Genomic DNA, 144,179 nt, shown 5'->3' on the forward strand with positions numbered 1-144,179 from the left:
GACAGGAAGGCAGGGACATGTGCCACACTCTTGGAACAGAGACGCTTTTCCACATGACTCCCATGACCTCAGGCTTATGGTACATCACTCCCTCTAGCTTCCAGGCAGATGAGAACCTGTCAAGAATGTGCTTAAGTATGATCTGTTCCCTTAATGACTCAACAGTGAAGATAATCGAGGAAGAACACGGAGGAGACAGAAAGTGTTTGTTCTTGCTCCGCTGAGTGGAGCCTGAGGCTGATAGCACCTTAATGTACTTTGAGGAGAAACTGGGCTGTGATTAAGACTTGCTTTAGAGAGATGGATTTTGGCATATTTCGGCAGAGGGTTGAAAATGCTTTATCTTGTTCAATTTATTTTCCAACTCATCAAAGCGAGGCTGAGGGTACATTTCTTACTTGGACTTTGCTCTTTTCAGTTCATCCCATACGTTTTCCAAAATTAACATTGTCTTAAAATTAATCGAAACGATCACACATTCCGGCTGCCTCTGCCTTGGAAATCAAGATTCCTTGAAAAGCATTCTCCAGGGTTGTACTTTTCTTCTTCGTTTCCCATGTGTCTGATAAAATGTTTACTGAGCAGCAGCCATGAGCTGGACGTGGTCGAATGTGCTAGATGCATAAGACAGACTCCCCGCCACCGAGCTGGGCCCTAGGGATTCCGGTCCAGTGAGTGCATGCCTGGGGAAGGAGATACAGAAGAGGGACAATGGCTGTATCCCGGGCCACTCCTACTTTTATTAAAGGGAGTTGTCTTGTTAGATCATCCTTCAGTTTGTGACTCTGCAAGCAACTATCACCTGCTACTACCTTAGGAATCTGTTTCCATGGCTATCTTGGGGAGGTGGGTTTAGGTTCAATTTTCTTCTGGATTTACCCCTGACTCCTTAGATGTTTATTCTCAGAAACTTCCCGAGGTTCTGCCTTTTTTGCCTCTGAAATAATGGTGTTTCCGAAGGTCTTATTCATCTCTCTTGACAGTTAATTCGGGGGAATTCCTTCATTCCTAAGTGTTAATTACCACTTAAATTATAATGAATCCTGAAGGCTGTCTCCACTTAAAACCCTATTTTCCTATCCGTACTGCTCACTTGTTGACTTCTCTCCCTGGGCATTTACAGGACAGTCAAACCTGAACCCGTGGCAGTCCTTCTCTTAGGCTACCTTGCTCGGTAAACTGCATTTGTAGCCTCTCCTCTGCCTGGTTTCTCAAACGCAGTCAGGAAATTATTCTGATTTTGCCTCCTACATAGCCTGAGAATCTGTTCCACCAAGGTGGAACCCTCGACATGTTTGTTGCTAAGTTAGGCAGGCACCTTCCAGAGCAGACTCGTACCCTTACAGTGGAGAATGCTGCTGGCCTCTTAGGAGGCTGCTAATGGACCCTAAACATGGGTCTCTTTGTTTTAGCTGAAACTCTTAGAAGAAACTTGCTGGGAACTAGTGAAGGCTACCAAGTCGCTCTGAACTATTCCTTTAGATACCAAGGATACACTTGGCTCGTTGTAATATTGACCTAAGCAAGAGCAGAAGCCCTCCTCTTGGCTTTTCCTTTTGAACATGGGATTATGACTCAGAACTGAGCATGCTCAGAAATATGCAGGCTCCTTTCTGTGCTTTTCTTTAGGAGCATGCATAGGTTCCTGCATTAAAACCTAGGTGTAAAGCTGACACTCCACCATGTGCACACAGGGCTTAGGGAAGGCATTTCCATCCCAGCTACGTGGAGGGTACCTCTTGTGGTGGAACTCACAACCTGCAGAGCTGGATATGATGAGCCAGTCTTAGGATTGTCCTGAAGACTGAACAACACTCCCGATCTATCCTGATGCCAGTCTGTGCTTGGCGGGCCTCCGTATGCCTAGGGCTTCCTTCAGTGAATCTATCACAGCACTGCCCAGCTTCACTCCTATCCGGCTCCACCGTCTCTGGCTTCGGATCTGAAATGCCTGCAGAGAGCACCTTGGCCACCTTGCTCACACTGCTTCTTCCACTGCCTCCCACATACTAGTGTGCTTAATAGATATTTTTTTGAATTAAATTGTACATTAATGAAGCACGGAGTGGGTACAATCAGAAAAGAAGGGAAGTGCATAAAGTTTTCAAGCATACAAAACAGAGAGAGAAAACAAGGGAAAGGTCATCATAAACAGAGAGAACAGAATGAACTCCTTACGGGTTTTCCAAAATATTTTTTCATACTCTTTACAGCTTGCTAGGTAGGAATTATACTCAAATTTCAGTGTTTCTATCATTTTGATTGCTTGGTAACCTACCGAAAAAGGTTAGCATGGAAAAACTAGCAGATTAGAGTGGAAGATCAGAGCCTCAGAAAGTCAGAACTCCTAGGCAGTATGCAAATTCTTTGCTCTCTGATTATGTTTCTGATGACTAGGAAAGTTATTTAAGTCCTTTTCTGGAAAGGTTGAAAAGTGGCTTCCAGATCCTCAGTTGGAGAGTTATCAGAACATAACCAGATATCTTCCCTATGGAAGTGGAGAAAACCCAAGGAAAATATTTTGCACAGAGTCAGGAGAAACTTACATAAAGTGTGTGAAAGATAAGATCCAGATCTATCTGAAAATGGGATGTGGGACAGTGTGGAAACTTCTTTCCATGGGATATTTATATATAGCAAACAAATGCTCTATCAAAGTACAGTGTACTTAGGGAAAACTCTTTCCCTAAATTAATTTCCATGTCCAAGAACAGAGAATTTTAAGTAAGGATTTGTGTTTTTATTAGACTAGTATATGCCAGGACTTTCAGTACAACCTCACAGTAAAATTTTTGGAATATTTATTGTTTTGTAAAATTTTATACAAAACTATACTCTACATTTTATTTCATTAAAATCTAAATGTAGTGACAAAAAGGATAGTGGGCAGACAACAAAGGAGAGTCCATCATGATTGTTTGTGTGTGTATGTGGAGGGGCAGCATGTGCTTGTGGTGAGTGTGTGTTCAGTGGGGACGAAAGGATCACAATGCTGCTACATCATCTGCTCTCAGAGGCTAGCCTGATTGACAGGCAGACATGCTCCCGTGTTGCCATGGTGGGAAGGCGACATGCTGCCACATTCTCGTTGTTTACCTTGGAACTTCGGCTTTGTGGGTGTGTCCCTCTGAAAGATGGTCTGTGATACTGTCCCAGCTGCATGCCCCCTGGCATTGCTCAGTGATGGAGTGGCCTGGTATGAGCCTCCTGGACACCACTGAGCTCCTTTTCCAGGAACAGCATCCACCTGGGATCTGCACCACAGAACCACCACTCATGCCTGCTTCTCTCTAAACAGTTTGTCCAGTCACACCTACTGTTATGGTTTGGATATTAGGTGGCCCCCCCAAAGTTCACTTGTGAAATAAAGCAAGAAAATTTAGAGAGGGAATGAGTTGGTTATGAGAGCCTTAATCCATTCAGTGAATCAATCCCCTGATAGGTTAATTTTTTGCCAACTATAGGCAGGAAGGGTGTGGCTTGAGGAGGTGAGACCCTGGGGGCATATCCCTGGGGTTTATATTTTGTCTTTGAACAGAGCTCTCTCTCTGCTTCCTGGATCCATGTCCCCAACTGGTTTCCTGTGCCACAAACTTCCACCATGATGTCCTGCCTTATTTCGGGTCCTAAGACATGGACTTAGCCACCTATGGCATGAGACTTCTGAAACTGTGAGCCCCAAAATAAGTTTTTCTCCTCTAAAATTGTTCTTGTCAGGTATTTTGGTCCAGCAGTGAAAAAGTTGACTAAATCAGAAGGGAACAGAGAGGTGAAGTGATCCTTCTCACCACTTGTACATGTGAACTAGACAATAATAGGCTTCCTGGTTTCTGTTCTGCCCCATGTGTTCAACAGTGTCCACACTAGACTTAGGGTGTTACTCGTCAGATGGCTAATTACATAGACTTTGAGTCCATCTAACTTGAAGATAGAACAGTTTATACTGTGGGCACAAACAACCTAAAAATTTCAGGCACATAAACCCCAAAGTCTATTTCTTATTTGCAATACAGGTTTGTTACGGGTCAACTGTGACTCTGCTCCACTCCTGTGCTCATTCCAGGCTTAGCCCGTGGTGCAGGGACCACATTCTGAGAGGAATGATAAGGACGATGGTGAGGTCCACACTGGGGGGTCAGGCTGCTGCCTGTCACTAACCCTCATGCTTCCTTAGCCAGAGAAACTCCCTCAGCCAAGTTGGACTTCAGGTCAGAGGGGAAATAAAATTATCTTCCAGGAAGAGGAAGGAGCTGCAACGTGATTCCTTGGTGAATTTGCCACTTGTAAGTATTTGGACATAAAGGAATTTATTCAAATTCTCTCAGTCAATATCCCCCACTATAACCTAGAAATAATACGACAGCAGCCACCCCATGAGATTGCTGGGACAATGAGATGAAAAGAGTGCAGAGAACTCCTTTGGAAACTATGTACGAAAATGACTGTAATGCACATGGTGACTGAGAGGACGCGCTCTGGAAACAGACCGTTTCTAATTAGTCAGTGGAATCATACACTGAAAAAGCCACTTAGAGCTCAGCCTCAGCCTCCTCATCTGTAAAATCGTCTCTCACTGGCAGTGTTTTGTGAGATTAGGTGAGATTAAGTATTTAAGTTTTATCATGGTGCTGAATCAAAATAAATACCCAATACACATTGCCTAATGTTGTGGTTATTATTTGGATTAAAGAAAATAAGTTGGCTTCAGCCCCTACAGAGTGTGTGCAATGTAGTGTGAATAATGACAGCCTAGGCAAAGAGTAGAGGGGATGGAAATGGTCAGAGTTTTCAGCTGGAGTGTCTTTGCTGGTTGAGGATATAGGTGATGTACCCCTTCACCATAAAGAAACCACGGAAGGAAAAGGTTGCCTGTATTGCTGGAGTATCCTGCGTCTCCCAGGACCTTGGCTCAAGGCCATTTTGCTCCGTTAGAATAGCACAGTGACTCTCTTCTCTCCTCACTGTCCTTTCTGGCCATGGCCGTGGACTCCGGGATCCTGGCCTTGCCGTTCTGGATGTAGCCACTTCATGCTCTGCTCTTTTTCCCCCCTTTGAAAAAGGTTAGAGATGATGCAAAGAACTTTGACAACACATACTGTTTAATTAACCAACAGAAAATGCTTTTAGAACTAGAAATGATGTATTGCTTACAAAAGATAAACAAGATCGTTTCTGTAGAAGTGTCGTATCCTTTCTGGTGAGGGCACAGCAGATGTGATTGACAGCAAAGATAAACCTGTGTTTAGGTTTCCCCTGAATCTAAGATGCAAGGCAGTTCCACCCAGACTCTTTCCAGAGTACTCTACTGCTTCAACACCAAGAAAGGTCTTCACGGTTCATCAGATGGAGTCGTTCCAGAGACTTGCTCCCAGTTGTCTGGTCTCTGGAAAGAGGAGGGAGCAAGCAGGCCATCTTTGGGGTGAGAAGTGTCCTTCTTTGTGCTCAGAGCAGAGCAGCAGTTGAGGCCCAGAGACGCTGCCTGTTCCTCCTCAAGTTCAACCTGGAGCCTGGCAGTAGAGGACGAAGACGACCATGCAAGGAGTCAAGAGCTCTATGAGCATGTTCCAGCAGCCATTCTGCCTCTTAGTAACCTCTTCACCGTTTGAGGAAGGTACACCACAGACTGTCACATGTCAGCACTTGCCTCTCTCATCTCTCCGCAGGAGACCATATCAGAGGAAGAGGCACAGCCCTTGGAATGAGACAGGACTGACATAACATGCTGACCCTGGTCTTTACAGGTCACGTGACTGTGCACACATTGTCGAGTCCCTGTGCATCACTTTCCTGTCATGTAAATGAGCAAAATCAATTGTAGGGATTTTGAAGGCCAGAGACAGTGCCTCCATACAGGGAACCCTATGGATGTGCAGTCAGCGAGAGGTGTTTCCTTAATATCGTCTCACAATGGAGGACGCGTTAGGAGGAAACTGCAGATTTGTCTTATATTGAACTGGTTCAAAATCCCATTTTCTGAATAATACGCATGGTCCCATCTTCCTGCAAGCAGTGACTCTTTCCTTTCTTTTTGGTTTCATACTACCTTGCACACCTTTCTATGAATTGAACAAAACTCTATTATGAAGCCCCATGGAACCAGATCTGAGGCATGCAAAGATCTGTTCCTGAGGAGCAAGTATCTAGAGAGAGAGCCTGGGCATGCGTCGTTAGGAGGCAGAAGCACACTTCACACTGTCGCCAGCAGGACCTGCACCTTCGCCTTCATTTGAAGAGGAGCCCTCAGACTTTAGATAGGTAAGTGATATCCCATAAGTCATGCTGGGAATGAACTAGTGTCCTCAGCCCTGGTCTGTATGAGTCCGGCCCTGGGAGCTTTCTGTAGTGCAGGTCCCTCCATCTGCTAATGTCAAGTACCCACTTCATAGGCTCGGAGGTGCAGAGGGTTATCCTTTTTGACACACAGGTATTGCCTCATTGCTCTCCCACCACGCCTACCTCCAGATGTGTTTACATTCCCCACTGCGCTCATGAGGAGGCTGAACACAGTGAGGCTCCAGCTCCCCGAGGCAGGAAGCTCAGCGGGCTCCACAGATCACTCTGGGCTGAAGTCTGCATGGTCGATTGACTTGTGCCTTAGGACTTGCAGTTAGTGCTCCCTTTGCCAGCCTCTCTCCTCAGCCCAGCTTTCTCAAAAGAGGGCGGGGTCTCGACCATATACTCCAGGAAAGTAGACATTTTTCCTGCGGTTTTTATTATAATTTATGTTCTTTTAAAAAATTATTCATTTTTCAAAATGTTGACTTTATTATTTACATATAAATAATTTTAATTGGATATGTTGATATTTTGGTCAACTTTCTGTTGCTGTGACCAAAAGATTTGATAAGAACAATTAACGTAGGAAAAGTTTCCATGGGGATCACAGTTTCAGAGGTTTTCAGACTCTGAGCACCAGCCACAAAATATAAACCCCAAAGCCACATCCCCAGTGACCCACCTCCTACAGTCACATCCACTGCCTACAGTTAATCCACCCAGTTAATCCACATCAATGGATTCATCTGCTGATTAAGCTATACCTCTCACGATCAAATCATTCACTCTGAAAAATTTTGCATTGTCTCACATGTGAGCTTTTGGTGGACACCTCATGTCTACATCACAACAATTGATAAATTAATATGTATATATATATGCACATATATATACACACATATGTATACTTAGTTCTATCCTATTTTAATTAATACACAAAAAATGACTTGATGAGGAATATTTTTTAAGAGTCATCAAGGTAGAAGGAGAAAAAGGAAGAGGCAGCATGACTGAGATGAAATAACATAGATCCTTCTGAAATTCAGAGGATCATTAGAAACCATTTTGAAAATTTGCATGGCAATAAACTGGGAAATATAGAAGATAATGACAAATATCTAGACACACATGTCCTGCTAAATTGAACCAGGTAGATATAGAATACCTAAATAGACTAATATTAAGCAGTGGGATCAAAACAGCAATTAAAGACCTTTCAACAAAGAGAAGGCAGGACCAGATGGATTCCCGGCTGAATTCTCTCAAACCTTCAGCATTAAGGTCATATTTTCTCGAATTATTCCATGAAATTGAAAGGGAGGGAACAATCCCCAATACATCCTCTGAAGCCAATATAAACCTGATACCCAAAAGACACAGGAAGGAGAGAAAACTATAAACCAATATAAATAAATATAAGAACTTTAAAAAAATATTATCAAACTACATTTGAAAAGACTATAATAAGATAGTAAACCATGATCAAACGGGCATCATTCCAGGGGTTACACATGCAAATCAAAAATGTAATTCATCACTTAAACAGAATGAAAGGCAAGAATCACATGACCATCTCACTGCAGATGAAGAAAAGGCATTTGACACCATCCAGCACCCACTATGTTAAAAACACGAGAAGCTAGGACTGGAAAGAACTTACCTCAATATCATGAAGTCTATTTATGACAAGACCAAACTCAATATCACACAGAATGGAGAAACACTAAAAGCATTTCCTCTAAAATCAGGAACAAGACAAAGTTGTTCACTCTCAGGACTCCTTTTCAATATGGTTCTCAAAACACTAGCCAGAACAATCAGACAAGGGAAGGAAACGAAGGGGATACGAATTAGAAAATGAGGAAGTCAAACGCTTTTTGCTGATGATAACTCCTCCACCAGGAACCTTCTAGAGCTTATAAATGAGTTCAGCAAAGTAGCAGGATACAAGATTTACACAAATAAATTAATATCCTTCCTATACTCCAGCAGTGGTTCAGCCAAGAAGAAATCAGGAAAACTATCTAAAAAAAAAAAAAAGCCTTAGGGATTTAAACAAGGAGATAAAAGAATTCTACAGTGAAAATTACAGAACACTGAGGAAAGAAACTGAAAATCTTAGAAGAGGGACAAACCTCCCATGTTCTTGGATAGACAGAATTGATATTGTCAAAATGGCCATACTACCAAATATTTCAATGCAATCCATCTCAAAACACCAATGCCATTCTTCAAAGAATTATTAAAAAAGCAACTCTTAAATTCATTTGCAAGACTAACAGACCCAGAATGGCAAAAGCCAAAACAATACTGAGAACAGTGATGCAGGAGGTTATCACAATACCTCATGTGAAATTATACTCCAGAGATGTAGTAAGAAAAAATATCATGGTTTTGGCATCAAAATCGACATGAAGACTAATGAAACACAATAGAAGACACGGAGCAAAATGCATGTGCTTACAGTAATCTGATACTTGACAAAGGTGTCAAAATATATGTTGGAGAAAAAAATGTTTTTTCAAACACATGGTGCTTAGAAAAATGCATAGCTAGTGTAGAAAAATAAAGCTAGATCCCTCTCTCTCACCCTGCACAAAAAACAAATCAAAATAAAACAAAGACTTAGAAATTGGACCAGAAACTTTGCAACTGCTAGAAGAAAACATATGAGATAGACATCATTCCCTATGTACATGTATGACTACTCGGATAGTATGTACCTACATCGTGCACAACCATCAAAACAAAAAGATGTACCCCATTTGTGCACGATGAATCAAAATGCAGTCTGTAAAAAAATAAAAATAAATTTAAAAAACACTCCCTGAATTAGGTGCTGATACAGACTTCCTTAACATGACACCCAAAGCGGAAGAATTAAGACTAAGAATCAGTAAGTGGGATGCCATCAACTTAAAAAGCTTCTGCACAGTAAGGAAGTGATTAAGAGCATGAAGAGAGAGCCCAGAGAATGGGAGAAACTCTTGAACAGATACTCCTTTAATAGGGGATGAATATCCAGAATATATAAAGAAATTGAAAAAAAATTAACAAACAACCTAATCAATAAATGAAAAAAAAAAGAATTAACAGAAATTTCTCAAAAGAAGAAACACAAATGGCCAAAAACTGTATGAAAAAATGTTCAACATCTCTAGTAATGAGGGAAACGCAAATTAAAACTACACTAAAGATTTCATCTCACCCCAGTCAGAATGGCCATGATAAAGAAGTCCAACAATAATTGTGGGAAAAAAGGGCACACTTATACATTGTTTGTGGGACTGCAGACTAGTACAGCCACCTGGGTGTCAGTATTGAGTTTCCTTGAAAACTAGGAATGGAACCACCCTATGATCCAGCTGACCTACTCATTGGTACTTTTCCGAAAGAACTGAAATCAGCATACTCTAGAGATACAGCCACCTCAGTGTTTACAGCAGTGAAATTCACAAAAGCTAAATTATGCAATCAACTGAGAAACCCGTTGATAGATAAATGGATAAAGAAAGTGTGGCATGTATACACAATGGAGTTCTACTCAGCCGTAAAGAAGAATGAAATTATGGCATTTGCAGTAAATGAATAGAAATGAGAACATGAGAATGTTATGTTAAGTGAAATAAGCCAGGCTCAGAAACTCAAAAAGTCAAATACTTTTACTCATGTGGAAGCTGGAAAAAAACAAAGGAAAGGTAGAGGGCAGAATAGGTTATCCTAAAGGTACAGGGGAGATCAGTAGGGAAGAAGGAGGAGATAGAGAGGCTGAGGGGAGGGTGGGAAAGGGAGGCAGTGCAGGGTGAATTTTTTATAAATCACCTCTTGTGCAGATATAAATATACCACAGGGGATTTCACTTTTACATATAAGTAAAAGGAATCAAGTAAATATAAATGGATGAGCGAAAGGAAATCTGGGAGAGTGGAGGAAGGAGGATGGGGAACAGAGGGAGAGGAGGGACTGTGAACTGAAATTGAATGCCATGCATGTATGATTGTGCTTGGATAAACCCCATCAATTTGTTTTCATAACTTTAAAAATCATAACTTTAATAATAATAATAAGAGAGAGAGAGAATAGAACAACATTCTGCTGTTTCAGTTTGTTTTAGAAAAGGGTGATGAGACAGAAAACTTGCCTGGAAACAAGACCAGATGGAAATCTGTCCATTGACTGCCTCAGCAACTTTACACGCACATTTTGGTGTATCGTGGTCAAGTGAACCAAAAAGACATGCATTGATAATACTTGAGTCTTGGAAGTAACCACAAAAAGCTACAGAATTTCCCTGTGCTAGGCTCCACCACGGAGCCCGGTGGACAGCTGCTCCCACTGTCTGTGAGAGGGAGCAGGCCTCCCTGGGCTGGCGGCCCCTGTGCCTGCTCTGCACTGCCCTCCACCCACCCCATCACATTCAAGGGCTTTCTTCAAGGACGTGCCCTCCTGCCTGTGCTTTGTACAGGGAAGCCTCCCAGAACAGGCGCTCTTCACACCTTCCAGCATCTGCCATTTCATGATCAGAAGGCACTTGTCCTCTGGTCTCAGACTTGACCTACACACGTCTTTCGACCTTGCATTCACCTGCACTGTCCCTTTCCTATGGCAGCATGTGAATCTGGCAAGAAATCATCAGAGAGTCCTGTCTAGGCTTTGGCTTGTCCCTGCTGTTCACCAGGAGGGAGAGCTGAGTGATTGAAATTTGTTCCATTAATTGACTGATTAGCGTGATGTTTTCTGAATAAAAGGGATTTTGAGAGCTAGTGTGTGATTTTTTTTTTTTTTTTTTTTTTTTTTTTTTTTTTTTTTTTTTTTTTTTTTTTTTGCACTGACAACACACTCTAGCCAGGTAAAACAAGACTGATGTGGAATACTTCGCACTGCAGTGGACGGCAGCTGTCAGCACAGCATCTGGCCCTGGGATATTCCAGAGAACACAGCAGGAAATGCTAACATGATTTCAATGTAGGCAATTGTCACCTCATCATATAATGGATACTATGAAAAAAACTGAAAAATCCAGTAGTGCAAGTTGACTTTTTATTATATTAATTCCTTCTGCATATGCTGCCAGTTCATAAACATTATGGTAGCATTGTAGAGATTAAAAGTTAAAGTTAAACTTCCTCCCTAAGAAACAACCATTCCAAAAAGGAGATTAGGTATAAACTTAAACATTGGAAATCTGGTAATATGTAGCATCACCACTTTTTAAATAACTCAGAAAACTATTACAAGTCAATTAGAACACATAGACACCAAATTTCTGTGTCTTCACATGATTCGTCCTAGATCTCCTAGGTCACGTGTGCTTTACTGCTTATCAGAATCTAAATGTCAACTCTGAAAGGCATGCTCTCTCTGTTACTCAACTCTTCTAGGTGAAGCGCTTTTGATTGAAAGTTTCAGAGATGCTAACTTGGGAAACTGAAAGAGACCACGCATACCTTCAGGCATGGCTTAGTCCAGGCTTGGAAGCAGTTCATCTGGAGCCATGTCTTCATTCCTGGGCAACATGCTTTCACGTTGGTGGCAAAGTTGTCCACAGGAAGTTCTACTATTAATATCCATCTTACCAAAAATATTCAGAGAAGAAGAAGAAAAGATGGTTTGTTTATCATAATAGTGTCGGAAAGTTTCCAGAGATGTCAGTCATCTAGGTTTTGTTCTACTTAAAACCCCCTGACCAGAAGAGTTTCATACTCTGATTAGAGTGCATGATATTGAGAATTTGATTGATTTATCAGGTCAGGGTGAGATAACAGGAAAAGGAAAAGAAGGTAGACTAGATAAATGAAGCTCCTCGCAGATACACATCAGCATTTACCATGCACTCCACAGCAGGGACCTACCTGTCACTTCTGACCAGTGGTCGAGCACAGACCAGGGGATAGGTTCCCAGAATTACCTTATGATACCTTACCATCTCTCTGGGAATCATGGTCTTTATCTCCCAAGGAGGATCAGAGGATATTATACATTTAAGGTAACTCCATGTTTAACAGGCAAAATCTACATTTGCTTTCTTACTATAGTCATTTGTTCTTAGCACAATGATTCCACATTCCAAGTATCCAAAGCAAAAAGAAAGTAAAATCATACAATTCCCCTTAAAATCAATCTCTTTTTTATTTTTAATCTTGAAACAGTCTCATTTCTGCCACTGTTGGGGGCTGAAACTAAATCATATATATTCATGTGTTTTTAGTCACCAGAATCACAAAAGAAAATGATCTACTAACCTTTGTGAAATTCTTCCAGTGAGGATCAATTATCTTTTTTATTTGTTTGATTTCACTTTAGAGGAAAGTGATGGCTCTTGAAAATTACAGCCAGTGGGAAGGTTCCATCATGGGGTGAGACTGAACACAGATTAATTTCACATCTGCTTTTATCGAGACTACCCTTTGCCTTGCATTTCCTGGTTATTTTTTCCCTGGTTCAAAGGGCTATCTTTTCTCCACATATTTCTTCTAACTTTATTATTTGTGCCTGACACTGGAAAAACTTAAATCCCACTGCTTCAGATTCTCATTCCATATTAGTGAAATCTCATGTGGATGTTGCATTTCGCACTTGATACATATGAACTTGTCTAAAATCACAGAGCTGGCAATGGAGAGTCAGGATTTCAACCCAGGCAGCAACATCAGCGCCTGCATGCCTAACCATGATGAGATAGCATTCACGCCACTGCATCTAGAAAACCTAGTGAGGAGCAAAAATTCTTTGCACTTGGACAGCACTTCTCACAGAGCAGTCTTTACTGTCGGTTGCTCTGTCAGGGAAGAGATTACATGAGGGAAGACAACAGCAAAGGAGCTGCGGATCTTGGCTTTGTATTTAGAAGTACCTCCATTGGACCCTATTCTGATTTCTCAGAGAGGTCTGGCATTTCCGAGCCTCCACTTCTGAACAGCACTGAGGACCTGAATGATAACAATGCTGTCAGTTGCTATCTGCATGTTGTATGTTCTGAATGTAGGTTCCCTTCCCAGGTGGCAGGATGTCTTCCTGGATAGCACGATTTGCGAAATCAACTCCTGCTCCACGCTAGTCAGTTCAGACGCTCTTGCCTGTTCCCCAGTGATGAGGAGCTGCCCACCCAGTGACTGCAGTAAACGGCGTGGGTGAGAAACCCTGGCTCTGAGCTCCAGGAATGGCAAAGGAGGTGGTGCTGGCACCAGCTTCAACAAAGTCTGTGCAGCTAGACGTCCTTTGGATACACAGCTCATTTTCTGATCCTGAAACTCCAGCCACTCTGTGGCTTCCAGATGTTAGTTCAATGCATCACATTTTTGACTTAAATCAGTCAGTCAATTTCTGTAGCTTACTACTGAATTCCTTAGAGATGCAGTACCTGACTCAAAGGACATGCACCTATATAACAGGAAAGTAAAACACTTTGTTATTTGCATTATTGTTATCATCAAAAATTCTATGGTAATTGTCAAAATACAGAGTAAACTGGATTTTTATGGTTGACCACAAATAATCAGTAGAGAGGAATGGGAACGGAGGGTGGGCGAAAAGGAGAGAGGAAGTCCTGGGAACTCAATTAGAGTAAATCATATTCCATGCTTTTATATTACGTAAAAATGAATCCTCTTCTCAGGTTTAACTAAAAATAACCAATAAAAAGAATAACCTATACTATCTGACTGTAGAGAACAAGACTTCATGACTATGGAGTTTCTAAACCAGGTCAGTAACTATGTTTACTCCCAGAAACAAAAGATTGATGAAATTGCCACGGGTTTCCAAAATGTTTTTTTGGTTGGTGATGATATAAGATACCTGTTATCTCATGAGAAAGGCATTTCTTCCTCAAAAGGGCAAATAAAAGCAACTCTTCCAAAGGAAAGAAGCTGCAGGAGCTGAGATGGAGACCCATTCAGTGTAGTGAGGTGTCACAGAATGAGTGAGTCTTGTATAACCAACCCAGACTTCAGCCCATAGAATTGACAGTATGGCCATGTCTCAGCTCCCCCTGCCCCACAGATGGTCTGGTTCACAGGCATCCACCAGGTCTTTCAGACCACTGCTGATTTACATTGACCTTTGCATTCTTCCCCGTTTGCCCTTGGAAAGTTGTTAGAAATCATTGCTGTGGGAATAACTTATCTCAGAGAGCAAGAGCAGAGAGAAAATTAGCTTTTCAGGGCTGTGCACAGGTCCTTACAGGACTGGCCACGTGGAAAAGAGACTTTATTGAAAGTTTACCCTATATGATTCTCCTTGACTTATTCTTGCAATGTCTCCATGTCTTATCTATGTCCTTGCCCCAACTTCATCCTAGTGATCCCCATGTACACTTAATATCCAGGAGGGCGATTTGGTAACATTGTGAACTAGTTTATTTGTGTGAGTTATGGGGGGAAGTTCTATGAATTATTCAGTCTGCCCTATGCTCAGGTTAGAAGTTCTCAGTGAATTTACCAATCCTATTGGATTGACGTACATATAACAATACAAGCATCACATTCTTTTGAAATCACACTGTCCATGTTCTTCAGCTAGAAGAGAATCAGATCAGAAATCAATAACAGAAAGAATCCTTAGGCCAGGTCCCCTTTGAGCACCTGCCTCTGCCAGGAACCCTTTATGAGAAGAGAAAGGACAAAACTTGAAGACCCATCCCCCTCCCACTTAGTGGCTAGCATGCTTCACTCCTGGCCTGTCCCTGTCACCCAGCATGCTCCCCCATCCATAAAACTGCCGGAGCCTTTTTTCTGGGGCTCTCTCAACAGTGTCCACACATCTGTGCAGAACCCGGACCTAGACAGGCAGGCCGTTGTGCTAGGGAAAATGGAGGGGGCTTTGGCTCTTTCCCTGCTCCTAAGACTTGCTTGAAAGCAGGCAAATGGATGGAATTGGAGAATTTCATGCTGGGTTTTGAAATAAGGCAATCCCCCCAAAACCAAAGGCAGAATGTTTTCTCTGATAAGTGGATGGTGATACATGACGGGTGAGTGGAGGGAGTCAGGGAAGAATGGAGGAAGTTTGGATTGTGTAGAAAGAAATGAGGTGGGGGAGGAAAGACGGAGCCATGAGACGAACATCATTACCCTGTTGTGCACATGCATGATTACCTGAATAGTGTGTACAACCAGAGAGAGGAGAAGTTGTCCTTCGTTGGTGTACGATGAATCAAAACGCATTCTGCTGTCATGTATAGCTAAATAAAACAAACAATAAAAAACAGACTCTGGCTTACTCCATCCTGAGCGAGCAGGAGTTTAACCCCTTCATTGCTGGCTTGTTGCTTTAATCAGCTACTCCCACACCTCCCAGTTCTGCTGAGTTCCTGACTAAAACTAAACATGACTTTCTAAATAAATCTTGGCTCAAAGAGAACGTCTTAAGCAAAAATTTTAAAAACATTATTTTTTAAATGAATGAACCTTAAAATGTAATATACAGAAATTTGTGAACATGAAGCAGTGTTGAGAAGATTTATAGCAGTAAATGCATATATTAAAACAGGAAAAGTGTTCCAGAGCAATGTTCTAACATCCTACCACAAGAGTGCTAAAAAGGAAAAGCACAATAAGCCTAAAATAAGCAGAAAGAAGGAAACAATAAAATTAAGTTGATAAATGGAAGGATGGAAAATATCATGCTAAGTGAAATAAATCAATCCCAAAAAACTAAAGGTCAAATGTTTTTCCTGATAAAGTGGATGATGATACATAATAGGGGTGAGGGGTGGGGGTGAGAGAAGAATGGAGGAACTTTAGATTATGTAGAGAGACATGAGAGGGAGGAGGTGGTGGGGTATGAAAGATGGAGGAATGAGACAGACATCGTAACCCTATGTACATATATGATTACATGAATGGTATGAATCTACATCCTGCACAACTGTAGAAACAAAAAGATATACTACATTTGAGTACAATTAATCAAAATGCAGTCTTTAAAATTTAAAAAGAATTTTTTTTAATTAAGCAGAGAAAAGGAAAAAGAGATTGAAAACAGAAAGACAACAGTGAAAACAATGAAACAAAACAGATGCTTTTGAAAAAAAAAGTAATCAATAGAATTGGTAACTTCTAACAAGACTGCTAAATTTAAAAAAGAAAAGCAGAAAAAGGTACAAATTACAAAGATCAGGAATAAAACATGGTTGCAACTACAGACCCTGTAAACTTTAAAAAGAGTCCTAAGGCAATGTGGGGAACAACTATGGACACATAATTGTGAAGATTTAGATCGATTCCTGACACAATCACGCTTTGCCTTATGTGAAGTATATGCATGGAGCATCCCTGTAACTATTAAGGAAATTGAAATTATGATTTTAAAAAATTCCTCAAAAGTAAACATTCAGAACCTGACAATTCTATTAAAGGACTTGGAATAATATTTAAAGAAAAACACACACAAAAAGAAAAGAAAAAGAAAGTTAAACACCAATTCTATACAGCATATTCTAGAAAATAGAGGAAGAAACCTTTCCCCGACTGACTTCCAGAGTTTGTGCTCTAATGTCAACATTAGACAAAGACAGATGGGTCTGCAAAATACTATTATATTTAGCCAAAAATATAATCCATAAAAAATGTATAAGTCAAACATTATAATATTAAAACTTTAGATCATCAAAAGTTCAGTTAAGAGAATGAAAATTCAATGTAGAGATTGGGAGAGAAATATTTTCAAATCACATGTCTAAATAAATAATATCTAGAAAATCTCATCTTTCAAAATTAATTATTTTTAAAAGAAGTAAAGGAAAACACCTAACTATAAAATGGGCAAAATAGATAAATAAGCATTTCACTACAGATACACACACATGACAAATGAGCACAGGATTCACCATGGAGACATGGAAATTAAAGCCACAGTGAGCTGTCACCACACACCTATCATAATAGCTGAATTTATTAAAAAATGAAACATCAAATGCTGACAGGGGTTCAGAGAAACTAGGTCACTCATGCACTGCTGTTGAGAATGAATCGTCCAGCCACCCTGCAACCATTTGGCAATCCCCAATAGCTAACATTCAATGAAATCTGACACTACAGGGTTATGATAGCAAATATCTATTTTAACCTTTTCTATAATGGCAAAAATCTGGAAACAGCCAAGTTTTTCATTTCCTTGAAAGGTCAACTAAATGGTGACATAGCCATATCATGAATAGCACTCAGCATCAAAAGCACAGGTTTGCCAGACCCAATAGCCTGGATGGACTCCCTGGGAAGCCACGGGATATGAAGATGCAGGTGCACTCATGAATGGTAAGGGGCCATCAGTTATTGATGTACATCTCAGGAGAGTTACAACAGACTGTGCACCAAAGACAGCAAACTGCCTCAAAATGGAATGAGTGAGCTCACTTAAATGCTTCACCTACAAGTTATAACACAACTAAACATTTTAAAATTGAATTTTTAAATGAAAAATTACCATGGGTTTTCATATTTTAATTCAATTTAGAATTTTCATGAATACAGTGTAGAACACTTATTTTACAAAAGGCACTTGACTCTGGGACCCTATTTTTGTAGAGTAGTTATTAACAAGTATGAGAAATTCTGGTTTGGTGTTAGACAATTCAGAATTTGAAATCAATTTGCATTCTGGCTTTTTAGACTTGGTCGAAATGACTTTTTGCTGGCTTGCCCTATGTGAGCTGGTTTCTAGTATTTTAAGACGCAACCCATATCTTGTATGTTTCAATAAATGACAGATGCATTTAAAATTTTCAGGATACTACATAAGCTGATTACAAAATAGTCCCACTTTTGGTTTATTCAGAGTTTTGTACATGTGCACTGCAGAGGAAATGGAGAAGAAAGAAAACTGGCATTGGCTTTAAGACACATTCCTGTTCGTTATTAGCTTATCATTGCTTCATTTAACTTCCTAAGCCTAGATTTTCTTTTTTTTGGAAATCAGTTTAAGTAATCTGTCTTGCCTATTTCATCAAAATCAATGGAGATAATGTACAGAAGCTGAGAACGGTGAAGTGTGTGTGTCCCAAGCTGAGAGATGCCTGTTTGAGCAACATGTTGAATTGCTCTTTGCAGTTAGTCAGCATCAGCAATGGAGCAAGATGTGAAGCACGATTCATAAGTGGATTTAGGACTCCTCTTCCCAGTGGCTCAGGAACCCATGGTGAGCAATTTCTTCAGCGGTGTTTCTAACAACATATTGAAAGATATATTGATGGATTTTGTGAAATAAGCCAAGAATGAAATTCCTTCCACAGGACCGAAGGCTGGGCAGCCTTTTGGCACTAGGCTCTCCTTTTGTTTGGATGGAGAGATAATGAGTGTCTCAATAGAGAACCGAAAGGGAAGCACCCGCCATTCATTAACTGCCAACTGCATCCAGATGCTTCATTTCAAGGGTGCAAGCTAGAAAGAGAAGAGAAGTTTGTGCTTTACATTCATGCTGATTCTTTGTCAGAAGACAGCAGAAACAGGGCTTCTTGGTGTTGGGAGAAAACACATCTAAAAAAATGCAGCTGTAGATGAATAAAAATAGAATGAAAAAAAAAACCTGACTCCAATCAATAAGGATTCTCATCATTTAGAAGTTGCATCGATGTGATCTGGGATGACAGAAACTTAAGTCTGGTTCTCAAACCTAAGATTTATTAGCACTATAAGATCTATTAGCAGTTTAAACCTGATAAGTTAACAATTAAGCCTCAGTTTCCTTGAACTTAAAGTCGATTATAACATTATCTACTCATAGATGGCTGGGCGGATTAAAGGTGGTAATAAATATGAACTGCCTGGCACCACACCCAGCACACAGCAAAGATGCAGCCACTAGTTGCAATTATTAGTATGAGAAGCATCACCTCATGTACATATGACTTCATGACCAATGAGATCCCACCATATGTACAATCAGAAAAACGAGAAGTTATTCTCCATTTATGTATGATTTATGAAAATGCACAAATGCATTCTACTGCCATGTATAACTAATTAGAACAAATGTAAAAATATTTAAAAAGAATGAAAACAATTTTAAAAAAACATGCTTTGAGTGCCATGTGCATTGGTGGTGAAAGCAACCTGCCTCGTTTTCAGACCCTACCAAACTCAGCAATGCTAAGGAAAGGGATGGGGGTGCCGGGTGGTAAGGTGGGTGCTGTGGGGTGGGCAGTGAGGGAAATGGTACTTCTGAGTGAGAATCAGAGGGTATTCCCAGTGTGGACGCCTTTACTGAAGGTTTTTAAGGGAAAAGGACCTTTGCAGCCAGTGTCTCTGTGGAATCTTCTGCATTTCCAAAGTGGAAATTTGTAAAGAACATGGGATATGGATCCAGGCTGTCCTGGGTAAGCTTGGGAAACGTATTTTTCTTTCATTCTGCACCTGCCTATTGAATCTAGCACAACAGTAGCACACCAGAAACAACAAAGAGTGGAATGTGACTCAAGACCTACCAGGAACTCACTATCTCAGGAAGGACAAAGGCCAGTATCTACAGCTAGGTAAGACGGGGGACTACAGGATTCATCAGCCAAACCACATACTCTGGGCTATGAAAAGGATCTCTACTGATGGTTTCCCCAGGGCTAATGGAATGTACGGAGTCTGTCATTGGTAAGCAGAACTTACTGAGCCTTGGCAAGTGGCCTAGATTCGGAGTTCTCTGGGAACTCAGATAGAGGGAAGTTTGAGGGCAGACAGGTGACAAGAACTGCCATGCTCATGCTGCACTCTAACAGACGGGAGGGAGGGGGAGACCCGTGGGCAGAGACACAAAGGAGAGAAACCAGACGGTATGCGTCAGCACGTACACATGGCCTCAGGTGACCAAAGCATGGAATGAAAGAAGGAAAGTACCAAGTCACAGTCCTAAGATACTCGGCAAAAACCAAAAGCTCAAGATGCTAAAGCAAACACTGTATGACACAAACCAGTAAACGCAGGTGAAGGGGCCTTTCCTTGAATCCTGAAATAAGTCACCCGGATAACTGTCTGCACTTTGCCTCGTCACCTTTCCATCAGGCACGGGAGCCCAGAAGTCACTGCTGCAGGTATTGAGAAAAAGATGAAGTCAGTGCCTCCACCTGATGATGTCTCCCGGATTCTGAAAGAGCCCAAAGCCCGTGCTCCATCGTCCCCCCAGCAGTCCTGCGATTGCACAGGGCGGCTGAGCTCCCAGCCCTGCCCACTGGCAGGCAGCTGAAGTGACAGGCAGATGCCCCTCAAGAGACTTCTTCACAAAGGTAACGATATAGACGTGTCCACTGAGACCTGAGAAAGAAACGCTCTGTTAGCCGTATGCAGGGGGACAGGCAAGGGAACTAGGAAGGGAAGCTTTAAAGGGGGAAAATCAAGAAACAAAATGTGACGGAAAAACCAGCACCTTCTAAAGACATTTCTGCTCTTCTTTTCTATCCAGAAGCTTCCCCGACTCTTAGAAGACTCAAAAACATATGGATTCTGTTTCTCATTCTATGGAATCTCCATATGGTCCCATGATTCAGAGTCAGACTCTTGCTTAGCTACGTGGAGGAATAGAGCTATTATTTAACCTGTTGGAAACTTAGTATTCTTGCTTGTAAATTGAGGCTAATTAAGAATGTCACAGACTTGACTTTTAAATGATAAGAAATAGGTGGTTGCCAGAGGAGGAGCTGTGCAGCGAGCTGTTTGGACTCAAAGCCACTGCTCCTGAAGGCCAGGGCCTGCCCTGAGGAGGAGGAGGAGGAGCACGGTGGGTCGCTTGGACTTGGAGTGACTGCACCAGAGCTCCAGGTGGCTGCTCAGAGGAGGAGACGAGTGGTGAGTCGTTTGAACTCAAAGCGAACGCTCCTAAACACTGGGGGGCTGCCTGGAGGAGGAGCACGGTGGGTCGCTTGGTCTCGAGTGGCCGCATCAGAGCTCTGGGTGGCTGCCCATAGGAGGCATGCAGGAGGTCACTTGGACTCACAGTGACTCAGAGTGACCGCTCCTGAATACCCGGGGGGCTGCCCGTTGGAGAAGGAGGAACGGGGCGGGTCACTTGGACTCGGAGTGACTGCCCAGGGCTACGGCGGTTGGTGGGAGGAGGAGGTGTGCAGTGATTTGCTTGGACTCCTAGTGACAGCACCAGAACACGGGGTGGCTATCTGGAGGAGGAGGCGTGCGGTGGGTCGCTGGGTCTCGGAGGGATGGTACGGGGCTCCAGGTGGCTGCTAGAGGAAGGGCCACATAGCCAGGCGACTAGGTGCAGAGCAGGGTCCCAGGACCTAGGAGGCTTCTTGATGGAGAGCCGCAAGGAGACACACGTAGGGGTGGAGCAAAGGTTCCAGACTGCAGGCAGCTTCTCTGAGGAAAGGCAGCCTAAGGAGACTCATCTGCGAAGACTGAGGCCCCCAGGACCAGGAGGTAGGTCCGAGCCCCTGGGAACATTGCAAAGGAAGGCAGCCCAGCCCAGGTGGTAGTTGTAGATTGAGGGGAACCTCAAGGAGGGGGACTGACCAGCGAGATCTCCCCACCAGGTGAGTCTTCCCTGCCCAGTGAGGTTTTTCCACAAGGATGGTATAACCAGAGACACAGGCCCAAACAGGCCTTGCCTCAGCCCGCAGCCTAGTTCCCCTTTGGATGACCAGTGGTCAACAAGTGGAGGCACCTCTGCCCACTAGCAGAGAATATACCCCACCTGAAGGCCACCACCCCTAGAGAGGCAGATTCCTTGTGGAGCACCACATTATCAACTTCCTCCAAGACTTCAGACTACTGAAGGCTAAGAGGGGATATATATAGAAATCTTCAAGGACATTGTAAGTCAATAGAGGAAATCTGCAATATCTCAGCGGTCCACTGATACCTGAACAATATGAGAAAAAAGGAAAGAAAATGCCACAAACAAATCTAGATGTTACATCAATAAAACCCAATGACAGCATGGCAGAAGAAATGACAGAAAAGGAGTTCAGAATGTACATAATTAAAATGATCAGAGAAACAAATGATGAGATGAAAGAGCAAATACAGGCATTGAATGATCGCACCAATCAATAGTTAAAAGAGCAAATACAGGAGGCAGGAGATCATTTCAATAAAGAGTTAGAGATATTGAAAAAAAACCAAACAGAAATCCTTGAAATGAAGGAAACAATAAACCAAATTAAGAACTCTATAGAAAGGATGTCCAGTAGGATAGAACACCTGGAAGACAGAACCTCAGACATTGAAGACAAAATATTTAACCTTGAAAACAAAGTTGAACAAACAGAGAAGATGGTAAGAAATCATGAACAGAATCTCCAGGAACTATGGGATATCATGAAAAGGCCAAATTTAAGAATTATTGGTATTGAGGAAGGCTTAGAGAAACAAACCAAAGAAATGAACAATCTATTCAATGAAATAGTATCAGAAAATTTCCCAAATCTGAAGAATGAAATGGAAAATCAAGTTCAAGAGGTTTATAGGACTCCAAATACACAAAATTACAACAGACCCACACCAAGGCACATTATAATGAAAATATCTAACATACAAAATAAAGACAGAATTTTAACGGCTGTGAGAGAAAAGAACCAAATTACATTCAGGGGGAAACCAATACGGATATCAGCAGATTTTTCAATCCAGACCCTAAAAGCTAGAAGGGCCTGGAACAATATTTTTCAAGCCCTGAAAGAAAATGGATGCCAACCAAGAATCTTATACCCAGCAAAACTTACCTTCAAATTTGACAATGAAATAAAATCCGTCCATGACAAACAAAAGCTAAAAGAATTTACAAAAAGAAAGCCTGCATTACAGAACATTCTCAGCAAAATATTCCATGAGGAAGAGATGAAAAACAAAGAAGCAAATCAGCAAAGGGAGGAATTATCCTAAAGAAATTGTCAAATAAAGGAGGAACCAAGTCGTGTCAAACAAATAAATAAATAAAATTTAAAAAATGAACCAAATGACTGGGAAGCCAAATCATATCTCAATAATAACCCTGAATGTTAATGGCCTGAATTCATCAATCAAAAGACATAGACTGGCAGATTGGATTAAAAAGAAAGATCCAACAATATGCTGCCTGCAAGAGACTCACCTCATAGAAAAAGATACCCATAGACTAAAGGTGAAAGGATGGGGAAAAACATACCATGCACATGGACTCAGCAGAAAAGCTGGGGTATCTGTCCTCATTTCAGATAATGTGGACTTCAAGCCAAAGTTAGTAAGAAGGGATAAAGAAGGACATTTCATACTGCATAAGGGAAGCATAAATCAGCAAGATATAACAATCATAAACATCTATGCCCCAAACAGTGGCTCATCCATGTATGTCAAACAAATCCTTCTCAATTTCAGAAACCAAATAGACCATAACACAATAAGACTAGGTGATTTTAACACGCCTCTCTCACCACTGGACAGATCTTTCAAACAAAAATTGAACAAAGAAACCATAGATCTCAACAACACAATAATTTAGACTTAACAGACATTTGTAGAGTATACCATCCAACCAAGAGCGAATACACTTTCTTCTCAGCAGCACATGGATCCTTTTCTAAAATAGACCATATATTATGCCACAAAGCTAATGTTAGCAAACAGAAGAAGATAGAAACACTACCCTGTATTTTATCAGATCATAATGGATTGAAGTTAGAAATAAATGAAAGAGTAAAAAACAGAAACTACTCCAACACCTGGACATTAAACAATATGATCTTATATGACGAGTGGTTAACAGAAAATATTAGGAAGGAAATTTAAAAAATTCTTAGAGGTACATGAGAACAAAGAAACATCATATCAAAATCTCTGGGACACTATGAAAGCAGTACTTAGAGGAAAATTAATTTCATGGAGAGCATTTAATAAAAGAATTAAAACTCACCAAATAAACGACCTAAATCACTATAATTCAGAATGAACAAGGAAATATCACAACAGACACAGTTGAAATACAAAACATAATTAGAAGCTATTTTGAAAATCTATACTCCAACAACGTAGAAAATTTTGAAGACATCAACAGGTTTCTAGAGACATATGAATTGCCTAAACTGAACGAGGAGGACATAAACAATTTAAATAGATCAATTTCAAGTAATGAAATAGAAGAAGTCATCAAAAGCCTACCAACAAAGAAAAGTCCGGGACCAGTTGGGGTCTCAGCCGAGTTCTACAAAACCTTTAAAGAAGAGCTCATTCCAATACTCCTCAAAGTATTCCATAAAATAGAAGAGGAAGGAACCCTCCCAAACTCATTCTATGAAGCCAATATCACCCTGATACCTAAACAAGACAGAGACACATCAAGGAAAGAAAATTTCAGACCAATATCCTTAATGAACATCAAGGCAAAAATTCTCAACAAAATTTTAGCAAATCGCATACAAAAACATATTAAAAAGATAGTGCACCATGATCAAGTGGGTTTTATCCCAGGGATGCAAGGTTGGTTCAACATCAGGAAATCAATAAATGTCATTCACCATATCAATAGACTTAAAGTCAAGAATCACATGATTATTTCAATAGATGCAGAAAAAGCATTTGATAAAATACAACATCCCTTCATGCTCAAAACGCTAGAAAAAATAGGGATAGTGGGAACATTCCTTAACATTGTAAAGGCCATTTATGCTAAGCCCATGGCTAATCTCATTCTAAATGGTGAAAAACTGAAAGCATTCCCCCTAAAAACTGGAACAAGGCAGGGATGCCCTCTTTCACCACTTCAATTCAATATCATCTTTGAGACTCTAGCCAGAGCAATTAGACAGACCAAAGAAATTAAAGGGATACAAATAGGAAAATAAGATCTCAAACTATCCCTGTTTGCTGATGACATGATTATATACTTAGAGGAAACAGGAAATTCCACCAGAAAACTTTTAGAACTCATAAGTGAATTCAGTAAAGTAGCAGGTTACAAGATCAATGCTCATAAATCCAATGCATTTTTATACATAAGTGATGAATCTTTGGAAAGAATAATTAGGAAAACTACCCCATTCACAATAGCCTCGAAAAAAAAATAAAATACTAGGGAATCAATCTCACAAAAGAGGTGAAATACCTCTACAATGAGAACTAGAGAACACTAAAAAAAGAAATTAAAGAAAACCTTAGAAGATGGAAAGATCTCCCATGTTCTTGGATAGGAAGAATTAATATTGTCAAAATGGCCATACTACCTAAAGTGCTATACAGATTCAATGCAATGAATTCAATTAAATTCCAATGACGTACCTTACAGAAATAGAGCAAGCAATTATGAAATTCATCTGGAAGAATAAGAAACCCAGAATAGCTGAAGCAATCCTTAGCAGGAAGAGTGAAGCAGGGGGTATCGCAATACCAGATCTTCAACTCTACTGCAAAGCAATAGTAACAAAAACGGCATGGTATTGGTACCAAAATAGAAAGGTCGATCAATGGTACATAATAGAGGACATGGACACAAACCCAAATAAATACAATTTTCTCATACTAGACAAAGGGGCCAAAACTATGCAATGGAGAAAAGATAGCCTCTTCAATAAATGGTGCTGGGAGAATTGGAAATCCATATGCAACAGAATGAAACTAAACCCATATCTCTCACCATGCATGGAACTAAGCTCAAAATGGATTAAGGACCTCAGAATCAGACCAGAGACCCTGCAGATTATAGAAGAAAAAGTAGGTCCAGATCTTCAACATGTCAGCTTAGGACCAGACTTCCTTAACAGGACTCCCATAGCACAAGAAATAAAAGCAAGAATCAATAACTGGGATAGATTCAAACTAAAAAGCTTTCTCTCAGCAAAGGAAACTATCAGCAATGCAAAAAAAGGGCCTATAGAGTGGGAGAAAATCTTTGCCAATCATACTTCAGATAGAGCACTAATCTCCAGAATCTATAAAGAACTCAAAAACTCTACACCAAGAATACAAAAAATCCAATCGAGAAATGGGCTAAGGAAATGAATAGACACTTCACAGAAGAAGATGTACAAGCAATCAACAAACATATGGAAAAATGTTCAACATCTCTAGTAATAAGAGAAATGCAAATCAAAACTACCCTAAGATTCCATCTCACCCCAATTAGAATGGCGATTATCAAGAATACGAGCAACAACAGGTGTTGGCGAGGATGTGGGGAGAAAGGTACACTCATACATTGCTGGCTGCAAATTAGTGCAGCCACTCTGGAAAGCAGTGTGGAGATTCCTTAGAAAACTTGGAATGGACCCATCATTTGACCCATGTATCCCACTCCTTGGCCTACACCCAAAGGACTTAAAATCAGCATACTACAGAGATACAGCCACATCAATGTTCATAGCTGCTCAATTCACAATAGCCAGATTGTGGAACCAACCTAGATGCCCTTCAGTTGATGAATGGATAAAGAAGCTGTGGTATATATATACAGTGGAATATTATTCAGCCATAAAGAATGATAAAATTATGGCATTTGCAGGCAAATGGATGAAATTGGAGGATATCATGCTAAGTGAGATAAGCCAATCTCAAAAAAAAAATCAAAGGACCAATGATATTGCTAATAAGTGGATGATGATGACATATAATGGGGGGTGGGAGGGGTTAGTGTTAGGGTTAGAGTTAGGGTTAGGGAGGGCGGCAAGAATGAAGGAAGGAAGGATTGTATAGAGGGAAATGAGGGGTAGGAGGGGTGGGGGGAAGGGGAAAAAAACACAATGAATCAAACAACATTACCCTATGTAAAGTTATGATTACACAAATAGTTTGCCTTTACTCCATGTACAACCAGAGAAACAACATGTATCCCATTTGTTTACAATTAAAAAAAATTTTAAAAAATGATCAGAAATAACAGATATTAAGGAGCTACATCAATATATGGCACGTTTAGTGTGCGCTTATCCCATGGTCTGTTCCAAATTTGGTGTTAATGCCTGACCACCCACGTACAAGTATACAGCACACTATGGTCCCTCATGAAAGTGCTGTTAATTAAAATGTACTAATCACTTATAAGACGAATATGGAGGTGATAAGAGAGATAGCTACATAGACGACTTAAAGTGACAGAAATTCCCACTGAGGAATTATTCAGAAGTTCTGGATCCAGGTCTTGGTTCATATATAATTTTGGATCCTTAAGTAGCAAGTCATCCAATATTTCTGATTTTAGATTCTCCATCTATCATTTAGGTCACATTTCCTAAAAGACGTGTCATGGACTGGTGCTCGAGCAATGCCTCTGTAATTAGCAGCCACCTCAGTGGTTTTGTGTGTGTGTGTGTGTGTGTGTGTGTGTGTGTGTGTGTGTATGTGTGTGTATGTGTGTGAATATATAGACGTTTTCCTTTGGAAAATATTAAGTTAAGTGTGTTTATTTTGTACAGGATTTACTAAAGCACTTGTAGTGGATTGTTGAATGCTCTTGCTCTGCAGGAGAAACATTCAGTCTGTCCTGTTCCCCAATGGGAGTTCCTGATCACATACTTCTCTACATTTGCCTTCACTTTGAGAGTACCTTTTAATATTTGGCTTTATGGGGTACACCTTGGAAATTGCTGGCTAAAAAACCTAACAGAATGACCTTAAGTGTGTTGGTGGTACAGTGAGAAGATCAATGAAGCTGCATTGTAAGTTTTTTTGTATTTTATGTTTATTGTTTTTGGATTATACTTCTCGGCATGCAGCAGTAAGTCTTTAGCGTGATTCATTATCATTATTCATTATTCATACTTTGCAGTATGTCATCTATTCTGAAACAAATTCTCCCACTACCTGAGACATAAAAATCATGAAATGAACATATAAGTATTAATAACCTCAATTCCTATTTGCTTTTAGGATCCCAGTTTCAGAGGTAAAAAGAGAAAGGAGAGCTTTAAAAGAGAGCTTCAGTTTAAACCATTCCTTAGTGTCCAGAGTAAAATATCAGTGGATTCTAATTAAGCATTTACTGTGAGACAAACAGTATCTTAAGATGCATTATAGTTTTTTGTTTAGAATTTTCACTTTTGACGAACACTGTTTCATTAACGGTCTTGAAGATGGATTTCCCCATGTGGTTAGGGATTCTCTACCACATCAGATGGCTCACTCTTGTGTTGGCATGTTGGAGAGAATGTGTGGACTGAAGCAGGAGGAGTAGGAACACCATAGACACAGATGACCCGCATGACAATGCAGAAGGGGTGCAGGTGAAGGAACGGGCCCTGATTTGGAATAGGATCCTCATGTACATGTATGTAATTTTTCCTGAACCAGGGGTTGAACCCAGGAGTATTATATCTATGAGCTACATCCTCAGGTCTTTTTAAATTTTATTCTGTGACTGGGTCTTAATAAGTTGCCCAGGCTGTCCTCAAATTGTGATACTCCTGCCTCAGCCTCCCAAGCCACTGGGGTTACAGCTGAGCATCTCTGAGCCTGGTTCATGCACAGTTGATTAATCGCCTGTCTTATTTCATCCTGACTCTCAGTACTGTTGTAAGAATTAAACAGAATTTAACTAGTTGTGATAAGATAGGTTGTGCTGCACTTAACAAACAACCCCAAATCTGAGGTAGTCAATCCTCATTATTTATGGATTCCATATTAGCAACACGCCTACTTGCTAACATTTATCTATAATCTAAAATTGTTATGGCATCTCAGTGGCCATTCATGAACATGTGTGAAACACCACCAAAGGCTGAGTCACCCCATGTGCCTGCTCCCCAAAATGTCAAACAAGGCCGAGGTCTGCCCTCCTGTTTCAGCTCTCCCAATGGAAGCAGTCGCCATTTTGATTGTGCTTAACATGGTGCTTTCACATTTTTATGCTAGTGAGGAATGTTGGTCATTTTACTTTTAAAATGTCCCTAAACACAGTGATATAGCATCATCTGGTGCTCCTAGGAACAAGAAGCTTGTGAAACTTGTGGAGTACACACAAGTCTATCTGAGATCAGCTTCCATCCAGCTGAGGTACAGTGCTGTTCTCTGGGAGCTCGGTGTGACATTAAATAAGATGTCTCTAAACAGAAGCATCAACCAAACTTGCATATTGGTCGGTCGATAAGCATGCTGCCATCAGAGCCTGCCAGGCTCCTTGCTGAGGTCTCCTCCAGCATCCGGGTGCAGCCCTCACTGGCCTCACTGGCTTGGTGTGAGGGAGACCATGAGCATAGGATCATCATAGACAGCAAGAATGACAGCTTCCTAAACAGACAAGATGTTCGGTTCACCTTGAATGTGAGAAGGCTGAATCTGAATCTGACAGAACTTTGATAGTGAATATGCTGAATAACCCATGACACAGGAGAGGAGAAATCTGGAGACTATTAAGCTACTAAATGAAATACGCATTGGTAAAATGAGCTACGCCCCAAGCCAAGCAATCTAGAAGTACCATCTGGCTGTGTGCCCTAAAGGGCCAGGCGTTTTAAGTATAGTTTTAAGTATAGCTGTTGTGTATTGGGCCTAGAACACTACAGGCCACACTGCAGTACTATGCTTAAGACATATCACTTGCTGTCTTGCTTGGAGAACGAAGTAGGCCTGAGAAAAAGATGCGCCAAGTAGACAAAATGAATTTGTAGCTGACCATGTCCACCCTTTCTACTTTATTCCACATCCAATTGGAGGGGTCATGACCACATACAAACAGGCAGACAGACCCACAGTGAGACAGGTAAGATACACGACGGCATGTATAAGTATTTTAACTTTAATATTATAATCAGTTTTGAAATAATGAAAGAGTAAAGACCAGAGAGCATCATACCTTCACATTCAAAATATACCCGTGTTGCATGGGTCACGAGGGACAACAGTACCTGCTGGTTTTATTCATATTTGTACCCAGCTGAGTATCTACAGGAGTGTCATACGGTTCAGCCACCTAGTTTGTGGAGAAGCAGGCTCCTCCTGCTATGGAAGCTGAGGCTGTAAGGACTGTGCCCCTGGAGCTTGATCCTCCATGACAGACTCTCCCTGATTTTACATAGCTCGCTCCTTGCCGGCTGCCATGATGTCATGGATGGTAGAGAAGGAATTTTCTTGAGGCTCCACATGTCATATAAATTTTTATATTGCTCAACAACTTATGCCTGAACAATAAATTTCTAAAGAAGTGCTAGTGGAGGTGGAGAAAAGTACATTTTAAAATTTAAAGAGTAGGCACTGGGAAGATGATATGTATGGCCTCCAGTTTCCCATAATCGGAAGCTAGATGGAGCAGGGAAAATAAGGGCTTGAAGAGAGAAAAAAAAAAAAAATGTTGTATTCAGTTTTGGGTCACATTTTCCTATGTTTGTAAATCCCATATGGGGATATTTGGAGAAAGTGAGCAGATTCCCTATGAACATCACTCAGTTATACCTTCCTTATGAAACTCAGCATCTCCTAGCTGGGGTGCTCTCACTGTGGGCTTCTCGTAGGTAACTTCTGAGAGATCTGATATTGGCCGCTCGCTGTTCTACAGGAGAGCGAGTCCTATCTTGGCGCATGCTTTCTCCTTTTTCCCTCAATTGTGGGTGTTTGAAACATCTCCATTTCATCAAGGGGAAGAAGAGGTGAAAAGCCAGGAGCTGCTATGAAACAGAGCAAAGAATCTCAGAAGTAAGAATTAAGAAGTAAAACCGCGTGCCTAGGCTGCCTCATTTCCCATGACGTATTGATGGAGGGATTCATGAGCACAGATGTGGCAGGAAGAGCGACTTTTGCATCATAGGCATGGTGCATAAACTGAGCATCAGATGCCCACCTGGTGTCCCAGGTACAATGATCCTGTGCCCTGTATTTTAGATGGTCCTGGTTCCAGTGAAGTAAGAGGTGCTGACAATGACTTTATCAACAAGGACCTTGAGATCACACAGTGTGCACATTCAGATTCTGGCATAGCATGCTCTTGATCTTGATGGTATGATTACAGCAGAGTTAAATAACCTTTCTGTTCCCTGACCCAAAAAGCATAGTAGGAGAGGACTTCAAAAAAGTAGATGTCTTTTCATAAGTACCTAACACCCGAGTGTCAAAATGATTCTCTTTGATACATCTGAGAAGTTGTCTGATACCATTACTGCACTACAGCTTAGATATTAGACTGGAATCAAAAATGTTTCTCGTATAGTCCTCTGATTTTCTAGTCCATCACTTCACTTATAGAGCAAAGACAGGTGAAGAAAACAAAACTTTATTACACTTGTATATTGAACCAGGCATGACTTAAGTGCCTTTACCTTTGAATTCTCACAGCCTCACAGTTACTGTACAAGGCATTTAGCTAAGTAGGTAGAACAGACTTTAATCAGCGACTCGAGGATTCAAGCCTCCCTCAGAGGGTGCTTCATTTCGTAGGCACTCTATCACCAGGCTGAGAGCAGAGCTGACAGCTGGGTAGCCTGGCACGAATGTGGGCTCACCCTTTACATCCGGGCCATCTTGGACACAGTGCTCATTCTTTGTAATTCAGTTTGCTCTCTTAAGAAGTGGTGATGATGGTCATTCATACTTTTTCTTCTGTGAAGTGTCTGTTCAGTTCCTTTGCCCACTTATTGACGGGGTTCTTAATTTTGTTTGTTCTTTGGTGTTAAGTTTTTTGAGTTCTTTATATATTCTGGAGATTAATGCTCTATCAGAAGCCTAGGCAGTAAAAATTTTCTTCCATTCTTTACATTCTTGATTGTTTCCTTTGCAGTGAAGAAGTTTTTCAGTTTGATACCATCCCATTTATTGATTTTTTTCTTTTTCTTATCGTGCTTTATGAGTCTTGTTGAAGAAGTCGGTTCCTAAGCTGACATGATGGAGAGTTGGTCTACTTTTTCTTCTAGTAGGCACAGGGTCTCTTGTCTAATGCCTAGGTCCTTGATCCACTTTGAGTTGAGTTTTATGCAAGGTGAAAAATGTTCAACATCTCTAGCAATTAGAGGAATGCAAAATAAAACTACACTGAAATTCCATCTCACTCCAGTTAGAAAGGAAACTATAAAGAATTCTAGTAACAAAATGTTGCCAAGGATGTGGGAAGAAATGCACTCTCATACATTGCTGCTGGGACTACAAATTGGTGCAACCACTAGGGAAAGAAACATGGAGATTCCTTAGAAAACTTGAAATGGAACCACCATTTGATCCAGTTATCCCACTCCTCAGTCTATACCCAAAATACCCAAAATATGAAAATCAGCATACTACAATGACACAGACACATCAATGTTTATAGCAGCTCAACTCACAATAACTAAACTATGGAACCAACCTAGATGCCCTTCAACAGATGAATGGGTAAAGAAATTGTGGCACATATACACAATGGAATATTACCCAGGCACAGAGAAGAATGACCTTATGGCATTTGCTGGTAAATTGTTGGAACTAGAGAATGTCATAATAAGTGAAATGAACCAATCCTGAAGAAAAAACAAAGGCGGAATGTTCTCTCTGATATGTGGATGCTAACCCACAATAAGGGAGGGCAAGAAGGGAAAGAATAAAAAAGAAGGGAAGGGTTAGAGGAAAGATTGTCAAATTAATCGAACATAACTTTCCTGGCCTTGTATTTGAATATATGACAAGAGTAACTCCACATCATGTATAATCTCAAGAAGAGGATCCTAATTAGAAAAAGTTATACTCCACGTGTGTATAGTAAGCCAGAATTCATTCTATTGTCATGTGAAAATAAAAGAAAAAATAAAACTTTTAAAAAGAAATGGGGTGATGACATGACGGAGACATTGTTACATGACCCAAATGAGTAAATGTATGCAAAGTGCTTAGAAGAATGCCTGTCTGGGAGAGAGCTCATGGAAAGATTTGGTGTTCTAACTATCTGAACTCCTTTTGGTAGATACGGAAACAGAGTCTCAAAGAGGAGCTGTAACTAACCTGAGATCATAGTGAGTAGTGAATGGAAAGGCCAAGATTCAGCATTAGACCTATGGACCCATGGCCACTTCCAAATAAAACAGAGGAAAAATACACTAGCAAGCAAAATCAAGATTAGGTGTTTTGTTCCTCTTGGAGAGCTAAAGTGGGATTTGAAACTGTGCCAATGGTAAAATGCTGAGGTTCACTAAACACACATCCAATATGAACTTATTAGCACAATTAGCTGTCTATTACTTCAATAGGAAGTGATTATTAAACCCATAGTTGATGATGCAGAAAGAGCTCCATTCATAGTGCTGTAGTACCAAAGGTGGAGAATGTCTGAAGACTCCTGGGGAAGAATATCTCCCTGAATTCATTAAAATGCAGAGTCCTCATGGGTAACCACTAACCTGCAGAAAAGACCAATGCACACGTAATGTTCTGAGCAACATACCGTCTAGCTCCTGCCTGGATCCTTATTGTTCTCAGATTCTGTCAACAATATTCTTAGTCATGAAAATCCTGAGAACTAAGAGATACTAAAATTTAAAATATAGATAGCAGCACAACAAATTATTTATTAAACAACTAAGTACTTTATCTGCATTATAACAGTGATTTCATGTAACAGCCCAATGTGAATATTATTGTTTAATTATTGCAATTTTATAAAAATGTTCAAGGAGAATTGGAAAGATTAAATAATTGTCCTGTGGTCACTCATAGTAAATGACAGCTGGCAATATAACCCTTGGATAACTGGCAATAAAATGCTCCCTGCACCAGTCCTGACAGCTCAGCTTTCACACTTTGTGGAATTTGTTGGTTAGTTTAAAGGTATGTGTGCACATAGCCACAATGCAGCCACTGAGACCAAATACAGAGAAATGACTCATTATAATTTGTTATTCATTAAGAAAATATGACTGGGTATCAAGCACAAACTAGGTACCATGTCAGGTGATAGATGTAAAAGCAATGAATGAGAAAGAATCCCAGTTCTCCTGTAGTGTGTTTCAGCTGCAGAGACATAGGTGTAAACAAACATGCACAAGACATGATGTTAAATGATGATACATTTTTAGGGGGGGCTGGGAATTGGACTCAGGGGCATTAAACCACTGAGCAACATCCCCAGCCCTATTTCATATTTTATTTAATGAAGCCCTATTTCATATTTTATTTAGTGACTGTGACTCAATTAGTTGCTTAGCACCTCATTTTTGCTGAGGCTGGTTTTCTGAACTTGCGATCCTCTTGTCTCAACCTCCTGATTCTCTGGGGTTACAGGTGTGCACCACCATGTGTGGCAGATGATACATTTTTAAAGAAAATTTTATGTTGGTTTCTAGAGTTTACACCAGATGACCATGGACCAGAGGCCCACAGAAAGTGACATTTAAGTTCAGAGAACTGAATGGCAAGAAGGAACCAGGAACGATGGGAGGAGGGGATTACTAAGAGAGCCTGGGACAGAGATGGATTGCTTCCAGGGGAAAATCCTGCCAATGAGCAATAGGAAGATGCTCACCCTGGGAAAGGAGGGTCAGCTAGATCTCAGATTTAGCTTCACAAATTTAACTCATCCATATAAAAACCGAAAACACCTTAAATCATCATAAACATTTCACGCTCCTTGTTTACAAGCTATACCAAAAGACTGTAAGTGAAAACAGTAAGGCGCTGTTGTAAAAACAGACATACAGACCAAAGAAACAACAGAGACCAGAAATAAATATGCACATGTGTGGTCAACTCCCTTTCACAAGCCTCCTAGGAACATGCAATGGGAAAAGGAAAGTCTCTGCGATAAATTGTGTTAGGAAAATGAAATTAATATGCAAAGGGGAGGAATTGGACCCCGTCTTATTCCATATTCAAAAATTCACTTGGAATAGATCAAAGACTTAAAGGCAAGACCAGAAACCATAAAACTCCTAGAGCATAATTTCTTGACACCATTCAGTGTATTTATATGTAGGTTTAATTTTTCTTAATGGGAATTTTCTCTTTTAAAAATGGGTCTATGATACTGCTATTCTAATATTCTGTATGGGTGTGCAGGTGTCTGAGCCGCATGCTTGTGTGCATACGCTCCGGCAGTGAGAGTGTTTTGCTTCTGTTTATCACAGAGTCCCAGAGCATGAGAAACCATGCCTGGACCTGGTGCCGAGGACCGCTTGCGGTTCCATATGGCAACTAGTGTCATTCTGGGCAATCTCTTTTAAGGCAGTATGATCCAGTGTGGTATAGTCCAGGCAGAAACATGCAAGTTAATATTTGCAGAATGTAAGTCTGTACTGTAACAGCCAGTTTAGGATTATTTTTTAAAAGTATTTATTCTTATGGCAATACAGCTATACCCTCCCTTGCATTCCACTGTGGTTTATGACCAAATTTTAACTTCAAAAGTCGAAGCGTTCACTGGATTTGTTTCTAAAACCCTTACAGTGTCCTCTTTGTACATATCTTCAAGGGTGGCTTTAGTAGAAATGACCCCCAGCTGACCTTGAAAGCCTCATACTGAAGAGGGCAGAGCCCATCAGATGATTTGAGACCTCTATGCTGCTGACCTGCTCACTCACGGGCACTTTTGTATGAGCAAAAACAAACTTCTTTCATTTTTACCATTATACATTTTGTGTATGTTTTACACACAAAAAAATTATTCTGAGGATTGTCTTGAATAATTAACTAGTAAATTAATAGAGGAAATTGGGAATTTCTCTTCCTTGAACCACTCATGAAAAGTACTAATGGAGAGTCAGATGGAGTGGTGTTCCCCAATATTAAGGAGGTGAGCATGTCACAGAAGCAGAGGTTGGTCCTTTCTGTAGCTTCAGAAAAGAGTTTTGGAGAGAGACTGAAGAGTATTAGTGTTTCCTATTGGGAATGAAGGGGAAATGGGAATTGGGTAAATAGAAAAATATTGGAAAAAAGCATAGGGAATGAAGTTAGAATGTGATTGTCACGGGACCATCCTATGAAGCAAGTAATAAAAAATCTGTCCTGAATACATCTAAAAAGTTGTGCATGGTTTTCAAACAATAGGAAGACATGATCATTTTGAGAAGGAAATCTAACAACCAGTATTTCCAGTAGATGTGGGCAAAATGATGCAAATCTGCCATTGGGTAGCTTGTTGCTAATTAATACACATGCATAATCCATTATGTAAATGTGTGTCAAAGAGACAGAACATGAAGAGACATGTAAACCACCCTATGGTTTGGCTGTTGGTGAGGTAGGTAACATTGGGAAATCAGTCCACTGTTTTTAGCCTTAGAATTCTAGAAGGAAAGGGCAGACTGTTTGCTTGATTGGGTTTTCTCCAAGGCAGGGAAAGATGCCAGTCATTTCTTTGTTCCTCAACTCTCAGTGCTGAGCCTCAGCCTGTCCAGGATCACAAGAGGAGTGTACTCAATGAGTGACTGATAAAAAAGTCAACTCCATCAGCGCATCTCCTGGTGAGCAGACCCTAAACTAATGTCAATTTAATGCCCACCTGCAAATTGTTTTTTGGAATTGCCACTCACTGGGATGAGGCACCTGATGATTAAGGACAAAGAAAGATGAAACAGGAAATGTAGTTTAGAATATGATAATACGCAGTAAATATCACTGTACCTAAAGCAATTGGGGGCAGGAGAAGACACATTGGCATCTTGAAAGTGCACATGAATGATTTTTTATTAAAGAAGCTCCATCCTATCACTCCCTACATCACACGTGGGTTCCTGAAGACAGAGGGCTGGGGAAACAGGAAGAGGTGGAGTCCCAGTCCTACAAAGGACGCAGCTGCTGTTGCAGGGCCCTCACTCTGGGTGGTCCTCAAAGCAGGAAGAACTTCTTGCTTCAGGAAACGTGTCTCCCCTCCTCTAACTGTGAGTGTCTCCTTGCCCTGTTTGGACTATTAATTTCTTCCTGGTAAACTTTTTATCCAGGGTTGATCTTCTGGCTAGACAAAGGTCCTTAATAAAAACTAAAATGCATATGTAAATAAAAACCTAGAAGAGTCAGATCCATAGTTGGATTTTGTAAATCTCCACATGTGAGGTCAATTCACCTTCAATATGAAGAACCCTGGTCTGGTTGTGTACCTGGCTGGCATCTGAGCTAACTTTGCTGAAGGCTTGTATGCACACAAGCATGAGTGAGCACACCAGTGAGTATGATATAGACCATGGACGGCCACAGTCTGGCCTCAAGCTCTGTATATACTTTGTAGCAGGCATACCAGGCAGCCAGCTGCTCTTAAAGCATGATGGCCGTCTCTGTCAGAGGTCTCCTCTCTGGGTAGGTAGATGGGAAGAGGTACCCTGAGCACTTTCAGCAGAGCTGATTCCACAGTCTTCCTAATTTCTTCTTTGTTAACACTGATCTGCCATTTCCCACTTGTTCTTTCACTCCCCCCAAAAACGTGTTTCTTACCCGTACAGGTGCTTAAGAGAGTGCCCTGGTGGTGGAGACACCTCCAAGGTATATTGGGTGGGTTGAGATATTGTCCTTTGAATCCAGACTCTTGCCGTAATGCCATAATTCCTGGCAGCTTGCTGACTTGATGATTTATTTGTCTGTTCTTGAGAAAGTCTCTCATTAAGTTTCTTAGGCTGGCCGTGAACTCAGAGTCCTCCTGCTTCGGTCTCCCAAGACACTGGCATTATAGGCAAGCATAAGTGCACTGGCTTGGCTGCATGATGTTTAGCACATTATTTACTCTGCATTTTCCTAATCTGAAAATAAGTTTAAAATCTGAATTCATTAACAGAATATGTTAATTATTAATAATGATAGTGTTAAAGCTAACAAGGTACTGACTATAATGATAACTATTTAGCAAGACAAGGAGATTTCTATCTACTCTATTTCAGCAAATAAATTGATGTGAATCAAGTTGTCAGTTAAGTGATTTAAAATTGTGAGACTGTGCTATTTGATTTGTGGCATATAACTAGCTAGAAGTTTAAAGATTGAGAGATGCTATTAGAAAAAAATCCATCCATACACTTATTCTTGTATAAAAAAATTCTCAGTACTATAAAGCATAAAAATAGAGCTAAAACAGTTACTCTAAGAGAAATCTTAATCCATTAATAATACTGAATCATTTCAGAATTAATGACTCCCAATGACATTTATTAACAAGTACAGAGATTCTTCTAAAAAAGTAGGAATGAGACCACCATATGAGATATCCCATTCCTCGGTATATAACAAATGATGTAAAATCAACCTACTACCGTGACACAGCCACATCAATGTTTATAGCAGCTCACTTCACAATAGCTAAACTATGGAGTCAACCTAGATGCCTGTCAAGACACAAATGGGTAAAAATAATCGTGGTATTCACACACCTTGGAGTCTTCTTTGGCCATAGAGAAAAATGAGATTATGGCATTTGCTGATAAACAGATGAAACCCAGAAAGTTAAGAGTTAAGTGTCTGTTCTCGTGGAAAAGCTAAACCAAAATAAGTAAAAAGAAGAAAAAGCAATGGTGGTATCCCATGAAAACAGAAGAGAAACCCGTGGAGCAGAGGAAGGGGACTTGAAGGTGAGGGAGGAAGGGCATGAGGAAGGAAGAACCCGGCGATGGAGCTGACCCCACTCTCCTAGGTACACGTATGAATCCCCCACAATGGAGTTCACCTTTATGCACATGCGTAAAGCACTAGTTTAAAAACCTGTTCATAAATAGAGAAAAATCAGCAAAATAGAAGAAAAGGAACATGAGGAAGGTGGAGTGGAAGAAAAGAGGAAGTACTGTGGACTGAATTTGAGCAATTATATTCCATACTTGTATAATTATGTCAAAAAGGACCCCCAATATTATGTATCACTATAATGCACCAACAAAAAAAATTGAGAGAAGTTGTTTTGAACAGGTTTGACTGACTGTCTCTGGTTCCTCAATTCATTCCATTGGTGCGTGTGGCTGTATCTCAGCTCCAGTCTCTTCCCCGACTTGATGCTCTTTGTAAAGTCTGACCTACTTCTTCTACACATGGGCCCTTCCAAACACATTTCAGAACACATTGTTTATGCATACAAAGAGCCCTGCTGGGATTTTCTTTTTTTCTAATGCATTTAATCTGAAGATGCATGGAGGGAGGAACATATATCTTTCTATGTCTAAAGCTTTAAACCTGAAATACATCATTTCTTTCAGTCTATATAGCCTTACTTTTATTTTTAATAGCACTACGTCATATCTTATATACATATCCTGATTTCTTTTAAGTATAAACTTAAATATCCATTTTTATGAATCGATGGCAATCATACTGCTTGTCAAATTTCAGTTTTTGTGTGTTTTTTAACATATAGAAGTGTGATTTTTTTTTGTTTATTCATTATATATCCTATAGTGTCCTTAATTATGTGATTTAAAGTGGAAGAGTTTTTCTGGAATTTATTAAAATTCTGTATAAGCAAATATGTCACCTGAAAATGAGACTTTCATGTCTTCCTTTCCGTCTGCATATTTTTAATTTCTTTACAAAGGTGAGAATAACAGCTTGGTCCTAAAGGTCACCCTTGCCTTCTTTGCCCTGTTCTTGACCTCAGGAGGGGAGCATGCAGCCTCTCACCCCCAAGGGCTGCAGATTTGTTGGTGTCCTGGTGTCAGGACGAGGTAGCTCTTGTCTGCTCTGGGTTATGCACAATGGTTACTCTGTTCCAACTGCTGTGAACACGCACTGTGATCATATACCATGTAGGCTCTGTTCCCTTCTGAGGGTGGCCATTCCAATGATCTATCAGAGCTTTTGTGATGCTGTTTTCACCCGTATTTTATTTTATTGTGTTGTCTTTTTGCTGGTGTAGCTGTTTGTTTGTTTGTGTGTCTTCCCCTTATCCATGGACATTCCATTGACCTGCTGGATCTACCTGTGGAGGAGGCAGGAAGGTGTGTCCCGGCTGGCATGCACCTGGCTGGCTGCCAGATGTCTCCTGGTAGGGAAAGGACCACTGGACCTCACAGAGGACGTTTCTTCCACGTGGGTTGCTTGTTGAAGCTGCGTCTCTTGATCCAGATCCACCCTCCTAACCCGATACATCCAGATGGCAAAGGATAGACACTTTTGCAAATCTTTTGTGAACACTGCTTCATGTACTGAGTTCAATGATCACATCGTATTGTCTAAAGGGTAAGTAGAAAACTTCTCTTTAAAAACAAGTGTGGAAAGTGATATGGAGATTCATCAGAAAACTTGGGATGGAATCACCATTTGACCCAGCTATTCCACTTCTCAGTTTATACCCGAAGGACTTAAAATCAGCATATTAGAGTGACACAACCATATCAATTCACAATAGCTAAACTATGGAACCAACCTAGATGCCCTTCAACAGATGAATGGATAAAAAAAATGGAATATATATATATTCCATTTTATATATATATATATATATATATGTATATATATATTCCATTTTTTTTTCCATGAGAAATGAAAGCAAAAGTGAATTAATCAAATATCTTCTTAGTCTGGCAAATAAATCTGTCTTCCTTCCTTCATTTCTTCCCGGTCTCGACAGAGAAATGATGTGACTTCCCCTGACTTGCTCCAGAGTGGAGAATCTCAAATCTGACTGTGGAAGATGAGCCCTGGACTGGCTTCTGTTAGATTCTTATTCTCCAGCGTTCACATAAGACGCACCCAGCACATCAGCATAACGGGACGATCAGAAGGCTCTCCAGAGAGAAATTCATTTATTTTGTGTTCCATCCTCTATTCTCCAACATGTTTTATTACTGAACAGTTTCTTAAGTGCGACGTGGACGCACCACTGAGGAAGACGAGGTGTGAAGCAATGGAGAAGAGAAACCGAATCCGCCCAGAGCCGCGATGGGGAAGGCAAGTCCTGCCCCTGGACTTCCCTGCTGGCCTCCAGACTGCCCCCTTGCCTTCAGCTGGACGGTGCTTTAGGCATCCTTTTTCCTGACGTTAGGCATTCATCGCTATTTTTACAGCATCTTCTTTGCACACTAGTACTTGTCCCTACCCTGTGGAAATATAGATATGTAGTTTTATAGGTCTCTTGCCAGATCTGTCTCTTTCACGGGCAGGGAGCTTCCTTCTGCAGTGTGATCATCAAGCAGGAGAGAGCCCTGCCTCTGGTTTTTGGCCGAAGGGGAGAGCCTGGCTTTGCTGGGTGCTCACTGGCACAGGTGGAGGGCTCCACCACAGGGCCAGTGTTCGCGATGTCCCACTTCTGTCCCCGCCTGCCGCTGAGCCCTTGCATTCACTCACACGCGCCCTTGAACGTACTCCCACTCCTTGCTCCCGCAAAGCGGGGCTTACCTGTTCTGATGTCGCTTATCCATTGCAGTAGCCTTGAGTGAAATCATCCTTGACTGTTTAATTTGGGCCAGTAAAGATTTTTGTTTTGAAACTGTTGATCCATTTTTGTCTACTCCTCTTGTCACAAGGATTGGGCAACTCGGTATTAAGGTGTTAGTACCTAGGAGTCAGATTAGGGCACAAACACAAAAGTAGAGAGACAATGCAGAAAAAGTGGAGGAAGTATTTATATGGAACTTAGGAAGCAGCAGCCAGAGAAAGAAATGGTGAGTAGTTTCCAAATAGCAGAAACAAAATCAGAAGTGAAGACTCAGCAGACCAGAGATCAGCAAAAAGGGTTCATAGGGCCAGGCTATCCCACTCCTTGGTTTATACCCAAAGAATTAAATTCAGCACACTACAGTGACACAGCCACATCAATGTTTATAGAAGCTCCATTCACAATAGCTAAACTATGGGACCAACCTAGATGCCCTTCAATAGATGAATGGATAAAGAAAATGTGGGACATATACACAATGGAATATCACTCAACCTTAAAGAAGAATGAAATGATGGCATTTACTGGTAAATGAATGGAGCTGGAGAATATAATGCTAGCTGAAATAAGGCAAAACAGAAAAAACCAAAGACCAAATGTTTTCTCTGATATGTGGATGCTAACGCACAATAATGGTGGGGTGTAGGGAAGAATAGAGTTACTTTGGATTAGGTAGAGGGGAGTGAAGGCAGGGGAGGGGTATGGGGATAGGAAGAATAGTAGAGTGAATTGGACTTTATTACCCTCTGTACATTTATGAGCACACAACTGGTGTGATTCTACATCATGTACAACCAGAAGAATGAGAAATTATATTCCATTTATGTATGATATGTCAAAATGCATCCTATTGTCACATATAACTAATTATAACAAATAATAATAATAATAATAATAAATAATAATAATGGTTCATATGGTGTGCCAACCAAATCTCTCTCTTTTTAAAACCAAAGCAAATTTAATAATTTCACTTATCTTTTAAAATGCCAATATTGTCTCCAATATTTCTTCTCTCCTATCTTGACCTTAAATCCTGGTGATTAATAACAGCTGCTCATATTATACCAATCATGTATAACACAGGTATGTTGGGATTTGTTTAGAGGATCAAACCAGACAGGCAGTTTTTGGAAATTCTTGGATGGTCAGAATAAAGTAGAAGCATGGGCATCCACTGTGTTTCATAGCATCCCACTATTTTTACTTATTTATCTATTTATTTTTGGTCATTAAACACCAATTTCTGTAAGAAGAATTGGATTGCAAGCTGAGCCAATGGTTGTCATTAGCAGTGCAAAAAAGTTAATGTTGTTTCCTTATGGCCACATTTAATTCAGCTTTAGTTCTATAAAAATATGTTAAGTTCTACTGCTGTTGGTCATTTTTGCTTTTGCTATGGAAGTTTGTAAGAGAATGTTACAATTGGAAATTTAAATGTTGCCTAAGATATGGTCACAGTATGTTGCTTAAAATATATGTTAGATAAAGGGAGGGCAGACTTCTCACAGGAAATACAATTTTAGAAAATGATTGCTGAAATGGAAACAGCTGGTAGCAATCCCTGCAGTCAGCCCTGAGAGCCCATATTATGCTGGAGACAAAGAACCAGGGGACTTCTGTGATTGACAAAGTATTACTGTGGGAAGTAGAGGTATAGCCAACAAATACTAAGGGCTGTGAGGACATCTTGTTTGGAAATAGCTATACTGAATTTGTTCTCCTCCTTCCCTGTTTCCCTGCCTTGTTCTTCAACAATCCATATTTATTTATATAATATAAATTAATCTATATGATGCAAATGCATTCGTTCAACTCAAATGAAATATCTACCATACCTTTAATGCTTACCTTGAAATTCAACATAAATTGAGATAAAACACACTTTCTGTTTTCAAGGAAATGTAGTGTATTCTTGTGAAATATCCAATAAGGAGTCAAATCACGAGTCATTTACCATTATCTCTTAAGGTAGCTGAGGACCTAGAAATTCAAGTAATGTGGGCAAGTTGGCAAGAAAAAGCAACAGAGCTTTATTTTTTAAATTTATTTTTAACTGATATATAAAACATAAAATGTATAAGAGCATGATGTATTGATACATGTTGTTTTAGTCATCTTTTTCCCTGCTGTGAATAAAAGACTTGACAAGAACAATTTTAGAAGAAGAAAAGTTTTTCTGGGGCTCACAGTTTCAGAGGTCTTAGTCCATAGACAGCCAACTCCATTCCTCGGGCTCACGGTAAGGCAGAACATCATGGTGGGAGAGTGAGGTGGAGGGAAGAGCTCAAGACACCACATCAGGAAGCAGAGAGAGCGCTCTGCTCAACAAGGACAAAATATATACCCCAAAGGCATGCCCTCCATGGCCCACCTCCTCCAGCCACATCCTTCCTACAGTTACTACCTAGTAATGCCTATCAGGGAATTAGCACATGGAATAGTTCTAGGCTCTCGTAACTCAATCATTTTACCTCTAAATCTCCATGCATGTTTCACATATGAGCTTTTGGGGGACACCCCACACATAAATCATAACACATGCATACATTGTAGAATGCTTAAACTAGTGCAAATGAGTCTGTCTTCTCAAACCTTTATCATGTCTTTATAGTGAAAATATGCCAAGTCTTTTCTTCTAGTAAAAGCTTTGATTTTTTAACCTGGGTCAACTAACTTAAAATTTAGGGACCTGGATATATTGAAAGATTTTGAGATATGTATATTTCTCTGATGCATATGCATATGTGTATTTTCCTGCTACATGTTAATGGCCTCAACAATGTCTTTACCACATGACTTGTTCTGCATAAATCAGTAGCAACACCAGGTATTGGAGATGGGTGGCTACCAGTGAAAGGATCAAATGAGGATGAGTGGGTTAGGATGAGAAACTGAGAGCCAGTGTTCCTATATGGGTGAGGTCTTATAAGAAGAATGGAGGAACTTTAGATCACGTAAAGGGAAATGAGAGGAAGCGGGTATGAAAGATGGTGGAATGAGACAGACATCATTACCCTATGTACATGTATGGTTACACAAATGGTATGAATCTACATCGTGCACAACCATAGAAATGAAATGATGTGCCCCATTTGTGTCCAAAGAATCAAAATGCAGTCTGTAAAAAATTTTAAAAATAATTAAAAAAAAAAAGAGTTGACAATGAAACTCTGTGGTAAGAAAACTACCAACGTGTACTTTCAGTATTGTTTCTTGGTTTATAAAGTTTTTGTTTTTCCCAAATAAACTTTTTATTTCTTCCTTTGTTTCTTTAACTTTTTTCTGTATTTGAGGAACATGTTCAAGTTTAATATTCACCATGGAGTCAATCCTTAATATTGTAGCCAACAGGAATTGAAATCTTCTTTCATGGAAGAATACCTGCATTTATACTATAACATTTGCTTGTTCCTGGTCAATAAATTAACTAATTTAATAAACATTGTTGAGCATACATTTTTTTATGTGAGATAGTCAGATAAATAAGGACATAAAGAATAAGTACATTTTCAAAAAAATCACTGCATGAACAAAGAACTGGAAACATCAGATATATTATGTCATATAAGAACAGAACAGTAGAATGGTTCAGCTCTCCATGGAAAATCTAGAGGAGTGTCAGAGTTAATATATTTCAAAGGAAACAGAAAACTTAGAGAATTGTGAATTATTATTGAAGCAAAGCAAATTGGAATATTCAGAAAACTTCATAATGGATGTAAAATTCATTCATATTATATATCATTGACCTTGTTTCTGAGTAATAGAGCATCAAAAAGAGAATGACTTCAAGTGGGTGGAGGGTGATTCCTTGTTGTGGTGCACATAGCTGTCCAGAGCTTGTATAGGTGCTCCATGGTTATCAGGAATTCAAATCTTTTCATATAATGGCTCTATTTTCCTTAATTCATGGCTTCCAGATCCTAAAGATCATTCTTCAGCTTATCCAAAAAATCTATATCTCAGCTCACATGAGGCCAAACAGACAGGGAGGGCCATAAACAGATTATTTTTTGCTTATTTACTTAAAATCTCTCTCTTTCTCCTCTCTTTTCCTTCCTCTTAGATTCCAGGCACTGAATTAGTCTCTTAAAATATAGTAGTAAAACTGATTTCACAGGAGCTAATTCTTTGTAAGAAGTGGTTAGGTTTTACATATACCCAGATATATCTATATATATATATTTAATGGATTAATTACTGGGAGTGAAGCAGAAGGCATTTTAAAAATGAGTCAATTTCTAGTTTACATAGCCAACTACACATATAACAGAGCCTTCTGAAAATCAGTTTAAGGTGTTTTTCAAACATCAATGTAAGTGTCAGGTGGTCAGGAGCTCAAAAGAATAGTGAAGGGCGAAATCAGAAATGTGACATTGGCATAGAGTCAATGAACCATAGTGATTTATGGCAAGGTTTAGGTTGAACTTAAAAAACGAGAGTGGAGAAGGACTAGAGAATCAATTGTCCTCCACTCTAATGTATACTGCTGTCCCTCATTCACCACTTTAAGGATAAGCAGCATCTTGGTAGAGCAAATGATGGAGTTATGTATCTCAGCTTGCTGCCTTCAGACTCATTCACATGCTGTGATTGGTTTGCATTGGTACTGAGTCATTATTGATTAGCTTATTCTACTTGGTTTGCTGCAGAAAAATTTGTGAGCAAATTGTTACAAATTCAGTACTGTGCTATACCCAATAATAGCAATTCACCACCCCTGTGCCTAAGAAGCTCATAACCCAGACTGGGGATTCCCCAAAATGCATCCACTGGAAGCTGTAGGGTAATCAAAAAAACTCTGAAGCTGCATGCAGTTTGTATAGGAGTGAGGTTGTCTTGCTTGTTTTTTTGTTGTTTTTCAGGAGGAATCCCCAATAAATTTCTGCATTCTAAGGTATCTGTGACACACCAGATATAAGGACAACCGATTTGACTGTGGAGTTGCACATGGAAACACTTGAAAAAACTTTAAAGCTGAGATCAGAAAAAGTTTACATACAGGAGTCAGCACTGCCTGGGTAGGAGAAAGTCAGGTAAGGATGATGAAAATGACTTTCATGTTATCACCTCTGTACATATATGACTGCATGACCCATGTGATCCTACAACATACACAATCAGAAAAATGAGAGATTACACTCTATGTATGATGTATCAAAATGCATGAGTGCATTCTACTTCCACGTATAACTATTAGAATACACAAACTAATTAAAAATAAACAGAAAAACAACGAAATTAGTCCTTTGGGCACCTGAGACGTGAAAGTTTAGATTTTACTATCATTATTCTTATATATGCATAGAAACCCCTCCTAGTAGTTGAAGGAAAATGTTTAGAGTAAATATATTAAACATAGAAGTAAATCAATAGAATTAGAAAATAAATCATTGCAACATATGATTTGAAAAAGAAAATGGAATTGACATTCATACTAAAGTATTCAGTGAGCACAAGTTGTCAAATTCAACATCTCAAGGACCCCTGCATTAGATACACTTTCTAAAGCAGTGAACATCAACATTAAGCAATTGCAGCTGGAGGGACTATAAAAAGTCCATAAATGTGACTGAACTAGAAGCTCAAGTCTGGCAAATTTGACAAGGCGAGGCTGGATGAACCTAAAGATTGACTCAAATCTTACCAGTTCCCTCAGGAGGTAGAATGGAGAGGAAAAGATATAATTTGGTGTAACATTAAGACAACATATTATTTTTGTATTAGAATTTAGTTTTGGAATTCTAGATTGTATAATAAGAGCAAAGTTGAAAGGAAGAATTTTTAAAATATTAGCATTGGGAATTAAGGTAGCTATTAAGACAAACTATAATTAACAAGTAAGAAGATAAGGGCAGACATGGAAATAATGAAAGTGATGCAGAAAATAATTTGAATCGAGCAACTAAAAAGTAATTAGATAAGCAGATATCATATTTATCACCAGATATTTGTTAAGCTACAGAGATAATTGAAAGATAAATTAAAAATGGTATTTTTTAAAAGAAGTTACAAAATACGAAATATTTAAAGTGGAGCATCAAGATTTCATGAATAATTAAAATAAGAATTGAAAAATTTAAACTTTTGCTTTTGTGTGTATGTGTTGTTTGTTTTCATTTGTGATGCTGCAGATCAAAGACAAACCTGCACATGGGAGGCAAACACTCTACCACCGAGCTATATCCCTAGCTAATATTTTATTTTTTAAAACCAACAAGGAAAATATAAATATAAAACTGAAAAGATAATCAGATTGCCGAAGCATATACATGAATTTCTGCCATTTTCTTTGATCCTTCTCCCCCTAAATGACCTGATATTCTTAGTGCAGTGCTTTGCAGTGAAATTTTCTGCAGTGGTAGAGATTGTTATGGTATGGATATGAGGAGTCCCCTGAAAAATTCATGTAATTCAATGATTAAATTGTGAGAGTTACAAAGTAATCAGTGGATTACTCTATTTGATAGATTGATAATTTGAATGCATCACTGAGTGGTAACTGTAGGCAGGCAGGGGCGTGGTTAGTAGGTCACTGAGAGCATGCCCTTGGGAATTTATTTTGTCCCAGAGTCCTTGCTTCTTGCACTCTCTTTTTCTGCTTCCAGGCTACCATAAGCTTTATTCCTCCACACTCTTCCTCCAAGATGTTCTCTCTCATCTTGGACCCCAAGCAATGGAGTTGACCAACCATGGACTGAACCTTGGTAACTATGTGCCAAAATAAACTTTTCCTCCTCTAGATTGTTCTTATCTGGTATTTAGGTTACTGTAATGAAAAACCAACAAACAGAGAAGTTGATACTAGGAGTCATGTGGCAATACATCACAATGTGATTCAGAATACTTTGGAATTGATTGGTGGAAGGAGTTCAAAAAACGTTTGGTGAGGCAGACTGGAGAAGCCTTAGAATGTTCTAAGTGGAACTTAATGGGTGATTCTGGTGGCAACTCAGAAAACCAGAATGCCAAGAGGAATATGGACAGTTAATAACATGCTCATGAAGTTTTAGGTAAATATGAGTAATCTAATGGAAATTTGACTAGAGACAATTTGTGTTACATTCAGGCAGAAATCTTGTGTGTATTCTGCTCATGTCCTGAGACTTGAGTGAGGCCCTGTTTAAAGGTGCTGTACTAAGCAATCTGGTGGTAGAAATTTCAAGGCAGAACAGCATAAAGGTTATTGCTGGCAGGTTATTGCTGGCAGCATAAAGGTTATTGACAAGGATATTGCTGGCAGTTTTCAGTCAAGTTTACTGTGATAATCAGGAGCAGAAATCAGGGTGGAAGGATTTAAAGAACTTTTTGTTTGACCAGAGAACAAGCACATGTAAAATTGGGGCCAGAGAAGATGTGACTGATGAAGAGATTGCCTCCACTAAAGAGATGCTAAATACTTTTCACAAAGACAATAAGAAAGGTGCATTAAGGGCATCTCAGAAATGAACAATACCATGCACGTGTCAGATTTAAGGACATGAAAGTGAAAACTCATTTCAAAGACCACAGGGCACCCTGTTCATATGGGGGTGCCCAGGAAGTTCTTTCCTCAAGATTCAGTTCATTGTGCTCAGTCATCAAGGCACTGCATTCATGGTAAAAGTGAGCCTGATTACTCCAAAACTGAAGGCAGATGTTGGCATTATTTACATGGTGCTGGTGCTGCAGGGATGTGGGATGCTGGAATTGGTGGTTCACCAAGGATTTCACAAAGATTTATAAGGAAGGCTTGTGAGTCCAGGCAAAGTGTCACATGGCTGGACTCCCTGTGGTAGTGCTTAAGAGGGTGGTGCATGAAGCAGTGAGGATGAAACTGAATCCATGTTGGAGACTCCCAAATTAAGAGTTGCTAGTATGGGGAATGTCTGCTAAGGAAAGCTCTTGGTTAAGGACATAATAGCTGGCCTAAAAGAAAGGCTACATGGCTGCAAACAGCAGGGTCATGATGGTGGGAATGGACAGGTTCCTTGGAAAGCACATCTCACCACCATGAGCCCCAGATGGCAGACATGAAGCTATAGGACCTAATATTTGCCTAGGTGAATTTCAATTTTGGTTTGATACCATCCCTTGTCCATATGCCCCTATTCCTCTATTTGGAATGGAATTGTTTACTCCATCTCACTATATTGTGTGTATGATTTATTTTTATTTTTAAATTTTGAATCATTGTGCACGAATAGGGTACAACGTTCTTTTCTCTGGGTGAGTGTTAAGGCAGGTAATTGCTTGCTTTGAGTTTCAGATGAGACTTTGTACTTGGACTTTGGGGCAATGTTGGGACTTTTAAGATCAAAGAACTAAATGCAAGGACTGAAATTATGAAACTTCTGGAAGAAAACACTTAAAATATTAATATAAGCAATGACATTTTTTGAATGACTCCAAGAGCACAGACAGCAAAGCAAAAATAGACAAATTGGGTTACAACAAACTAAGAAGATTCTACACAGCACAGGATACAATTAGCAGCTTGAAGAGACAACCTACATAGGAAAATATTTTCAAAGCATTTGAAAGCATTTGATACTAATCATTTGTCAAAAGATTAGTATCCAGAGTATATGAGGAATTTGAAAAACTTTACAGCAAAATCAACTAATCCAATTAAAATGAGCAAAGAATCTGAATAGACATAACTCAGGAGAACAAGTATAAATGTACAAGTATATACATGAATGTTCAATATCATTAGCCATAAAAATGAATGCAAATCAGATCCACAGTGAGATATTTTCTTAGCTCATTTAGGATGGCTATTATCAGAAAGAAAAATCACAAATTTCTGGTGAGATATGGAGAAAAGGAAACACATACTGTTGGTGGGAATGTGAAGTAGTATAATCATTAAGAACACTGTGGATCTTTCTTCAGAAACTAAAATTAGGTCCACTATGACAGCTACTCCACTTCTGGGAAAATAAAATGAACTTTCCAAAGAGAAAACTGCATAGCCGTGTTTATTGTGCCATTTTTCCCTAGTGAAATCGACCTAGGTTCCCTTTGATGGGTAAGTGGAGGTTATGGTTTAGATGTGAAGTATCGCCCCAAAAAACGTGTGTGAACCAATGCAGGAATTTTCAGAGGAAAGATCATTAGATTATAAGTGGTGTGACCTAGTCACTGAATTAATTCATTGCCTCAAACAGGACAACCAAACTCTCAGGTCCAGCAAGAGGTGAAGGGAGATTGGAAAATAAAGATTCACAAACATGGATTTTGAAGATTAAGCTGGAATCAGGTGGAGCTCTGCTCTCTGATGGAGATGCTGATCTAAAGAGTTGTGCCAGCAATCTTTATTTATATATGTCTCATTATCAGGTTAAAGACGATGCAACCATTATTCATTGTATTCAGGAAAGTTACAGAAACTAGGACATCTATGTGGCTTTTCCACAGTTGCAATTCACAGTTGCAAAGTGCAATGGTAGGAGCTTTGTGTAGTTCTCAAGTAAGTCCATTGTTTAAAGTGACTACAAGGCAGGCAGGAACTGGAGGAGCCGAGCTGGTGAAACATTATGCTTGTCTTCTTTTCCAAGGAGCTGTGTGCCTGAGATCAAGGTCAGAGCTGATAGGACGTTTGCACAGAGCCTCATCATGCAGGGCATTGCCACAGCAGCCAAGCATCCTGTGCCCAGGCACCAGGCGTGCCACAGCAATGAGGTCATCATAGACCCCCAGTCTTGGTCACTGCTCTCCACAGTTCACAGATATGGATTAACTGGGTTATAACTATAGGCAGTTGGTTACTAGGAGTTTGCATTGGGGTTTATATTTTGTCCTTGGTGAGTGGAGTGTGCACTCTCTCTCTCTCTCTCTCTTTCTCTCTCTCTCTCTGTCATGTCCTGAGCTGTCTTCCTCCTCTGTGTCCTTCAGTCATAATATTCTGCCTTACCTTATCCCCAGTGCTATAGTCAGCCGACCATAGTGTGAATCTTTGAAACCATGAGCCAAAGTAAACGTTTCCTCCTCTAAGCTGTTCTCTTCAGGTCTTTTGGAGACATATGGAGAATTAAGGAATTGGATATTAGATCCAAAGACATTATTTATACCGAAACATGGAACCTAAAAATAAAAAAGTACAGAAGGGATAGAATAACAACCCAGTGAGAAATACTAAGATTTATACCTTTGGGGTAAAAGAACAAATATTCAAGAGATAATAACTTGTTTTTTTTTTTTTTTTTTTTTTTTTTTTTTTTTTTTTTAAAGCATGAAAGAAAGAAAGAAGAAAGGATGGAAGAACATTCTAAATTCAGGAGGTCTAGAGATCACAGCTAAATAAAGAAAAAGAAAATAGCACTTGGATATAACAGAAAAAAAAATAAATACCCTGGTAAAATAATAATGAAAAACAAAATTATTGAAAGCAAACAAATGAAAAAGATGGGAACAAACTTCAAATATGTAACACTGAATTGATGGTTGGATTTCCATCACAGGCAATAAGTATCAGAAGACTATTTAAAATTGAAAAAAATACCAATCTATAATTCCATAAACATTCTATCCATGAGGATATATTCCATGGAATAATTATATTTCATTAATACAGATAAATAGGTCTATTATAATAGAAATAAAAATTGAGTCATTTTTTCATTGACAGAATGGCTCTAAATTACACAGTACAAAGTTTCTTTTAGGAAATAGAGAAGTGGACCAGCTGAAGAAAATGAATAGTGTCAGATAAATGCATACAGTCCTAAATTATGTGGCTTAAAAGATAAAAATCAAAAACATAAGAATTCAGAAGGTTCACACTAAAAAGTGATTTTTTAAAAGAGGTCATCAAAAAGTAATAATAATATCACCAAGTTAATTACAACCAGACTTTAAGGCAAAAAGAAATAACAGATGGAAGGAAGATGCTACATTTTGGATGTTAAATGTCTCCCAAAGGTCCATGTGCTAAGGCTTGGACGCCAGGGTGGTCTGTGGGGAAGTAGGGAAACTTCTAGCAGGTGGGGCCTCACGGGAGTTCCTGAGGTCCCTGGAGGAGCATCCTGGAAGGGGACTGTGGGATCCTGACCTTTCCTATGGCCACCTTGGCTCCCCGACTCTACGGTGAGCATGGAGGTCTCTTCCTCCACATCACTGCCACGGGCACTCACACCACAGGCCCAAAGCCATGGGTCTGTGCCATCTTACACTGCAAGCTTCAGAAGTGTGAGCTGACTTAACTTTTTCTTCTGCATAAATTACTTGTCTTCTGAATTTTGTAGTAATGTGGAGCTGACTGGCACAGGGGAACATGACATAGCACAATATTTATTTTTCCAAAGAAGGCAAAACATTCTATATTTTACAAATTCTTTAAATACTGGCTGCAAATTAAACAAACACTAACATAAATACAACGAGAAATAAACACAGCACAATCATTGTGAGAGATTTTAATGCACTTTTCTTCAGCTAATAGAATAGGATGAAATCATAGAAAAAATTTAGGTGCTAGAGGAAATAGAAAAACAACGAAGATTAGCATTTAGCATGCCATACCTAAAGAACACTAAACACATGCTGCCCATGTTACCTACATAATGATAATTGCAAATGCAGACAAAAATGTCTTAGAAAATGCAGTCATGCTGGAATTTACAGAAAGCGTTAAGAAAGTTCATAGCACTGCCATGTTTACAGAGAATACTTTTATACTATATCATAATTAGATCAATAATCAATAAATTGACCATATACACCCAAGTTTGGAAAGTAATAAACAAGATTTTCAAAAGCCATTGTTCCAACAAATAAAGAACAATGAGCTCTCTGTCCCTATTCTTTGTCTCTATTTCTCCCTTCCTTTCTTGATGTATTCAAAAGAAAAACACAGTTGCTTGCTTTTATTTTTTGTTGGATCATATTGATCATACCTAACACTAGGATTCATTTTGACCTGAATATAAATCATGGACCATAATTCACTTTAATTAAGTCCCGAGCACTTACCCTTACCACCTCCTTTCCCTCCACTGTTCCTTCTTCTCTTCTCTATCAAATTTTCTATTTACTTAATTTTTTTCCTAAAATTAGTGTCTTGTGGATATACATAATTGGGAAATTCACTCTGTATAGTCACAAATGTCCACTGGAAACTTCGGTCCTCACTTCTTTTTTACACCCTTGAACTTCCTTTTAATTTGATGATATCCCCCATTTCTCTCTCACCCCTAATTTTAGACTAGCTTCTACTCTAGTCTATTTAGACTCACGTTCTAGCTTTGACTTTCCAAGTCTGGCTTATTTCACTTAGCATTATAGTTTCCTGTTCCACACATTTACCAGCAAATGACACTATTTCTTCTTTTACTGCTGAGTAATACTTCATTGTGCATATATACCCCATTTTATTTATCTACTCATCTGTAGGAGGTCACCTAGGTTGGTTCCACAGTCTAGCTATTGTGAGTTGTGTAGCTATGAACTTTAATGAGGCTGCATCCCTGTAGCATGCTGATTTTGGATCTTTTGAATATATACACCTAGAAGTGGGATATCTGAGTCATATAGTGGTTTCATTCCAGGTTTTTGAGGAATCTCAGTACTGCCTTCTGGAGTGTGGCACTATTATGGCAGTCCCCCCAAAGTATGAATGAATTATCCCATATTCTTGCCAACACTTATGAATATTTTTATTCTTAATCAATGCCACTCTGAATGGAGTGAGATGAAATCTCCATGTACTTTTGGTTTGTGTTTCCCTGATTGCTGGTAAGTTTGAATATTTTTTCATATATTTGTTCACCATTTGTATTTCTTCTTTTGAGAAGTGTCTGTTTCGTTCTTTTGACCCTTTATTAATTGAGTTAATTTTTTACTGTTAATTTTTTAAACCTCAAAAAATAATAACCTAGAAATTAATCTAATGGGGGATGTGATGAAAATTATAGGCCGTTGAAGAAAGTAACCGAAAAAGACCGTAGAAGATGGAAAGAGCTCTCATGTTCTTGGATAGGCAGAATTAATATCGTCAAAATGGTCATTCTACCAAAAGGGGTATTAAGTTTCATCCCAATCCTCATCAAAGTACCACTGACATTCTTCACAGAACTGAAAAAAGCCGTACTATAATTCACCTGGGAAAATAAGAGACCCAGAATATTCAAAGCAACCCTGAGCTACAGGTATCACAATACCAGACCTGAAATTATACTACAAAGATATAGTAACAAAACCAGCATTGTATTGGCACCAAAACAGACATGAAGAACATTGGAATAGAGTAGAAAACCCAGAGACAAACCCACAAAAATGCAGTTATCTCTTACTAGACAAAGGTACCAAATACATGTATTGGAGAAAAGATAGTCTTTGTGACAAATGGTGCTGGGAAAACTGGATATTCCTATGTAGATGAATGAAGCTGGACCCCTATCTCTCAGCCTGCACAAGTCAACTCAAAGTGGATTACAAACATAGGAATTAGATCAGGAAATCTGCAAATACTAGAAGAAAATATAGGCCCAGCAATCCAACATAACAACACAGGCTGCACTTCCTTAACAAGACTCCTAAAAGACAAGACATAAAACAAAAATCAATAGATGGGATGGCACCAAACTAAAAAGCTTCTGCAGAGTAACAGAAGCAATTAAGAGGAGAAAGAGAGAGCCTATAGATCAGGAGAAGATTCTTGCCACCTGTTCCTGAAACAGGGCATTATTATCCAGAATATATGAATAGCATAGCTATAAAGACAAATCTAATAGAATAAAATACTAGAGAGAAGCATCAACTTCAGAAATCAGAAAAAGAAACTGTCAACATTAAGAATCGACATGGTGATGATGATGGTGACAATGACAATGGTGTAAAGAAATAAGAACAGAAATTAAACCAACAAAACTCATGCTCAAGAGATATGACCAAAAATGTGAAGAGCTTCTTCTCAGCAAAAAACAATGAAAGAATAGAACTCTTCTAAACTATTCAGGCAAAAGAAGTTACGAAAACCATTTTCAAGAGTAGTATCATGAAATCATTCAAAAGCAGAGACTTCATTACAGAATCCACACATATTAAAATGTTAGTAGGAAGAATTGTAAAATATGGTAGGCAACTGTGTCTTGGAAATTTATAAAATAATTTTATTCCTAAATAATGCATTTTATCAAAGCTGACATAAAAATGATTTTCAAAACAAAATTTGAATATCTTCATAATGAATTTCACAGTTGCAGGAAAGAATATTTCAATTTTGCCAGTCTTACCAATTTTTTCCAGAAAGCAAGACTTTTACATTTATTTCAGTCATGAGCAAAAGCTTGATTCCATGCCAGGCAGGGCAGTATAAGTTGAAAAGAAATCAGAATAATGTCATCCAATGACATTAAAATAAAGTCTGTAACAAAATATTAGCTACACTGATACAGGAATATATTAAAATGTTAATAAATCTTGATTAATTTGGTTTATTCCAGGAGCAAAAGACTAGTATTATCATTTGAAATTTAATTAATGATTCACCATATTAATAGAATGAAGGATAATAACCATGTTAATTTTAATAGATACAGGAAAAATGTTGAATAAAAATCAGATCAAGACTCTTAATAAGTTAATCGGAAGGGATATCATTTTAAATTAAAGATAAATACATGTGTGTATATGCATATGTATATACATATATTCCAGAGTAAACGTCTTCTTAATTATGAAATAGTGAATGCAGCATTTTTAGCAAATGCAGAAGGTTGAGACAAATAGTTTACACTGTTTTTTAGGGACCAGCTGCTTCTGTCCAAATTGGAGCTACAGGGGCCAGAATTTCCTTCCCATGTAAAACAACAACAACAAAAAAAACAAAAACAAAAAACAATGAACACAATGTACGAAAGAGAGTTTGCAAGTTGTTGGGCATAAGACAGGGACAAACATTGTAGTGAGACTCTCAGTCACTGTATTAAACAAGAAATGGAAGCAGTAAAATTTTCCTATTTTTCAGGCACCATGTTGATGTACTAGGAAATCTTAAAAGTTACCCGTGAAGTGACAGTTAAAAGTGAATTCATCAAGATCTCTGAAAATAAGATACAAAATATCTATTCTCTGTTTCTGTCTCTCTTTGTTTCTCTCCCACCCCTCTGAGTACATTTGTTCTATTAAAAGGGAATTAAGTTAAAAATATGCAGGCCAAACCAAAATATATCTAATTCACATATGCATGCTTAGTTAGCAAAACTGAAAATTAATTCTAGGAAGTATCATTAATCAGAATAGTGGTCATCTTTGAAGGAGGAGGGGAAGCAACAGGATGGAACACCAAAGTGCCTTCTGGGACTGTCCTTTTTTGTGTGTGTCCTGATTTACAGTTCCATTGCTGTCTACTTTTAATAAATAATTGAAATACGTATTTCTGAAGCATTTTTAATGCATGCTTTGTTTCACTTCTTAAAACGTTAAAGGCAAATAAGATGACACCTGTGTCTGTGACCATCAGATAGTCCAGTACACTTTCAAGTATGCCTGTGCCCTGACTCATCTCCTCTCCTGATGCAGAGACCCTGCACGTTCCCATTTATAAGTCTGAATGTGAATGTTTGAACACAGCATCATGTCTTCTTTAGAGTTCACATGCAAACAGTTAATGGTCTCCTTTTTTTTCTTTTTTTTTTTTGTCTCATGCATCTTCCCTTTCTGTTTGATCTTTACCAGCAGGATATTAACCTTCTTTGACCTTGATTATTGTAAATATAGAAGTGGTTACAGAGGAATAATTCTGTGAAACATAAGGTGAATATTTTTACATGATATCTCTGCTTCTATTTTATAGGATAACCTCCAAATACATCATCTGACTTTGAAAATCCATAATCTGTCTTCTTAACACCACTAGAGCCTAAGCTTAAGGTAACTGCGTGTTTATATTTGAATCCATTGTTTACCAGGTTATCGATTACTGCTAATCCAGGCAGCAGTTGTTACTCACCATATTAGCTGATCACATAGCAGCATTTGATATGGCTACCGAGTCCTTCCTCTGTGAAGTTCTTTCTACTTGTGTTTTCAAGGGTCCTGCTTCATTTTTGGTTCTTCTTTTTTCTCTGGTTACTGAATTTCAGTCTCTTTTTCTGGATCTTTTTCAATTTGTTGAACCTATCAAAACACTGCTTTGCTTTAGAAGTCAAACCTTGATCTTATTTTTTCTCTCTTCACCTGTATTTGTTTGTATACACACACACACACACACACACACACACACACACACACACACACACACTTCCTATGGAATCCTATCCGGCATTCTGCCTATAGATATATATTATCTACTCAATAATAAGTGGTGCAGTTCTATCTCCAGCTCCAGGATTCTCTCCTGAGTTCCATTTCCACATATTATTTTGCTTCAGCTATCATAGCAAGTGGCTGCAGACCAAGTGGCCTAAACCAATAACCATTCATTTCCCCCGTTTCAGAGTCCAGAAAGCTAATATCTGGTTTCAGCAGAGCCAGCTGCACTTCCTCCAGCCTCTCTGAGGGAGACTTCCTGTGCTCCAGCTTCTGGCGCCCAGGCTGCAGGCTAGGCTGGAAACTGTATCACTCTTTCTTTGGTTTCATCTCCTTCACCCCAAATTCCACTCTGCTTTTCTCTTAAAGAACATTTATGGATTTAGTGCCATCAAATTTAGTGCCACTCAACTAATCCATGATAATCTCAGTTTGAGGACTTTAGTTTAATGACATCTTAAAAAAAAAAAAAAACTCTATTTTTTTTTCTAAATATGTTCACAAGTATAGTTTCTGGGATGAGGGCAGATCTTTGGGAGAAGGGGTCACTTTCCAATCCACTTCATTCTGGTCCAAATATGCCCCTCCTACAGCATGCCTAGAGGCCGCCAATCACCTGCGTGAAGAACTCTATCTCTGTGGAGGGGAGGAGTTCCTAAAGTCCCACAACTAGCCAGTGGAAGTCCAGTCCTCTCTCCCACCCTTCATGGGTACACCCTTGTCAGAAGAGTTGCTTCACTGTCCAGAGCCACACATTCACAAATCCCTTTTCTGTGTAAAGATCATAATAATTTCTTCATTATGGATTTTTACGTCCATTGAGATTATATGCAGACCATTTTTAAGCTGCAAATAATAGCTTGCTCGTGACCATTGTCTGACTCAGAGCAGTCTGAGTAATTATAAAGGGCAGACCCCTTAGCTGGTGCCACCAGCCCTTCAGCTTAGGAACCATAGGTTCTCGATGTCAGGTCAAGGGAAACGTGGGTGCCAGGAACAGATGCAAAGAAGAGACAAAGATCTATGGAGTCAGGAAGAGCAAGACAATGACAACATAACACTGGAACATAAAACTCACGTGAACCCAGGCTTGCTCACAAGGTGAGAAAAGAAGCAGGTCCGATAAGCTGAACAGATCTCTAATGTCACCAAGCTTGTTGAACAAAGCAGTATCAAAGCGGTAGTTAATGCCCCAGCCATTTAACAACTGCAGATGAACTGGGAATGACAGGTGAGTCTATGAAGGGCCTGGGGAGCCACAGAGAAGAGTAAAACATATCGAGTAGGTTGGTCTGGATCCCCAATGCAGGTAAATCACATGGTAGCCATTGGAATGGGTGTTCTTCAAAATTCATTTTCTTCCCTCTGGGTAATATTGAATATTCTTTAAGACTGAGAAAGAATGAACTTCACCATTGTCACTATGAACAAACTTCTGTAAGTACACTGATGTCAACATAGTGGTATGTCCTTTCTGCCCCTAGAAGCACATGCCTCTTTCCTAATATTTTATAATCTGTGTGTTTTATTATTATCTGCCAAAAGAAAGTTTAAGCTGCTGTGCTTCCTGTGTCTTTCAAGAGATGTAAAACAGATCACTAGGAAGCAAATATGAGATGTAAGTTCAGGATGTTAAGAGAAGCCACCCACCAACTCAGACTAAGAGTCATCACTTTAATCAAAACTGATTAGAATGTCATCATGAGTCTCACAAAGTTGTTTATGATAATGAGCCAAAGGAATTCACCCCTCAGGATAAATGACAAGGTCACTAAATTATAGTTGGCATCCTAACTAGTCTCTCTGTGTGCATATGAACAGCGCCCCCCGTTGCCCCTGCCAATGTTGGACAAAAGGTAATCAGATGCCAATCTAAATCTCCCCCTGTCCTGAACTTAAACTCCTGGAGGTCAAGAGCTTTTCTCTTGCTCTAATCTCACACATTGTTGACATCAAGCCATGTTTTGCATCCATTAGGTCTCTTTCCTTTTATTTATTTATTTATGTATTTATTTATTTATTTTTTATTGTGAACACCTTCTTTTCCCTCTATTCAGTCCCTCTTTCCTCCATTTAGGTCTCTTTTCCTTAGTGTGACTTCTTCCTCATGTTCCAAGACCAACACCCAGGAGTACATTCTCCTAGGATTTTCTCGTCTTCTTTAGTTCCTCAAAGTGATTCCAAGGAAACCCTCATAACCAATGTCACACAAAATGAAAGTCAAGGTATGTGTGTTGAATGAGAAAACAGATGATTGAACAAATGAAATAAATTAGTGACGCACTGACAAAGATTGTAAGATGCACGTAGCTCAGCAAGAATGTGTTGGATGTTCCTGCTTTTGCTTTTTATATGAAGAGAATCAAGGAATCAATACTACTTCTTGGTACAGTAGTGGTAGGAAAATATTTTGACCAAGAAGAACCTTTCTTTTGTATTAATCTCTTCTGGGAGCTGGGGAATCCTGAGAATGGAAAGATTCAGGTTTCTGCACTATTATTGATAACAAAGAGAAGAAAGACCTGCAGCATTAAGCTTTATGTTCATTTTACAACCTTCATCGAATCCAATGGCTTGTCACAGAACATTTGCCAATAAAAGCTTTTGGATTTTTATCATTCTTATGACCCCAGAACCTTGGAAAGTATCAGTTGAATGGGATGAAACTTTCTCAGATAAATGAATGAATAGAGAAGTCAACCAATTGTGTTTCTGAGAAAAAGATATTGAAATTCTGGCTGAAGTAAAAGGTCATTTGTTGCAAAGAAAATAAGGTGGACCAGGTATCCAGATACATGAATCCTTTTCCCAGGTCTGCCTTGTCCAACTGTGCAACCTTGACTGCTTCCAGAAATCTCTCTTTCTCATTTCTGTGACCCTGGTTTAGTCTCTTGTCATTTCTTAGGAACATTAATTTTCTTTCCTTCTTATTCAGCCTTGCTGGAAGAATCTTATTGTTAACCTCCTGATTCCAGTATTTATTAAATTTATATATTCAGCCTAGACACTATAGTCATATGTCACTGATTGATTTTTAGTTAATAACCAAGTACCAGGCATCATCCCCTGTACATACCACATACATGACAAGCTCCATATTGAACACATGATCTTTGCCCCCAAATGCAGTGTCTGATGCATTCGGTTTTTGTCCCAGTTAATGTTAATGCATCCCAGTTGTTCATGTGAGAAATCTGATTCTTACTAAATTTCCCTCTTTTTTCCTGAAATTTAATTCCTGCTGCTAATGTTACTCTTCTATTATTACCCAAAGTCACCGTTGCTTTTCTGGATTCCCTGCTGTTGACTTGACTCTAACATTGATGTACACTCCTGAAGGTAGCTGTAACAACTCCTTGTCTTTTTGCAGTCCTCTGGAATCCCCGCCCCATTTATACCTGCTATGTTGTTCTTAACACACAAATACAGGCATACCTGCAACCACAAATGGGCCATCAGTATTTATGACATCTTCTCACTTAAGACACACTGTATCGTCCTGCAGCACTCAGGGGAAAGCTCCACCCAACAACCTGCAGTGTTCTGCAGGCAGCGTCCTCTTTGGCCAGTTTCAACTCCTCCATGCACCATTGTCCCACCTGCAGCTACAACTCAAAGTCTTTCAAAGGACTCTCCCTTTATGTGCCTGTGGGATTACAGATATTTTAAACTCTGATTTGATATTTTTTTCTGTTTAATATTTTTGCTTAATTCTTGCTCATGTTTAAGACTATGGGAGGGAACAGTAAATACCTACAGAATTTAATTTATTTAGACTGTGGTAGGGTAGAGTGGAGAAAGTTATATATGAATATTCTTCTTCTTATTTCTTCTGTATCTAATTTGTTGAGAGCTTTTCTTAATAAAAAATGTCCAGTTTTCTCAAATGTTCATTCTACATGCATTGAGATGATCATATGACTTTTATCCTTCATTCTATTAATCTGGTTTATCACCTTTATTAATATGCAGGTTGAACCATCCTTTGTCCCAGGGGTAAATCCCACTTCAGTGATAGGCTGTTGAATCTGATTTGCTAACATTTTGTTGAAGTTTTTGCATCTTTCTTCATCAAGGATATTGGTCTGTAATATTATTTTCTTGTAGCATCCTTGTCTGGTTTGGTATGAGGGAACTGCTAGCCTTGTAAATTTAGATTGGACATATTCCCTACTCGTTAATTTTTGGAAGAGTTTCAGGGGGATTGGCATTAATTTTTCTTTAAATATTGTAGAATTCCCCTGTGAAGCCATCTGGTCCTGGGCTTTTCTTTTTAGGAGGTTTTTGATTACAGATTCAATATTCTTATCATGTGAGTCAGGTTTCCTTTAAGATAATAAGCACCTGAGATAATAGCTTTATAAAGGAAATGGTTTATTTTGGCTCCCAGTTTGGAGATTCCAGTTCATGAGCAATTGGTCCCATTACGTCTGACCTGTCCTGAGGCAGCACATCATGATGAGTGTATGTCCCCAGAACAAAATCAATGACATTGTGACCAAAAGAACAAATAAATAAATGTTTAAATGCTAATATGGATTGTATTCATTTAGCCCTGACTCTGCCAAGTGGTATTTAAGTGTGAGAATTCAAGCTAAGAAACTGAATTTGGGAATACTGTCTTTCTGAGTTGAAAAGTAAAGGCAGATATTGTCCTTGAATCTAATAAGAATCTTTAAATATACAAATGTTCAAAGTTTCAGATTTTTACTTTTTAGGCCTTGTTCCTTTTGTAAAATGTTGCTTTAGAGGTTCCTTCTTTGTTCTACATAACATTGCTCTGGAACCCCTGAGTAATGTTCATGTGAGGAATCATGCTTCTCTAGCTTGTGTGTCTAAGTCCAGACAGTTTTTCACGAGTGTTCATTTTATTGTACAGTAAAACAAAAGTGAAAATGGGAAAAAGAAGAAAGCATATGCTATTACACCACCTGAGAAAAGCTCCTTTAATACATGGAACTTTGGGGAACATTTCAGATTCAGCTGATGTCAATTTTGTTGATTAGGAAAACAACAGCAACATTCCAGTTTTGTTTACTAGTTTCTATGTTATTTATTTTGGCTTTGGTGCTTATTGTTTCCTTCCTGCTGATGACTGTGGGCTTAGTTTGGTATTTTTGTAGGTTTTTTTAATGTGAAGTGAGATCATTTCTTTGGTATCCTTAGGCTTTCTTAATTGCAATAAATAAGAGAAATAATGTATCATCATAAAATAAAAAGTTCACATATCTCAAGCCAACTTCTATCATAATACTTAACCATAAAAAGATGAAAGCAGGAACAAGATAAGGGTGCTTACTTTTCCTGATTTTTTTTTTTTTTCTCTTCACCATATTCCTAGAAGTTCTTGAGTTAGATAAGAAAAAGAAATAACAAAAGTTTAAATTTGGAATGAAAGAAGTTAAATTGCCTCATTTTGCAAATGAAACTAACCTTAAATATAGAAAACTTTAAAATCACTGAAAAACCCCTGTAATTAATAAAGAAATGCAGTATGCTGGCAAGACACAAGAACAATAAGAATTATTGATATTTCTAAATACTAATGAACAAACTGTCTGAAACATATTTTAAAATAATCCCATTAAAACATCACAAAAATAACATTTTAGAATATTTTTAAATGAAGGAGAGGAAAAATTGGTACACTAAAATTATAAGATTGATGAAAGAAATTATAGAAGATAAATGAATAGAAAGAAATCCCATGTTCATGGATTAGAAGAATTAATATTTCAAGCTTTTCTGAAGATACCATAAGAAAAACTCTATTTGTACTGGAATTAAAAAAGACACAGTGGAATATAATAGATAATTCTCAAATAAACCCACACACATATATGTTAAATTAATCTTTCATAAGGACTCTGATAATATATAATGGGGAAAGAAAAATCTCTTTAATAAGTGATGTAGCTAAAACTGAGGATTCACCAAAATGTAATTGCACATTTGTCTTACAAAGTGTATACAAATTTACTCAATATTGATTGAGTACCTAAATGTATGTAAGATCTATAGTTGTAGAACTCCCAGAAGAAAATATAGGAGAATTTCTCCTTGACTTTGGTCCTGTCAATCATTTTTTGATATTATATACACATATACATGCACACACTCTTAAGACACAACCAACAAAGCAAATATAAACAAGTGGAACTATGTCAAATTAAAACCACCTGCACAGTAAAAGAAATAACAAAAGGAAAAGAAAGCCTATAGAATGGGAAAAAAAATATTTGCAAGTCCTATGTCTGGTAAAACAACTGAATAGCAAAAAAAATTCAAATAATCTAACTAAAAAAGGGAAAAGAACCCATCTTCAAAAGGAAATTTTTCAATGGCCAACAGATATATGAAAGATGTTTTACTCACTCATCATCAGCCAAATGGAAATAAGAACTACATAAGCTATCACATCTCACCTGTTAGAATGTTTATTATCAAAAAAATAAGAGATAGTCATTAGTGATTGTGTGGAAAGGACAATACACTTGTATGTACCTGGAAAAAAAGTGTGGTTATTATGAAAATCAGCAAGGAAATTCCCCAACACACTATAAACAGAACTACCACATGATTCAGCAAATTTTTCTTCTATATCCAAAAGAAATGCAATTAGCGTCTCAAAAAGATATTTACATTCATTGCAACAATACTCAAGATAGGAAAACAACCTTAATATCCACTGACAGACACATGGATAAAAAAGTGTGTGCATGCATGAACATGTATAAGTAAGCATACACAAATAGGGGATACTATCCAGCCAAATAAGTGAAAGGAATTGTTTCATTTGCAACATGGTTGAATCAGGATGACATTAGGCTCAATGAAACAAACTGGACACAGAAAGACAAAACTGTTTCATCTCATTTACAGATAGAACCTTAGAAAGTTGAATTCATAGATATAGGGAGTAGAACAGTGGTTACTAACAGTTGGGAGAGAAATGGAGAGATAATGGTTAAAGGGAAAAAAATTTCATTTAAGACACAAACAAGTAAGGGAGCTAATGTACAGAATGAGCACTGATGGATATGTTGATCTATTCGATTGTGGGAATCATTATACAATGCAATGTGTATCAAAACATCACATAGAGAACCTTAAATATATATAATCTTTGTCAATTAAGTACTTAAAATAATGTATAAATAAAACTGAAATAATATTTAAGACAAAAACATAATATTATATAATAACAATATTATAACATATTATTATAATAATATTTAAGACAAAAATAAGTGCCATTATCTCACATCCTTCCAATTATGATAGGGGAAATTGAGAAATTGCCTAATCTATTTGTGCTTCAAATTTTTTTTTTTTTTTTTTTTTTGGCAGTGCTGGGGATTGAACCCAGGGCCTTATGCTTGCAAGGCAAACACTTTACCAACTGAGCTATATCCCCAGGCCCTGTGCTCCAAATTTCTTATCTCTAAAACAGTGTTATTCAGTGGAATAATAACTCCTCTCATAAAATTTCTAAGTTTTAATGATATTTCAGTGGTTCATTTTGATTTTATCACATGCTCAACAAACAAGGGTATTAACTTCATTCTGGATCACAGATACAGCATTTTGTACAACCAAAGATGAGAGAATAAATTTAAAAAATTTTTACTTCTAGTGTAAATTTTGCATTTTATAGTTTCATGAGTCTCATATCATTGTTTCCAGGATAAGTAATAAAAGCACCAAATTCTTCCCTCTGAATGTTAATGAAGAAATAATAAGTAATGCAGTCAAAGGTTATTGGTAGATGGTTAAGTAATTAAATTGTCATTACATTTTAGCATGAAACTAGAGTAGAGAATGAACAAATACAATTAAAATGGGATTTCTACATTATGGTAGCTCACATTTTATGACTTTAAGTGTGCAATTATTTATAATAATACTAGATCATCCACCACTGGGGAAATCATTTTCACACAGGCAGGGCCCAAGAAAAAAGACAGAGAGTTTTCAGGCATTGTCTTCCCACAGACTGCTCTGGACCCCCTTCTCTGTGACTTAACTAGAGTGCAAAACTCCTCTGTTTCCCATTGTTGACTAACAGAATATAAAGGACTCCAGTTGTGCTGAAAAATTACCAGGCAGATTGTACTCTCCACACAAATGCAATGTCTTTTATGTTGGGAGCTCATGAATGGATGAACTGCTGCTTTTATGTAAAACATCAATTACAGAGAGCCTTTGGTAACTGCTCCTCTAGTTAAACTAAATTTGACTTTGAGAATTATCTGCATTTGCTTTTTGAATTAATGTTTAGGGAGTAAAGTTTTAATGACCCTCTCAGGGAACTGAAAAAAAAAAGCATGTCAGAAGATTAAAATAGAATAAAGATGACATTTAGCCTGAAACAGTTAGCCTATGCTTCTGAAAACAAAAACAAGAACCCAATTTCAGTGACTTGAATTCTTCTAAAAGTACCTGGGTTGTCACGAATGTGTTCACCAACACATGCATTTCCTTAGGAAGCCTTTAAAAAGGGCCAGTCAAACTCTGAAAACTTAGGTACAGTCATACAGTATTGTCAACCTAAAGTACCAAGTTGATGGTATATGACATGCAGCACAGGAGAATCTTAATTTCCTTAATGTCAAATGCAGAAGTGAAATCTGTGAATGGAAAAATTCCAAGTTTCATAGAGAGCTCCAGATGTGCTTCCTCTTCCTTGAAAGAAGAGAAAAGAAATCATAATTAAGATCACAAAAAAAGGACAATACTCATGTGCTCTTTGGGTTGGAACTTCTTAATATAGTAAGTTTAGAGGTAAATGATTGTTCCATCTCTTCCTTAAAACATAGAAATGTGCTCTCTTTAAATCATATTATCTCTAGCTCAATTAATGAAATAAGGGAAGAAAAGACCTTTCCCCCTAAAGTTGGTAAGGCAACTCCCCAGACATCCAATAAAGAGCCAGTGTGAAGTGAGTCTTTCATGATCCTAAGGAATAAAAATATTCAGTGTAGTTTTTTTTTTTTTTTAATTTTCTCTTCTTGCTTTTGGAGTTATAATAATTCCAGTTCCATTTCTATTGTGTGATTGAAAAAAAAATATATATATATACACATATATATGAACCAAACTACCATCTTGATAGAATTAGAATTAGAATTGCAAACTGCTTTGCTGTGAAAGTGTACTTTAGAAAGAGCTCTTGGTAACAGCTTTCATCTGTAACAATGTCTATATTTATCAATCAAACACACTTGCTCTTTTTAAGGGCTCCATGTTGACCAGTGTTCCACACAGTGGGGCACAAAGTCAGATCTTAGCAGACTGAAATTAAATAAGGATACTCTTGGTGAAAAATTGTTAGCTCAGATGTGCACCACAAAAATGTGGAGATTGTTGAAGTTCTGCCACAAAGTGTCTAAAGTCTCAGATTGATGTAGAAGTAGATAGACCAGTAAGACCCAAACTGTGGTCTGTGGGATCCTCAGAGGGCTCCAACGTGCTTTCAGATGAAAACGATTTTCAAAGCAATATTAAAGGACTGGGGACATAGCTCAGTGGTAGAGTGCTTTCCAGCATGCATGAGACCCTGGGTTCAATTCCCACAATCACAGAACCACACACACACACACACACACACACACACACACACACACACACGTGAGATATATAAAAATATATAAATATGTAAAAATTAACTGTCTCTTCAAGGGAATAACTAACCTTATCTGTGATCAGATTTGAGCCTTCAATTAAAATCAGAAAGAATTTGGGAAAACAAATTATTCATTAGTCAATGATTTTTCTGATGAGAATTCTGCTGATATCAACAATATATTTTTGTTGTATAACAAGATGTATAACATTTCTAATAATGCATAATTCAGTAAATCTGTGCTTTTCTGAATTATAAGCGCATAAATTTTAAAATCTTGATGATAAAGATCTAATGGACTCAAATGTAACAGTTCAAAAGGTGCACCACTGGTTTCAGATTTGACACTTAACTAACCTTTAAGTAAAGAGTTCTCATCAAGTTTGGTGTACTATTAAAGCGTATCCTCAATTTCTGAAAGGGCTATTAACATTCTCCTTGTTTTCCTCACTGTATACCTTTACTTTAACAAAACACACATAGCACAATAATGTGAATGGAGAAGCAACCATGAGAATATTAGAGTCTTCTGTTAAGGCAGATATTAGAAAGAAATGTAAAATGATTCTATTCTCATTATTTTTTGTTCTGAAAAATACAGTTAGATTTCATGTAAATATATTCTTTGTGTTAGTATGTAAAGACATTATTGTTAGTTAAATAAACATTTAATAATCTCTAAATTTTAATTTCTAACATGGTAATTGGTATAAAAAACTTGCAAAAGACCATTGGAGTGCTTGATAATGTTTGCTAATTTAAAAGAAGAGCCACCGATCTCTTTGTGCCCCACCTCTATAATAAGAATCACCTGGGCTTCCTGGCGTCCACCTTTTTCAGCTTCTGATTTAATGTTCAGGCTTGGATCTCAGGCATTATTGTAAAATAATAATGCCCCAAGAACTTGCCATGGATGGCTAGATTGGAGATGCACGAGTCTAGAGGAAATAATGTTTCTCAAACCTCAAAATACTTTGCTTCAGTATGTCTGAGATACATGCAGCCTGAGTATCTGCATTTCTAATTGGCTTTCTGATGGTGTCCGGTCTGCAGATTACGTTCTCCTTGTATCTGTGCTGCGGTCCAGGCAATGTTAATCTTTGTGACCTCACAAGATGAGGCTTAGGTCTCAGACATGGCCTGCGTCAGAACTCAATGTTCCCATATAGCCTTCACTTTGTTAGACTGGGGGTCTTGTCTGCAGAATTCACTTTGCTGAATTCTGTTTGTTACTGTTCAGGGTATTGGAATTCCAGTCATTTCTTTACCAATTTTCCACTTGACAATACGTATAATGCTTTTCTAATATATGCAATCACAGAGAGGAAGAGTCTTTGAAAACTAAATTTCTACAAAAATGTAAAATTTTAATCTTATTGTCATGATTGGCATTGCCACTCAGATAGTCATAAATATCATTAAGACACTCCCCACCATGGAATTGTTGGGGTGCAGAGCTACAGAAATATAATGTGCCCCTAGGGGAGTATGCTCTGTTAGGGAAAATAACGTGGTAAACCATCTGCAGGAGTGATTTATTCATTTGTTCAACCCTTAAAGAAATATGTATCAATTGCCAGTTATATGTCAGGTCAAGAGATAGGCATTTAGGGCAGAAGCAAAACAAAACAAAAGTGTTAGTTAAACAATATTTGAAAAACTGAAACATTACAAAGAAGAACTAAACATAAATACTCAAAGTCTACTCACTACCTGCAGATTCCTATTTATATTTGGATAATTTGTTTTCAGATTTTAGGATTTAGGATCACATAGTAATGATTATTTCTGACCTTTAGTTATCCATTTAACATAAGCATTTTTATAACTAATTTTTCTATAGGACTTTTCCATAGTCAGAATAGGCAATTCTGATTTGAAGCAATATAGTGAAATGAAAATACCACCTATAAACAGATATCAAATCCAATTCGGTTTGAAAAAATATCTAGTGTAGGTTTAATAATATCTGCTATTTTAAACTAAAACTAAGGCAAATTATTTTTTCCAAAAATTAAAAATATTTCCAAGCCAGGTATTAGAATGAGATCAATAATAAAAAATAACATATATATGCACTATAATACAAGTAATAAAAAATTAGCATCCATTAAATATAAATCTAATTATACATAAAATTATTTAAATGTCATAAAGCATATAAATATATAAATAAGTATATATAAAAGTATAAATGAATTTATTGTACATAAGCTAAAATAATAAAAATATAATTATATTAATTAACTGATTATTAACTGATTATACATATAATGTGGATATGTATTACTTTTTAATTTTTCTGATCACTCCCATTATAAAAACATTCAAATATTTTTTCTAAGTTTCCAGATTCTTTAGTTGCAGGGAAGGAATTTTTTGAGTCCTGCTGTTGTCTTTAATGATCTTGAAAATTTCTAAATTTGCTATCTTGAAGGTATCCCTCTTTCACTAAGATGGAAATACAGAACAAAAAAAACAGAACAAGATGAAAATTTAGTTCAAAATCTTAACTGTATGATCTATTTAAAACACTTAATACCCTTGTGAATTAAGTATTTCTACTTTATAAGTGAATCCTTCTTATCAATCATGTTTTAATTGAAATGAAATTTTAGGGAGAAAGTAGAAAAAAATTAAAAGGAAATGAAGAATAAAAAAGATGACATATTTTCCCACATAATTTCTGTAGAGAAGTTATCTTGCTTTCATAGAAGTAGTTGAATTTTTTTTCATTTTTGTGGTTTTTTTACCTGTTAAAGGTCCATAACTTTTAGCACATCGCTTGTGAGCATCTTCTGTGACTCCAATGCTACCTGACATTTGCAAAACTGGAAGAAAAAAATGATAGTGGCATTAAGCATGCATGAATTTTGCCCTCAAACATGAGTTGGGGGAAAGACAAGTACTAAAATGGACAAAAAGTGATACAAACTGAATTTCTTAAAGTTCAGCTGCAGAGACATAAACTGCCTAGCTGTTTTAAGCCTAAATTGATTTATTGCAGAATGATAAGTGGATATTTTGGGCTAAAAACAAAACAACCCAGAACTAAATTTTAGTTATAGCCTTCACAAATAGTTCCAGATACCATACTTGAGAACAGTGCCATGGAGAAAGCTGCTTCTTCCCCCATGACCTCAGGATCTGCGGAGAGGGGAGGCCCTCTCTGTAAATACTTGCTCCCATTTCCAGCCATCAAACCTCTGCCTAGAGCCTGCTGCTATTGCTGGCAGGGCTAGAAGGAGGTGCAAAAGCCCTAATTTGTCCCAGAAGAATGGAAACCTCACTCCCTGCATCTTTTTATATATTTTAACTTTTTTATTTATTCTAACTAGTTACCCATGTCAGCAGAATGCATTTATGCATTTTGATAAATCATACATAAATGGAGTAAAATTTCTGATTTTTCTGATTGTACATATTGCAGGATCACGTCGGTCATGCAGTCATCTGTACATGAGGCAATAATGTCTGTTTCACTCTACTTAACACCTAAATCAAGTGACATGTTTCAAAAAGTGTAATACTGCCTAAGGAAGGCAGAATGTCTACAACTGCTGTTACTGAGAGAAAGAGCAGAAGTCAGGTCTCCTCTTTTAAAAATGTTTCTATTAATTTATCATGTATCATTATTCATGATAGTGGGGTTTATTTTGACGTAATCATTCATGCATGGAATATAATTTGCTCCATTTCAGTTCCCCGTACTTCTTCTTTCCCTCTCCTCCTCCCTCTTCTTGTACCTCTTCCTATACTCTACTGCTCTTCCATTTATTTATTGCTTTTTAAATTGGTGCTTTTTAGATATACATAAAAGAACAATTCACTATTCATGTATGTGAATAGCATAATTTGTTCAATTCCTTTCCCCAGTTCCTCCCTTTTCCCAAGCCTCCTCCTTCCTCCTCAATTCTCTTTCTCTACTCCACTGATCTTTTCTGCTATTTTCATGGGATCCCTCTTTGTTTTCTTTCCTTGTGCTTCTGCATATGAGAGGAAAAAAAATTCAACGCTTGACTTCTGAGTCTGGCTAATTTTACTTAGCATGATGTTCTCCAGTGCCATCCATTTACCAGCAAATCTTCAATATCCTAGAAGTCAGGGAAATGCAAAGCAAGTGAGATTTCATCTCCCTTCAGTTAACATGGAAATCATCAAGAATACAAATGATAATTGCTGTCAAGAATGTGGAGGAAAATGTACATTAATGCACTGTTATTGGAACTGCAATTTAGTACATCCTATTTGGAAAGCAGTATGGAGATGCCTCAAAAAACTAGAAATAAGGGAATCACTATATGATTCCAAAATTCCTTAGTATTTACAGAAAACCGCCACTTTTTAGCCTGGGTTGCTACAAGTGGCTTGTGCCACTTCTTGCTCTTTCGGCCCAACCAGTGGGACAAAAGACACGTACTCTTCAGAAGTTCATGAAGCAGCTTCCCCTTTATTCAGATAACACACCCTCAATATATAAGCAGTCTCATGCATAAGCAATTGTAACCAGATATGTCCATCCAATCCTGTTAAAAGTCAAGCGATCACTCACTCAAGCATACATGTAAAGTATATCTGTCCATGCGCTAGGCGGCTGAACTGATTATCATACAGCCAATTGTAAACGCTTTCTGCTTTTCTCCAGGCATAATCAGGACGCCGTTTGCTCTCTGCCAGTTGCCATCTTTAGATGCATGTTGCGTAACGCTGGGCCCCGGGTTTCACCCGCCACAGTATTTATCAAAAAGAACAAAAATCAGTATTGTATAGTGAAATATACAGTCACATCAACGTTTATAGTAGTACAATTCACATTAGCCAAGTTATGGAACCAGACCAGGTGTCCATCAGTTGATGAAGGGATCAAGAAAATGTGGTGTATATATATACAATGGAGTTTCACTCAGTCATAAATCCAGTCTCTTCTCAACCTGTCTTCTTAGTCACCTTGGTGTCAGTGGTTGACAAAGCACAATCACACACCTGAGACACCCTGTGTCTGTCCTACAAAAGGCATGGGAGAGGAAGGCGCTAGAATTGATATTGACTGTGGAGTGACCCTCTCAAGTTATGATATTAATGATAATCATTATTATTACTAATAACTGTTATTGTTAGAATTGTTAATGTGTAGGAAGCTTGGGAAGGAAATAGAGTCAGTAAGAATGGAATACTTCTAGGAATGTGGCCACAAAGCGAGGAGAGAATAAAGTAGTCTTTTGAAAGAAAAGGAAAGGTAAAAGAAAGAATCATGATTTTGATTTTAAACTTGAAACAGGGATAAATTAACCAGAGTGAGGAAAAAGGACAGTGCACCATGAACAGACACAGTTTGGGTTTGCAGACTAAGTAGCTTACCTGTGTACACTCTGAGTGTCCAGCCCCAAAGCAGTACCTCCTCCTCCACCTGGACTGACTGCTGCCTCTTCATTAACCCCTGCTACTCTGAGTGGGCAAAAGGCTGTCAGTTACCAGAGCTGTGCCTTCAGAGTTGCTTTGTCCTCCATGTCATTGTATGTATTTTTCCTAGGAAGAAATAATCTTAACAATTCTTTGGGTTTTTAAAGATGGACAACACAAGTTATGTATTAATTAGCTACAATAATCCTTAAATTTTATTCCAGAAATTATCAAACTAAAAACTTTGTTAAAATATAGATTATGTTCTAGAACATTATAGACATTCTATAAAATAATGTGTTCAATATCTATGGATTGTAAATCGATAGTCTTATAATTCTAGAAACAATCATTAAAGAGTGTTGATCATGGAATAATATAAAAGTTATGTCTTTCCCAAGCTTTACTATTTTCCAAGAAGAGAAAAGTATTTTGCTTCCCAGGAAATTCTACAGGGATTTTTAAAGTATAAATGACAGGGGAAAATCCTAAAATTGTATAATTATAGCCATCTCCCTAACCATTCGCCAGTACAATTTTGTTTTTCTCTTGCTCTTTCTCCTTCAAGAGTCATTAATTTACCTTTGAGCGTGTGAATAACCAGAAAGACCACATTCTATTTTGAAGAGGAAAAAGAACACAGTGATCAAATGCCAAAGATCCTATACTTGAAAGGAAAATCAAAATAATGGCCCATTAAAAGTTTACCTGCAATTCGGAAAGTTCACAAACTGTCATTTCATCAAAGGCCTCCCTTCTGGTTAGCAGGGAAATGAGAATCTTCTGACATTCTGAGAGGAACAGAATGATGTCAAAGGACTGTGAGGAAACTGAGAATTACTTGCAATTTGGAGGAATCCCAGAGGGCCCCATCTTAACTAGCCTGATTCTATGCACGGAAGAAAGTGAGATGGGAACCCAGCTGCGGGATGCTTCTGGAGACTGGGCACCTCCAATGAGGAGAAGAAACTCATTGATCAAAGAACATCTGCCATCTGCCAGGATAGTTTTTCAAATATACCTCCAAATACTATTTTAGGTCTAAGAATCTTTATTCCTTTATGAAACATAATCTCAAAAATGGCAGAAATGATTTTTTTTTCACCTTAGCATTCCCAAATCCAAGAATAGACCCTGGAATGAGTAGGTCTGTCTTGCATACCGGTTGGTGTTGGGGAATGGAAGGCATCTCTGAACTGGCGCTCCTGCCCATAGTCCATTCTCACCTCTCTTCCTTAGCCGCGTCACTTTTAAGGGACACACACATGGCTAATTTTACTATGCCACCCTTGGCAAGTCAGTCTTTCTCTCTGGTTGGAGACTACTCCTGAGGCTCTGTTAAGATGAGACACTCAGCAGCCTTTCAAATGAGCCAAATAGCTCAGCAAGAGCCTGAAGGGGTGGCTTCTCTACCAAGCCGACAGACTCGAGAAGTCATGTGTAGTGGAACAGATGATTAAGTGCAAGTGGTAAAAAATGCACACAATTAGACATAAGAGATGTCAGAATTAAGCCTCAAAGAATCAGATGGTTTATAGTTGTCATATGGAATTGATGGGATTCAAATCCAGTAAAAAAGGACCACTAAATTACTCAGGGTTTTGCCACCCAAAGATGCATGAGTTTGGACTAAAAATGAATGTGATTATTTAAGATTAAATCCAGCCTCTATCCTTAACCAAGAAGCAGAAACCAAGCTAAGAATGTTTACAGCAGCCAGGAGGCCAGGATTCATTCTGGTACATGTTTCAGATACAGCTAAAGAATCAATCATAAAAAATGGCTCATTTTCCTGGGAGTGAACAGAGATCACAAAGAACAGCCGAAAAGGGGTATATTGCCAGGCAGTGAGTGCAGATCAAACCCAGATCAAAGATCTGACAGCACCCTGCACAGGTAGAAAGGATAGCATAGTTGCTATGGAGGGCTACCTGGTCTGCGTTTGCCTCAGTTCCCCTTCTAGAAGAGAGTAATTATGATCATTACCATTCTCCTATCCTTTATCTCACATTGCATTTTCATTTGTCTTCAGGACTTCCGATGAAATTTAAAAGCAATTTACAATTACATAGAAATCATGGTGCAGGTAACTTGTCACTTTAGTTCAGACCTCTCCAAATCATAACTGTACCTGACTTTTGACCTGCATCAAAAGACTACCTTTTGATAAGGACACTTGATGTCATAAATAGATATGATATCTGATTACTTCACCTGATGAACGAAGGCTGGATGGTAACACAAGTTATGTGTGGGAAGGAAAGTTAGTGATGCATTTGGTGATTAGAAGAGAAGCTATACCGACATCTTGCTATTAAACTGGAACACATTAAAATTCAAAGTATGTTTTGCGTGATCAGCTAGCAGTTTCTCTGGTCTTTCTCTGCCCCAGTCCCTCTGGGTCTCACCCTGATCCTACTTAATTCCAATGATTGTAAGAAAAAGAGGATAAATGGAGGGAACATTCTATGTAAAAGGATCAGAGACAACTTTCCATCTTAACAAACATCGATCTGGATGTCATCATGACCCCTTATGATATTTCCATGGTTAAGATGAAGAAGGTTTGACCTCCCTCTAGAGCCAACATGCAGAACTTAAATGCAAGGAATTGTGCAGAAATAAGGAACAGCCATCATCTAGGAGTGAAAACTCAAAACTTGATCCCAGATTTGCTTTTCTGGAACACAGTTGCTTTCAAAAATAAAATTAGTTGCAAGTAAACTACTTAGAAGTTTTCCAGGACTGTACTAAGCACTCAACAAATGTAGGGTGTTGTTGCTGTTACCCCTGAAATTATCCTCTTGACACCTGGAACCAAAATTTGACTAATTTTAGACATTCTATTGCTGCCTCGATACGGAATTATCAGAAAATGCCAAGACATGGCATAATAATAAAACCTGGTTTCTAAAAGTTTCCTCACCAAAATCAGCATCAAACTCATCAAGGTCAAGTGTTCAGAGAGATTGCTGTTTAAAACAGATTGTGTGGGTTTTTTAAGAGACATATAAGCAAGTGCTAATCATCATGTAATCACCTTGAATTTGTATTGTAAACACTTATAACTATCAATTTTAAAGAGTTTCCTTGTAAAGCTTCTAGATGATATTCACATAATTTTCTCATTGCAGCACATTTTAACGAGAGTGGAAAAACACTCCTGGAATTCTTGCGCATGAGCTACACGCTGATTCTGTTACTATTTCAGGGTACATTTGAAATGGGCATATTTTTACAGCTAATCATAAGAGGAGGTTTTCAATGACCCAAGTGCTTATATTTATATCAAGATTTCCATTTTAGGCTAGTAAAAGTCAGAAATAAAAATCACGACATACCAGAGATGAGCTGCACTTCCTTTGAAGGTCGTCCCTCACATTTGTTGAGATTCACATTAGAGTTAAAAATATCTATCAGAAGAAATTGGCTTCATGGGGGTGGGGGGTGTTGAGGGAAGGTTAGTGGATGGATAATACATAAAAATTAGCAGTATACACTGTTTCTGCTCATTTTCCCCCTCAATCTCTTCTTCCTATAATTTACTATGATGAATGACCACTCCAACATTTTACTAGATTCATAAAACAAAATACGCATAATCTTTGTTTCTCCATTCTATTCCAGTGGTCCCCATCTCTCCTGGAATTTGATTAAATTTTTATCTTTTGAACCCCTCTGGACAAAGTCTGAATCCAGGTGCCTTTTGCATCTCTTTGGTAATAGTTTCTCAGATCCCTAACTCATGACTTCACTTTGATAATCTCTCCATACTGCCTCATGATTCATGACTCTGAATTTGGAGACTAATCCTGCCACCCTGTGTGCTCAAGAGTCGGTTAAATGCAGCAGGACACAGGAGGCTTCAAAGTCGAGGAGAAGCATATGGGAATCTCAAGCTTTCCACTCTACAGCAGCAGACACTTGGAAAGGCACCTGGCCTTCTGAGGTGTCAGTATGACCTGGGCTGACTGTATTTCATAGTCAGGAGTTCTCCAGTTGAAGTGTAGCAAGGTGCAACTGTATAACATTCCTGATTTTCAGGTAAGAAGGTTACGATTTCACATTCTTTAAACCTTTGGAAGAAATAGTAAGAACCTATAAAGTTTCCTACTAGAGAGTGAGCCTTCAGTAATTGTCAAATGAATGAATGGATATTTATTCTTAGATTAATTTTTTATATGTTCTCCTGGAACTTCTTTCTTTCTCTTCTCTGCCTTACAACACCTCTCTTTTTCATTTAAAGCCTTACTCTATTGAAATGTTTCTGATCCTCTTAGCAAGATTTCTCTCGTCTTTATGTCCATAACATTTCCTTTTTAACTATTGTAATCCAATAATTATGTTACATTTATCTATACATATATAATACTATATTTCCATAAAATATTTATTCATGAGAGAACTGAATCATGTCTTAATTCTCTGTTCCTACCATTGAACATGGAAGTACTTAATAAATGCTTGCCAAATAATTGGCCAAGAAAAGCAAAGAATCAATTGTACCTGTGGAGACACAGGAAAATAATTGCGTATATTTCTGAGATATGTAATCCCCAGAAACAGCTACAGAGATAAAATTTGAGGCCAGGTAGCTTGCTTGGGAAGCCAGAAAGAATCAGAAAGATAGGAAGGAAGTGAGACCGGAAGGGAAGGAATCCAGTTTAAGGTGGGTTACGGAGCACCTGGTCACCATGGGCAAGTGGATCTCCTTAGTGGAGGACTTTCCTCAGGCCTATCCTTAGGAGACCGAGGAAGTCGGGGTGCTTGACCACCATCTTGTCTTCATACTTCACCTCCATGAAGGCTGGGTTGTAGCCAGAGCAAACCTTCAGGCAAAGTTTCAGAGCAGGGACCACGCACAGAAATGATGAGCTTGGGAACAGTGGAGGTTGGCGCCATGGTGCAGGCTGCCAGTAGGCCAGTGCCACATGCAGGTGGGAGAGGCCAGAGAGTAGCGAGCACTGGAGGAGGGGCAGACGTGGTGTCTTCTTGCTGCCTGCTGTTCCTCTCCTGGCTCTTGATGCTGGCTGGCTTCCTCCCTGGAGCACACTCCATGCCTGTCATTTCTCAGCGCCGTGCATCCCTCTAATTTCCTTCTCGTCCAGTTTCCTCACCGTTGCCTTTCTTAGTACCGTGCTTTAGACGAGAGGTGGAAAGAAGAAGTTTGATTGGGTTTTCCACATCATAATGAGTTGTTACAAAGTAAAAGCGAGTTAAGAAGTTTGGCTTCAGCACAGGGTGTAAACCTTCCAGGTCATTAAGGAGCAAGTGGACGTCTTGCCCACCTCTCCTAATCCCAGCATGCTCCTCACTAGTGTGAAGATGGGTCTTGATTTTTACATGTGGTTACTGGGGATACTAAAGAGGAGGACATATCTGTTACTCAGGAAAAAGGTCTAAAATGTAGTAGCACCTACGTGATATTTTACCTGAATATAGATGCTGGGGCAAGTACATGTTTCCAAGGCCACTTGTCCAGTGAGAATCGCGTGGGGACACATGTTGCGTGCTGGACATGACTCCATGGAAAGAATCAAGAAGGAAAAAGGAATCCAGATACATGCAGATGAGGACATGGGAATCTGTGAAATCTGAGTAAGACTGACAGGCTGTAGCCATGTTATTGTTTCCGATGACGACACTCTAGTTAGGTCGGGTGTTAGCACTGAGAAACATGGCATAAAGGGAACATGGGGTCTCTCTGTGTTATTTCTTAACACTACCTGAGAATCTAGTCACCTTAAAACGTTTTGCAAAAGGAATCTCGGGGAGTCTAATACCCCCATGGCTCAGACATATAATAAATTTTGTGTGTTCTTTTACCTGTTTTTATAAAAAATGGTTTTGGAATTGCACTGACTTCTAGGCTAACTTCTGGTCACTCTGTAAACAAATGTTAGAGATAAGAACTGGAAGGAGTACTGGGGAAGTTCCAGCTGTGCGGTGGCTCCACTGACTACACCACAGACGACAAAGAAGGTGGATCACCCAGGGGGTGGCCTGGAAGTTGGTCAACCCTACAGGGAAAACCTCAGGAGGCTGTTTGCTTTGAGACAGAGGTGGTCACTTGTGAATCTGAGACGAACTTGGTGAGCAGCCTTGGTCCTCACCCTGGGAGTTCCTGAAGCTGTCATTGGCTGGGGGAGCTGAGTCAGTCCCTCTGCTGCGTGCCCTCAGTCCCCTGGATTTGCTTTCCTGTGCGTGTTGCTATCTCGTGACTCTCAGTGGCCGCGAGCCGTGCCTCCTTTGTCATGCCATCTGCCTGAGGACCGGGAGAAGCCTCTGCGTGTGCTGCTGTTTGTGTGCAGGCTGCGGGTGTAGCAGGGCAGCGCACCAGGGCCTTGCCTTGGACGCCCTCCAGAGAGGAGACAGAGCGTCGGCCAGCAGGCACCGCCCTCCAAGGAAGTCCTAGTGGTCTCTTGTTATCTGGTTTCATATTCACACCTGCATTATTAAAAAATGATTTCATAAAATCTCACTCCATGGACGTACATGGCCTCCAAATTCAACAGGTATCAGCACTGAAACTAAAGGAGCCGCGCACGGCCTCTGTGACTTCCTTCCTTCCTTCCTTGTTTTACAAGCCACCGGCAGTCCTGAGAGCTACAGTTCTGACACCTAAATTTTACTCGTCAACTTACATTTTTATTCCCTTGTGTTTTTACTTCCTTCAGTTTACTTACATAGGTATTCAATTCACTGACGTGTCCTCTGTTTTACATTTTCCTGGTGAGCCATTATCTCTTCTCTCTCCTGTTCCTTCCCTCCTCTGTAGGCAATTGCGCGGTGAGCTGTTTGGACTGAAAGCGACCACCCTTGAACACAGGGGGCTGCCCAGAGGAGAAGGAGAAATACCGGCTCGGCACATCGCTTGGACTTGGAGCAGCTGCGCCAGGGCTCCGGGCGGCTATCCGGAGGAGCAGCGTGGTGAGTGGTTTGGACCCAGAGCATCCGCTCCTAAACACAGGGGGGTTGTCTGGAGAAGGAGGAGGAGGGCGATGGGGTGCTTGGGCTCGAAGTGACTGCACCAGGGCTACGGGTGGCAGTTGGGACGAGGAGGTGCACAGTGAGTTCCTGGGATCGTGACGAATGCACCAGATCTCTGGGTGACTGCCTGGTGGAGAAGGAGGTGCGTGGTGGGTCACCTGGACTTAGAGTGACCGCACGGAACACCAGGCGGCTGCCGGAGGAAAAGGCGTGTGGCGGGTCACTGGGACTTGGAGCAACTGTAAGGGGCTCCAGGTGGCTGCTCAGAGGAGGGGCCGCATAGCCAGGCGATTAGGTCCAGAGCAGGGTCCCAGGGCCTAGGCGGCTTCTTGGTGGAAGAGCCGCACAGACAAACAGAGGGGCGGAGCGAAGGCTCCAGGACTGCAGGCAGCTTCTCTGAGGAGAGGCAGCCTAAGGAGATTCGTCTGCGAAGGGTGAGGCTTCCAGGACCAGGAGGTAGGTCCAGGTCCCTGGGAACATTGCAGAAGAAGGCTGCCCAGCCCAGGCGGTAGTTGTGAATTGAACGGAACCTCTAGGAGGGGAACTGACCAGCGAGACCTCCCCACTGGGTGAGTCCTCCCTGCCGGGTGAGGTTCTCCTAAAAGGACTGTAAAACCAGAGACACAGGCCCAAACTGGCCTTCCATCAGCCCACATCATACTTCCCCTTTGGATGACCATTCGACAGCAAGTGAAGGTACCTCTGCCCACTAGCAGGGAATATACCCCACCGGAAGGCCACCACCCCTAGGGAGTCAGCTTCCTTGTGGAGCACCGCATTATCAACTTCCTCCAAGACTTCAGGCTACTGAAGGCTAAGAGGGGATATATTAGAAATCTTCAGGGACATTATAAGTCAAGAGAGGAAATCTGCAATATCACAGTGGTCAACTGATACCTGAACAATATGAGAAAACAAGGAAAGAAAATGCTGCAAACAAATCTAGATGTTACACCAATGAAACCCAACAACAGCATGGCAGAAGAAATGACAGAAAGGGAGTTCAGAATGTACATAATTAAAATGATCAGGGAAGCAAATGACGAGATGCAAGAGCAAATGCAGATACTGAATGATCCCACCAATCGACAGTTAAAAGAGCAAATACAGGAAGCAAAAGATCATTTCAATAAAGAGTTAGAGATACTGAAAAAAAAAACAAACAAACAGAAATCATTGAAATGAAGGAAACAATAAACCAAACTAAGAACTCCATAGAAAGCATAACCAAAAGGATAGAACACCTGGAAGACAGAACCTCAGATATGGAAGACAAAATATTTAACCTTGAAATCAAAGTGGACCAAACAGAGAAGATGGTAAGAAATCATGAACAGAATCTCCAAGAACTATGGGATATCATGAAAAGGCCAAATTTAAGAATTATTGGGATTGAGGAAGGCTTAGAGAAACAGACCAAAGGAATGAAAAATCTATTCAGTGAAATAATATCAGAAAATTTCCCAAATCTGAAGAATGAAATGGAAGATCAAGTACAAGAGGCTTATAGGACTTAAAATATACAAAATTACAACAGACTGACACCAAGGCACATTATAATGAAAATATCTAACATACAAAATAAAGACAGAATTTTAAAGGCCGCAAGAGAGAGGAATCAAATTACATTCAGGGGAAACCAATACGGATATCAGCAGATTTTTCAATCCAGACCCTAAAAGCTAGAAGGGCCTGGAGCAACATTTTTCAAGCCCTGAAAGAAAATGGATGCCAACCAAGAATCTTATACCCAGCAACACTTACCTTCAAATTTGATGATGAAATAAAATCCTTCCATGATAAACAAAAACTAAAAGAATTTACAAAAAGAAAGCCGGCATTACAGAACATTCTCAGCAAATTATTCCATAAGGAAGAGATGAAAAACAAAGAAGCAAATCAGCAATGGGAGGAACTATGCTAAAGGAATTGTCAAATAAAGGAAGAACCAAGTCGTGTCAAAATAAATAAATAAATAAATAAAATGAACCAAATAACCGGGAATACTAATCATATCTCAATAATAACCCTGAATATTAATGGCCTGAACTCATCAATCAAAAGACATAGACTGGCAGATTGGATCAAAAAGAAGGATCCAACAAAATGTTGCCTGCAAGAGACTCACCTCATAGAAAGAGATACCCATAGACTAAAGGTGAAAGGTTGGGGAAAAACATATCATGCACATGGACTCAGCAAAAAAGCTGGTGTATCCATCCTCATTTCAGATAATGTGGACTTCAAGTCAAAGTTAGTCAGAAGGGACAAAGAAGGACATTACATATTGCTTAAGGGAAGCATAAATCAGCAAGATATAACAATCATAAACATCTATGCCCCAAAGAGTAGCTCATCCATGTATGTCAAACAAATCCTTCTCAATTTCAGAAACCAAATAGACCATAACACAATAATAACTAGGTGATTTTAACACGCCTCTCTCACCACTGGACAGATCTTCCAAACAAAAATTGAACAAAGAAACCATAGATCTCAATAACACAATCAATAATTTAGACTTAACAGACATTTATAGAATATACCATCCAACCAAAAGCGAATACACTTTCTTCTCAGCAGCACATGGATCCTTCTCTAAAATAGACCATATATTATGCCACAAAGCTAATGTTAGCAAATACAAGAAGATAGAGACACTAGCATGTATTCTATCAGATCATAATGGATTGCAGTTAGAAATAAATGAAAGAGTAAAACACAGAAACTATTCCAACATCTGGAGATTAAACAATATGCTATTATATGATGAATGGATAACAGAAGATATTAGGAAGGAAATTAAAAAATTCTTAGAGGTAAATGAGAACAAAGAAACACCATATCAAAATCTCTGGGACACTATGAAAGCAGTACTTAGAGGGAAATTTATTTCATGGAGCGCATTCAATAAAAGAAGTAAAAATCAACAAATAAATGACCTAACACTACAGCTCAAAGCCCTAGAAAAAGAACAGACCAGCACCAAAATTAGTAGAAGACAGGAAATAGTTAAACTCAGAGCTGAAATCAACGAAATGGAAACAAAAAAAACAATAAAAAATTGACAAAATAGATAGGTGGTTCTTTGAAAAAATAAACAAAATTGATAAACCTTTAGCCACTCTAACAAAGAGAAGACGAGAGAAAACCCAAATCACTAAAATTCGGAATGAACAAGGAAATATCACAACAGACACGATTGAAATACAAAACATAATTAGAAGCTATTTTGAAAATCTATATTCCAACAAAATAGAAAATTTCGAAGACATCAACAGGTTTCTAGAGACATATGAATTGCCTAAATTGAACGAGAAGGACATACACAATTTAAATAGAACAATTTCAAGTAATGAAGTAAAAGAAGTCATCAAAAGCCTACCAACAAAGAAAAGTCCAGGACCAGATGGGTTCTTAGCCGAGTTCTACAAAACCTTTAAAGAAGAGCTCATTCCAGTACTCCTCAAAGTATTCCATGAAATAGAAGAGGAGGGAACCCTCCCAAACTCATTCTATGAAGCCAATATCACCCTGATACCCAAACCAGACAGAGACACATCGAGGAAAGAAAATTTCAGACCGATATCATTAATGAACATTGATGCAAAAATTCTCAATAAAATTTTAGCAAATCGCATACAAAAATATATTAAAAAGATAGTGCACCACGATCAAGTCGGTTTTATCCCAGGGATGCAAGGTTCATTCAACATCCGGAAATCAATAAATGTAATTCACCATATCAATAGACTTAAAGTCAAGAATCACATGATTATTTCAATAGATGCAGAAAAAGCATTTGATAAAATACAGCACCCCTTCATGCTCAAAACACTAGAAAAAATAGGGATAGTGGGAACATTCCTTAACATTGTAAAGGCCATTTATGCTAAGCCCATGGCTAATATCATTCTAAATGGTGAAAAACTGAAAGCATTCCCCCTAAAAACTGGAACAAGGCAGGGATGCCCTCTTTCACCACTTCTATTCAATATCATTCTTGAGACTCTAGCCAGAGCAATTAGACAGACCAAGGAAATTAAAGGAATAGGAATAGGAAGAGAAGAACTCAAACTATCCCTATTTGCAGATGATATGATTATATACGTAGAGGAACCAGGAAATTCCACCAGAAAACTTTTAGAACTCATAAGTGAATTCAGTAAAGTAGCAGGTTACAAGATCAATGCTCATAAATCCAATGCATTTTTATACATAAGTGATGAATCCTCAGAAAGAGAAATTATGAAAACTACCCCATTCACGATAGCATCAAAAAAAATAAAATACTTGTGAATCAATCTCACAAAAGAGGTGAAAGACCTCTACAATGAGAACTACAGAACACTAAAGAAAGAAATTAAAGAAAACCTTAGAAGATGGAAAGATCTCCCATGTTCTTGTATACGAAGAATTAATATTGTCAAAATGGCCATACTACCAAAAGTGCTATACAGATTCAATGCAATTCCAATTAAAATCCCAATGACGTACCTTACAGAAATAGAGCAAGAAATTATGAAATTCTTCTGGAAGAATAAGAAACCCAGAATAGCTAAAGTAATCCTTAGCAGGAAGCGTGTCCAGGGGGTATCGCAATACCAGATCTTGAACTCCACTACAAAGCAATAGTAACAAAAACAGCATGGTATTGGTACCAAAATAGAAAGGTAGATCAATGGTACAGAACAGAGGACACGGACACAAACCCAAATAAATACAATTTTCTCATACAAGACAAAGGTGCCAAAAATATGCAATGGAGAAAAGATAGCCTCTTCAACAAATGGTGCTGGGATAATTGGAAATCCATATGCAACAGAATGAAACTAAACCCGTATCTCTCACCCTGCACAAAACTCAACTCAAAATGGATTAAGTACCTTGGAATCAGACCAGAGACTCTGCAGATTATAGAAGAAAAAGTAGGTCCAAATCTTCAACATGTTGGCCTAGGACCAGACTTCCTCAACAGGACTCCCATAGCTCAAGAAATAAAAGCAAGAATCAATAACTGGGATAGATTCAAACTAAAAAGCTTTCTCTCAGCAAAGGAAATTATCAGCAATGTGAAGAAAGAGCCTACAGAGTGGGAGAAAATCTTTGCCAATCATACTTCAGATAGAGCACCAATCTCCAGAATCTATAAAGAACTCAAAAAACTCTACACCAAGAATACAAATAATCCAATCGACAAATTGGCTAAGGAAATGAACAGACACTTCACAGAAGATGATATACAAGCAGTCAACAAACATAGGAAAAAATATTCAACATCTCTAGTAATAAGAGAAATGCAAATCAAAACCACCCTAAGAGTCCATCTCACCCCAATTAGAATGGCAATTATCAAAAATACAAGCAACAGGTGTTGGCGAGGATGTGGGGAGAGAGGTACACTCATACATTTCTGGTGGGGCTGCAAATTAGTGCAGCCACTCTGGAAAGCAGTGTGGAGATTCCTTAGAAAACTTGGAATGGAACCACTATTTGACCCAGCTATCCCATTCCTTGGTCTATACCCAAAGGACTTAAATCAGCATACTACAGAGATAAAGCCACATCAATCTTCATAGCTGCTCAATTCACAATAGCCAGATTGTGGAACCAACCTAGATGTCCTTCAATTGATGAATGGATAAAGAAACTGTGGTATATATATATATATATACAATGCAGTATTACTCTGCCATAAAGAATGATAAAATTATGGCATTTGCAGGCAAATGGATGAAATTGGAGACCATCATGCTAAGTGAGATAAGCCAATCTCAAAAAACTAAAGGACGAATGATCTTGCTGATAAGTGGATGATGACACATAAGGGGGAGGGTGGGGGGAGTTAATGTTAGAGTTAGTGTTAGAGTTAGGGTTAGAGTTAGGGAGGAGGACAAGAATGGAGGAAGAAAGGACTGTTTAGAGGGAAAAGAAGGGTGGGAGGGGTGGGGGGGAGGAAAAAATAATAGAATGAATCAAACAACATTACCATATGTAAATTTATGATTATACAAATGGTATGCCTTTAACCCATGTACAAACAGACAAACAACATGTATCCCATTTGTTTACAATAAAAAAAAAGAAAAGGACTTCAGATTATACATGATTAAGATGATTCGTGAAGCAAAGGATGAGATAAGAGAGCAAATGCAGCAATGAATGATAATACCAATAAGCTGAAAGAGCACCTGCAGGAAGCAAAAGATCATTTCAACAAAGAGATAGAGATTCTCAAAAAAAAAAACCAAATGGAAATCCTTGAAATGAAGGAGACAATAAACCAAATAAAAAACTCAATGGAAAGCATCACCAACAGACTAGACCATGTGGAAGACAGAACCTCAGACAATGAAGACAAAATATTTCATCTTGAAAATAAAGTTGCCCAAACAGAGAAGATGGTAAGAAATCATGAACAGAATCTACAAGAACTATGGGACATCATGAAAAGACCAAATTTAAGAATTATTGGGATTGAGGAAGGCACAGAGATACAAACCAAAGGAATGAACAACTTATTCAATGAAATAATATCAGAAAATTTCCCAAACCTGAAGAATGAAATGGAAAATCAAATACAAGAGGCTTTCAGAACACCAAATTCACAGAATCACAACAGATCCACACCAAGGCACATTATAATGAAATGCCTAACATTCAAAATAAAAATAGGATTTTGAAGGCCGGGAGAGAAAATTATCAGATTACATATAGGGGGAGACCAGTACGGATAGGAGCCGACTTCTCAACCCAGACTCTAAATGCTAGAAGGGCCTGGACCAACATATTTCAAGCTCTGAAAGAACATGGTTGCCAACCAAGAATCCTATTCCCAGAAAAACTAACCTTCAGATTTGAAGATGAAATAAAATTCTTCCATGATAAACAAAAGTTAAAAGAATTTACAAATAGAAAGCCTGTACTACAGAATGTTCTCAACAAAATATTCCATGAGGAGGAAATGAAAAACAACAATGGAGTTCAGCAAAGGGAGGAACTAACTTAGAGAAAAACCACTCAAAGGAGAAACCAAGCCAACTTAAAAACCAAAAATAAGCCAAATGACTGGGAATACAAATCATTTCTCAATAATAACCCTGAACATTAATGGGCTAAACTCTTCAATCAAAAGACATAGACTGGCAGAATGGATTAAAAAGAAAGACCCAACAATATGCTGCCTGCAAGAGACTCATCTCACAGAAAAAGACATCCACAGACTAAAGGTGAAAGGATGGGAATAAAACCTACCATGCACATGGACTCAATAAAAAAGCGGAGGTTTCCATCCTTATATCAGATAAAGTGGACTTCAAGCCAAAGTTAGTCAGCAGGGATAAAGAAGGTCATTTCATACTGCTTAAGGGAACCATAAGTCAGGAAGACATAATAGTAAATATTTATGCCCCAAACAATGGTGCATCCCTGTACATCAAACAAATCCTTCTCAATTTCAAGAATCACATAGACCACAACACAATAATTCTGGGTGACTTTAACACACTGCTGTCACCACTAGATAGATCTTCCAAACAAAATCCAACCAAAGAAACCATAGAACTCAATAACACAGTCAATAACCTAGACTTAATAGACATATATAGAATATTCCATCCATCAATGAGCAGATACACTTTCTTCTCAGCAGCACATGGAACCTTCTAAAATAGACCATGTGTTATGCCACAAAGCAGCCCTTAGGAAATGCAAAAAAATAGAGATACTGCCTTATGTTCTATCAGGTCATAATGGACTGAGAGTAGAAATCAATGACAAAATAAAAAAGGGAAATTACTCCAACACTTGGAGACTAAATAATATGCTATTGAATGAAACATGGATAACACAAAACATCAGGGAGGAGATTAAAAATTTCTTAGAGGTTAATGAGAACGACGATACAACATATCAAAATCTCTGGGACCCTATGAAAGTGGTACTAAGAGGAAAATTTATTGCATGGAGAGCATTCCAGAAAAGAATGAAAAGTCAACAACTGAATGACCTAGCATTACAGCTCAAAGCCCTAGAATTAAAAGAACAGAATAACAGCAAAAGTAGTAGAAGACAGGAAATAATTAAAATCAGAGCTGAAATCAATGAAATTGAAACAAAAGAAACTATTCAAAAAATTGACATAACAAAAAGTTGGTTCTTTGAGAAAGTAAACAAAATAGACAAACCCTTAGCCACACTAACAAAGAGGAGAGAGTAGACTCAAATTACTAAAATACACGATGCAAAAGGAAATATCACGACAGACACCACTGAGATACAGAACATAATGAGAAGCTACTTTGAAAATCTGTATTCCAACAAAATAGAAACTACTGAAGACATTGACAAATTTCTAGAGACATATGCTCCTCCCAAACTGAACCAGGAGGACATACAAAATTTAAACAGATCAATATCAAGCAACGAAATAGAAGAAGCCATTAAAAATCTACCATCCAAGAAAAGCCCAGGACCAGATGGATTCTCAGCTGAGTTCTACAAGACCTTCAAAGAAGAACTCATTCCAATACTTCTCAAAGTATTCCAGGAAATAGAAAAGGAGGGTACCCTACCAAACTCATTCTATGAAGCTAATATCACCCTCATACCCAAACCAGGAAAAGATGCATCAAGGAAAGAAATTTTAGACCAATATCCTTGATGAATATAGATGCAAAGATCCTTAACAAAATATTGGCAAACCATATCCAAAAACATATTAAGACCTCAGAATCAGACTAGAGACCCTGCATCTTATAGAAGAAAAAGTAGGTCCAAATCTTCAACATGTCAGCTTAGGATCAGACTTCCTTAACAGGACTCCCATAGCACAAGAAATAAAAGCAAGAATCAACAACTGGGATAGATTCAAACTAAAAAGCTTTCTCTTAGCAAAGGAAACTATCAGCAACGTGAAGAAAGAACCTACAGAGTGGGAGAAAATCTTTGCCACTCATACTTCAGATAGAGCACTAATTTCCAGAATATATAAAGAACTCAAAAAACTTGTATACACCAAGAATACAAATAACCCAATCAACAAATGGGCTAAGGATATGAACAGACACTTTACAGAAGAAGATCTACAAACAATCAACAAACATATGAAAAAATGTTCACCATCTTTAGTAATACGAGAAATGCAAATCAAAACTACACTATGATTCCATCTCACCCTAATTAGAATGGTGATTGTCAAGAATAGTAGCAACAATAGGTGTTGGCGAGGATGTGGGGAGAAAGGTACACTCATACATTGCTGGTGGGGCTGCAAATTAGTGCAGCCACTCTGGAAAGCAGTGTGAATTCCTTAGAAAACTTGGAATGGACCTACCATTTGACCCAGCTATCCCATCCCTCGGCCTATTCCCAAAGGAATTAAAATCAGCATACTACAGAGATAAAGCCACATCAATCTTCATAGCTGCTCAATTCACAATAGCCAGATTATGGAACCAACCTAGATGCCCTTCAATTGATGAATGGATAAAGAAACTGTGGTATATCTATACAATGGAATATTACTCAGCCATAAAGAATAATAAAATTATGGCATTTGCAGGCAAATGGATGAAATTGGAGAATATCATGTAAAGTGAGATAAGCCAATCTCACAAATCCAAAAGACGAATGATCTCACTGATAAGCGGATGATGACATGTAATGGGGGGTGGGAGGGGGGCAAGAATGGAGGAAGGAGGCACTGTATAGAGGGAAAAGAGAGTTGGGAGGGGTGGGGGGGAAGGAAAAAAATAACAGAATGAATCAAACATCATTACTCTATGTAAATGTATGATTACGCAAATGGTATGCTGTTACTCCATGTACAAACAGAAACAATATGTATCCCATTCGTTTACAATAAAAATAAATTAAAAAAGAAAAGAATGCAAAAAGAATCATATGACCTCACGTGACCTGAGACACTCACACAGAGAGCTTTGTAAAACAGACATGTTGGATATCTGATTTTTGTAGTATCTATATCTTTTTATCGTACACTTCTATGAGATTTGACAAGTACATAGAGTTGTGTAACCACCACTACCAAATTAAAGAGCAAGATTCTTCCATTGTCTCCTGAAGGTTCCCCAATGCCCTTCCCAAACTGCTCTGCCTACTCAGCCTCAGTCCTAGACCAACTTTAAGAGTGTGTGTTGTGTGTTGTGTGTGTGTGTGTGTGTGTGTGCAGTGCTGCTCTCATCTCATGTGTGTTATGCCATACTCAGAAGTAAGATTCAGAACTTGGCAGACTCACAATTTCAGCTTTATGACCTATAAAGCACTGTTTGGAACATTAAATCTAACAGGGAAGTGTTTTTAAAGTCGGCAGTCTTATACTGAATTTTGAATGATAAGTCATTTTATCAGGATAAGCAGCTAGATTTGTAACTTCAAACAAAACCGCAATTCTCACTCCCTGCCGTTATTTCAAGGATAGGCTCCTTTCTTCCACAGCACTGTCACCGGTACCACCATATCCTCCCAATAACTAATCACAGTGAGCCCCACACTGTACTACCCCCACAACGAACCCCACAGCTCTATTCCCTACACAACAAAGTTTGTGCAGGGAGTTCTCTATACACAGTCTCCACTTTCTCACTTCCAGTTCTAACTTTTTTTTAATTTTTACAGACTGCATTTTGATTCATTGTACACAAATGGGATACAACTTTTCGTTTCTATGGTTGTACATGATGTAGATTCATACAATTCGTGTAATCGTAAATGTACATAGGGTAAGGATGTCTGTCCCATTCCACCATCTTTCATACCCCTGCCCCCTCCTTCCTCTCATTTCCCTCTACATAATCTAAAGTCCTCCATTCTTCTCTCTCCTCCTACCCACCCTCCCATTATGTTTCATCATCCACTCATCAAGGGAAACATTCAGCCTTTGTTTTATGGGATGGGCTTATCTCACTTAGCATGATATTCTCCAGTTCCATCCATTTCTCTGCAAATGCCATAATATTATTCTTCTTTATGGCTGAGTAATATTCCATTGTGTGTATATACCACAGTTTCTTTATCCATTCGTCTGATGAAGGGCATCTAAGTTGGTTCCACAATCTGGATACTGTGAATTGAGCAGCTATAAACATTAATGTGACTGCATTACTGTAGTATGCTAATTTTAAGTCCTTTGGGTATAAACCAAGGAATGGGATAAACTGGGTCAAAAAATGGGTCCATTCCAAGTTTTCTGAGGAATCTCCATAATGCTTTCCAGAGTGGCTGCACCAATTTGCAACTCAACCAGCAATGTAAAAGTGTGCCTTTTTTCCCACATCAACATCTATTATTGTGTTCTTGATAATAGCCATTCTAATTAGAATGAAATAAAATTGTAGAGCTGTTTTAATTTGCATTTCTCTAATTACTATCAATAGCCTGAATATCTTCTTCTGTAAAGTTTCTGAGCAGTTCCTTGTCCCATTTATTGATTGAGCTCTTTGTATTTTTGGTGTAAAGTTTTGTAAACCTTAGAAGAGGGAATGATCACCCATATTCTTGGATAGGCAGAATTAATATTGTGAAAATGGCCATTCTACCAAAGGTGCTATGCAAATTCAATGCAATTCCAGTCAAAATCCCAATGATGTTTTTCATAGAAATAGAGAAAGCAATCATGAACTTCATCTGGATGAATAAGAGCCCTCGATCACCACAGCAATCCTGAGCAGAAAGAGTGAAGCAGGAGGTGTCATAATACCAGAACTTAAACCATACTACAGAGCAATAGTAACAAAAATGGCATGGTATTGGCATGAAAATAGACAGGCAGATCAATGGTATAGAATAGAAGACACAGAGAAAAACCCACAAAAATACAGTTACCTCATACTAGACAAAGGAGCCAAAAACATACGATGGAGAAAAGATAACCTGTTGAACAAATGGTGCTGGGAAAACTGGAAATCCATATGCAGCAGAATGAAGTTAAACCCCTCTCTCTCACCCTGCACAAAACTCAACTTAAAATGGATCAAGAGCTTAGGAATTAGACCTGAGACCCTGCACCGAATAGAAGACAGAGTAGGCCCGAATCTTCATCATGCTGGCTTAGGATCAGACTTCCTCAACAAGACTCCCAAAGCAAAAGAAATCAAAGCAAGAATCAATAAATGGGATGGATTCAAACTGAAACACTTTTTCTCAGCAAAGGATACAGTCAATAATGTGAAAAGAGAACCGACAGAGTGGGAGAAAATCTTTTCCACATGCTTTTCAGATAGAGCACTCCAAACTTTATAAAGAACTTCCAGTTCTGTTTTCCACCAGCTCCTACTTGCTTTGAAATCCAGCACTCCGCAGAAGTTTTATGATGTAGATACTGTGTTTCCAGGTTCAATACTTTCCTCTCTCCTCTTCTGCACTCGTCCACGTCCTCTTTGAATGCCACTCCCCTCAAGGATTCTGTAAGGCCATGTCATCTGAGTGTCCTCTACTCCCAGACGACTCCTTCTTGGTCTCCTCTAACTCCGACCTCCTCCTCCCCCTGGCCTCCGAATGTCGGCACATCCTGGGCCTCGTCTTGCCTCTTAGGCCCTTCTCTCCTCCATTATGAGCTTTCTTCCCGTGACTTCCTGAAGCCCCAGGGTTTGGGTAACATCTGTGCATAAGTGACGGCAAACATTTGATTTTGGCTTCTAACTCTTCCTGAGCTTCCAGCATGCAGATCCAAATCCCAATTTGGCAATACGAGGTGGAAATGTAAAGATTCTTCCGAGTGAATACATTTGAAAGAAAGAAGGATCCGTTATATGATTAACCCCAGCGTTGTCCTTCGTGTGAATTCCATCACCGACGAGCTGCTGGTTCAGTTGCTTCCGGTGGCCCAGGCCACTTCCACGCCTGTCTTCCTCCTGCCTCTACCATTCCACATGCACTTGAGTTCTACTTCCTTTCCCTCAGCTTCAAGCAGGTGCCATTCATAACAAATCTTTTTTCAAGGCTTTCGCCTGGGTCCAATGCCATACAGGTCTAGCCAGCATGGCTACAGGGCCTCCATGAATTTTACCCTGTTCCCTTCCTAGACCACTTTCCACAAAGCATAAGAACATTCATCCAAAAACTTTCTTAATTTTTTAGATTTTCTTATATTATTTGTTCTAATTAGTTGCACATGACCATAGAAGGCTTTTATACATTTTGATAGAGCACATATAAAGGGAGTGTAATCTCTCATTTTTCTGATTGTACATGTTGTAGGATCCCATGGGTCATGCAGTCATACATGTGCATGAGGTAATAATGTCTGTTTCACTCTACTGTCCTTCCTCCCCACTACCCCTTCCCCTCCCTTCACTCCCCTCCACCTAATATAAAATAACTCTGTTATTCCCTACCCCCACCCCTATTGTGAATTAGCTTCCACATATAAAAAAAAAAATTCAACCTTTGGTTTTTTTGGGGTTTGGCTTGTTTCACTTAGCATGATATCCTCTAACTTCATTCATTTACCATTAAATGCCATAATTTCATTCTTCTTTAAAACTGAGTAATATTCCATTGTCTATACACACACACACACACATACACACACACACACACACCATTTTCTTTATCCATTCATCTGTTGAAAGGCATTAAGTTGGTTCCATAGTTTTAAAAATTTTGTTATTTGTTCTAATTAGTTGTACATGACAGTAGAAGGCATGTATACATTTTGATAGATCACACATAAATGGAGTGTAATTTCCCATTCCTCTGATTATACATCTTGTAGGATTACATTGGCCATGCAATCACATATGCACTTGAGATAAGAATGTCTGTTTCACTCTACTAATATCCCTACCCCCATCCCCCTGTACCCAATATAAAATACAAAATTTTATTTTAATATTTGAAAAATGTGATGGTCTCCCCATTAATCCTGGACTAAAATTCAAACACATAATCATGGACAGCAAGAATGAATGACCTGGCCCCTAAATATCTTTCTCACATTTGTACTTAAAATTCTCTCTTCACAGGGCTGACACATTTCATACATGGTAGCTCAGCAGGGACTGTACTGATAACCTTCACTACCATAGCAATCTCCATAATCTGTAAATTACGTTGCTATGTGACTGTCATTACACTTGGGAAATCTCTAATGACCTCATTTCTTCACTTGCTTGTTAACTGTCTTTTCTAATAGAATTCCCCTTCTCTCATATTCTGATCAGAATTATCTTTGTGTTCACCAGTTCATGTGCAGGACACATCAGAAGCTGATTCCTCTTAGGAGTTCAATAAATATTTGAGTGAATTGGCACATATGCACATACTGACTGTAAGTGCTAGGTAGGACCAGGACTTTTAATAAAGTAACTCCTATCAGTGTTTCTATTCATTGAATAAATGAATAAATGGAATCATTATTTTCAATTTCCTCATTTGAATGTGAAAGATATGAACTAAATAATCCTTGATACCTCAAATTTATGCTTTAAAATTTTATGGCAAGAATTTTTAAACATATTCTCATTTTCCATCTGCTTTTCCCTAATCAATGTTAATTTATGTAGCTTTACTAGACATGATTTACTGTGAAAGGCAGTATAAAGAACAAAAGTTCAAATATCTTAATTACTCTGAGGCTTAGGCTTCTTGACTTAACAATGGATGGAAATAAGTCCCAAGTCCTTGGGTTGTTGTGAATTTAACAGTGAGAATGTGTTGTGTTAGGGGATCGCTGGACCAGTTGCTGTGGGTTCAGAGTGGGCAGAAAGTCTCAGGACCACAGGTCCCAGCCCACGGGGAGCCTGGGTGAGAGCTATAAACCGTCACGGAGAGGCTAATCTCTTACCTGTGGCCAAGAAAGATACTCAGCCTTTCCCAGTGCAGACAGCAGGCGAGGTGTGCTGCTCAGCAGGGAAGGATGGAGCTCAGGTTGCCTGAGAGGATGGCCCAGCCTGTCTGTCCTCTCCAGCTGTCACAGCGAATCCCGTTACTAACTGCTTGGCCAATAAAAATATCTTGGAAAGAGGAATGGAAGGAAAGTTGAGGAGACAGATCTGATATGGAGGTTTTCTTGAAAAAGGGAACATTCCACCAATTCATAGTTGTTGAAGGGCTTTAAAATTAGGGAATTTTAAAAATAGGTGTGTTTATTTTTTAGTTTGGTTTATTTTCTCTTAGTTGGTTTTCCCCCTTTATTCATGAAAGAAGTTGAAAAGGTCTGTCCTATGAACATGTCTAACATTGTTCCAGATAGAAAATGGTGCTTAATAAATGGTGATTTCCTTTCCTTTCCTCTCCTTAGTGTTGATGTACCCCTAAACAGAGTGTCTATTCAACAGGATCCTTCTCATGGGTTATGTAGTAAACACTGGGCACACACAACACACACAGGGAGATGGGTAGAGAAATAACCACTCTGGATCAGAGGTGATGAATTCTGTTGAGTTCTTCCTGCCTGTTCTTCTGCATGTTCACAAGGATGTGTGTGTGTGTGTGTGTGTGTGTGTGTGTGTGTGTGTGTGTGTGTGATGTTCTAATTGAATGACAAGTTCAATCACTACCAAATTCTGGAAATTGCCTATTAATCAGTAAAAACATGTGGTTCACTTTTATACAAAAGCCAGACATAGCCATTAAGATTCTTAAACATACAAGTTTTCCTTCCTTATCTTCATGCTTTTTATCACTAGTACAGAGCTTGTCATATTATTGAATACATCAGTACTCATTGAGTTAAATACACAAATTTCTGAATAGAATATTTTGTGTATTTTTAAAAATTGAAAGCCAAAACTCGTTATTGAGCATTTTTTGGTGCTCAAGTTATGAGGATAGTCATGCAAAGGATGCAGAGATTAATGACATAGCCTCTTTTCTGCAACAGCTTATAGTGAGCAGACAAAAGGGCTTACCTAAAAAGGATTCTAATGCAAAATGTCCTGTGATTACTACTAAGATAAAAGTAAAGTTATACAGAAGCACACTGAAAGGAAGGAATGAATGCAGGTGGAAGAGATTTGAAAGCAGACTGGGAAGAATTAGGAGTTGAATTAGCTCCTTTTTATTTATTTTTAAATGGGTTTTGATAGCAGGAACAAGCCAAAGAAAATAATTAGAAGGCATGCAGTGTTTCAGGAACTAGTTGGAAAACTGGAGGCACTAAGCATAAAGGGCATTTAATAGGAGTGGGAAGAGGGGTCTTAGCAGAATGGGTTGGGGAAGCAGAGAAAACCAGGAGTCTTGTGCTGCACCATCAAGACAACGGCTTTGAACAGCCACCCTGTAGTGGCCTATAAGGAAGTGAGCCAACCCAAAGTGATGTTGTAAGGGGCTCTCAACACATGGGACTAACACTGTGACCATGAGGCCACTGATCAGCCAGGGCAGGATCCTTTTATAGAGAAGCTGTTTAACACACCTGGGGAACTGTTATGGTTTAGATGCGAGGTGCCCCCAAAAGCTCTAGTGTAGGAAAATGCAAGAGCGTTCAGAACTGATATGATTGAGTTAGGAAAGCCCTAAGCTAGTCAGTGCTGATGGGTATGTTTTGGTGGTAACTGTAAGCAGGTAGGGTGTGGCTTGAAGTCTGTATTTGTCCCTGTTGAGCAGAGCTCTCTCTCTCTCTCTGCTTCTTGGTGCCATATTCCCAGCTGGTTTTCCCCAACACAAACTTCCGCCATGATGTTCTGACTCACACTGGGCCGGGAGGAATGGAGTTAACTGTCTATGAACTGAGACCTCTGAAAGCTTGAGCCCCAGGTGAACTTTTCCATGTCAGGTGTTTTGGTCCTGCAGCAGAAAAACTGGCTGACCCAGGAACTCAATGGAGAACCCCCCACACCTGGTAATCCGGCAGCAGAGTAACACTCTGAAGCCCTTATCTGCATTCTGCCTAGGGAGAGAGTCTATACAATCCTAGCCTTAAGCCATTGTAGCTGCAAGTGTTTGTCTAGGTCCCAGAGGTTCTCCTGTGCCACCAAAGCCCCTCTTGACCAACCCCTACACACTGGTGGCTTCTTCTCATTCCCAGTTTTGTGGAACCGTTGGTATTTTAATTATCACTCGAAAATCATTTCAAGTTGTAATTGATTTTTAAGATACAAACTCCTTTTCAAGCTGTTTTCACAATTTTTAATCTTGATATGATTTTGTATGTCAACAGAATGCTAGTCATTGAAGGACACCTGGAATTTACCAAAACCCACCAAGAAGCAAGGACAAAGGCACCTGTGACAGATTCCATCTCTGAGCTTTTCACGCTGCCCTTCTCTTGTGAACGTGTCACCACAGACATTTCCCATAAGTTAAAAATTATATTAAAACCCTTTTATTAGTGATAGCGGACATAAACCCTTTTTTTTGTCTTTTTCTAAGATACGTTATTAAAATAGGATTATTGAATACCTTTGCATAAATTTTAATAAAAACTCTTTATGTACAAAAATAAAACATCCTTTAGCTGGAGGCATAATAGAATTATGAGGGGGTTTCCCTGTCTTTTCTTTCACATGTATCTGTGGTCACTTTAACATAAGTTCCTGGGGTCCCAGCAAGCACTGATCTATGTGTCCTTTCATGTCCGAGTGCCTTCACTCTGCATGACTTTGTGTTTTACCAAGGCTCTTGCAGATTTCAGTTGTTTACCTTGTTGTTGCTTAGTAGGGTTCTTCTAGATATGTCCTTCTGCTTATTGGTGGACAGTTGAATTGTTTCCAGTTTTTAGTCATATGTTGCTTAATAATAGTGAAATGTTCCCAGAAGCGTGTCCTTGGGTGATGTCATCATTGCACAGCTATCGCAGAGTGGACTTGCACGTACCAGGGTGCTATGGCCTACTGAACAGTTAGGCTCTGGGGTGCAACCTGGCGCTCTTGGCCTACATGCCAGGACAGCATGGTATTTTACTGAGTTTTGTAGGCAATTGCAATAATTGTAAGAATTTGTGTATCTAAACATAAAAAAGGAATGATAAACAAAAAATGACACACCTGTCTAAGGCTTTTGCTATGAACAGAGCTGGCAGGACCCAAAGTTTCCACGGCTGAGTCAGTAAGTGGTAGGTGAACATGAAGGAGTTGAAATTCCTGTCTACTGCTGTAGACTTCGCAAACACTACAAACTTAAGCTATACTCAGCTTATTAAAATAGCTTCTTTACTTAATAACGTCAACTTTAGCCAAGTATAACATTTTTATATTTTATAAATTTTCTATTATTTTTGACTTTTTGACTCATTCAGCATAACTCAGCTTAAAACAAAAACACATTGCATAAATGTACAAAATATTTTGATTTTTTTATATTCTTATTCTTCAATATTTGTTGACTTGTTTGAATTATTTGGATTTTAATTTTTGTACTCTTTAAACTTCTTTGTTAAAAACTAAGACAGGAACTCATTCCTTAGCCTAAGTCTACACAGTTGCAGGATCATCAATACCTCTGTCTTCCACATGTGTCTCACTGGAAGTTCTTCATGGGCAGTAAGAGACCTGGAGCTCTCATCTCCTGTGACAATAAGGCCTTCTGCTGGGATACCTCCTGAAGGACCTGCCTTTTGTTGTTAGGAGTAAACTTCAAAGCAAAACCAAAAAGTACAGAACAGTGAACACGTAAGCTCAGAGTGGTCGTTTTTATCATTATGAAGGATGTGTGCTTCTGTGCACTACCTATCATCAGATGTGCTTCCTTTCCATGTGGCTTCTAGGGCAGTAGGTTTGTTACACCACACACTGCTGAGTGATGCATGCGATACAATGTTGCAACAGTTACATCTCATCCCTCATAATCTTATGGAACCATCATCACTTGTCATTTATGCAATTTATCATTGACCCAAATATCATTCTGTGGTACATGATTGTACAAGACTTTGTGCATATTCAATTCTTTTGGAATGTACTGAAAATTTCAATTGGTGGGTTACATAATAACTGCTTCTTTAACTTTATAAGAAACTCTCAAACTGTTTTGCTAAAGTGAAATACAATTTCCTACCTATACCAACAATGCATGAAGTTGCAACTTTTCCACATTCCCACCAACATTTGGGCTTCACTGTGTTTTTAATTTTAGATACTTCCTGGCTGTGAACTGGTATCTTTTTGTGATTTTAATTTGCATGTTCTAATGGTTGATGTTATATGTAGACCGTATAGATGGCACCCAAACCCAATTTTCCCCACATTTTAAAATTCACTGTTCATGCCTTTGTCATAAGGATACCCTTTAAGTACAGACTAACTTTACAACTTGTTTCTTATCAATAGAATTAAGCATGTTATCAGATGCCCCTTCTGAGATTAGGTTGTGATTTCCATCAGCTAATGGATACTGCCTTCTGATTTTGATGATGAAGTGCTCTGTTGGAGGTTAGACTAGGGTGTCCCTCTGCCAGTAGCCCGCAGGGCTTCCAGGGCCTCAGTACAACAGCCTACAGGAGAAGAATTCTCCAAAAAGCATTTCTTTTTGGAAATCAAACTTCTACCAGCTGAATCTTGAGTGAGACTGCAGCCCTGTTCAATAATTTGTAGTCCTGAAAGCCCCCCTTCTGAAACAGAAGGAGAGTTACTTTGTGTCAAAATGACTGATCAGTGGGAAACTATGGAGTAAGAAAAATTCACTGCTTTTGACTTGCTAAGAAGTGGAGTAACAGTTCTGCAACAATAGGTAACCAATACCAGGATAATTTAATTCTTTAATTCTTCAGCCATAGCTTCTTAAATTCTATAATAATTTCAAACACCAAAGAGTTCAGGATTGTTTCCCTCTGGGTACTTCTTTTTTCTCTAATGCACAATTTCTTTTTAACTTTTCTTTGGAAGTTTAACAATATTTTATTGTATTTAGGACTTTATGGTTGATAACACTCAAATATTCTGAATTCTCTCATCTTTCTCAGGCCTTTGATATTTGTTTTGGACTCATCACATTGAATTCGTAAAAGTTAGGGACTGGGGAGACAAGGGGCTGGGGAGACAAGGGGCTGGGGAGATAGCTCAGTTGGTAGAGTGCTTGCCTTACAAGCACAGGGCCCTGGGTTCAATCCCCAGCACCAAAAAAAAAAAAAAAAACAAAAAAAAAAAACAAAAAAACCCCTGAATTCATAAAAGTTGAGCTGAACCATTTGCGAAGACCCATCTCTGGAAGCAGAAGATGCTTCCAATGCTCCCAGACTCAAATCAGTTAACCTATGCCTTCACATTCTGTCCCTCTTGTGGATCTTCTCAAGGCTTAGACTTTGTCTTTGTTCGGGTGTGTCCAGGGAACACCTTACTTTACAGTCTCTTTTCTTACTTTAAGACATGGCATTTTTCATGTCTCAGTTGGAGACTCAGGGTGACATTAGACCCTAATCAAATCTGCATTCTCGTGCAGTCAAAACCTGAGCATCTTCCAGTCTGCTCAAACCCTGCATTATCTGTTCTGCTCTCAACCCTACAGCTGCTCTCGAGATAACTGTATGTGGTTGTGCCTAAGACGTCTTCAGCCACCTTCAAGCCAAAGACTCATGAGGGATCAAATGTGGACTTCAGTCAACCTGAACAACTCCTTTGTTTCTGCTGTTCTGCTTTGCAGACCCTAACCATTTCTTCTGCACTAAGGTCTGATGGCTTCCTGCAGGAAACTCTAATGATTCTCTGGGACAATGCTTCCTACAGCATTGTTGAGACCTTGTATCAGACAGAAGATGAATGGCTCATCACCCCATTCATTTTTCCCTGCTCTTAAGTTTATATCTGTCTTCCACTGACTGCAAACTATTGCTGTATATGTCATTTCCCATTTTACAGTTGTTTACTGTAAGAGATAGTCTGGTATCAGTTACTTTGTCCAAATGTAGATATTATTTTATTCTGTATCATCAATCACTACTTTATGTATTGTTCTCTATTTGCCATACCATAATTCTTTTATTAATAACTCATATTCTTATAGTATATTCAATTCTTTATCCTTTTTTATGTCTAAATGTGGCAGAAAATGGAAAGTTTGACTTCTTACTGGGAACATTTTCCAAGGGGTTCAGCATACAATTTTATTTTTTGTTTCACAGCCTTAAAATTAGTAATAAATCACCTAGATATAAAACTCATACAATCTTTCCTGATTTTAAGTAATTTCATTTTGATAAATACTTTCTCTGTTTTCATGGAAACAATTTCCCCTTCATTTCTATTGAGAATTCTACACAGCTTTCAGAATAAATTTCTGAATATATATTCATCTTTTTGAAATAAAATACTACTTTTAATTTTCAAAGGATTTCTTTAGCAAAATATGAGGAGTAAGGAGAGGTCGGAGAGGAGGGAAAGGGAAATACTGGGAAGTAAAATGAAATAAATTATGTTGTGTACATATGAATAGGTCACAATGAACACATCAATTATGCATAATTACATTGCACAAATAAAAAACATAAAAAGAAACGTTGTTTCTCAAAAACTGCATTTCCTTAGATTTGATGATTCTTCTTCCTTTCCCAAAATTTATGCTGCACCTAAATCTTTAAAAAGAACTTTGGCCAACAATCAAAGTGGCCTGGGTGCTAGCTCTTCTATACCTAGCTGTTTAGGCACACTGCACATGGGAATAAAGAGGTCAAAATGCCTGTGTCTCTCAAGACGGAGATTCTTCAGATCAAAGACTCCCAGACAGTGTGATCCATCTCTAACCTTCCTTGCTGTGTTTAATAAAGTGTCATCATTGCTTTCCAAGATGAGTCAAACACTTTTTGCTTTCTACTTTCCTTCACTTTCCATGTTTTTCATTTGGTGTCCTTCAGCCCACCTCTGTTACTCCCTCAAACCACACCAAGCATGATACCCAGACAGGCAGGACTTCATTTACTCTACAAATGGCTTCTCTGCTACCATTCCCTCTATGTGGAAGGTATAAAAAAAGATATGCCTGAAGCATTTCCACTTACCTTCCTGACAAATCTCTTATCAGAAGAAAAGAAAAGAGGAAGAAAAACTAAGTTGAACTCTTACAGTGACTTCCATAGAATGTAACCACCCACTTAGCTGAGAGCTCAGCAGTAGCTTTTGTTGCTTCCTCAACATCCTGAAGTTTTGAATGCGAATACTCCTCCCAAACATTTCACTCCCATCTCTGTATCCTTCGTATCTTCTTCTCCATCCTAATTGGTAGCTGGTAGGAGAGGGATCCACAGATGGTGGGCTCATCCCCATCCTGCCCAGAAGGTATGTGGAAACCCAGGACATGCAAACTTGGTACCAGCTGAGAGAAACATCAAGAAAACCACCATATTTTTTATATCATCTCTTGACAAATGTCTCTTTAGGTTTATTTTCCATTTATAAAATCCAGTTATTTGGCTTTTTCTATTGAATTTGTTGAGCTATTTATCTATTTTGAATAGTAAATGCTGATTAGATATATTGCTTGTAAATATTTTTTCCCATTCTCTACATTTTCTCTTCACCGTGATGATTATTCCCTTTGTGGTACAGAAACTTTTTTGTTGGATAAAATCTCATATGTTTATTTTTGGTTTTGTTTCCTGTGTTTTGGAGCCTTGTCCAAAAAAATCACTAAAAGTGAAATAAGCCAGGCATACACAGACAAGTACCACATTATCTCTCTCATATGTGAATTTAAAATGCTGGTCTCATAGAAACAGAATGAAATGGGGTTTCCAGAAGGCAGGGACAGGAGGGAACTGGCAAGGTAGATCAACTGTCACAAGTTACAATCGGTTAAGAAGAAGTAAAACTCTGTTGTAGATTTGCACAGAAGGTGACTATAGATAACAATTATGTATTGCGTGTCTCATGAAGTCAGAAGAAAGAAATTAAAATGCAGCTATCATAAGAAGTGATATATGATAGAGGAGATATGCTTAACTTGATTTAAACATTACAAAATTTATACAAATATTGAAAGATCACATAGTATCCTGTTGATATGTACAATTTTATGATTTTAAATATCAGTTTAAAATATAATAATGTTATATTATTAAACTTATAAGTTTTAAAAAATTAGGTTCTTTTAGAGGTGGAAGAAGTTATACCAAGTGAATTCAAGAAATGGAGCTATTTTCTTGGACTACCTAGAATCCCACAGTGCCCATGAGGGCACACTAGAAATCCAACACCTGATTATGCAGAAAGAAAGAAACGGCTGGCAGGTGTATTCAGGGAGACATGTGTGAGGCCAAGGTGTGGTTCTGACAGCCCAATTAATGATTGGTGACATATTTACAAGGTGCCAGTCCATCAAATAAATGGAGACTAAATCAGCTGTGGAATAATAGCTTATAATTCCTTTTGTCATTTTCTTTGACAGATGTCCTCCATTTTAACCTTTATTTCCTCACGTACTTAGTTGATTTGTGGATCCAGGAAGTGGTAGGGGCCTCTAATCCAGGGCAGAGGGACAAGTGACTAGCATTTGCTGCCCACTTGTAGCTAGCCTTGGCACTAGTTTAATTATACCAATGACTGCTGTTAACATAACATCTAATTAGGCTAGTGTTATCCCTGTGTAAAAATCAAAAACCCACAGTGCCCAACCACTAGCCCAGAGTGATACAACTTAAAGGATAACTTACGTATTTGAGGACTTCTTTCTCCGACACATCCTTCTGCCTTGTTCCAAGTAGAAAGTATTGTCTTTACTGAACTGTGGAGCACTTAGCTACATGCCATTGTTCCTTAACAAAGCTATCTGGAGGCAGAGACTGTGCTTTATGTCTTTGTTGATCACTAAGATGGAAACTTAGCATAGTAGGAATCAGTGAACAACAATTTAATTCCAAAGCCATAGAATACCACAAGTACGTTTACTTGAGAACTGAGACTTGCACTATAGAATAGATTTACCTCTTAATTGTTAGGTGCTTCCTTAAGCAGTGCAATGCATTCAATATCTGACCTGAAGAATTAGGTAAAGAATAGAATAGAACAGAATAGAATAGAACAGAACAGAACAGAACAGAACAGAATAGAATAGAATAGAATAGACACCAGTAGGAAGTGCACATATAGATATAATTTATGTTATGCATTACTCTGTAATAATGATTCCTATGCATTAATATTTGCTTAAAAGATATCTCTACTAAATTATTTTGGCTGGATTGTGAAAAGAAAATAATAAATTCAGAGTTATCAGCCTATTTATATTGCAAATTTTGTCCCCAGTCAGTTCATGTTAATCTACACTTTCACTAACAAAGAATATCCATGAAATAAGATATTTTACTACAATTCAGAATTATCTTTAGTAAAATAGTTAACTTGATCCTTAACAACTTTGAAAATTTCAACATGAGTTACTCATCTGTATATTATGATTGAATTGTTTTATCATGTTCTTTGATCCAATTTTCATAGTGATATTTCTGATATCTTGATAGCTAAGTTAGGTAAAACATTCTTAACACTGTATTTTTACCCCTAAAAGTATTTTGGATTTTAAATCAGCAAAATTTGTGGTGCTGATTGTGGTACTTTTTAAGTAAACCCTTTCGATACTTGTTTTAACTTAGGTATTTATTGAATTTTGATAAATCATTACACAATTAATTAATCAATTAAAAAGCATGTATTCAACATGTGTGATATGCTTTCAAAAGCATTACACACAATAGCCTTATACTCAATAGGATTCTCTTAAGTCAAGTGGAGGTCTGACCGCTCAGTGCAAGCTGGTATGTAAGGGAAAGGAGACCTCACAGGACTTCCTGGAAAGGTAACGCGGCACTTGGAGTGCTTAGTGCATGGACGTCAAACTACCGCCCATGAAATCCTCATGGTAGGAGAAGGACTAGCTGCCCAGTGGAAGAGCCAGCAGACTTGCATCCATGTTAGGCTCCACCTTCACTATCAGAGTATTCCTTTTAGGGGTAAAAATACGGCTTTTGGAGTGTTCCTTGTGGGATTTGGAAGAACTCACCTTGGCCGATGCACTGCAGGTGCAACTAGGTCACCTGTGTCCAGTTCAACAGAAATGCCAGGCAGAGAAAAGAAGCTAGAGGTCAATCTTAGCTTCTAATCGGTTCTGGAGTAATGTGCACGAGACCTTCCTGAGTAAGTGATGCGGGTACTAAGGAAAAGAAACTTCAAGTCAAAGAGAGCGATTTCTATAGGACTCATCAGAGAAAAAGCTTATGGATCTATCCAGAGAGTACGAAGAACGATCCAGTGAGGAGTTGCTCGCACCCCTTGCTCATGTTCAGACCTCACAGAGATCAGCTAGGACAAAGAGGGGAGGGGTGAGAGGAGGATGGAAGAGTGAGACCCCCTACCTGCCATCCATGGAGCAGGGAAAGGCTGTCAGCAGAGCATGGGCTCAGATTAGGGAGAACAGAGATGTTTAAGATTGATGTAGATTTCTGGTTTTTTAAACAAGGTTGGACATTCTCATTATTAGAACCTGAGTACTTTATGTCTTAAAATGAATTGAAGGTAATGAATCAACTTTTAGGAGAATAGGCATGAAGTCTGTCCGTTTATATTTTTAATTAAGCCAAGGAAAAAGACTCTTTCTCCCTGCATGAACATTAAGGAGACCGTGGAAAGCAAATATGGTGCTTTTGATTTAATTCCAATAGCACCCGAAAGACATTCTGCTTCTGCATGAAATCATAACAATACTGTCCAGGAACAGGACAGGAGAATCCCATACATTAAGTGGACACATGGGGTAGGTGCCTGGCAAGGAAGGGAGGAAGGCACAGCACCGTGATGTGAAGGCTCCTCAGGAGACGGGCTGCACTGGTGAGCAAGATCACTCCCTCAAGGTCAGGTGCAAAGGCCTGGAATTTGCAAAAATTGTGTCTTCTATATAATTTTATATTGCATCTTTCATATATTTTATATGGTCATTGTGCTCTGCTTAATATTGCTGCATTAAGGAACTGTTCTGTTTTCTCTATATCCTAGAGATGGAGAAATGTGATTTGCTAATGTGCACAGCCAGCTATTACAGGGCCAGGCATAGATGTCAGGTCTCCCTGATTCTTCTTTGGCACCTGATAACTTAATACAGGCAACACTTTTCTGATAAGAGTAAGAGGTGATATTTTTCTGGGTTAACATGTTCAGTATTTTAAAAAATGATTTCAGCTTTCTCTTACCAATATAATCATTTTAAAAATTGTACACAGGATTGGCTTTAAATGGGTGTATGGTAAAGCACAAGTCAGTGCAATGGATACCAGGAAGGAAGACGTCCTTCCCTCACAGGTTCCTAGAAACCTGTCTTCCCTCTCCCTGTTCCTCCATCTCCTTCCTCTACTCCACTTACCTCTCTTCTATTTTCATGAAACGTCTCCACCTTTTTATTCTTTTACGTGTTTTGGTCAGACTTCTACATATCAGAGAAAGCATACCACTTTGGCTTTCTGAGTCTGGCTTATTTCACTTAGCATGATGGTCCCAGTTCTATACATTTACCAATAAATGCCTAATTTCATTCTTTCTTATGGCTGAGTAGAACTCCATTGTGTATATATTCCACATTTTCTTGATCCATTTCTCTATTGAGGGACACCTGGGCTGGTTCCATAGCTGGGCTGTTGTGAATTGTGCTGCTATAAACATTGATGTGGCTGTATCATATAGTATGCTGATTTTAGACCTTTGGAATCTTTACCAAGTATTGGACTACCTGGGTCAGATAGTGGTTTCATTCCTACTTTTTTGAGGAATCTCCATACTATTTTCCAGAGTGGTTGAACTAATTGGCAATTCCACCAACCCCTCCCCCCAAAAAAAAGAAAGAAAAATTTTGATGAATTTTGATAATTTTTGATAATTGCCACTTTGACTACAGTGAGATGAGATCTCAGTGCTTTTAAAACTTGATGCCTTCCCACTTATTAACTCTTGTTTTTATTTCTAGCACTTCAAAACTCTTGCTAAGGAAGTCCATGCTTGTGCCAATATGTTGGAGTGTTGAGCTTACATTTTCTTCTAGCAGTTGAAGAGTTTCTGCAGTATTTCCCAGGGTTTTGGTCCACTTTGAGTTGACGTTTGTTCAGAGTGAGAGATAGGAATCTGGTTTCATTCATCTACGTATGGGTATCCAGTTTTCCCACCATTTGTTAAAAGGCTGTTTTCAATCCAATGAGTATTTTTGGCAGCTTTGTCTAGTATCAGATTACTGTATCTATATGGGTTTGTCTTTGTGTCTTCTATTTTGTTGGTCTTCGTGTCTGTTTTGGTGCCAATACCATGCTGTTTTTGTTATTATCGCTCCTAAGCATATTTAGACATCCGGTATTGTGATGCTTCCAGCACTGTTTTTCCTGCTTAGGACTGCTTTGCTATTCTGGGTATTTTATTCTTGCAAATGAATGTTAGACCTTTTTTTTTCCTAGTTCAGTGAAGAATGCCATTGGTATTCTGATGGTGAGTGCACTGAATCTGTTTAACAATGTTGGTCGTATGGCATTTTAACAATAGTAATTCTGCCTCTCCGTGAACATGAGAGTTTTTTGCATCTCCTGAGGTATTCTTCGATTTCTTTTTTAATGTTCCATATTTTTCATTGCAGAAGTCTCACACCTCCTTTGTTAGATAAGTCCCCAAGTTTGTTTGTTTGTTTGTTTATAGGTTATTGTGAATGGAATATTTTATTGTTTTGGTGGGAAGAAACACAGAGACGGTTTAGGATAAGGTAGTTGAGAATTTTAGTAGGTTCCATGGTGCAGGTGTCTGTCTCCAGGTGTCTGATACCTGGCCTTGAGAAGATTAGGGCAGAGGGTGTTGGTAAAGGAGGCTGTTGTGCATCTTGAATATGAATGGTTGATTTGCATGAAAAAAGTGAGCACGCAGGTCAGGTGCTTGTTGTTCTTAAAATTAGCCAGTCCTTGGAGGGACAGTCCCTCCTTAGACAGCAAAAGCCCAGATGCCAGAGTATGGAGAATAGGGGAAAAAATGTAACTACAGTTAAAACAAAAATTAATGAGAAACAGCAATGCAATTTGGGACAAGAAGTATCCTTCACATAGAGCTTTCTTGAATTCCTAGGCTACAGATATTTTTCAGTCTGTACCATATGAGCAATCACTGGGCAATCCACACCCAAATGAGAAACAATATATAACATAAAATCACTGGGTTTTCATGAAGAAGGTCATTATCTCTGACCACATTTGGAATTGCCACACAAAATACAGATGTACAATTAAATTTTAATTTGGATAATTAATTAACGCTTTAATTAAAGTATTTCAAAATATTGTCTGATTTTTATTTATACTAAACAAAATTTGCTTGCCTGAAATTTATCTCAGCGTTCTCTTATTATTTCTTGCTAAATCTGGCTACCTGCCCCATTTCAGATATCATCTGTAAATCTGTAAAGTCTACTTTACTTTTATCAAAACCAAAGTCAGAAAATTTAAAAATCTGTCATCCTACAATCACAATTCAGGAGACCTCAAACCAAATGATCACAGCTCAGAGACATGGTGTTCCAGGATGGTTTCCTGAAGTGAGAATAAGAAGTTTCTTAGCTTCACAGTGAGGGGTTACTCCAAGGGGCTCCTCCAGCAGGCAACAGTTAAGTGTGATTACCATTTGCCCTTTTTGGAAGGTGATTTGAATTTTCTTAGAACTAATAGAAGGTGTTTAAAAAAATAATGAAAGTTAAGTTTTGCTTACATTAAAAAAAGACAAAGCAGTTTCACTTATGTGGCCTAACCAATGCTAGTTACTTTGTATGCATGAAGAAACTCATCTCCTGACTGTTGAACAGCCGCTGTTTGCATAAATCTTTGTTTTATGCCCATTCAGCTTTCATTTAAAATAAAACCTTAAATGAGTTATAATTAATACACCATCTTTTTCCCTTCTACCCAAGATAATAAAAGACACATATTTTCCTGGAAAACTTGTAAAACATCCACAATTTCTGTTTAATATCTATATATCTGCAACAAGTCATTCATCACACATTTCTAATTAACATCTAATTTTGGACTAATTTTCTTTTTTTCCCCTTTGGGCTTTTCTAATGAGACAATAAGTTACATTTGCAAAATGTCTATATTAACAATTCTTGCTTCATTGTAACACCTTGTGTCTAGTTAACATATAATTATCTATTTTTACAATTATTCTGTTTGTTATATATTGGTTTTGCTTATTTTATATGTGTTGTTAAATGCATCACAGTCTCACAAAATAAACAAAATCTCCTTATGTTATTTATCAAGCTTCACTATGGATCTTTTATGGAGATTTTAGTTTAAAAACACAACTTAACTTTTGTAGCCACCCCTGTATTTAACTACTCAGCATTCTAAGAGTTTTCCATAATGGGGGTCAAATGTTAGAGTTCCAGTCTCTGCTGCACACCTGCTAACTCCAAACCACTAGGTGACTATTCATTAAAGTTTTCCTGGCTGCAATTTCTTTTTACATTTCAAAAGAAAGAAAGACGCACATAGAATGTTGTAAAGATCAGAAGAGATGCTAAAATTGAGAGAAAAAGAAAAGCTTTGTAAATTGTAAAGAGCCATATCCATACTGATCATGGTGGTATTTTCTGCAGGGTGAATAGCATCATTGAAATTAAAAATGGTGATGATGTCCACATCTGACTTCCATTCTGAAGCATTCATTAAGTCCTTGCTACCCGTAAGTCAGTCCCTGCCTTGCCAAGTGTGGGCCATGCAGAATTGCAAGGAGTCCACCATACAATGTAGTGGAAACCACACACACTCCTCCCTTCAGTGAACCTTTACCCAGTGCTTACCTGGGGGCCGGCAATGGAGGTGCAGTTGGATGGTTTGTGGCCTGGTTTCTTTGTCCCTTAATATTCACATGGGTGAACTGAGACCAAAGAGATGTTGAGCAGTACAGTGCACATCCTCAGCAACCAAGCTCCACCGGGGTGATAGAATAAAAGGAAGAGGTTTATTAAAGATCTGATACCCAGTATGCACACAAAAATACTGAAGCATAATGTTCGGAGATCTTCTTAATATTCCTCTAGTCACACCAATTTGCAGACAAAATTATTTGAGAAACTTTGTTCTAAAATAGCCGGCACTTGACTTCAATCCACGTCCTCTGTCCAGGGATTAGTAAATGGCAGCTCATTTGCCTACAGCTAGTCCCAGCAACAGTCCACCACAACCCTTGGCCCCTTGTTGTCAAGAGAGGTCTGGGTGAGGGGCACTTCATGGCTCTGACCTCCTCTGTGATCCACTCTCCCCACACAGGTCTGCTTCATGAAAGCCACATTCTTGGAAAGCGTCCCGTGTCATTAAATTGACCATGAAAGCCAGAAGAGGATTCCACAGAGGGGAGGAAGCTCTGGTTGCACTGCAATCAGCTGAACACCCGGGAGAACAGAGCCAAGGACCAGAGATCAGTGGGAAACAGAACCAAGTGGGCAACTGTCCCCTGAAAATCACCCCCAAGTCTGGGCTGGAAAGCAATGCAAGGAAAGGGGAAGGGAGTTCCACGGACGTGGTGAACGGTGGTGGCTGAAAATACAAATAGCTCCACAATGGAAGCCTGCCAAGTTCTACCTCTTCAGAACCCGGTTACACAGAGAAAAAACGACTCAGTGCCTACCCTAGGGAAGTTCAGAATCAGGTTGCAAAGGAGTCATATGAATAAATACTGCCCTGTTCAAGAGGAGGTGGGCTGGAAATCTCTGGAATCTGATGAGACCTAAAGAGGGAGGCAGCCATTCTTTTCAGGGTAGAGGGTCAGGAAAGATTTCAGTGAGGAAGCAATCCTTAGAACTTGAGGGAACAGCAGACATACAAACAAGGGCTGTTCCTTGAGGGAGACGCAGGGGTCCTTTGAGGAAGGGCTGGGACAGTTCACCACATAACCTGCAGTCGACATTAGACTACTGAGGCTTGGTACATAAAAAGACATCATCTAAATGGGATGGGAATAACAATGGTTCTAGAATCTTCCAGGTTCTGGGTTAGAATATTGGAACAAAATATAATAACATGTCTGACCTTGTGATCCATCATTATTTAATTTAAACTTCAAAACAAATCATTGAGGCAGGTATTGATAACACTTCTTATACATGACAAATCTGAGACTCCAGAGAGTTGCATTAACTTGCCTGATATCAGCTGGTTATTGTAGAATTAGGATTTGATTCTGTGTATCTTTCACTTTCTTTGAAAACTGTAGTTTAAATTATTCCAGCTGTGGAGAAGATTTTAAATTGAAGAACTAGTCCTAAGGTAAAAATCCTTAAGTTATTCAATTAAAATAAATGCATCTGATTTTAGCAAAGTGGAACTGTGTGTGTGCTTTATCCCCACCAGCCATTAGCTGTGGTGGATCGATCATGTTAATTTTCTCTTACATTCCTTTTCTGCTGATTATTATCTTTAATTTTATCTTCCTATACATCTATTTCTTTCTCTATAAGCCTTAGTCTACTCCCATTCTGAAAAAAGGCTTTGCCAGGTCACTTCCTCTGACCAGTGGGACATTAGTCAGCAAATTGGACATAAACAGAGGGTAGAAAAATGTACATTCATTTCCGGGTTTGTTTTCACTCTTGCGCCTTGTCTTTGCTCTCTGTTGTTTTTCTGCAATTGTCAGTCTTTAGGGGATATTTGCAAGACACATTGTGGTAGGTGAAAATGGCCAGAAGCTCTTTGCTCTTTTTCTCAACAGAAGTGGACTCTTGCTCCACCGCTGGTGTGGACTGGCCTTACAGCTCACTTCCTCTAGTACATTAGAACTGTAGTTGTATGTCTTTCAAGACTGCACTCCAAGAGACCTGGTCTTTCAATGGACAAAGCAAGCAAAACCTACTCTGTTTGAGGTTGAGAGAGCCGTTAGAGAAAGAAGCCAGCACTGACTACAAGATGTGATACGGTCCTCTAGGACAATCTGACCATTGCTGAGTCACTAGGAAATCTCAAATAAGACTGGCTAAAGCTTAGTCCAAACTGCTGATCCACAAAGTCAGAATTGGGTAAGATGAATGTTATGTAGTACTCCAGGATTGGGGATAGTTTTTTTTCATATGGAAAACATAAATGTTCATGTGGACAAGAATCCAGTCTTATAATCCAAAGCCATCCTTGTATAACAGACAGTTCCTGCCTGACCTGTCATCTGACTGTCCATACATGAAGAAGGTCAGCTGAGCTTGGGCTCAATTGGTGGAACCACCCGAGGCAGCCTCGAGGTTCAAGAGAAGCAAAAATATATTTTGTTTTGGGGAATTTTATTATAGAGTTAATTGCTTATAGTTAACATATCAGTACTTCAAGGAATTACTTTTTTAACCAAAACCTAAAACATGATTTTGGTTTGGAAATTAGGTTGTAGGAAGAGACTAGAAATTAACCTTGCTACAAACTAGCAAGTGAACTTGACAGCTATTAGCACAGTATTGAGAAATGTTTAGGAAATTGTTAATGGAGGTTGAGAAAATGGCCTGAAAATTTTAGGAGACTGGAAAACTGGCAGCCCATGTTTTGAGCTACAAAAAAAAAAAAAAAAAAAAAAAAAATTGTTAAAAGGTCTCTAATGATAGATTAGAAATTAGAAAAATATACTCAAATAGATTCTTAAATATGAGTAAAATGTTCCCAAGCTCAACATTAAAAAGTCAGCAAGCTGCTAATAATTTTCCATGACAAGAGATTATAAGAAAGAGATAAGTTGAAGAAAAAATGGTGCGTTTGCAAGTGGACTTTAGAATGAGTGTACCCGGGGCAGAAATTGCTAGAACTGAAATTAAAACTGATTTTCATCTTCTGGAGTTGCTAAAATGCAAGGACACTACCAGGAACACACTCACTCGGCATAAAGATGAATCAAGGTTGAAGCAGCAATCTTTGATTAAGAACTCTGAGTGCAATGACACATGCCTGTAATCCCAGCAACTCAGGAGACTGAGGCAGGAGGATCATGTGTTTGAGGCCAGCCTTAGCAACTTATCAAAGCCCTTGTCTCAAAATAAAAAATTTAAAGGGCTAGGGATATGGTTCAGTACTAACACACCCTGGTTCCATTCTTGGTAACAAAAGAAGAAGAAGAAAAAAAAACGAAACTTCAAGGAATCTCATGGACATGTTCCCCCAACAAGACAGTCTCAAAATAGGAATGATTAGCTCTAGATAGAGAGACATATCTCAGATGAAACTTTTCTCAAATGAAATATATTTTAGGCAACTTCATAGGAAGCCCACAAAATTTGTAAGGCAATTGTATAGGTGAAGGTGATATAAGGCCAGACTGAAAAGGATTGAAACTGGTTGATGTTAAAAAGACCTCTTGGAGGGCCAAGGATATAGCTCAATGGTGGAATGCTTGCCAAGTATGTGCACGGCCCTGGGTTCTATCCATGATACTGGGGGAAAAATCAACCTTTTGGTATCCAAGTTTCCACAAGGAGGAAGTGAGTTGAAAATTCTGTTCAATGGCATGTCTTCCAATGCTGCTGTCTGTTAGAAGTGAACACCAAGGTTCATGGTAAAGAAAATGTCTTCCAGGGGACAAGACAGAAGGAAGTGAAGAACACATTAGAAAGTTCCTAAGGAAGCATTACCGAGATTCAGGAAAATAATTTCCCCACATTAAAATCAGCAATTTATAATTGTCAAGGTGAATTTTGAAACATGTATGGCCAGTGCCTATTGTGTCCCTACTCTCCCCTTAATTGAAAGAAAATTCTAATCACAGTTATTCTGTCTTTTTTTCATAGTATTATCTTATGTCTATAGGGAGAGGTAACCAGGTTTTTATTTCCTAGGTTTCTGAAGCAAGAAGAGTCATGTTGGATGTGATAGACGTAAAAATATCCTAAGGCTTGAGTCTGAATGACAGGAGCAGCTGAAGACACTTTACTGTGGAGACCTCTGATGCACTGGGGTGTCTGTCTAGCTCACCTCTCTCTAGAGTTAACGTCTAGAACACCTAAGAGCATAGCTCAATTAGACTGTGCAGGTCTTGGGAAAGTGTACAGGCATTTTGTGTGGTGGAGGAAGGTGGATAATGGGGTTCGGAAGACAGATGTTGGGGTAGTGATACAGCTCGCTTTCATGGCCTCCCTGCACCTTTACTCTCTGCCCTATAGAGTTCTATCTTCCTTAGCTCAGCTCATCTCTGTGACTTGCTTCAGTCAATCAGGTGCTAGCAAAAATAAAATGGGCAGAAACTGATAAATGTGTATCTCTCTTACTTTCTTGCACAAGTAGATGTCCTTGCTCTTGCTCCTCTATAATCACCAAAGTAGCACACACAGGTGTGGGGAGTGAGCTCGGCCATTAACACAGATCAGAAATGTTTGTGTCTTTCCACACGTCAGAATTTATTGAATAACAATACACGTACCAGTCACATCACTTTCATCAGTTGCAATTTATTGAGTGTTCATGTGTCACTGGGGAGCCATAAGCCAGATAATCAGATTCTTTTATTATAATCTTATTTACCAATATCTATAACAATCAAGTCACACATCATTTTTCACACAACAGAATATGTGTGTGTGTGTGTGTGCGTGTGTGTGTGTGTGTGTGTAAAACATTTATTTTATACACACACACACACATATTTATGTCAAAGTCTAAGAAAGGGTTAAGGTTGCACAGAGTTTCAGAGGGCTGCACCAAGAACAAAGACTGAGAGCAGATACAGTGAGGGGAGTCACTGTAGGTGGTCAGATAAGATTAGGAAGGAGTTGAAGAAATTGTTCAGGGCAGAGTTTTCAGAGAGTTGAACTTACTCTGGGTCAGCATCCAAACACAGGCAGTTTCAAACTGGGCCACCCCAAGCAAAAAGATGGTGCTGAGTGAAACCTTGGGAAAATAGTCCTCCTATGATGGCCTGTGACTTATTCACTGTGTGGTCAGATGAGGGACTGGTTGTGCCTTGGTGCTGTGGTCACAGGTGAAGCAGTGACCTCAGTAGTGGGCTCCTGATGGAAGTTCAAGGTCAGCCCTCATACTCTTTTGGTCTTGTTCTGGCCCTCTCTTGCCCTTCTGCTGTTCTAAATGGTATGGCACAGAATAAAAGCCCTTGCCAAGTACCAGAATCATGCCCTTGGATTTCCCAGCCTCCAGAGCCATGTGACAATTAAGTTTCTTTCTTAAAAAATTGCTGTCTCGGGTCTTCTGTTTTACAGCAGAAAACAGGCTAAGACACATGAGCTTCTTTCTTGATGCTCTATGATGATTTATCTTTTCGACACAAAGCAAACTAAAATTGCATTTTATTTAGACATTGTCTGAAATGTTCCTATACTTTGCTGAGATTATAACAATAGGTAGAAGAAGCTGATAATCCCAAACACTCCCTCAGTAGTCTTCAGGACTTCAAACCAATTGTTTAATATTGAAAAACTTAAAATAGATAAGACACAAGGGAATTTCACAGGTAGTGAATTCTACATGCAGACATCACGGAGTTGTTTGATTGTTAACTCATTCTTCTTTGTTCTGTAAACTCTTAGCTATTATTTTAATCCATTTTATCAAACATTAATCATTATTTATTTAACTTAATTCATACAACCTAAGGAGAGACATGCAACTTATTAGGTACTCAATAGTAAGGGTAAATTTTGATGCAACCAGAATCCATGGTGGGTCATGAATATAAAAACAAACAGAAGCAAGCGAAAACACGAAGACAAATATCCAATGCTGACTTTCTGGAACTCAAGGATAGGTGGACACAGCAAAACCTGGCTCTAACCACGTGGATGAGTGTTCCACCCTCTTACAAGGCAGTAAAAAAAAAAAGAAAAAACAGGTGGAGGGAAGCCCTGAGTTTGGGTCATCCATGAAAATGTGGCCAGGCCAACAACAATTTGCAAGTGTGGTCAGGCTGAGCGAGCGTAAAGAGTGACCCAATGGCGTGAGGAATTGCAGAGAGACTAGGCTCAAGCTTTCCCCCAGACCCTATTACTTCCCTCCTCCCGGCTCTTGTCAAAGGACATGTGGTCTCCTCTCTTGCACTAAACCTCTTCCTGCATCCGTTCCCTGAACTTGGGCCACAGTACCTTTCAAAATGCAATGTAGATTGTTATCAACATCTCCCGCACACCTTAAAGACTTTTCTTATGATTAATAATAAAAATCCCTGACAAAAAGGCAATTAATTTTTGTTTCTCTTTCTCTTGGGTCAATTCTCATTCATCTGTCACTGCAATTTAAAAATAAAGGACCTTAAGGGTGGGATTAACTCTCAACTACATGATAGCTATTATTTTTACTTTTAATTAGGAAAGAAAATGATTGCTTTTAAGCATGTTGAGTTAGAGATACTCTTGTTACACTTAGATAGATGTGGTTGCCAAAAGGTTGGGCATATGGAATGGGAATAGATTTTTCAAACTCTTTAGGTGTCCACTGAAGCAAAAGGTATAGATGAATCACCAAAAATTGTGAAGAGTCAGCAAGTCACAGATAATGACCTGAATACCATCAGCACTTCAGGTTTATGTTATGGTTTGGATATGAAGTGTCCTCCAAAAGCTCATGGGTGAGACAATGAAAGAAGGCTACTAGGTGAAATGTTTAGATGATGATTGTAAGATATAAAGCCATCTTTCTCTCCGGTGATAGGAATTTCCCATCCTCCCCACCACCTGTCAATCTGCATTAGCTCGCCTCTCACGTTACAGGAATTTCCGGCTTACGTTGCTTCCTGCCTCCAGCATTAGGTCCCACTATGTCATTGGCCCATCAGTCAGTCTATAAGAATTCTCCTCCACGATTGGTTCCTCTCAGCCCACGAAATTCCTATGTCTGAGACAAGTCGACTGCCATCTTCCCTCTTTGCTTTTCCCCTTCTCCCGTGCAGACGTGAATTCGTTCCTTGTATGAGACCTGTATCTGTGGAGCGTTTCTGGGAGCTAGTGATGAACCATATTGGGCGCCTCTTTTTCCCAAGCTAACAATGTTAGTTGTAACCCCATCAGAGGATTAATCCATTGATATGGCTCAGCTGAATGGAAACAATAGCAGGTAGGGTGTGACTAGAGGAGACAGGTCACTGGAGGCATGACTTTTGGATTTGTGTTTTGTCCTTGGAAAGTGGAGGTCTGTCTCTCTGCTCCCTGGTTATATCCTGAGCTGCTTTCTTCCACCATACCCTTCCTCCATGATGTTCTGCCTCATCTCTGGCTCAGAGCAAAAGCATCAGCCATCTATGGACTGAGACCTCTGAAAGTGTGAGCCTACAAATAAACTTTTCCTCCTCTCATATTGTTCTTGTCAGGTCTTTTGGTCACAGCAGTGAAAAAACTGACTGAAACCCTTGGCAATGAAAAACACACATGATAGAAAATTCTAACACAAAGACTACAGAAGTGGGGGGAAAGAACTGGAGAGCAAGTAGCAGAGTAGAAGAGAGTGACAGAGTACATTTAAAGGTAAGTTCAGGTGCCCGTGGAGTCAGATGACTGAGATCACCGGAGGCTGAAGATTGGAAGACGGCGGTGGAATTCACCAGCAGGAAGGTGGAGTTTCCCCTCGTTCCTTAACCTCAGAGGCTGTTTCACTGCCTGGTGTGACAGAAGCCAGAGTGCAGGTGACCACAGAGAGGAGGGGGAGGGAGATACTGAAAGGAGGCCATGAAACCTACTGTCCTTTGCTTTTGTTCAGGGTGGGAATGAATGAGAAGGGCGAGAAACCTAAGGAGCGACCTGGGTGGAACTTTTATTCGCTTGTTGTCTTTAGTGGCTTCCCTGAGAAGTGGCATTTAAGGGAGAGCAACTGGCATTCTGAGAAGTGGGGTAGGCTTGAGACAGACAGGAGGCTTCCTCTCCTAAAGGAGGCTGCCCTCGCCTTCTGACCTCAGTTGGGAGAGGTCAGGATGGGCGGGGGACGTAACAGTGGAGTAGATGTGAAGGTGAAATGGGAGCCACTCCCCTGCGGAGGCTTGTCCTCTGAAGAGGACAGCGGGGAAGTGGCAGCCAGCAGCCAGAAGACCAGAATGAGGGAGAGTCAGAGGTCAGCCTGCAGTTGGCTCTCAGGGAGAAGCTCGGGCTGCTCACCGGAGTCCTCCAGCATCTCGTGATCCATTCCTCCCACAGGAGTGAACAAAGAAGAGGAAAAATAAGGGAAGGGGGCAGTGGACGGCAGGGCGCACGTTGCACACGTGCAGAAATCAGATGGTCTTTTCACTGGTTTTCTGTGTGAGAAACGTTTCCGTTTTTCCTTTGAAAGAAAACAATTTTCAAATACAAGGCCGAAATAAAGAAGCGAGATCCACTGTTGAATTCAGGAGTAAACTGGATTTTGTACAAGGGACCACCGAGAACAGCCCACCCTCTGCACAAGGCGAACACACGTGCACGTCAGGTTGCTGACTGGACCTCTCTTCCGCTTTCCCTCCCTTTCCTTGTCTCCACCCTCTCCCCTTTCCCTCTCTCCTCCCCCTCTCTTTCTCCCCCTTCTTCCCCTCCCTTCCCTGTGTCCCCAGCCTCCCTCTTTCCTTCACTCCTTTCTTTCCTCCCTGCGCTTCGGGGTTGGCTTTCTCTTTCATCTTCCCTTCCAACATCTATACTAAGTACAATTTAGATTCTCTATTTTTAAAATATGTTGATGACCTGTGCCATAATTGTATTTCAAAACTTGATTTCTTTATCAGCCTGACTCTGCAAACTTCTCCTCTCCTCACTCTATACCATTTGACATTTTTTCCAATTGACATTAAGCTTTCAAATCAATCAGATTGTCTCTGTCTGAGGAAATGGTCTGGGAGGAAATGATACTTCTCCTGATTGAGGCATCAGAAACACAAAGGTGAGCCAGAAGTGGATTTGAGTTCCATGCTCCTCCCTGCAAGGATCATGCACATTCAAAGCACCAACCCCCTTTCTGCTAGGATTGTCCGAAATCCTTCATTTTATTAACATCTTATCATTTTCGAGATGTTGGCAACATGAATGGGGTTGAAAGTCTCAGTGACTAATCAGGAAAGTGTGCAAACTAGAAAACAAAGACATTTTAATCAAACTGGAAAATCCATTAGAGTAGAGGATCATATATTGGAGCAGATTTATGCTCTTGGAGCGCAGCCTGAGTTCTTTCAATGGAGATAAATGAGGAACTCCATCATTCCAATGTGTAGTCTCTTTAACCAACACGCTGTCTGCCGTATGATTTGTGATGGTTTTACACAGGAAGAACTAACTGAGATCTATCATGGCTGTCAAATTCTGGTATTCCTGTGGGCTTTCTGAACAGACAATTGTTCGTCTTTCATTATCTTTGTGTTACAGATTATGGACGATAAACCAGGTTACAGTACCCAAAGGAGAGCTCCTTGGACCTAGAAAAGTCTTCAAACACACAGTATACACATTAAACTCTTCTTGCCCTCTGAAGATGCCTTTGAATCAAATAAAATTGCTTTACTTTCAAAATCAAGAATCAATTTTCTGGAGTCCCCTGTTTGGAGAAGATATTTTTATCTGTGGTCTCATCTGATTCTTGAGGAATCTAATTCACCATTTTTCAAAGCTTGGTTGGGAGTACTGTAGGATTCACTTGGGACTCATTGTATAACCCAGATCGCCTCCCCGTGCCCTCTTCTTCCACATCTCAGGCTCCATGAATTTAGCCATCTATTCTCTTTTTCTTGAGTCCACATACCCATCTGCCCTTCACAATTTCTTCACTCTGAAATCTGGCTTCAAAGTAAGTCAAAGTGTCTCCAGCTGTCCTTTCTCTGTCCTACCCCAGAAGGCAAGTATTTATTGAATCATTCACTTGCTTTGTACACAGTCCATGTATATATCAACGAATTAAATAAATTAGTCTTTTATTTTTATACCTACTTAATTTAAGACCATTTTTCTGGGCCCTGGAGGTGCTATATAAATAAAATAGACTTGCTCCCAAGTAATTCATGAGTTTCTGTAGTCTTGGTCTTTGCACATATTATATATTAATTACCATGAAGCAAGAAAGTAAAACTGGTTTTATATATAAAACATACCAAACCTGAAGAAGCTACACAAGGAAATCAAGTAAAAAATCATGTAAAAGACTCATTCCTGAATTCTGTTTCTTGTCTGCTTTCCACCTGCCTTAAACATGCATACTGACTGAATTCAGGAGCTCTAACTTGACCTCTGACACCAGCCCCATTCAGAATTTATGCAGACTCACTTCTCCTGGAAAACTTCACCTTGCCAACTGTGTAGAGAATGGAGAACTGTTACTTCACCTGGAGGATGCTGTGCACCTGTCCCACAGTGTCCTCCCTGTCCTCAAGGAATTAGAGGGTACCCACTGCCATCCACTAAGATGCCTTTAATTAGGGAACATTTTACCAAGGACCAAGTTGCAGGTCCCCTGGAAAATCCATTAGGGTAGAGGATCATATATCCCCAACAAGTTGTGCCTTGTTGAAGGCACAACACTTACAAATCTATTAAAACTAAATTATAATTTTGTAGCAATGAATGGAGGAAATTTTACTATCTCTGGAGATTTCTTGGCAGTCAGCTGAAGTATATTATTTTTTGTCATTGAAATAGTTTTCAAATGTTCAAGTGGCAGAGGTCAAGGGTTCCTAGAGTGGTTACCTTGATATGGGCGTACTACCACTAAGAAATGATGTTTCATTATCAGCACCCTAAGGTCAGCATTGAAAATTCAGTTTTTCAGTTCAGACCAATTCCTTTCAAATCCTTTCAAAATATTGTTTTTTTTCAATATTTGTAAACATTTTAAAAATATTCTTTCAGCATTTTGATTTTGCTGCAATCAGAGCAGCCAAACTTGTGAGTTCTGGTGAGAGGCAACAGGGGATTAGAAAATAAAAGACTCACACATGCAGATTTTGAAGATAAAGCTGGGATCAGGTGAAGTGCTGCTCTTGGATGCAGATGCAGATCTGAAAAGTTACGCCAGCTATCTTTATTTATATATGTCTCCTTATTAGGTTAAAGAGGATGCAACCATTATTCTTCATATTCAGGAAAGTTACAGAAACTAGGACATCTATGTGGCTTTTCCACAGTTGAAAACCACAGTTGCAAAGTGCAATATTAGGAGCTTTGTGTAGCTCTCAAGTAAGTCCATTGTTTAAAGTTACTGTGAAACCAGGCAGGCAGAAGAAGCAGAGCTGGTGAAACATTGTGGTTGTCTAAAATAAGAATTCCTTCCTTTCCAGGAGCTATGTGATCAGCGTCAGAGCTGATAGGGCTCTTGCACAGAGCCTCCTCATGCAGGGCATTGACACAGCAGCTAAGCATCCTGTGCCCTGGAACATTTCCAGGCAGCAGGCAGGCCACAGCCAGGAGGCAATCAGTCACTCAATCTCAGTCACTGCTCTCCACAGAAGTTAACGTATTGAGATGAGATTTGAAAACCATGATGCTGCTAATGTTAGTTTTTGTTTGATGTTTGTGAGTGGGCAATTATTACTTCTTTTTGTAAATCCCCATTAGGTTCTTCTCTACTGATATAGACTGAATATTTTTATCCCCTGAAATTTGTATAATTAATCCCTAACTCCAAATGCAACTATTTTAGAGCTGAACTTCTAGGGTTAAATGAGGAAAGAAATTTGGGATCCTAATCTTTTGGGACTCTATATTTTTGCCTTCCCTTAACTTCTGCAACTTACTATAATATAAATGTAATTCAAAGTGTAGCCACAAATATTCCCATAGTCATTTTTTTCTGATAAGTGGTTTCCAGTCTTACTTCATTACCACAGTTCAGATTCTATTCCATCATATGACTAATTATACTTAGAGGATTAATGTGATGGTAGTTCTGAACTACTTCTCAAATAAAAGTAGTGCTTTCTCCTTATTAAAGAGTTCTGCATCAATGATGTCTCTAAATGCCAGATAAAAATATATTTATGTAATTACTACTATATAAAAATTGTCAAGCTTTCTCCTATTAATATAAAATTAGATACTAAAAGTCCCTTATTTAAGACCAACAAGGCACAGATAACAGCCATTCAGTGATAAAGGCCCATTGCTTTCAGAAATTTAATTAAAAGTAAGTGGACATCCCTGGTTCCAACTCCTACCTCCATATTTTTTTAATACGAGTTAATTAAATCACCAGGTCATCTTGGGAATTATATAATTATAAAAATGACATTAGACTTGGCATCCACAAGCTTCTGCCTGAGCTCAGCTCACCCTTCAAAAACCCAAAGCTTTGAATAAATTACCAGTAAATTAGTAAACTACCTTAAAACACTTTGTTGGAGACAAGACACGTATTATATAATTCTTCTTGTGACATTTGATTTGAAGCTATACTTTTGAAAGTAGAGATGAGGAAATTATACCATGTTTCAAAAGCAGGCTGCAAATCCCTACATGGATTACATGAAAGGACATGGTCCTGATATAAAAGAATACATTAACTTTCTACCTTCTGAAGCTAAGTACAAAAGCATTTTTTCTCTCCTGGGGCCTAAATTCATCTTCAACAGGTAAGTATGGATTAGGCTAATTCTCCTCAATATTTCCTTCATTTGAATATTACATAAATAACATATCTACATGTTGAAAATCAATGTTTTGAAGCTACTATGTATGAATAAAACCACATATGTTAAGAACTTTTGTATCCTTGTAGAGAACATGGATGCATTTTATTTATATTATTTCCTATACGGAACAATCCTTTAGATTATTTCTTGTGCTAAATTTGGTGACTGCACATTAAGACCCACTTAGCTAAATGTTCTGAAATGAAATACACAAGTTGCTTTTTGTAACTATAAATCAGGAAAATGGGTGTACCTCTAGTCTACTCAAATGCATGTAAGTAAAGCTTGGGATATAAGTTCCATAAAACAAAATATTATGTGGAATTGTATGACTATGTTGATTTTACAAATCTCAAAATTTTCTGGATGAATTAGACACATCATTTTTCAGACACTTGCATATTGTGACATCATTTGATTTGATTAATTCATTCACTTTTTAGCTATGCCTTGACCCGTTCATGCAAGGACAAGTGACTGCAGAGAGCACAGGGCTGTTGTTATGGATATGGTTGGAGCAGAGGAAACACTGGCAAGCAAATGTCCTCATAGTGTGCAGAATAGAATTGTAGAGTTGGAAACAATATGAAAGGGGAAACAAAGGATGAATCATCTGGGAAAGCACGGGGACATTTCTGGAGGAGAGGTTGCAGCTAAGGGAATTTTGAGACACAAGTAGACTTCAGTTCAGAAAAGAAGGCCGGGTTTCAAGATGGCGGCCTAGAGGGTGGCTGCATTTCATGTTGCTCCAGGACTCAGGATTCAAAAGAGGAGATATTGAGACACTTGGGACCAACTCAAAGCAGCCGGGTGACTCTCTCCCGTTGGGGAGGCGTCCCGGATGGGACGGTCGTCCCGGAACAGAGGGAACTTTGTGAAGTAGAGCTGCCGGCGAGACACCCCTCCCCCTGCTGGAGCACTGAACGCGGACAACTGGGAGCGTTGGAGAGGTGGCCGCTCAGCACAGCGCTGGGAATCGGAGCAACCACTGGGGCTCCAGTGGCTACCCAGGGGAGGAGTGGCGAGGAGATCTGTGTGGACTCAGAACAACAGGGCCTGCCCTGAGGAGGAGGAGGAGGAGCGTGGCCGCTTGGATTCGGAGTGGCTATACCAGAGCTACAGGCAGTTGTCAGAGGAGAAGCCATGCAGGGAGCTGTTTGGACTTAGAGCGACGCTTCTGAACCCCTGGGCCTGCCCTGAGGACGAAGAGGAGGAGGAGCGCGGCCGCTTGAATTCAGAGTGGCTATACCAGAGCTATAGGCGGTTGCCAGAGGAGAAGCTGCGTGGCGAGCTGTTTGGACTCAGACCACTTCTGAACACCGGAGCCTGCCCGGAGGAGTAGGAGGAGGAGGAGGAGGAGCACGGCAGGGCATTTGGACTCGCAGTGACTGCATTAGAGCTCCAGGCGGCTGCTCAGGGGAGGAGGTGACTGGTGAGTTGTTTGGATTTAAAGCGACTGCTCCTGAACACAGGGGGGCTGCCTGGAGGAGAAGTGCAGTGGGTTGCTTGGTCTCCAGTGGCTGCACCAGATCTCTGGGCGGTTGCCCAGAGGACGAGTGCAGCAGGTCTCGTGGATTCAGAGACACTCACAGCGACCGCTCCTGAACACCCGGGGGGTTACCTGGAGGTGGAGGAGGAACGGGGAGGGTCACTTCGACTCAGAGTGATTGATTGCCCAGGGCTACGGGCGGTTGGTGGGAGGAGGAGGCACGCAGTGAGTTTCTTGGACTCCTAGTGACCGCACCAGAATACTGGGCGGCTGTCTGGAGGAAGAGGCGTGGGGCGGGTCTCTGGGACTCAGAGCGATTGTACGGGGCCCCAGGTGGCTGCTCAGAGGAGGGGCCACATAGCCAGGTGATTAGGTGCAGAGCAGGGTCCCAGGACCTAGGAGTCTTCTTGGTGGAAGAGCTGCACAGAGACACGCTTAGGGCGGAGCAAAGGTTCCAGGCCTGCAGGCAGATTCTCTAAGGAGAGGCAGCCTAAGGAGACTCATCTGCAAAGGGTGAGGCTCCCAGGCCCTGGAGTTAGGGCCGGGCCCCTGGGAACGTTGCAGAGGAAGACAGCCCAGCCCAGGTGGTGGCTGTAAATTGAGGGGAACCTCTAGGAGGGAACTGACCAGCGAGATTTCCCCACTGGGTGAGTCTTCCCTGCTGGGTGAGGTTTCCCCACAAGGATGGTAAAACCAGAGACACAGGCCCAAACAGGCCTTGCCTCAGCCCGCAGCCTAGTTCCCCTTTGGATGACCATTGGTCAACAAGTGGAGGCACCTCTGCCCACTAGCAAGGAATATACCCCACCTGAAGGCCACCACTCCTAAAGAGGCAGCTTCCTTGTGGAGCACCACATTATCAAATTCCTCCAAGACTTCAGCCTACTGAATGCTAAGAGGGGATATATATAGAAATCTTCAGGGATATTGTAAGTCTATAGAGGAAATCTGCAATATCTCAGCGGTCCACCGATACCTGAACAATATGAGAAAACAAGGAAAGAAAATGCTGCAAACAAATCTAGATATTACATCAATAAAACCCAATGACAGAATGGCAGAAGAAATGACAGAAAAGGAGTTCAGAATGTACATAATTAAAATGATCAGGGAAGCAAATGATGAGATGAAAGAGCAAATGCAGGCATTGAATGATCGCACTAATTGACAGTTAAAAGAGCAAATGCAGGAAGCAAAAGATCATTTCAATAAAGAGTTAGAGATATTGAAAAAATACGAAACAGAAATCCTTGACATGAAGGAAACAATAAACCAAATTAAGAACTCCATAGAAAGCATATCCAGTAGGATAGAACACCTGGAAGACAGAAGCTCAGACATTGAAGACAAAATATTTAACCTTGAAAACAAAGTTGAACAAACAGAGAAGATGGTAAGAAATCATGAACAGAATCTCCAAGAACTATGGGATATCATGAAAAGGCCAAATTTAAGAATTATTGGGATTGAGGAAGGCCTAGAGAAACAAACCAAAGGAATGAACAATCTATACAATGAAATAATACCAGAAAATTTCCCAAATCTGAAGAATGAAATGGAAAATCAAGTTCAAGAGGCTTATAGGACGCCAAATACACAAAATTACAACAGACCCACACCAAGGCACATTATAGAAAATGCCTAACATATAAAATAAAGACAGAATTTTAAAGGCTGTGAGAGAAAAGAACCAAATTACATTCAGGGGAAACCAATACGGATATCAGCAGATTTTTCAATCCAGACCCTAAAAGCTAGAAGGGCCTGGAACAACATTTTTCAAGCCCTGAAAGAAAATGGATGCCAACCAAGACTCATACCCAGCAAAACTTACCTTCAAATTTGACGATGAAATAAAATCCTTCCAAGATAAACAAAAGCTAAAAGAATTTACAAAAAGAAAGCCAGCATTACAGAACATTCTCAGCAAAATATTCCATGAGGAAGAGATGAAAAACAAAGAAGCAATTCAGCAAAGGGAAAAATTATCCTAAAGGAATTGTCAAATGAAGGAGGAACCAAGTAGTGTCAAACAAATAAATAAATAAAATTTTAAAAATGAACCAAATGACCGGGAAACCAAATCATATCTCAATAATAACCCTGAATGTTAATCGCTTGAATTCATCAATCAAAAGACATAGACTGGCAGATTGGATTTAAAAGAAGGATCCAAGAAAATGTTGCCTGCAAGAGACTCACCTCATAGAAAAAGATACCCATAGACTAAAGGTGAAAGGATGGGGAAAAACATACCATGCACATGGACTCAGCAAAGAAGCTGGAGTATCCATCCTCATTTCAGATAATGTGGACTTCAAGCCAAAGTTAGTCAGAAGGGATAAAGAAGGTTATTTCATACTGCTTAAGGGAAGCATAAATCAGCAAGATATAACAATCATAAACATCTATGCCCCAAACAGTGGCTCATCCATGTATGTCAAACAAATCCTTCTCAATTTCAGAAACCAAATAGACCATAACACAATAATACTAGGTGATTTTAACATGCCTCTCTCACCACTGGACAGATCTTCCAGACAAAAATTGAACAAAGAAACCATAGATCTCAATAACACAATCAATAATTTAGACTTAACGGACATTTATAGAATATACCATCCAACCAAGAGTGAATACACTTTCTTCTCAGCAGCACATGGATCCTTCTCTAAAATAGACCATATATTATGCCACAAAAGTAATGTTAGCAAATACAAGAAGATAGAGACACTACCATGTATTCTATCAGATCATAATGGATTGAAGTTAGAAATAAATGAAAGAGTAAAACACAGAAACTATTCCAACATCTGGAGAGTAAACAATATGCTATTATATGATGAATGGATAACCGAAGATATTAGGAAGGAAATTAAAAAATTCTTAGAGGTAAATGAGAACAAAGAAACATCATATCAAAATCTCTGGGACACTATGAAAGCAGTACTTAGTGGGAAATTTATTTCATGGAGCGCATTAAAAAAAAAGAATTAAAACTCAACAAATAAACAACCTAACACTACAGCTCAAAGCCCTAGAAAAAGAACAGACCAGCACCAAAATTAGTAGAAGACAGGAAATAGTTAAACTCAGAGCTGAAATCAATGAAATTGAAACAAAAGAAACAATACAAAAAATTGACAAAATAAATAGGTGGTTCTTCGAAAAAATAAACAAAATTGATAAACCTTTAGCCACACTAACAAAGAGAAGATGAGAGAAAACCCAAATCACTAAAATTCGGAATGAACAAGGAAATATCACAACAGACAAGATTGAAATACAAAACAAAATTAGAAGGTATTTTGAAAATCTATACTCCAACAAAATAGAAAATTTCAAAGACATCAACAGGTTTCTAGAGACATATGAATTGCCTAAACTGAACGAGGAGGACATACACAATTTAAATAGACCAATTTCAAGTACTGAAATAGAAGAAGTCATCAAAAGCCTACCAACAAAGAAAAGTCTGGGACCAGATGGGTTCTCAGCCGAGTTCTACAAAACCTTGAAAGAAGAGCTCATTCCAATAGTTCTCAAAGTATTTCATGAAATACAAGACGAGGGAACCCTCCCAAACACATTCTATGAAGCCAATATCACACTGATACCTAAACCAGACAGACACTCATCAAGGAAAGAAAATTTCAGACCAATATACTTAATGAACATCGGTGCAAAAATTCTCAACAAAATTTTAGCAAATCGCTTACAAAAACATATTAAAATGATAGTGCACCATGATCAAGTGGGTTTCATCCCAGGGATGCAAGGTTGGTTCAACATCAGGAAATCAATAAACGTAATTCACCATATCAATAGACTTAAAGTCAAGATTCACATGATTATTTCAATAGATGCAGAAAAAGCATTTGATAAAATACAGCACCCCTTCATGCTCAAAACACTAGAAAAAATAGGGATAGTGGGAACATTCCTTAACATTGTAAAGGCCATTTATGCTAAGCCCATGGCTAATATCATTCTAAATGGTGAAAAACTGAAATCATTCCCCCTAAAAACTGGAACAAGGCAGGTATGCCCTCTTTCACCACTTCTATTCAACATCATTCTTGAGACTCTGGCCAGAGCAATTAGACAAACCAAAGAAATTAAAGGGATACGAATTGGAAAAGAAGAACTCAGACTATCCCTGTTCGCTGATGACATGATTATATATTTAGAGGAACCTGGAAATTCCACCGGAAAACTCTTAGAACTCATAAGTGAATTCAGTAAAGTAGCAGGTTACAAGATCAATGCCCATAAATCCAATGCATTTTTATACATAAGTGATGAATCTTCACAAAGAGAAATTAGGAAAAATACCCCATTCACAATAGCCTCGAAAAAAATAAAACACTTGGGAATCAATCTCACAAAAGAGGTGAAAGTCCTCTACAATGAGAACTACAGAACACTAAAGAAAGAAATTAAAGAACACCTTAGAAGATGGAAAGATCTTCCATGTTCTTGGATAGGAAGAATTAATATTGTCAAAATAGCCATACTACCTAAAGTGCTATACAAATTCAATGCAATTCCAATTAAAATCTCAATGACGTACCTTACAGAAATAGAGCAAGCAATCATGAAATTCTTCTGGAAGAATAAGAAACCCAGAATAGCTAAAGCAATCCTTAGCAGGAAGAGTGAAACAGGGGGTATTGCAATACCAGATTTTCAACTCTACTACAAAGCAATAGTAACAAAAACAGCATGGTATTGGTACCAAAATAGAAAGGTAGATCGATGGTACAGAATAGAGGACACGGACACAAACCCAAATAAATACAATTTTCTCATACTAGACAAAGGGGCCAAAAATATGCAATGGAGAAAAGATAGCCTCTTCAACAAATGGTGCTGGGAGATTTGGAATACCATATGCAACAAAATGAAACTAAACCCATATCTCTCACCATGCACAAAACTAAACTCAAAATGGATTAAGGACCTCGGAATCAGACCAGAGACCCTGCAGATTATAGAAGAAAAAGTAGGTCCAGATCTTCAACATGTCGGCTTAGGACCAGACTTCCTCAACAGGACTCCCATAGCACAAGAAATAAAAGCAAGAATCAATAACTGGGATAGATTCAAACTAAAAAGCTTTCTCTCAGCAAAGGAAACTATCAGCAATGTGAAGAAAGAGCCTACGGAGTGGGAGAATATCTTTGCCAATCATACTTCAGATAGAGCACTAATCTCCAGAATCTATAAAGAACTCAAAAAATTCTACTCCAAGAATTCAAATAATCCAGTCGACAAATGGGCTAAGGAAATGAATAGACACTTCACAGAAGAGGATATACAAGCAATCAACAAACATATGGAAAAATGTTCAACATCTCTAGTAATAAGAGAAATGCAAATCAAAACCACCCTAAGATTCCATCTCACCCCAATTAGAATGGCGATTATCAAGAATACAAGCAACAACAGGTGTTGGCGAGGATGTGGGGAGAAAGGTACACTCATACATTGCTGGTGGGGCTGCAAATTAGTGCAGCCACTCTGGAAAGCAGTGTGGAGATTCCTTAGAAAACTTGGAATGGACCCTCCATTTGACCCAGTTATCCCACTCCTTGGCCTATACCCAAAGGACTTAAAATCAGCATACTACAGAGATACAGCGACATCAATGTTCATAGCTGCTCAATTCACAATAGCCAGACTGTGGAACCAACCTAGATGCCCTTCAATTGATGAGTGGTTAAAGAAACTGTGGTATATATATACAATGGAATATTACTCAGCCATAAAGAATGATAAAATTATGGCATTTGCAGGCAAATGGATGAAATTGGAGCATATCATGCTAAGTGAGATAAGCCAATCTCAAAAAGCCAAAGGACGAATGATATCGCTAATAAGTGGATGATGACACATTATGGGGGGGAAGGAAGGGTTAGTGTGTTAGAGTTAGGGTTAGGGAGGGGGGCAAGTATGGAGGAAGGAAGCACTCTATAGATGGAAAATAGGTGTGGGAGGGGTGAGGGGAAGGGAAAAAATAACAGAATGAATCAAACCACATTGTTCTATGTAAATTTATGATTACACAAATGGTATGCCTTTATGCCATGTACAAACAGAGAAACAACATGTATCCCATTTGTTTACAATAAAAAAAAAGAAAAAAAAAAGAACTCCGACTATTATTTCAGTTCACTCTGACAATATGCATTTGTGATTATGTTTTTTCAGTTTTGATAAGTCTAAAAAGTATGACTAGTGAAATTTTTTAAGTAAATGGACTTACTGGTTGCCTAAAATAAATTAATGGAATTCTTAGTTATGGAGTGTGCTATGGGGAAGACACAGATTAATTGAGAGAAGATGAAACTTAAGTAGATCTATGATGGAGAAAAAAATATCGGTATGCGTTTTCCTCCAAATCTTCCTTCTTTCATATCATTCTGTTGTGTTAACGCAAGTTCCTCGTCTTTTCTTCCCCTAAATTCCATAGTCTGCATTCATTTAACTTCTATAATGTGCCAACTGAGACTTGCATGAAAGTAGTATGAACATAATAATTTAGAAGTTACATAGGTGTTAAAAATGATAAGCGGGTGACAGCCTTGTATTGCTTACACATTTAATTCCTCTGCACTATTGAATTTGTTTTTTAAGGCATTTATTATCATCATTCTATATGTGGGAAGTCAAATCCATGGTCATCTCCTTTTAAAGATCCAAGTTGAGAGATGATACCAGGGATTTTATCTTCCCATTTCAGGAAGCAATTGTCATTTATTGTGGTTGGAAGAAGACTTCATTAATAAAAGATTGAAGAATAGTTGTCCATGATTTTGGTGGGTGAATTTTAGAAGAACTACATTTTTTTAAAATAGTATATATTTTTAAATTTTTAATTAAAAAAATAAAATTTGTTCTAATTATTTGTACATGGCCATAGAATACACTCATGCATTTTGATAAATCATACATAAGTGGGAATATAATTTCTCATTTTTCTGCTTGTATATATTGCAGGATCACATGGGTCATGCTTTCATATATGTACATGAGGTAATAATGTCTGTTTCACTCAACTATCCTTCTACATTTTTACAGAGGGAAGCAAAGAGTGCAATGTAAATACGTATCAGAGATGCATGTGCATCTACAACCATATCTACTTCTGCATCTGTAGATCTGCAGGGGAGAGGGACTCACACTATTTTGATTTGAGCAGCTATATCACTGAGATGAGTCATAAATAATCTGAAAATTGAAGGTTGCAAAAACTCTTAAACACCAGACTGAGGAGTGAACTCTCCACTGTAGTTAAAGGAAAGAAAATGCCTCCCTTCATAATTCTGCCTTGAGCCCGCCTGGCTCAAGGACTCAAGGACTTCCGACAAGAGCTCATAGTCCCAACTCTGGGCTCCTTTCCTCGCACCATACAGGGGCTCACTTCCTTCCACCACACCGGGCCCGTTGGCTCTTTTTCTGCATTCCTGAGAGCGCATGCTCTGAATGTCGGAGTGGATGGTGGTGCAGGGCCGTGTAGAGGACTTTCCATGGCTGTGGTTGCCATGGCAACGCTCCTGGATATTCTCTGGTTCCTCACATCTGCTGGAGTGTTGTTTAGGGCCATTGGAGAGAAGCATCGCTGCATGAGACCAGCAGGAAAAGCCGGGCTCTCATCTCACCCAGAGGAAGCAATGTTGGAACAACTCACAAGACAGCATTTACAGCATCTTTTTTTTTTCATTCTCTTCACACATTTGAATCTATTGGAAAGGGTGGGAACTGTCAAGGATTTGGGAGAAAAGTTGGAAATGCAAAGAAAAGGGAAAAAAATTGAAAGGGAGTTGTGACTTCTGTGTGAGAAATTCCTGGTCTGAGTTCACAGGCTTCTCTCAGTGGGGTGTCTGAAGGAAAATCTCTGTGATTTTATAAACTTGTCTAAGGTCGATTTTTTTGTTATTGTACGGTTTCTGAAAGATACTATATCCAACACTGGGTTAAAACATGTGCAGGGGACCCTGGTCTTGATAATGGAAAGATGGCCCTTGCAATGCCTACCACCAAGGAATTACTGCAGAAAGAATGATCATATCCCATTTCTCATGGTTTGGATATGAAGTGTTGAAGGCTTGGTCCCCAGTTCAGCAATGTTCAGAAGTGGGTTTTTAGAGTAGCGTTTGATCATGAGGGCTCTGATCTTATTGGTGGATGAATGCGTTGACAGCCGAATGGACTATTGGGAGGTAGTAGAAAGGGCAGGCATATGGGGCACAGTTGGAGGAAGTAGGTCACTTGGGAGGTGATCTTAGGGACTATATCTGGTCTATGGCCTTCTCTCTCCCTTTCTCTCTCTCTCGCCTCCCTGAATGGAGTGGCTTTCTCCCTTGCCCTCTGCCATGATGTTCTGCATCAAGCCCAAAGCAACAGAGCCAGCTTACCGTAGAAACCTCTGAAAGCCAAGAGCCAGAACAAAATCTTTCCTCCTTTAAGTCTTTTTGTGTCAGGTATTTTGGTCACAGCAATATGCTAATTTACCTTCCAAGTCAAATGCACGCATTTTGGGGTATCAGGATGATAACAATGTGTTCTCAGGTATGAATTTAAAGGAAAGCAAGATTTTCTATGGAAGAGAATTCCAGTGTAGAAAAAGATTCACCTGGCATAAAATATATTTTTAGCGACTTGGCAGACCTTTAGCTATGAGAGACTTATGGAACCTAAAAAAGGAAAATTCATGTTTTAGGCCATCAATTTCTAGTGTATTGCCAATTATCTGTTTCTATGGAAAAATGTAACAGAAACCAGAATGGAGAAAGAAAGACAGACCTATGGACTGACTGAAGGTTTTGGTACTGAAAAAGAAGGTAGATGTCCCATGGCGAAAAAGACAAATAGCACCTCATGTTTCCAGGCACACTGTCTGAATTCCCAAGAATTTTAATAGCCCCAAGTTGCTAAGATGGGTGTTCAATTTACAGTGGGAACCAGGGCTGGTAGCTGGGTAATCAAAGGTGATCAAAGTACCATGTTTGAAACTGGATAAGGGTAATGTCATCCCAAGTGAATATAGTGTGTAGTCCTGGTCTGTATTTCTAGAGCACAATTTCAGAGGACATTGCTCTTCCCTATTGAGATGTAAGTGCCCATCAGAAAGAATGCTACCGTGACAGATGTCCAGAATATAAGTGTTCCTTCTGAATGGGGTATTAAAATGTTGCACACATTAATTTGACTGGGTAAAATATCAGACCTGGATACAGGGGACAATGACATTAATGAAAAATAATAAAGTATTTGGAAGAGGACACCCTCTCATACTGCATGGTGCCACCAATCATTAACACCATAGACTAGGGTGAATTTGATACTATTTTCTTTTCTATTTCCTTAAACCTGATAGACTTTGTTCAGCACAGATTTGATCTCAAGTTTTGGGGTATTTTTTTCCCATTGTTTAAATACATATTTTTTTTTTTTCCCATCAGATACTTAAAAATATCTTTTCCTCACCCCGGAAATCGTATAGGTAGGGTTGCTCTTTTGGAAGACTGTTCTCAAATGGAGATTCAGAAAATCTGGAAATGTGGCAACAGCCTGGGATTTCATGCCACCTTTAAGCAAAACTCCAGGGTGTCCCTTGCAGTTACTCCCCAGAGCTTCCCAGTCAGTCTTGTGCTCAGGTTTCGTTTTCCAAGCATACTAACATTCCCAAGAACTAAAAATTCAAATTCAAATCATAAATGATGAAAAGATACACATTATTTTTGTTCTTAAAGTCACAACTCAAAATGGAGTTAAACAGTTATAAATATTTCTGTGTCAATTAGCACAGCAACTACATTTATAAAATGTAAATACTAGGAGATACATAAGAGGACATAAAAAGGGGCAACATTTTCCTTTCAAAACAAAGGGTAGAAAAACAGTAGTAATATCTGAAAGGCTGAATGTGTGGATGGTATAAAAACTTCAATCTCTGGTAATATGGTACATGATCATTTTTACTATCCCAAAGGAACCTGCATCATACTCATTCATATATGAGATCACAGAGAGAGCATCATTGAGCTTCCAAAGTAAGGAGCAATACAACTTTTAACCACATTGCACAAAATTCTGGAAAGTAATAAAAAATTAAATAAGTAAATATAGAATAACTTTCCTAATTACTAACTAAGAAAGGTACTTATAAAACTTAGAGAAAATAAAATACTATTTTCAGGATCTATGAATATTAGTAAAGTAGTCATCATAGGAAAATTCATAGGTTTAAACAAATACTTATATCAGTAAAACTGAAAGGATAAATGTTCATAGATTAAATTATCAACCCAGAAAGCTAGGAAAAAGGGAATCAATAAAAACAATAATAAAAGATAGTAAGAGGAATAAAGTATGTGATTCATCCCCAAATCTGATAGTGAATGCAAAAAATAAAATGAAAGAAAAAGAAAAACCACCACATTGCTTGTGATATCCAAGTGTAAAGGAAATTCTAGCAAACACTCAGCACTGAGAGCAGGCTCTGCCCTCTTAGCTGTGTTTCGGTTCTTGCCATCTGAAGACTTGGTGTGTGTAAGACACTACGCGACTCCTATGAGTTGACCCTGTTCTATTGGTGAAGGTGATCTAGTAAGCAACAGGATGAGGTGGGCCACTGCTGCTCATTCTCACACTGCTGCCAGAGACAAGGTCTACCAGTGTCTAAGGTCATTTGCTGCCTCTGCCACTGCACAGGGCAGGGCTTTTTACTTACAGTAGCTCATGGTAGGTATGGTGTCCAGTGTAGTATAATCTCTCATTTTTATAGTAACAACCCCTAGACATAGGAGCAGCAGGAATAGCTAATGCTTTTAACAGTGCTTCCTGTATTAGCCCATTGAACTCTTACAAGGACCCTGCAAATGGGCACTTTAACTATTCACAGTTTAGAAGTGAAGAGCTGAGACACAGCTAGGTTAAGTGACTTACTCAGAGTCCCTCAGCTAGTAAATGGCAGAGACAGGATTTGTACATAGGCGATATGGCTCAGAGTGCACACTCTTAAACATTTGCAATAATTACCTTCTACACGAAGAAGCTAAGCTCCAGCAGGTAGGTTAGCCAAGGACGTAGAAGTCAGGGCTTTGCTAGAGTGTGTTTACCTGTCACTTAGAAAGAAGTAAATCAGGCTTGCGAACAGGGTCAGTGGGACACATTGTCCTGGACTGTGAAGTGCAGACAGGAGCAGCACAGCCCTGTAGACTCACCATGTCACCCACGCAGCAGGCCATCGGCAACAAGCAAGGAGGTGCAGCCCTTGCCCCGTGTTCTGCAAAGGATTTCAGGTTTAGGAGAGCCACGCGTGCCTGTGCGCAGGTGCTCGCAGAGATCTGGCATGTTACCTGGCAAAGTTAGGGATCCAGGAGACCTTCGGAACCAGAGCTCTGTACAAGGATTAAGTCAGGAAAATGTGTTAAAACACTTTGGAAGAACAAGTGAAAATTCTCTCTACCTGTGAATGAGCACGATTGCCAAGGACAGGGTTCTTCTAGCTGGATAGAGTAAGAAGATAATAAAATGCAGACACGAGGACTCCATCCAGTGCCACATCTAAATTAGTTGAATAATTACTGTAAAAATAATATGTTTCAAGGGGTTTATTTTATTATTGAAATAATATGATTACTTAATGCAATCACTGTTACCAGGTCATATAACTCACTGTGATTCCTAATCCAATTGAATAACATCTCATTGGTACAAGGATATATCCGTAGGCCTCTTTTTAAAGTATTTTATTCTCTCCTACCTTTTGCATCCTAAGTCCTTCTCCATCATTTTTATTACCTAGTTTTTAGGTAGCATGTTGTTATTGGTTATCTACCTACACACGCAGACTGCATTGCATGAAGGCAGTCTGGGAACAAACCCAGTGTGAGGCAAGAACACCTAGAGGGGAAGGGGAGACTGAGCAGGGCCCTTCTTCAGGATGCTCAGCAGAAATCGTGGACTGTGAGCTGGAGAAACAGCTGAAGGAAGTGTCCCAGCAGGAGGAGCAGGAGTCCTAGCAGATTCCCAGGTACAGGTTCTTGGCATCCCAAGCAACAAACTGAGCAAGACACCAGGGCTGACAGGCAAGTCAGGGGCTTATTGAAAAGGAAAGGAAACACTCTAGGAAAGAAGAGAAGGCCAAGCTGATGAGAAGTAGCTCAAGGCCCCGTCTACACAGTTAACTGGGTTTTGTTAGGCTGTGTTTCTTCTTCCCTTTCTTCCCTGGATAGAACTGGGTTGACTGGCATCTTGATTGAAAGATGAATTGGACATAAATTCTCTACTGCCCACGCATAATTCCGTCACCAAAACCCCACAGAAAATACAAAGAAGGGGAACAAACCGAGGTGCTAATCATACATTAACTAGCAACAGATTAACTTTAGGTCAGTCCCTCCACTATCACGCTTACCCAAGATCCAGACTTCCCCTTTGGGGTCTTGAATTCCCCTTGTGGTCATGCAGCTTCCTCCCTTTAGCCACAAGATGTCCCAGTTTCTTGTCTCAGGAAGGACTTCAGGGGTGAGTGTGGGTGGGGCTGAGGGGTCCTGGCGGAGTGGAGAGCCCCAGGTGGTCTCGGACTATCCCTCTCCCATGCCCTCTCTCCTACTTCACCTAAGGAGAAACTAGGATGCCTCTCAGCCTTGGGAATTTAATAACTGACCCACATTCTGTTTTCCTTTCAATTTCTACACCTCTCTTTATAGGCACATATTGCCCTCTCTCTTCATCTCTGTTAGAATATAGAGCCTCATCCCTACCCATACATGAGTGCCATTCATTTTGACTTTTAGACTGTGCCCACCTTTAGGGCAGATTGTCCATTGGCTCTGTTCTTAGTTCTATTCTCCACAATTCAGACCCAAAACTGCTCCTTGCCAGAGACCTGGAAGTACCTTTGTGTAAGAGTCTGCTTCTGTGCTTGACGTCTTCCCCCCAGTTCCATTTAGCTGATCCAACAGTTCTAGAAGACCATATTTCCCTGTTTTCACGTGGATTAGCTCAGAAGGGCAATGCACTTCTCCCGTGGTGATGGGTGAATAGTGGAAAAGAAAGGACTTGGACTTGATCTGAGTTCAAGTACCTACTTCTTTCATCCAGCCAGATGCCCCTCGTTTTCTTCTCCTACTGATCTCCCATCTCTTACAGATCTCCCAACCACATCTGTAGCTGTCCCTCCTACAGGGAAGAAAACGTTCCCTATTGCACCTTGGGAAACTCATCTATGGTGATACCAACAGTGTAGCTACAAATGTGTTCAAGCTCTGTTGAGTCTGTGCTGTGGTTGATGAGTGTATGATTTTAAGGCTAGAATTCCTTCCTAAAAGAAAGGACTCAGGCACAAATGAGTATGGGAGTATTCACAGTGCTGAAGTAAATGATCTCATATTGGGTCCATATTGGATATGTTGACCTTTTAGCCAACAAAGCAAGACCACATAGTCACTAAACTGCCCAGGGACAAGCAAACCACCTCAAAAGTTTGCAAAGCTGCAATTCATCCAATGGCATATACCAGGAAATATATGGATACTCTCAAGAAAAAAAAACAGATAGTTTTCAATAAAACTCCATCTGGTGTTTGAGAACCAGTTCTAGATCATTTTTATTCTTCCCTCAGAAAGGAACAGCAGTTGATAGTAAAGTCATGTTGAAGCCTGCATTGGGGCGCACTGAGGAAATGTCAGACTTTGAGGACGGGCCTTCACAGAGGGATGTCCATGTCACCAAATCTCCCGTTAAGTCATTGTTCTCATTACAGTAGGGCTCCTTTCCATCTCTCTTTTCCTGAGAACCACAATTTCTGACGTCAAAAATCACAAGAATTCCTTTTTGCTTTTGAAACATTGCACCTTGAACTCTGCACTCAGAAACTACTCTTCAAATGCAAGTTCATCAGAGTCAGAATTCAAAGGAATCAGATATTGTCTTCTAAGTGCCAAATAGCAAAATACAAGAGAAATTCTCATTTGGACTTCCCTGTCAGGAGCCTCAACATTATAAGGCTGAGAATTCCTACAAATGCAAATACCCCATTGTACACTTATTCCACTGCATACATTTATTTTAGTTTTTCTTTGACAAATACCTGTCCATTTTCTGTGCAATAGTGGCTGAGTATTCAACAATGTGTCTTATATAACATAAAAAGGCATTTTGCAAGCCCTTGCATTTCCTTAAATTTATGTTTCCATCCTAGATTTTGTTTTAGCTGTGGTGTTTATGTCTTTATAACACCAAACATCGAGGTCACCCAGATAGAGTGTGACATAGTGTGAAGAATGGGATTTTGATACCAGACAACAAGAATGTGAATCTTAAACCCTTAACATAGTATCTGCATAAACTTTGGAAAGTTACTTACATACTTTGTGTCTGCCTTTTCTAATTGGCAAAAGGGTGATACTGAGACTAATCTTAACCAACAACTCTAAATATTGCTAATGTGACCTCCAAATCTGACACAAAGAAGGAATCTGAATGTTTCTGGGTTTTTTGAGGCCTATAGAACATGCTGCATCAACCCCAATGGGCACATCCAGTTTATTAGCTTCCCTGATATGAGGTCATTGGTCACCCCTTGAGCCCTGTAGCGTCCCTAACACTGTCTCTGCTTACTCTTTCCTTTCTCCTGGTTTTCATTTCTTAGGATTCAATTCCTAGATTGAGTTTAGAGTCATGAGAAGACAGAGTGAGCAGGACCTGCTTGCCAGTCCTGACCAGGACGATGTCTGGCTAAAAGACTTACCGCATCCCCAAGTCTTCCCGCCTCATTATGAGTGGCAGAGCCCTGTAACACAGCCCGCATAGCACATCAAGAAGCCTGACACAGCCATGATCCTGGGTAAAATCCAATCAGGCAGACAGAGTCCAACATACATGAAAGGCAGGACAAAAAATACTTGTGCTTAGGATACATGAAAACTTCCCAAAATTGAAAAAGAAAATGACAAAGAATCCAATTTTCAAATAGGACGAATAAATAGAGCAAGTACATTCAACATAAGAAAAGAAGAATGGCAATGAGGACATGGAAAAACATCTTCATTATCATCTTTTATGTCCATGATTCATAGAAGAAATATATCTAATTATGTCTACAATTAGACATGATTTCCCCGCCACAGAAGGACAAGAATCTATGAGTCCAAATGATATTTAGGACAGAAAGCAAGAAAAGCACAGCCCTGAGAGGAGTGAACTGCAACCTAGTACCTGCCACTGCCTCTTCGTCCTGTGGTCACGCTGAGGACACACTTCCTGGGAACAGCCTTTGTGCTGCTGGGAAACTCCGGGAAGGCATTGCCTTGTGCCCCAGGAAGCGTGTCCAAGCAAGTTCGCTTAAAACGAACAGCTGGAGCAAAATTGTCTGAGAGTCTAGAACCCGAAACGAATGGTGGAATCATCGTGCGACGGGGTGCTGTACAGGAGTGAAGAATGAAGAAATGCCATGCGGCGACATGGGCCATCCTTGGGGACAAATCCTGAGTTAAACTGTTAAGTTGCAGAAGGCACTATATTTATGTTCCTCTCATGTAGACTTCAGAGACATGAACAACTAAATGTGAAGGTCGCAAAACCGTAGGGAAAAGAGAAAATAAAGAAACAAAACTCTCGTGGATGAAGCAACTGTGAGTTGAGAAGGTCAGATGTGACATTCAGAGTCGAACATGATATTCTACTTCTTAAATACTGGAGGTTGGCGACTCAGATGTTCTTTATCATTTTACGCTTTGCACATGTTTAAAACACTCCTTGTATGTATGCTTAATAGTTGACACATCTTAATTAAACAGGAGAGAGGAATGACGCAGAAGACAGCCATGACCGTGCTCTGCAGCCTGGCACCGTCTGCTCTCTCCTGCCTGCTAAGTTGGGATGTTGTTAGAACAGATTGCATTGAGGAAGGCAGAAATCAGAAAGGGGAATAAGGAAGAGGACGCCAGAGAGAATAGAGGGAGGCAGGGAGGAGCAGAGATGGAGGACGGGAAGGACAAAGAGGCATGAATAGAGGACAATACAGAAATTCAGAGAGGAAGGAGGAGGAGTGTGAGACCCTGTTAAAGGTGTACGATGTGCCAGCCGTAGTGGTGAAGGTTTGGGACTCGTAGGACAGCAGCTTGCACAATGGCAGCCTCAGGTGTCAGTGTGTTCCACACCATGAAAGGCAAACACAGAGGGCTTTACTGTCTGGGCTTCAAACTCCTGGGCAAACAGCAATTGAATGTTCAGCTAGCGAGCTGGACTTGCCTAACTCATGGACCCTTTGGGTGTGTTTTCAGCTTGCCCAGTTCTCATACTTCCAGTACTTCAGCTAGCGAGTCCCCCGAGGGACAGGTTTGCATCACCTTGACCCCATTTGACAGATGAGAACACTGAAGTTCAAGGAGGTTCAATAAACATTTTGTCCTGAGCAGTTAAGCTGGACAAGGACCCACATCCAACATCTTCCATCCTTTTTATGATTTTCATGAATTTATCTCTAAATTATTCTTCCTTTGGGTATAAACTGCATGTTTATTATATGCTTATAAGAATTTGCTAACTTTATACAGAATTGAGAGGAACATATTTTCATTTTAAAAATTCCAGTGGGGCTTGGGGAGATAGCTCAGTTGGTAGAGCGCTTGCCTCACAAGCACAAGGCCCTGGGTTCAATCCCCAGCACTGCAAAAAATAAATAAATCAATATTTCAAAAAAATACAAATTCCAGTGGCTAATTATATTAATGTTGGGCAGGAGCAGGCAAGTGAATATTAAAAGAAAAAGAAGAAGGGATGTTTTGGAGCTGAGCATGCCACTGGAGATTCTCTGTTTCAATCTTCATCACCGGTGTTGGTGCCAATCGACACTGGTTCAAATTAACTCAGCTCATGTACAATTACTGGGAGAATGAGTCGCACTGCTGGGTTTAATGGAGAGATAATGACTTGCATTTGGGGGTGGCAATTCTGAAGTCAAACATAAAGAGATGCTGTTCCCCCTGTGCAGAGTGGCCCCAGCGCCAGGCCATAGGTCATCCTAATGTGCTCTTTCTGCTCTGTTGGTTTAATCAGCATCTGACAATTGCAGTAGCTAATTCCTTTTAGCGTTATTGTTATTTTACACTTGTTTTGAAACAAGCCTTGGATTTTGAAGATGATGTGTTCTCTCATTCTTTCAGTAAGCCCTTCTGAGCATCTAGTGCATTTTATCAGCTATGAATCTATGCAAATATGAATGAATGTTGTCCCTGCTCTGAAGACCAATGGGAACTCACACAGGGAAGTGGACCAAATGAGGACTGTAACAGGCAGGAAAGGGATCTCAGGGAACCAGGAGGTGTGCTAGCTAGTCATCTGGGAGAGTTGGGGCAGGCACCTGGGAAGCCCTTGAGGCATGTGAATTAGAACAAAAGATGACCTTGAAGTCATTACTCCATCATCTTATTTTGGAAGGCACTTAGAGAAATGAAAGAGTAGGGACCTGTCACAGGCTGTTACTGCCTGGCAGAGCCTGGTCATGAACTGCAGTGGTGGCTGGTCCCCATTTATATGTTATTCCTGTGGAACTGAGAACACAAGGACTAGATCTATGTCTCTGCATCATTTGCTAAAAAGGGATAGTGTCCAATACACCATGGATACTTCACGGACAGTGCTGCAGATGGTGGGTGGCCACGGCAACAGCCTCCCTCATCAGCCTCTTGCTAAGCTGTGAGGGTCCTCAAAACCTGTTGAGTGCCCCACTGCACTTTTAATCCATAACCAATAACTCATCCGGAGACAGGAGACCCTTCCTTCTTCAACAGACGCTATTCTGCTGCAAGTTGACTGACTTCTTGTCTAGATGGTAGTGTTAACTCATGTCTTCAACAAACACCTATTGACCATCTACAGAACACCAAGGACCATGCTGGGCAACAGACACAAGGGAATTAGAGATGAGTTTATGTTGTGATGGCATTTCATTCTATTTTAAAATCAATTGTTCTATTTTTGTTGAAGTAAGCAGGTGTGATTTTATAACTTTCTGTAACGTTTTTACAAGTTTTAAAAAACTTTTGTAAAAATAAGGACAAAATTTTGCAATTTTATGTATGTTCACTTGTGCCTTCCACATAACAGAGTGGAATCACTTGGCTTGACATAAGCATTGAAGTAGAGAGATGCAATCATAGTGATAAATAATTGATGCTGTTCATATTTACACGGAGCTTATCAAGTTCTATGCACGCTCTGGGGTTTGACCACCGTTGTGCTACCACCTGCCTAAATACAACAGATAGTGTGTGGAAACACTTGCCATCAGTACTTTGTTAATTTTTAGGCCCAAAGAGATGAGTTGATATTTTTCTGACTAATGACTTTAAAAAAATATATGAAAAATATAGCAAGCAGGATTTTTTTTCACAAATGTTTCCCTAAATCATGTTAGTATAGCATGAAAATGAATCCTAAAGACCACTTAGCAGAGTAACAGCAACATAAAGATGACCAGGCCTCACAATTGTGTTAAGGAGTCTTTATGTTAAATCCAATCAAAAAGACATTATTTAAAGGAGACAAAGTCAAAGATGTTAAGAAATTCATCCATGTCGTCACCTGGTGAGTAAGTAGTGACTGTTTGAGCTGCTCCTCTGCCCATCTGCCTTTATTCATTGACTAGTGATCTCTCTCTGTACTGAACCTGGCACTGCTAGCTCCTGGGAGACCAGGGTACATCCGGCCAACACACACCCTTCTCTGAGGAGGCTTGCTGTGGATTGGGGGAGATGGAAAGAAAGGGATATAATGGGTTCCAACTGGGTGATTGTTGAGGCAGGAATGAGGGAGTGCTGCTTTACATTAGTGCTCTAGAAGATTCTCTGAAGACGAGGCATCGAGGAAAGCAGGGAGAGGTAGAGGGAGCGGAGTGTTAGGAAACCTGGAATGAAAAGCCTCTGTTACAGGGCCCTGTGTCTGGAACTCCGACAGAAGAAAGTGATGTGCAGGACACACTGGGAGACATCAAGAGAATAAATCACCCTTGGCCTCCAAGACTACAGCAAGGAACCTACATTTTATATGAAGGACAATAGAAAGTTATTAAAAGGCCTTAAGCTGAGAAAGGAGATGTTTTATTTGAACAAATATCTGACTATTTAAATGTTCATGCCATGCTGGACAAACCAAACTATCTGTGGATATAAAGGGCATGGAAGTATTTAGGAAAGTAGGAGGAACTTGGGAGCAACCAGGTGCTAATGGTAATAAAACTCTTTCTTTCCTGGGTTGAGAATATCCTCCTGATTTCCAAAGCCTGTTTTTGTTTGTTGGGCTTTTTTTTCCCTTGACTGACAGAAACGTATCCCTTAAGCACCTGCGTTGTCAGTGCACAGAGGCCAGCCGCAGAGACACGAGGGGCACTGAGAGACCACCTGCTCAGTGGAGAAACCAGCCATGCGACCAGTGAGAAGGATGACTTGGGAAGGCAGGGAAACGGATCCTGGTGCCAGACACGGGCGGAGTGAGTGCCCAGGAGGATGGGAGGACAGAATGCGCTGGAGGAGGCCAAACCGCCTAGAGCTCCCTCCAGGTGGGTTAGAACGTGTGCTCATTTTACACTTTTTGCTTAGTTTCTGCTCTGGGACAAGCTCCTAAATTCCTTTGCTTTTCAAAACTTTACCTTGATTTTCCTACCTCGTTCCTGACCTTTGACTGCTCTAAGGGTCTGCTGTCCTGGTTACCTATGGAGACAGGGTGAATGTCTGCAGAATGCACGGAGAACCTGCAGGACTCTTAGGGGAAAATTCCCTTTATATTTATTCAAATCAAGGCAAACCAGAGATTTTTCAAATAAATGCAAAACAGAGAAAACAGTGCAGTAAGTTCTGATGCCCTCCTCACTCAGTCCCAAACTGGGTCTGTGTTTGCCCATCTTGCTTTATCCATCCCTCCCCACATCCTCCCTCTCTGAAGGGTTTTCAGTAGTTTCTACATATTAGACATCACAATGAGATGCCTCTGAATACTACCGTGGACACTGGGAACAGTCAGACCTTCTTTCCCTTTGTCAGCCCTTTCCCTCAGGGTCCCATAGAAGCCCTCTGTTGGACTCACCCTTTGGTTCATCTTTCCTGGTCTTAAAACATCTCTGAAGAAATCTCTTTCACAGTCTTGAACTGGGAACTCTTGGAGAGGAGGTAATGGATAGAGGTGTTAATTGACACAGTTGTGGTTAACAGCAGTTCCAAACAGGGGTAGGCCAAATGTCCCTGGAGGCGAGGTTGGTTGAGTCAGGCCTTGTCTTCAGGTGCCACAGTCTGGGTAGTATATACCTGGGGAGTGGAGCCGAGCTGAGGGACTATTTTGGGGAGAGATTTGATAGAATCATAGAAGATGCCTGTCTACCCCATAGTTTCCACCCATGGAGAGCGGTGGCAATCTGATGTGGCATAAATATTCAACGGTGACAAATAACACTGACATTTTGTCAGAAGCAAAGATGTGATTCACACCTATCAACTTGGCAAAGAATGGTGCCCGCGTCTGGTGACAAACGGCTCCAGTCTGACAGCGTGCTTCAAGGCACGGACTCTCATACATCACAGAGTTTCTAAAAATCACAGAACACAAA

Source organism: Sciurus vulgaris (assembly GCF_902686455.1).
Source record: "Sciurus vulgaris genome assembly, chromosome: 1".
NCBI lineage: Eukaryota > Metazoa > Chordata > Mammalia > Rodentia > Sciuridae > Sciurus > Sciurus vulgaris.